Here is a 111,344-nt window from a genome sequence, read left to right as displayed (position 1 = left end):
AAAATCACTTCAAGAAATAGTTATTGCGTTGATTTACCTTTAATCATAAGTTGTATCTTTCCTAATCAACGTAAATATTACTCTTATAACCCTACGTGGATTACATTGATATTTCTTTAATCATTTTTTTCCTACCAATTTGTTTAATTATTATAATAATTGAAAATATTTAATTCATAATCGCTATAAACAAAAATAAAAGAGAAATATTATTTTATATTAAAAAAATTCATAAAAAGTTAGTTGAGTGATTATGTGCACTTGTGCCCATATTTAATAATAATAATAATAATAATAATAATAATCACTCTCATCATTTTAACGCAATTTATTTTTATTTGAATAAATTATTTTAGATGTTGAAGCAGCATTACTTTAATCTTTAATTTAATGCATAATTTGACTAACAAATTAAATATAATATAAGATATGGATTCAAATCTTCTCAATTAACAAGCATGAAATAATTTCTCTTATTTATGTAACATAATGCTGGCATTGGAACATGAAATTCATCCGTGTAAGGAAGCGCGTGGACGTGTGACAAAAAAAGAAACAAGAAAGCGAATGTCCCTATACGCATTGGTTTCCTTCCCTGATGCAAAGAGCTATCATTTTCGCACTACTTGACGCGCCTTGACAATAAATGTCATTAAACAATTACAACACCTTTACCGTCAATAATTTTCTTTAATCCTTTAAAGCCTCTTTCTTTATAAAATATTAATCTTATATTTTAAATTTCAAAAATAATTAAAATTTTTTAATAAAAATAAAATAAATGAATATTTTTTTTGTTAATTTAGTTTAATTAAATAATAATAATAATAAAAAATAGAAAATGATATTTTATTAATTAAAATTTCATTTAAACTTAATTTAAAATTTAATATTTTATTTAATTAAAAATTTAATTTTAAATATATGTAATTTCAATTGAAAATATAATAACTTATTATATATATATATATATATTTATTTATTTATATATATATATATATATATATATATATATATATTATTATTTTTTTTTTTTTCAATTCTCTTTTACCCTCTCTCTCATTTCCTGATTTTATCTCTCTATTTCTGTCATCACGTCTCTTCCCTAACTCTATCCATTGTTTCCATTATGGGTACAACAAGACAATATCAAGAACGTCAATTATCAATAAAAATTTAAAAATTAATAGTTAAATATTATTTTTATAAATTTTATTTTTAAAAAAATAATTATTAATTTAGTCTCTTAATATAGTAATTGATTAGATTTTTATGGATATCATATACGATCAAACTCTAATTTTGTGAGTTTGATTAGTATATAACTGAATTTGAGTTTGAAAAATAATATCCGTGATAAGTTCAGATTGAGTTCGAGTTTTGTATGTTAGGTATCTATTACTTATATAAGTACTTAATTAAATATTAAATATATATTTTTATAATAATATTTATAATTTTTTTACATATTTTATTTTGTATAAAATAAAATTTAAATATTTTATAGAATTATTAAATTTTAAAATATAAATTATTAATCAAAATAAGTTTTTATATAAATTATTAATTAAAAATTAAAAAATTAAATAGGTTTAGATTTTCTCAGATAATAATAATAAGTTCAGGACAGATTTAGATAACAATAAATAAATTTTAATTGAGTTTGGGATGAATTTTAGTTTTGAAAATATTAATCAAGTTCGAGTTTAAGTATAACAATTTTTACGGTACGCTACTCATTATTATCCCTATTAGTACTTAATATTAATATTTAACTTCTCAACATGAGGTAAAAAGTTAAGATAATTTTTCTAATTATTTAAATAATATTAATATAAAGTTAAAAATTATAAAGATAATAATTATACTTCGTTAACCTTATACTAAATAGAAAGTACATGAGTAATGGGTAATATTATAATTTCTTTGTTGACTAAGAAGAAAGGTAAATTTTGAATGAAAGAACCATTTAATTAGATGAATTCGAACTTTACGGATTAACAAATATAATTTAAAATTTTTATAAAAAAGATAATTTGAAAAACAAACAGACTGACTAGTAAATAATAATAAATATTAAGAATTGAATAGTAATTATTTTTTATTTTATTTAAAATAAAATAGTATGTGAGTTGTGATAAAATCTATAAATTAGTTACTAGTTAGTTTTTAGTAACAATTTCATCATTTAATTTAAATTTTGTTAATAAAATTTATCTCCATTATTAACTAGCTTTAAATTTAAAATAATTTAATGTTAAAATTTTAATTTAATAACAAGATAGTTACTCTATTTAAATTTGATTTTTATTTAATTATTTATTTAACATTTAAATAAGTATACATATAAAAACGTTTAATATTTTATAATATATATATATAATTATTTGTATATAAATTTAAATATAATAATTATTTTATTAATAAATTAATATTTTAAATATTAAATTATTTTAAATCAAAAAATATTTAACAAAGTTAATTGTTAATTTAAACTGTAAAAAATAATTTAATGATAAAATTTAAGTATGAGAAGGTGTTGGTTTAACTTGTAAGTAAAATTATAAATATATTAGTGTTTAATTTAATTTATAAATTAAAAAAATTATCACGACCCAACCTATGGGTCAGAACGGCACTAGAACCTGAACCAGCCTAAAGCCCTCGAAGCCGTAGTAAGCCTAACTATTCCTTAACCCAATTCTAAGGCCCATTTTAAGCCGAATTTCAAAAATTCAACTGGACAGAATCCGACCATAATATAGACTATACAACGGAGAGTTTTTTACTCATCCGACCTGTAAGCACAATATATAATAAATTGGAGAGCTCAGCTAACCCTCCACATACTCATCATGTCATAAAATCAAATGGGAGCACAGCTCCCTTATCCAATCCAATCACACGCACACATACATGCATTTAATGTTCTTACAAATTCAACATAATATTTTATTACAGTCCCAAATTGATTAAAATACTCATAACACATGCAGAGTCTATAATTTAGTAAAATTATATAAGCATAACAGATATTAATAGATTGCCTGTGAAGGAAAAAGGCAGGTATAACTAAATAAGAAATATCATGTATCCTGGAAAAATAAGGTGAAGAGGAGTGAGCGTTCGACTTAGAGAGTAAAATATCGATTTTAACCATAATTTCTATAGCTATCTAAAGCTAATGCATCCTGAATAGTGGAATGCAACACCATCAAAATTTTCATACAAATCACATCATAACAACAAAAAGGCAAATTAGAGTACTCACACACCCAATAATGTTCAAACAGTACATATATGGGAACCGATCATCTATACAGCTTTCTTAATACAACCTCTGCCAGCGAGTGTCTCTCAAGCTAGACTTTCACTTGATAAACCAAATGCGGGGGCCAGCGAGATCATCTCAAGCCGTGCCTACCCCGACTTATCCATAAAAGGATCGGATCTCAGCGAGTCAAGCTCCAGCCGTGTCCACCCGTCCTGTCCATAACCAATACCACACACCACACATACGCCAACATACGCACACTGTTTCAATGTAACACCCCTACATTCATAGTCCTGTACATTTCACTGTTCCGGTGATCGGTGTCGAACTAGACAATTAAGAGAATTATGACCATGTTTAAGACATCAAGAAAAGCTATGAATGAAAATAAATAGCCATTATATGATGATAAAATGAAAACTTAGAAAATAAAGTATAAAAGGTTAAATGAGCTAGGGATCACAGCGATTGGTAACCGTACGGGGAAGTGACTGCGAGGTTAGTTGTAACCCTAATTTTGTATGGGACATTGTGACACTGTAGTCCTAAGAATTTTTGCGAAGCTAGTGAAAATGATAAAATCATAAAAAATAGTTAAGAATCATGTCAAATAATTAGATCAGGGTTCAGAAAGAAATGCAGTATTATTGGCAAACCAGATCACACCGGCAAGGGGCAAATTGGTCAATTTACCCTTAGATGTGACTCTCGGCCTAAATGTCTAATAAAATATAAGAAATTAAAATTTCGAAATATAGATTTAAATTGAAGAAGTTATGGAAAAAGAAAGAAAAAGAAAATAAAATAAATTAAAATAACTCTTTATGACATCACCATGACACAATAAAACTTTTAATTTATAATTATGAAAATTTAAGGATAATTACATAATTATAAGGATAAAAATTGAAAAAGAAAATACACTTCTTCTTCTTTAAAACAACGAGCCGTCCCTCTCTCTTGGAGTTTCTCTAAAAAATCCTCCATAGCCAAGCTTGGTCAAGCTTTCAAACTCCTAACCTCACCCTAAATTCGATAAATTTTTCACTAAAAATCCTTAACTAGACCTTGGTAAAGAAGATTAGAGAAAGAGAATCAAGGAAAAAAGTGGAAATTGGGAAGACAAAAAAGCTACATAAAGAGATTAGTTATAAATCATTTAATTTCTCTTTATATTAATGCATGTACACTTGAAGTAAATTAGAATTTGAGAAAAATGAAACAAGATGATGAGAAAATGGACCATAGAGAATTTGGCCAGCCTAGGGAGAGGTTGGATTTAATGAAAAATTTTGGAATTAATTGAGTATGTGAACTCTATTGAGTGTATAAATATGTATGGTATACTTGAAATTCATAAAGTGTGCAATTTAGAGAAATTAGGGTTCTTGACCTTAGGGAAATTGGGAAAAATTTGGGGGTTTTTGAAATTAAGACAATTTGACCTAATTGAGACTCAATTTGGTCAATTGGTGGGAATTATAGTGTGTTTGAGTGGTGAGAATTGAAAGTGAATACTGATTGGTAAGGGTCAAATTCTGGACAGCCTAACCATGGTCCACTTAAAGGATTAAAATTGAAATTCTACTACTCCAATTAGTGAGAGGAAAATTGAAGATAATAATTAAGTCATAATGCAACAATTTTTGTATAGAAATCTTGCCCTGAAAATGATCTTAAGTTAGTGAAAATCAGGTTAAATCTGTATTAGGCACACTGCCACTGTACAGAAATGACCATATAAATAGTACTTATTCAAATAGTCATAACTTGGCAGAGAAAGGTCTAAATGACCTGATTTTTACACCATTGGAAAGTTATGACATAGTACTACAACTTTCACGAATAACACAAACCCAAATTTTGTCCATAACCAAGTCAAATTGTCAACCAAAGTTAGTTACTCAAAATTGCTAGAACCCTAGTTGCCCAGAATTTCTGGGTTTTGCACCAATTCGGCCAGCTACCTTAGAAATAGCATAACTAGAGTTACAAAACTCCAAATAGAGTGATTCAAAAAGAGAAATAAACTAGACACAATAAGGAACAACTTTGATGAAGGGCATTTAGCCAAATTCCCACTATAAAAAGGCCAATGGAACAATACAAGCTAGTGACCCAAAACTAAATTTTTAAAGTTTTACTTGGGGAGATTAGAAATTGAATTGAAAATCAATACCAATAAATTTGACACTCAAAATATGGTATGTGGGTGTAATTAGAATTAACATATCTATTAAATATGAAAAAATCAATATTTTGACTTGAATAGTGCAATAAATAGTAACCCCAATTTTTCAAATTCAAAGAATTCCATTTTAAGCAAATTCAAAGGTACAATCGAGTATGTATGAAATTAATTGTTGGATTAATTATGAGACATGATACTGAAACACTGTAAATTGTGTGTTTCAGTAAAAAAAGAGACTGAGAAGGAAGATAGGAGAAGCGTGAGTCAAAGCCTAGAGGCGACTTATACGAGGTTTGTGCACAATAAATTTTTATTTATTGTTTTCTAACTGAAAACTTGTTTAGATGTGCATTGTGAACTATTTGTATTAATTATGGGTTTAGAGAAATGCTGTGTTGCCTAATTGTGAATTGAAATTCGAAATAAAAATTTGCTTAATATTTGAATGAAATGTTTGAATAACTTGATTTTGAATTGGTTTTGGATTCACACTTAGCATGACAGTATCACTGTATTCTTCCTCCGTTTACGTGGTTGAGATAGACTATTTTCCTCCCTCTCTGGCTTGCCAGTTAAGGTTGAGGTCGGATGAGTACTCATGTAGCTAGCTAGCCATCTCCCTCATTCATTTCGATTAGTGGGGTTGAGATTGTTTTGTCATGGTGTACAACACGGCATTGATCGAAAATTTTGTATCATGACTTAAGTTGTATATGGATCAGCAACACTGTGATTTATAAATTATTTTGCCAAAATGGTATTACAAAAGTTGACTTTAACTTTATAAATTATATTGTGCAGTGGTTTACAATTGTGTTTATGGATGTATGTTTGATATTTAATATTTTTAAATTTTTATTGTGCACAACTGAGTTGCTAAGCGATAGCTTTCACTTGCTGTTGCAGATAAGGAAAAAGATAAGGCAGCAGAGTGAGCTGCTAAGTTGTCAGGGGAGCTACTTTGAGGATTTTTGTGCTGGTATTGCTTTATAACCTTGTAAATTAGTTGATGTAAATATTATTTTGTTCATATGTATCTATGTAGTTAATTGAGCAGTTGTATATTAAAGTATGTAATAATATTATTTTTTATTTCTTTTTATAAATTAAGACTTCTTTATGAAAATTAAGTTAAATGAAATGATGATGAGTTTTACTAAACTGTCTTGAGATTGTGTTGAATTATGTTGAAATGAAACTATATTGGAGTTGGGATTGAAATAAATTTATTAGGAGTGTTTTTACAGGTGTTAAAAGAAACAGTTTTTCCCAATTATATACGACACTCGGTTGAAATTTTTATAAAATTTGCAAAAAACAAAATTTACCAAATTTATCACTTAGTATTTAAACTCCAATTAAAGGCTTTTAAATAATGCTTTAACATTATTTTACCAATTAAAATGAATTGAAATGGTTTAAAATCCTTTGTAGTGTGTTTAATAAATTATCGGTGAACGAAGTTCGATGATTCATTGAGTATACTAGGGGATTATGTTATGCCTTACAGAGGGATAAGGTGTAACATCCAAATTACCATAAAATAATATCCATAGCATATCATTAATTAAGAATATAATATAAAACGTGCCTAGTGTTTAACTACATAGATGAAGTTCAGTGATTCATTAAGTACACTGCGGGATCATGTTATGCCTTACTGAGGGATAAGGTGTGACATCCAAATTACCATAAAATAACATCCATAGCATATCATTAATTAAGAATGCAATATAAAATGTGCCTAGTGTTTAACTACATAGATATATATTTATAAGTGATGCATGGGTATGCCTGAATATATAATAATATTAAAATTATAATTAAAATTAATATTTTACTCACAGACTTGAACTGAGGTTACTGCGGTGCCTGGACAGAGTAGGAAGGCTGTTCCGACTCACCTGACAATTTTATTATAATTATTTAATATATTTAACTCAATACAAGTTTAGAAATGATCAAAGACACCATAAGTCGTGCCGAAAATCCGGCAGAGTCTTCCTATACCTAGGATCTACCCAACCTGTAAAATGATTCAAAATACACTTTTATATTTGCAAATCACACAATCATAACTCAATCACATCACATGGCCCCTCCTGGGCCTATCCAAACAGTCAACCACCACAATTTGAAAAATTATCATTTAGTCCATATAATTAACCCTTTTGTAAAAACTACCCAAATGAGGTCTAAAAATTCTAAAATTTTGTCATGCAGTCCTTAGCAATATTATTAAGCTAATGCAAAAGGAATTATAATTTTTTAACATATCACGAATATTTTATAGATTTTTAATCGAAATTAGGCATTAGATAATTAAGAAAAATGAGGTTTCGGGTTTACTTATGCCACTTCTGACCCATGGGACGCGTCCGGGACGTCTTAAAACGGTGGGGTAGCCTATAACTTCAACCCGATTCTGAAGTTTTCCTGGTAGCCTGCATGCCAGGCCCAAAATTACAGATCCGAGCAACTGTTAAATTTTCTTGAAACGAGCATACCTACGCGAAGCCCACAATAGGGAGGTTAGTACATAATTTTTATGGAATTTATTAAGCTCATTTAATACCTGAAAAAATACTGTGAAGTTTCATGGGACCCACTGGAAAACAGTATCGAAAAAATTTGAAATGGGTATTGTCTCGAAGCTCTCGTCGAGGGGAGCACTTCGGTACTCTCGGATTTTTCGTGGGGTCACGGTTTGCAAGAAATCTAGCTAAAAAATCGAAATGGGCTAAAACTTTTCGGACAAAAATTGGATAAACCGCTCTATAGATTTTTGTGTTCTTGGTGTCTATGAAAAGCTCGAGGTGTAGATGGGTTTTGGGACAAGACCAAGTCCAATTGGTGGCCAGATTTGTCCGGAATTAGCCCAAGATGACGAAGGGTCGGGCGTGCACAGGGGAGTTTTAGGAGCGGTTTTCTGACGGTTGGGAGGGTCCCTGGAGGAGCGCCGACGAGTTGGGAAGGGAGGGGCAGTAGTGGGGCGGCAAGGGGAGGAGAGAGGAGAGAGAAAATGAAGAGGGAAGAGAGGGAGTCGGGATGCGCGGGAAAGAAGAGAATAAAAGGAAGAGGGCCGATCCCATTAGACGAGTTCGATCCCGTCCGATTCGATCAGTCCAATCTGATCCGGTTCGATTCAGTCGGTCTGATTCAGGATACCCAAAATTAAATTTTTGCTTTGCCTTGGGATAAAAAACGAAGTCCAAAAATTTTAAAAAAATTTCAGAAAACTTAGAAAAATTTGTAGAGTCTAAATATATTTTTAGTTTTAGCACGTGGTCTTTAAATTAATTTTTAAAAATCATTAAATTTTCACATTTTCAAAAAATCAAACCTATTCTAAAAATCAGAAAATTTGAAAAAAATTCTCAAATATTTAATACAATAAAATACTAATATTTACATATAAATTAATTTTTTTAAAATTTAGGGGTATTACAAAAATATTTAAAATAGATCAAAATTCATAAATAAGTACACTTATTTTAACAATCACAATATTTAATAATATATTTTTTTAATAACTTTAATAAATTAAATTACCTTTAAACAACTTTTTGACTTTATAAGTAAGTTATTTTAATTAATTTTATTAAATAACTAATTATTTATTTTTAATTTAATTTATAAAATTTAAAATATATTTTAAATAAAAAATAAATGACTAAATTAAGTTTCCCTATATCATTACTTAAAAATAAATACTTAAAAATAAATTAAGAGATGACTTGCGAATTTTATTATATTTTAAGAACTTAATTGTTTTTATTTATTTATTTATTTAGAAAAAACATAAAATCATTAATTATTATTCATGGTCTTATGTGAACTTATTACTCTACTGCTCTGCTATACGTACAGTGAAATCCCTGTGCCATAGATCTCTCTCCTTTTTGCTCTCGTTTTCTCAAGCCCTAGGTTTCTTTCTCTAGGATTCCACTTTCTTGTTGTTTGTTGTTGTTTATTAAGGTTCACGTTACGTGTTGAATGTGTTTCCACTGCTTTAGGGGTTTGGTGGATTTAGGGATTTGCTGGATGTGAAATTGTGGGTTTCATTTCATAAAGGGGAACATTTTCATTAGTTGCTTATTTTGAGCCAGTGATTCTTAATTATTGTTATCTTGGTGGTTTTGTTGGTTGGGGTTTTTGGGGGAAGATAAGGTTTTGGTGTGGTGATATTCTAGTCTTTTTTATGTTTTTTGGAACTGTGAGTTACTGGATTTGATAAAGGATTGACATTTTATAGCAAATGAGTAGTCATGAGTTGTCCGTGATTGTGGAGTTTTGACTGTTTGGTTGTTGTGAAGTGTAATATTAAATTGAATATTGTTTTATTCATTTGATTGTGCTGCTGCAAAAAGAGGATTGATAGAATTTGGAGTTACATAGCGTAGATTCTTTTCTTTATTTCTCTACGGAATATTATTTGGTTGTGTTTGATGAAAATGGGAAAGGAAGAAGAGTATAGGATTGTTAAAATGAGAAATTTGAAGAGTAATTATTGATTCTAAAGCAGGGTGTTGTAGCTTGTAGGAGGTGGTTTTTGCGCATAATGGGATGCATTTGCTCTAAACCCTCTGCAATTGAGGATAGCAAAGAGAGCCCAAGAGAGCGGCTCACTAGCAAAGCCTCATCAGACTTGCGGGTATCAAGGGCCACCTCTTCTAGGAGGGAGGAAGCATATAGAGCGAAAGATCGATATGATAGTAATGATGGAAGGGCAATGTTGATTGATAAGCACTCAAATGGTTCAGTTAGATTGCATGGAGGTGAGAACGTTGATAGAGAGAGGGAGAAGATGGAAAATGCTGTTGCTCAACATCCAGGGATGGGTAGTATACCAAAAGCGACTGAAGGGGAGCAGGTTGCAGCGGGATGGCCTTCCTGGCTAGCTGCAGTGGCTGGAGAGGCAATCAGAGGATGGCTGCCACGGCGTGCTGATTCTTTTGAGAAGCTGGATAAAGTAAGCTTTTTATTTCGTCTTGCCTGTTAAGTTCAATTTAATGTATATCATTTTAATAGTGGTCATGAGAACACCCACAATTGACCTTTTTTTTGTTAATTAACGTAATTGAAAATATCTCTTAGTTCAATATAGAGTTTTATTTTGAATAAATGCTGCTTTACTGTAAACTAAACTCCTGTGTTAATTAAAACTGAATGTTAGAAAAACATGCATCTTGCAGCAGTTTTGGATAAGATCACAATTGCAAGTGAGAATGAAAACCTTTTTACTTGAATAAGTGTCTCCTGAAGACATGCCTTTTATTGTCTCTGTGCTACTTTGCAACTGATGGTATATGGTTAACTTCTCACCAAACACAATATTGAAATCAAGTGTTCATGGTGTGTCTATTTGCTAGAGGTTCAGTATGATGCAGAAGGTTAAAACTTCAACGCAATAACAGAGGAATAGAAAATGCCATGATTATAGGCAAAACATTGAACTCAATTACACAAATATTGAAAAATGCAACACTATGTCTTTTATGCTTTTGCATGCCTCTGCATGGTATCTGAACCTTGGCCATGTTTAAGGCGGTGTTTCTAACCAAAACTCAGCACACGACATGTCTGCAACTTTTTAGCTCACATGGTATGATCAAAGCGTGCATGAAGGAGTTTTTGGTTATATGGAAGGCCACATTGTAAGCTGTAGTTGAAAATGTTTTCTAAAATTCACATAAGAATTGTACAAGAAGGTACAATATTTTGAACTACCAACAATTGGGTTCTCTACAATAAATTCTTTTGGTTAAGTTGTGAAGATTTGTGTTCAGAGATCATTTCTCGTATGGACTGGGAAATTTGCATATAATAGGTTGATTTGATGTGCTAAGAAGTATCTCATCCCTCCTACCTTCTTACTGTATAAGCTAGGGCCCAGGACTGCTTTTATCCATTTCTTCTTTTTATGATAGACTTTTAGTTTTTGATTCTCTAAATCTATAATTTGAGTAAAAACATCATACTTTTCTTTTTGGTTCTTACAAGTGCTGGTTGAATGGATTGTCCTTTTCTATTATCTACTGTTGTCTTCCTCACACTGAATTAACCAGTGGTTTTTCTTGTTCTTCGTTTGCTTATACTTATTTTAATGCAGATTGGCCAGGGAACTTACAGTAATGTTTATAGAGCTCGTGACCTTGATAAGAAGAAGATTGTTGCGTTGAAGAAAGTAAGGTTTGATAATCTGGAACCCGAGAGTGTTCGCTTTATGGCCCGGGAAATTCACATTTTGCGTAGGCTTGACCATCCTAATGTGGTAAAACTTGAGGGTCTAGTTACATCCAGAATGTCTTGCAGTTTGTACCTTGTATTTGAATACATGGAGCATGATTTGGCTGGGCTTGCCTCACATCCTGGTCTAAAGTTTACAGAGCCACAGGTACTGATAAAAGCTTTGTCATCAGGAACTATGTCTGTCATATGCTTGTTTGCATTGTATCCTAGCTATAAGGTCTGACTTATGTATTTGTTGGTAGGTGAAATGTTACATGCAACAACTTTTACAGGGACTTGATCACTGCCACAGCCATGGTGTTCTACATCGTGACATAAAAGGTTCCAACTTATTAATCGACAATAATGGTATCTTAAAAATTGCAGACTTTGGACTAGCAAGTTTTTATGATCCAGCTCATGTTCAACCACTCACAAGTCGTGTTGTAACACTTTGGTACCGTCCTCCGGAGCTTCTTCTTGGAGGCACTTACTATGGGATTGCTGTTGATTTATGGAGTACAGGTTGCATACTTGCTGAATTATATGCTGGCAAGCCTATTATGCCTGGAAGAACTGAGGTATTGTCTTCTTTTTCTTGTTTCCTTCTCTCTCTCTCTCTCTCTCTCTCTCTCTCTTTGGTAAATTATTGTTTTTTGGGGTTCTCCACATAACTGCTCTTTCCTTTTCTGTACTTATTATTTCTCAAGACATTATGCTGTAATGCAAATTATTTTATATTGGGGATAATCAATATTGAAGTTGTTTACTGGGTTTGCATTATATCCATAACTATGTCTGATAATGATCTGTTGTTGCTGAAAGAATGGAATTGCGTAAGTCCATAACATTGGCAGTGAAGTTTTTAATGGGAGTTCTAGGCCTAGTATTTTCCAGTTGGAGTCTTTTCTACAAATATTAGCCATTTGGTACGTGCATTGCACATGCTCATTTATGTTTTTGAACTTGTGGTCAAGCCAACTATGCTGTGTGGGAGTGGGCATCTAAGGTACAACATACTCACAAGACGAGTATAGCAAAAATGAAATGTTAAGATGGATGCTTGGTAACATAATAATGGATAAGATTAAGAATGACTATATCTGCCAGAGAGTGTATGTAGCATATCACTTAACTTGGGATCAATTTCATATCACTTAGCAATGAGCCAAATTAACTCCACTTAAAACAATATTTGGCTCAGGAACCAGATAGCTCCTATAAATTTGACTTAGTGGGAAACATTAGCTAAACTCAAATTAGACTTGGACCAATATCTAGACTCTCAAACATGATTTCAAAAGCACCTTTCATAGCTATTTCATCAGGCTTCTTCATTGCACTCTTGGATAACATCTCACAGCTATTTCATCCAATGCCTTAAATGCATTCTCATTAAATATTGGGGAATGTGTTGGGAGCCGGGCGGGTTTGGGGGTGGTGGAGAGAGAGTTGAAGGGATGAGGATGTTTGCTGTTATCTTGTCAACTGTGTATCTTTTCTTCTGTTTGATATTGAGGGGTATACATATAATTGTATAATTATAACTTCTTTCTTCTCCACCTTTTTACCAAACAAGGAGAAGGTAAATTACTTTTCATCTTCCTCCTATCCTTCATTAAAATATCCAAATAAGATGGATGGACTCTTATTTACTTTCCCATTCACCCCCTTCTACCTTCCTGTACAGCACGGAGGCATTGTCAAATAGCATATATTATGTGGTGTTCAACTTGATGTCAGTGGTTGAAATATGCCAAGTGTTGGATGGTTCTTTTGTTTGCTATCACTAGTTACTGTTTTGTGGAATCATTTTTTATTTATTTTTCTTGGAAAGGTCTAAGATTTCTTTCAAATTTAAAATATAGAGTTGGTCATTGTAGCAACTCAGAGCAATCTGAGTAACTTTGCTTCATCCTTTTTGATATAACTTTCTTCTTCAAAATGTTAAACCAATACAGTTAAAATATTGAATTTCAGTGACTTTTGGTGTTCTTGTTCTTATGTTAAAGGGAAGTCATCAATGCATCAGGGGCTTCTTTGGTGGTATCTTTTATTGTTAGGGTTCTTTATATTGTACTACATAAAGGAAATTTTCAGCAACAGCAATCCAATGTAGATTTGCAGTAAGCTGGATACTTTTATTTTACATTGCTAACAGAAGTGTAGGTATTCACCAACTGTTATTCAGCAAGGAAAACTAAAATTACAAAACAAACATGGGAGGAAAGTTTGTGGTAGTGACACTGGTTACTTTTTTGTATCCTTATTGATGCTTTTGTAAATAGCGGGGTGGCACTTGCAGGATATAGTCAAAATTTACTTAAAGAAACTAAACTAACTAAAGAATGAAAACATGAGAGGAGGTTGTCTAGGCAATTCTCAGCTCCTTGCATTTTTCTTTCAGAAAGAGAAAAAAGAAGAAAAATGGAAATAGATGGTTATCTTATGAACCATGTTTTATTTCTGCTTTTCTATGCATACTCCATTTTTTTTGTCATAATGATTTGATAATATAAATAGTTGATGAGTTATTTGCATGTCTCTGCCCTGTAGGTGGAGCAGCTGCATAAAATTTTCAAGCTGTGCGGCTCACCTTCTGAGGATTATTGGAGAAAATCAAAATTGCCTCATGCAACTATCTTTAAACCTCAACAACCTTATAGACGCTGTGTTGCAGAAACATTTAAGGAATTCCCTGCACCAGCTTTAGCACTTATGGAGACCCTACTTTCTATTGACCCTGTAGATCGTGGAACTGCAGCTTCTGCTCTGAACAGTGAGGTATGGAATATAGTTGGACTTGTTAAGTAGAATTTCTCCAATAATGTCGTCTCTCTTTTCCCCTTTACTTCTTTTCTGGTGGGAGTGAGAGAAGTTGTTGGGTGGATGGGTTGGCATTGGGCAATACATCGGTAGTTATTTGAAAATCCTTTGAAATGTGCGACTCTGGGAACTTCTTGATATTTATTCATTGTCTAGATTTGAAATCCAGAATGGTTGGCTTTTACACTTTCGCTCAGATAAATAGGTATGTGTGCCTTGTAGCTGTGTTAGATCTCAACCATTGCTTTACATGCAAGAAGATGATCAGTTGATTACCTTCCTTTTGCCTAAGTTCCAGTTGGTAGGAAGATAGTATATCAGCTTAAGTTCCATTTGTCAAGGAAATAGGATATCAACATACTGAAATGGAAAGCAAACTTCATGCCAACTTTTTGGGCGTCATTGCCTTGTGCACCTAGACTTTAGAGGGAAGGAACAGCACAGTTATTTTTGGTAGCTTGATCTTATGCTATTAAACATAATTGCTGATAGGCATTTTACTTGTTCTCAAATCCATGCTGTTGGTGGTTTTTTTCCAAAAATATTCTTTAAGTGGGAGTTTATGGAATATCATATGGTCTTAGCAGCTATTTTCCCTCTGTGGCTAGGGCCACAGCCTTGGAATTGAATAAAAGTAAAGGACTAAAAAGCCCTTCAATGCCCATTCTCTTTGTTTGCCAGTTTGCCTGCTATCTTTGCACTATAGACATTGCATTTTTTTTTTAATTTTTTCGAAGAGCAATTGGAATACGATACCATGACTATATGAACAGAATACTGTTTTTTTTTTTTTTTTTTTTTTTTAACAAATTTGCCTTTGCTTCCTGTTTCAATGCCAAAACTGAAGCCAAAACTATTAGCATTATGTGAAATAGCCTTATTAAGTGGACTTTCAGAAATAGCTCTAGATTCCATAGATTCCCATTATTCTCTTTCTTTTTCTCTTGCAAATGTTTATATTTGTCATTGTGATTGTCATTTGCAAGTAAAACTGAACCTTTCCATTTCTTCCATTTGCACTTGAAGAAGGGAAGAAATTATGTACTTATCCTCAAAAAGGTAGAGATGACATGACAAGAAGAGTGGGAGAGAGATGGCCAAGTACTGAGAGGGAGAATAGAGCACGGTTGGGAAAACAAATAAAATAATATGATTAACTGATTTTTTTCAAGTATGTTTTATAACTTTTTATTCGATAAATTAGCTTTGGCCTATTTGAAAGTGGCTGTAGAAATAGCCCTAGCCTTGGATTATAGTTTACAAAGACATAAGATCTTAAATTTTGTGTTTTACAGAGATTATATAGGGAGTTATCTAGATTGGAGATCCCTGTAGGGAGTTATTGTTGTTGTTATTATTATTATTATTATTATTATTATTATTATTATTATTATTATTATTATTATCTCTTGTTCCATTTTAGAAAATTGTGGCCAATATGGACTTATGCAGTTTCATATTTGTCAGGAACAGTTTATATTAAATCTTTTATGCGTATATGTATAGGCATATAGACATATATGACTATAGCTGAGGTTGGCACTCATTTATAGTTCTTTTTGTTAGTTTATTGTTGATGGTCTTTACTTCTTTGGTATGTGTTTTACAGTTCTTTACAACAGAACCACTTCCTTGTGATCCTTCAAGCCTGCCCAAGTATCCTCCCAGCAAAGAGTTTGATGCAAAACTACGGGATGAGGAAGCTAGAAGGTAATGATTGTAAAAAAAAAAAAAGTTGTATGTTTCAATAGAGTGAATTTTTTATTTCATCTGTAGTTGCTGACCTGCAATTTGTAACATCATAAATCCCTACTTTGATGAACCCAAATAAATGCTTTAAAGGAATTTGTATTTGCACATTGTAGCTGTCATGGTTCATGGCATTGTTAAAATGCAAAGTTTCTGCGTTACCTTGTGACTAAGAGGGTCCAATTTTAATAACTGAATTTTTGGGAGTGTGAGACTACTGGTTGGCTATTGTTGATGTTATTTTGGGATAGAATTAGGCTGTATTGGCCTGCTGTGGTGCCTTGTTGGTTTGTCGTCTTTATGATGCGTTTGCTTGATGAGCTAGTGATCTGTTTTTCTGTGCTTCCACACTTCTGAACTTATGACCTGTTAGGGTAGCACTGTTGCTGATATTCTTGCTTTTGTGTCCATTAACAGACGAGGAGCAACAGGAGGCAAGGGCCAGAGACCTGATATTGAAAGAAGAGGAGCAAGGGAATCCCGAGCAATCCCAGCACCTGATGCCAATGCTGAATTAGTCATATCAATGCAGGTAAATTGTCATATGCCTTGTATCTACATGAGGATTTGTGATTATTAGGTTGTGATGTTAGCTTGTTGGGTCACTACCCTAGTACATGGTGGAGCTTAAGACAGTGGCAGAGCATTTCGTGCTGCACTTTTGTTATCCCCTCCAAGCCAGCCTTAGATGTTTTTCTGCATGGGTGTTCACTGAGAAAAGAGGAGAGAGAGGAAGAAAGGGGGGGGGGGGGGGGGGGTGTGGTGGGGTTGTGGGTTTCGAAGTCTGTAATTCTTGTGTTTTGTTGGAGATGAAGTAAATGTAATGTCTCACTTAGAATTATGCTTCCCCTTTTCTCCTTTTATTTTGTTATTTTTAGTTTAATTTGATGTTTTGTTTTAATTATATTAGTTGAATACTAATAAGATTGCTTTCGTATTGCAGAAAAGGCAAGGTCAGTCAAATTCTAAGAGCCGGAGTGAGAAATTTAACTCTCATCCAGAAGAGTTGGCTTCCGGTTTTCCAATAGATCCACCTAGACCATCACAAGCTGTGGAATCGAGTATCGATCCACAGGGGCTTCAGCATAGGAGAGCCTCTCATTCTGGGCCATTGGCCCACCGTGCTGCTTGGGCAAAGGCTGGTAGAAACCTAGATGATGCTCCAAAGGTTTCTACTGGGGCTGACTTGTCAAATTTGTCAGGCTTAGTGGCAGTAAGAAGGAGTTTATTATCTGAAGACTGCAGAGAAAGGTCTGGCCCACCACAGCCAGAAGTTCCAAAACTAATGGCAAGGTTTCCAGGATCCTTCAAAGAAGGCTCAGAATCCCTTCTTCGGGATCAAAAGCATCACTCACAGGGCATTGCTGGTTCTCATCAAAAAGAAGATGGAGGAATAAGCAATAATGATCCAGCCCCTGTAAGTAGTTCAGGCTTTCAGGGAATCTCTCTCTCTCTATCTGTGAGTTGTCTGCAGAATTTTTTTAATTTAAATCTTTATGAAATCAAAAGCTTGACCAATTTTTTTAACTGCCAAATTTTCTCTGAGTGTTATTTTGCAATTTCTTTTTATGTATTGTCATCATGCAAGCAACACATTCAAAACATCCAACTTATGGAACTTCACACAGTTTATTGATTTTGTTGTCTCTGTTTTCTGAGTGAATGCTTACCTTCTATTTTCATGCTTTTTGGTGGTTGACTGATCCCTTGTTATTTACTTGTATATTTCTCAGGTTGGCTATGGGTCAAAAGGTCACAAAATTCACTATTCTGGTCCATTGCTAGTTCCATCAGGGAACATGGATCAAATGCTGAAGGATCATGATCGCCAGATCCAGGAAGCTGTCAGACGAGCTCGCATTGATAAGGCAAAGGTCAGAAAAGTAAAGGTTGAGGGAAACCAAATATCAACCAATTCAATATTTGTTTCTGGTCTCTGAGCCTTTCAAGCCCCCCACAGGAAGTAATGTAAAGAAGATCACTGTAGAATAAGTTGGTTGGTGGTTTTCTTATGTTACATATGAGTTAAATTGTTGGTGGGGTTTTTTTTTTTTATTTTTTTTTTATTTTTTATATATAGGTTTATTCTTAGAAAGATAGCTAGCTAGTGGCATATAGCTGATTGATAGATCTCTCCCAGCTCTCTGCAGTTTAGCATTAGTATTTACGTTTCATTCTACCACTGTAATTTCTCAATTGTGGGCCATTCTCGTAGAGCATTTTTACCAGTCATAAGCTGTAGAGTATCTGGAAAATATGACGTTATGGTGTTGAAGAAAGAAATCTTGTTTCCACCATGCTTAATTGCAGAGTAGCTTTTCAAGCTCCTGCAAAAGAGGGGTTTCTATATCGTTGGAGTAAATGATATTCTTCTCTTTGTTCAAAATTTCTTAACAGCTGACTTGCAGACTACTATACCTGTAACGAATCTTTGAATTAATAAGCTGAATGATGATTAAAGATTGGCCTTCACTATCATGACAATGCCTCGTCTCCCATCTACTATTTCATATTTCTTCCCTATCTACATCTATCGTTGATGCCACATTTTCTATTGCAAGAAATCTTCTCATTCCAGGATTCCCTGAAGGTACCTCTAATTTTTTGCCCTTTATACCACTTCCATCACTCCTTGTAAGAACAATCTCCCTGGCCATGGTTTAGTCTTTTTTGTATTCATGTCTGAGGGTATGGAAAGAGCCCAGAGGCATGAAGCACACCTAGCGTCCAAGTCCAAGGCCACTGATTTGATGTTTTTGTTCATCTCTCTCTGAATATTTCTTGATGAAATAAATCTAGGGTCGTCTTCGGTACATGTGCATCCATTGCTATTACATTTTAAAGAATATTAGGCATTATTTTGTGTGCATCTATTGGTATTACATTTTAAAGAATATTCGGCATTGGTGGGGTAACTTATTAGGAAACTTCAAATTTTTAGAAAGTGTGAAAATGTAATTTATTTGGTTATCATTAATTTTCTTATTTGAGGAGCCAACTTCCTTTGCCTAGGAGAAATAACTTCCTTAGCCTAACCCAAAGAAGTTGAAGTTGCTATAAAAATTATTTCTTCAAATTTTTCCTTTCTCTTGTTTTTCTCTATTATAATGTGTTTGAGCAAAAATTAATGAAAATTGAAGGGCTATCACCTCTATTAATGGTAGTCCATCCATGGAGAAAAATAAAATGGCACTAATTTCCTTTCTATATGCATTCATATAAAGAAAAAAAAATTAATTAAATTAAACCCAAGAATTTTTATTATATTTTTTTATAATAAAATTTTATTGTATTTTATTTATTATTATATGAGTTGAATGTTTAGACAGTATGAAATATACTCCATTAAACTGAATATTTTCAAATATTTGAAATAGGGTATTTATGCATTCATACACTTTTATGTCATTTTTATGTTTTTTTTTTTTTTTTTTTTGTGATGAAAAAAGTTAAACCTTTCTTTAAATTCAGTACCTTTTTAATGATTTATTTTTTTATTATTTTTTAATTAATTAATTGATGACTTTTGTAAAAATCGGGTGAATTCTTTAACCGAAAGAATTTCCTAATGTTATTGTAATATGAAAATTGATTAAAGATCGAGGTAAATTTTAGAGAAAAAAAAAAGTATTTTTGATATTTACTTTTTAACATTTAGAAATATATAATTTAATTTTTAATAAAATAATATTATAAATTTTGCTCCACTAGCACTTTAAGAATAAATTCTTTAAAGCTTTTAATTTTATTCACATAGCTATACATAATAAAAATAAAAATAAAAGAGTAAAAATAAAAAAAAAGCACAAAGGATCAGCTCCACGTTTCAATTATCTGCTAAATCTGAGCTTTTTTTTTTTTCTTAATTTTAGTGAAGTGATATTGTAGATTCACTGTTTTGTAATAAAATATATTGCCACATTAAATTGGATAAACTCCTCCCAAATTAAAATAGCAAATCGCATGCAATTTCCATTAAATTATCATAACAAGATTTAAAATCATTTGAATTAAAATATAAAAAAATGTTTAAATTAAAACTATATAATGAAGCTTACTATAAATTTTATAATAATCATATTTGCAATTTAAATAATAATAAAAAAAAGAACATTGAGGTTGGCAAATTTTGAATCCCTAAGTTTGAGTTGAAAGATTGCATGAATTCAATGAATGTTTTGCATTAATCAACGAAATCTTTTTATAACACAGAGCAAATCTTAATCAAATAATTACTCATTAACCTCTCCATAGGAGAACGCACCGTTACCATACTATCAGACAGAGAATCTTTCTCCAATTTTTTTTTCTAATTTTTTAATTTATAGGACTTAATAATTTTTTTTAATATTATAAATATATGTCTGAGTACCATGATTAGAATTATAATTATATTACATTAAAATATAAACAATCAAATAAGTAAGCAATACGATGAAAACATATTTTAAATATTTAATTGAAAATTTAAATTTTACATAATAATATTTTATAATAATATATCTTAATTATAAAAACTTAAAATATTAAAATAAAATTTTTAAATTAAAACTTTTATAAACAAGTGTTGCCATCTCCAGCACCGCAATGCTGCCTTTCCACTCGCTGCTTAATGCATGAGTGGCCTGCCTGATTCAATTACATTATTTGCAGCACAAATCTCACTAACCCATCTCCAGTCTTAAGGATCAAAGGCACGCCACAAGCACAGTGCATCTCTTGTAAGATTCATGGTATTTTACCAATCCTTTTTTTTTTTTTTTGGTTTCTTTTCCTTTTCTGGTTAGGTCATCGTTTTTCTCATTTATGTCAATTGCTTAATTTGTTATTAAGATTCTGTCATTAAAGAGTGGAAATTATTATTATACCCCAAGTTCTTAATTATTTGTTAATTGTTTATTGTGTTGTGTTTGAACTTTGAACAATTATCACATCATTATATTAGTTTAATATGCCAGTTAAATGAATAATTTATACATTTCTGCTGATTGAGATCAAAGGCTTTCCCTTTTAGGAAATCCTAGATCAATTTAATATTTTCTGCTTTTCTTTTTTAAATTTGCGTTCATGGCCCACAGGTCCTTTGGATTTTACCCTTTTGCCTCTCTGAAAACAAGCTTTGAGGCCATGGTGGTGCCACGTTGCCCATATGAATAAAGCGGATGATAACTATTATCGAGGAAGAGCCAAAGGGTGAACCTTGTGCTTCCAAAAGAAACTAATAATATATTAAATTAAATATATAATGTGGACTATGGAGGGGTAGAGAGGGGGAAGAGAAAAACCCTTTTATTCTTTTTATTGAAAGAAGGGGTGGTGTAGGTTTTTTGTGGAGCTGTTTGCTTCGTTTTTGCTTGGAAAAATAAAGGGAATTTTTGAGGCTGTTGTGTTTCTTTATAGAGTGCAACTAAAGCCTTGTTGTGTTGTGTGGTTCTCTTTTCAAGTTGGTTTTGCAGGAAGAGAGAGATCCTTTCTTGGTGCTGCTGGTACTCATTCATCTCTCTCTCTAGCCCTAGGATACAGGTGGGCTTTTGTTGGTTCTGTTGCTTGTTTAGTTTTTTTTATGAGAGTAGTATACATGCGTGATGCGTGTGTGATCCTGTATTATGAGAAGGTTATCTCGAATTTTCTCTTTTCAATGGATATTTTTATTGCATTTTAATTTGGGTGGTTGTGGTGGTGGTGCTTTTGTCTTTTTGTGGTGTAAAGTGTTTATGAATGCAATCAAATTTTTTTGTTCTGGTGGATGTACCGGAAAAAAATAATAAAAGAAATTCTCTGTTAAAAATGGTTGTTTTTTTTTTTTTTTTTCCCTTTTAGTCCATATTTTCTTAATATTACTGTCGATTGGTTTTGTTGGTGGTAAGGTGTATGTATTATTGTCTGATGAAAAACGTACGTGCTAGGAGTTCATTTTATTTGCTTTAATGCCTAGCAGGGAGATAGCATTTGTGGTTCAGAAGCTGAGTTGTTGGGCTTTGGATTGATGAGAAAGTTGGGTTCCTTTTGCTTGTCTATGGAAATGAGGTTTTGATTGATGATGGTAGCAGTAGAAATGAGAGAGTGTGGTAGAAGCTGGAGATTCATTCCATTTCATGGATGCCTTTGTTCTGGCCTTCATGCAGCTCTAGGGGGATAACCATGGAGGAATTTTCTGGGTCTGCTTGGCAGAAGTCTGATAATTCCAGGGGATTAAATACCTCCAGAGTCTCAGATTGGAATCCGAGAGCTGCAACGCGTGATTCTGGGTTTAGAAAGGAGACTGATAGGGTTGTGCTGGCGCGTCATAACCTCAAAAGCCAGGATGGTTTTTCTGGGGGGTACAACGATGAAGTTGCAGTTGACCCTTTTGCCCGAAACATAGAATGGGGTGATGTTAGCTTGAGGCAGTGGTTGGATAAACCTGACAGATCCGTTGATGAATTTGAATGTTTACATATATTTAGGCAAATAGTTGAGACTGTAAATGTGGCACATTCACAAGGAATTGTTGTTCATAATGTTCGGCCTTCTTGCTTCGTAATGACATCATTTAACCATGTCTCTTTCATTGAGTCTGCTTCTTGTTCCGATTCTGGGTCGGATTCTTTAGAAGATGGACCGAATAGCCAAACCTTGGAGCTTAAAAATTCGTCTTCTCCCTTGCCTAGTGGCATGCTTCAACAGAGAAGTAGGTTAGGAAGTGAAGATTTTCAACCAGCGTCTACTCCAAAGAATGCTTTGTCAGAAGCTAGTTGCATTCAGTCAAGTTCAGTTCATGCCACACATGTACCACTGGGTGAGGAGACTGAAGAAAATAAAATTAGTGGTGGAAAAAATGCTGAACAAGAAGAGGATGAAGAAAAGAAACAACCTTTTCCAATGAAGCAAATATTGATCATGGAGACCACTTGGTACAGTAGTCCTGAAGAGGTTGCTGGTTCACCAAGCACTTGTGCTTCAGACATCTACAGATTGGGAGTTCTTCTGTTTGAGGTTTGTAGTGAAACTTCTGCATTTCTTACATTATATATATATATATATATATAATGGATTTTAAGTTATATGGCGTGGTTTGAAACCTGTTTGATTTTCTGTCTACACTCATATGATATAGTTCTACTCCTGAACAGTTATTCTGCCCATTCAGCTCAAGAGAAGACAAGAGCAGAACTATGTCTTGTCTGCGACATCGGGTTCTTCCTCCTCAATTGCTACTGAAGTGGCCAAAAGAAGCTTCATTTTGCCTATGGTTATTGCACCCAGAGCCTAGTAGTCGGCCAAAAATGGGGTGAACATGCAATTCCTACATATATTATTTGCTTTTATTCCCCTTCCACTTTTTAGCAGTGTCATGTATTCTTATTTGTGTGCATGTATACGCATTTGCACATGCAATTTTAAGTTTTTGTTCAAATGAATAACAGTTATCTCATAGATGATTGTGCAAGTCTGCAGGAAACTACCATGCCTTTCAATTGAAGATGGAAACTAGATGCCTTGATAGAGCTTATTTTAGGACTTTAGACGTACTACTAGTCTTTATGTAACCATGTACAAATATAGGCTTTAATGTGACTTCATTGTGCATGGCACTGCTATATCCCAAGTCTGTTCCTGCCTCTCATGCAATTTTAATTTTCAACATCAATTAGTAAGGCCATGTTAATCCTTTTCAAACACATGCAATCATTTTTAATATCATATATGTTTCCTGATGTGATCTGTATTTTGCTGCTTCCATTCATTTATCTTCATATTGTAAAGAATCTTGCTTCTGAGACTCAAATGGTATTGTAGTTGATCTTTATTTAACTTAATGGTCTTAACTCTTTCATGTCTCGTGTGACAGTGAGTTGTTACAGAGTGAGTTTCTTAATGAACCAAGAGAAAATTTGGAAGAACGTGAAGCAGCAATACAACTTAGGGACAGAATAGAGGAGCAGGAGTTGTTACTGGAATTCCTTATGCTGATACAGCAAAGAAAACAGGAAGCTGCTGATAAGTTACAAGATACTGTTTCTCTTCTGTGTTCTGATATTGAAGAAGTTATGAAGCATCGAACATTTCTTAAGAAAAAGGGAGGCTCTTGCCCAGAAAGAGTGAAGGATGATAATTTAGCATCAAAGCTCCCTCCATCGAATATTGTTGATAATGACGAGGCTTCTAGCTTGGGTTCTAGAAAACGATTTCGACCAGGCATTCAGATTCTGAATCTAGAGGAATGTGATGATAATCTAGACGATGGTCAGAACTCAGATATGCTCACAGAAACTCAAGAAAGTCCACTTTTCAAAAGTTCACGATTGATGAAGAACTTTAAGAAACTAGAGTCTGCATATTTTTTGACAAGATGCTGGCCAGTAAGGCCATCAGGGACACCATTCACTAGACATTCACCGGTAAGTAGTGATGGGAGAGGTTCTATTGTTGTTACTGAACGAAGCTCCATTAATAACTTAGCACCAAAAGAGCAGCACATTGAGAGTAGAAGAAGTGGATGGATAAATCCATTTCTTGAGGGTTTGTGCAGGTATCTATCATTCAACAAGTTAAAAGTTAAGGCTGATTTGAAGCAAGGTGATTTGTTAAACTCTTCAAACCTAGTGTGCTCTCTTAGCTTTGATCGTGATGGAGAATTTTTTGCTACAGCTGGTGTTAATAAAAAGATAAAAGTATTTGAATGTGATACAATTATAAATGAAAATCGCGATATCCACTATCCTGTTGTTGAGTTGGCTAGTAGGTCAAGACTGAGCTGTGTATGCTGGAATAGTTACATTAAAAGCCAGATTGCTTCGAGTAACTTTGAAGGCGTGGTGCAGGTATTGGGTGTTCTATTTCACTCATCTGTTATCTTTACATCACTTGATACTGAACAAGTTGCTTACTGTATTCAGGTGTGGGATGTCACAAGAAGTCAATTACTAACAGAAATGAGAGAACATGAGAGGCGTGTATGGTCCATTGACTTTTCATCAGCGGATCCAACAGTGTTGGCCAGCGGCAGTGATGATTGTTCTGTTAAGCTATGGAATATCAATCAGGCAATGCTATTTTTGCACTTGGTGGATGTCAGCTTTGAAACTAAACGTACTAATGTCATCTAATTTCTTATTGTTTATATTTTGATTCTGGATGTATGATAAGTTTTTCCTCTTACGTGGGTTGCTACTGCAGGGAGTAAGTATTGGTACAATCAGAACAAAGGCCAATGTCTGCTCTGTTCAATTTCCCTTGGATTCTAGCCGGTCTCTTGCATTTGGTTCAGCAGATCATAGAATTTATTACTATGATCTTCGTAACTCAAAAGTTCCTTTATGCACATTGGTTGGACATAATAAAACTGTGAGCTATGTGAGGTTTGTAGATCCGACAAATCTTGTTTCTGCATCCACAGATAGCACATTAAAGCTCTGGGATTTGTCAATGTGCACATCTCGTGTTATTGATACACCCCTTCAATCGTTCATGGGCCACATGAACGTTAAGGTACATTCATTTCTCTTATGTTATATCAAGCATCTATAAGTGTATTTTAGGACTTTTTCAGTGAAAGTGCTATTTGGATAAAAGTTGGTCTTGTTGAAAGAATAATTTAAAGTCTACATAGTATTATGGAACAGTAAATACGAACTTGTGTATGAGTGCTTAACATTGTGCAGTTAACATGCTTTTTGGACATGCTTAATACAACTGAGGATGTTTAGTTCAAATAAAATTATGAGTTAATTTATAGCAAAGTGGACAACATAGAAGCCAAATTGATTTTCTCTTAACCAGGAAGACAAATAGAGCTCTATGCAAGGATTGCAAGGTTATTCCGGGAGAGTTTTTAACAAGTCAATATCGGTTAGTGGTCTTGGATGTCAAGTTTAGGAACAATTCAAGTAAGGCTAGAAGAAATATTGTAGCTCGAACAAAGTGGTGGGAGTTCAAAGGAGTAAAGTAAGTGAAGTTCAAAAATGAGCTTCTTGAGTTCAAAGCATGGAAGTTTGATGTGGAGGCCAATGGTATGTGGATACAAATGGCATCAAAGATTAGAGAAGTAGCTAGAAAAGTACTTGGAGAGTCTAGAGGACATGGACCACCCTCAAAAGAGAGATGGTGGTGGAATGAGGAAGTACAAAAGGCAGTGAAGAGAAAGAGGGAATGGTGTAAGAAATTACCTAAGTGTGATAATAATGAGACTTATGAACAGTACAAGATAGCAAAGAAAGAGACAAAAAAGGCGGTTAGTCAAGCAAGAGTGCAGGCCTTTGAAAAATTATATGAGAAACTTGGAACTAAGAAGGGGAGAAAGATATTTATAGATTAGCAAGGAGGAGAGAAGAAATTTTAAGATCTCAATCAAGTTAGGTGCATTAAGGATAAAGAAGAAAAAATATTGGTTAAAGATGAGGATATTAAAGAAAGATGGGGATATTATTTTGATGATCTCTTTAATAATAGTGAAAGTGGTAATAGCGTGAATATAGACTATAAAGCAATAGAAAAGAATGTGAATTACACTAGAAGAATTAGATCTTCAGAAGTAAAAGAAGCACTTAAGAGAATGAAAGTGGGTAAAGCCTGTAGACCTGATGGAATATCAATTGAAGTGTGAAAGTGTTTGGGAGATGTGAGAGTGGCATGGTTAACTAAATTATTTAATAAGATTCTAAACTCAAAGAAAATGTCTGATGAATGGAGGAGAAGTATTTTAGTACCTATTTTTAAAAATAAGGGAGACATATAGAGTTGCTCAAACTATAGGGGAATTAAACTCATGAGCTATACTATGAAGTTGTGAGAGAGAGTTGTGGAATATCGACCACGTCATTACACTTCTATCTCTCCCAATCAATTTGGCTTCATGCCCGGTCATTCAACTATGGAAGCGATCTTTCTCATTAGAAGTTTGATAGAGAAATATAGAGATGTGAAAAAAGATCTACATATGGTTTTTATCGATTTGGAGAAGGCTTATGATAGTGTACCAAGAGATGTCTTATTGACATTGTTAGAACAAAAGAGGGTATCTATTATTAGGTACATACAAGTGTTAAAAGATATGTAACTACTATTGTACGCACAATGTGAGGGGACACGAGATTTTCTTATCTCAGTTGGATTATACTAAGGTTCAGCTGTGAGTCATTACCTTTTTACATTAGTTCTAGATGAATTGATAAAACATATACAAGAGAGTATCCCTTGGTGTATGATGTTTGCGGATGATATAGTTTTGATAGATGAAACGCGAGAAGGAGTCTATAGAAAACTAGAGCTTTGGAGAAGTACACTAGAGTCAAAGGGTTTTAAGTTAAGTAGAACGAAGATTGAATACATGCATTGCAAGTTCAGTGAAAGTCGAACTGGTCATAGAGAATGAGTTAGTTTATATGGAGTGGTATTGCCCCAAAGTAATCACTTTAAATATCTAGACTCAATCATTCAAGTAGATGGGGGATGTAAGGAGGATGCTAGTTATATGATTAAAGCCGGATGGTTGAAGTAGAGACATGCCACGGGAGTTTTATACGATCGCAAGATTTCCAATAAGCTGAAAGGAAAATTTTACCGTACAGCCATACGACCGGTCATGTTATATGATAGTAAGTGTTGGGCAATGAAGGAGTCATTATGTTTAAGATGAGAGTTGTGGAGATGAGAATATTAGGAGGGATGAGTGGCCATACTAGACTAGATAAAGTCCGTAATGAGAATATTAGAGAAAAGGTAGTAGTGGTGCCAATTGAGGATAAGTTGAGAGGGGATGTTGAGGTGGTTTGGTCATGTGAAGCATAAACATACGGAGGCTCCAGTTAGACAAGTAGAGCACATTAGGTTAGAGGATAGAAAGAAAAGAAATGTTAAACCTAAATTGACTTGGAGGAGAGTAGTACAACATTACCTAAAAGCATTACATATTTCCGAGGATTTAACCCAAAATGGTTTAGAGTGGAGCAAGAGAATTCATATAGCCGATCCCAATAAATTTTTAGGATAAAAGTTTAGTTTAGTTGAGTTATAATATGGGGAAGCACTGCCCTTAATATTTTCCCAAATATGTTTTGTTTGATATTTTTGTAACCACTTGATCAAAGGCATGAAATCTATCCAATTGACAGATCACCATCCTTTTAAATGTTGAAAGGCCAACTATATTGTAGAATTGAAGTGTGGAATTAATACATTAAGATTTTGGTTAAAAGTAAAGGGGTTTTTGGTTTAAGGAGCTTTTGCAAAATGGATGATGCTTGATTGATCTCCCCTACAATTTACCCTGGAAACATCATAGCTTATGAAGGTTGTAGTTGCATATTTATTGCCCATGATTTTTAATTAATTGTAAGGATGAAAAAATAAAATTTAAAAACCAATTTGAGAAAAAGGGAGGTCAAACAAACCAAATTGTTTGGTTTTGGCTTTCTTTTGTTGAATTAGTAAGAATTATTAAATTTTTTTAGTTAAAAGACAGATCTCAACCAATCTTCTGAACATGGATTTAAATTTGAACCTATAAATTATTTGGTTGAAGAAAGATGTGACAGAGAACAACAGGCCAGTTTTTCACAATTTGATAATACTCTAATGTGGAAGTCAATTGGGGCCATCAAGTTAAATGATAGAAATTCTTGTGTTATTTAGCCTGATATAATCTTTATGTGTTATTCATGTGGAAATTTAGCTTGTTAAACATACATTTTATCGTCCATTTTTGTTCTTTTTTTCCAGAACTTTGTGGGTTTGTCAGTATCAGATGGTTACATTGCAACTGGCTCAGAAACAAATGAGGTAGTCCACATGTCTCCTTCATTGGACACTATTTAGAGGTTATTTACATTGCTTTTACAATACCTACATTGTGAAGCTATCAGTAATCTCTCTCTCTCTCTCTATGAAGCTAATAAAATGTTTTGACCTTCGATGTTGCTTACTATTTCAACTTTTATTGGATGAATAGATTTTCTCTTGCATCTACCTTGTTTATAAACTTTTGATGCTGCACGAGATTAGATTTCGCAGTAACAGTGCGAAAGTTTGGACAGTGATTTCGCAACACCAGCATCAAATATAATGTTAAAGCAACCCAAAGTCACCCCATCTACACTAGTGGTGTCACCTCTTGCTTTAGTGTTACATGATAATGCAACCTCATTTTTGCATTCCTAATCATCATTAGTTTACTGAATTCGATTTTCTATGCGGAATAGGTTTTCATCTACCATAAAGCTTTCCCCATGCCAGTATTGTCATTCAAGTTCAACAACACCGACCCTCTTTTAGGTCAAGAAATGGATGATCCTGCACAGTTTATTTCTTCTGTCTGCTGGCGAGCCCAGTCCTCTACCTTAGTTGCTGCAAATTCTACTGGGAATATCAAAATTTTGGAGATGGTTTAATTTGGTTTGCGCTTCCCAAACCATGCATTATATTTTTGCTGAAAAGAAACAAGACTGATGGTGTTTGGAAGAAACAGTTGGAAGTCAGTAGAATAATCTTGCACCATAGGAAATTGTGAAGCTAAGATAGGGTAAATAATACAGGAACTTTGATAGTTGCAATTAGAAAAACAATTTTTAGGATTAGATCATAGAGAATGCGATTAATGCAATGAGATACTGCTCAAGATCCGGTGTACTGTAGATAAAATTCAGGGGAAAAAGGGAAAACAAAAGCATAAAAATTATTTTTCCATGTATATTTTTGCAGTGCTTGTAGTTATTCATTTGTTGCAACGTGCAGTGATCTTGATCTTTAAAGATGCATTCTTCATTCACCTTTGGTTGTTCTTGTTCCATGGAAAACCCGTTCTTGGATTCATTATTGGTTTCCACTCGTAAGCTCTATAAGCTTTAACTTATAGGGCTTGTACGTGAAATCCAGGGATAGGCCATTTGTCTTATCCAAAACACCACTATCAGTTTAGTAGTCAAGGCGAACACTGTTCTTTTTGGTATTTCTATTACTTTTAAATATATTAATGATAAGAAATTTAAAATTAATTTAAATTAAAGTTGATATATTATAAAAAAATTTAAACGAATAAATAAATAATCTCTCATTAATATTTAAAATTATAGTTTTTTAACAATTTTTTTTTGTTCTCTAAACTCCAATACTAAATTGGTAACAGCCCCTTATTTTTTTTATTTGTTTTGAGGAAAATGAAAAAAAAAAAAGAAAATAAATATGATTTTCAAATTTTTTTTATTTAGATAATAAATAGATTAAAGAAATGAGTTAAAATAGAAAGAAATTAAAATTTCTTAATTTTTTTTATTAATTTAAAATAAAATGGAGGGAAATTGATAAAATTAAATATTATTTATATTAAAACTATTTATATATTCGTAATATTATATTATAATGAAAAATCTTATAATAATTAAATAATTCTATTAAGAGAGAAATTGTATTTCTCTTTTTATTTGAAAAAAAATGTAATTTATATTCTTTTTCCTTCTTGTCATTTCCCTTTATATTATAAAAATCTCATTAAAGAAATAAAATATTATAAATAAAAATTAAGAGATTAAAACTAATAATTGAATTTGTCGAAGTAGATCTACACCGCCATAAGCAAAAGTATAAAATTTTGAGGCGGCAAAGTATAATAAGAATCTAAAATTTAAAGAAAACAAAAAGATCAAAATTATTAATTTTAAAATAATAAAAATATGCATATTAAGAATACTCGAGCAATTTTTTTTTTTAATGATCAATTTATTTTTATTATCAACAGTGAGATTCATACTAATCTTTTTGGGTATCCAAAATTCCATCTGCAAATGTTGTGAAGAGAACAAAATAAAGCAGATTCCATTTGCATTAATCCTGTCGTTGAGTTATTATCAGAAGATTTGCACATTCATAACTGCATAAGAGGAAAGAAAAATTTTCTAATTATTATGATAGCAAAAAAATTTAGAGGAACGTACGGAAAATAGTGCAATAGAACCTACAAAATCAGAGGCAAATGTGCTATACTAGATTGTGACCACTGCAACAAGAGTGGGATTTCTTATAATTGTAATGACCCTTCAGTTCTTGACAAGAATGAAACTGTGGCAGCAACTCTGCTATCGAAATCCTTTTCTTAGATAAGAATCTTCCGATAAGGTGGTCAGCTTGCGGGCAACTTTTGAGTCCTTCTCCAACTGCAACCAAGAAAATTTGGGGAAAATCTATTTACATTGATTTTGTTCAAGCTTTGACAACAAAGCTACACTAGCTATGAGACGTTTAATTCTGTCAGCTCCTGGACCCGGTTTAATATTATTCGGGTCACCAACCTTGGAACATTTGGGACTACCAGAGCACCACCCACCGGGAGTGAAGCCTCCATCCTTCCGGCCAAGTAAATCCTTATCAATTTTATCCAAGACAGGGTCGTCTCGTTTGAATTTTCTAGCAAAGGCAGCACCACTGTCAATCATTTTCTTCGTGTCATTAAGGGAAAGGGTGTGCGGATGCTGCTTGGGAGGTATGTCCCAAGAAATGTAGTGCAAATCATGATTTACGGCTGTCTGAGCAAACTCTGGCACATTGCATATTACAGTGTGAAAATAGCCTTCAGGAGACGAGACGAAGTTTGTGTAATACATGAGTAAAATTCTTGGTAGATTATCCCAACCCCAGATTAAGTACTCTACAAATGAACGAGTAAGAACCATCCATGCTGAACCTGCAGAACAACGTATGTTGATTAACGCTCTTCATGGAAAAAAAGAACTGCAATACAGCCATGTTCTGGATTTCATTAATTCTACTACACAGTTGATGCCTGACGAAACACTTATTCTGCTTAGCTGAAATACCAAACATCATAATTTCACTAGACACATCTACATGTTAAAAAGGACAATTATTATTTAGTCCATGTATTTTAACGAAATTAACTACTTAGTCTTTATATTTTAAAAAATACACTATTATTTTATGTATTTTACTTTTATTAAACTATTTAATTCCTCCGTCAAATTTTCCGTTATTCATTCTATTCAAACTATTATTTAGTCCCTCTATTTTAAGGAAACTAATTAGTTAATCCCTACATGTTGAAAAACACTACTATTTTAGCCCCTCTATTTTATTAAAACTAATTAGTTGGTATATATATTTTGAAAAATATATTATTTGATAAAAATATAAATTTTACTATATTGAGACTAAATTTGAATTTACATATTTTTTTTTAATTTCTAATTTTTTGTACATCATTTATGTGTTTCTCTATGGTTATAAATTTAAGATAACTAATTAACTTTTTTGTATAGATAGTTTGTACCCTTTATCAATAGATGAAAACAAATAGAGGATGAGGAGAAGAAGTGTGTGGGCATACAGAATAAGAAACATTGAGAGAGAAAATAAGGGTAAGAGGATTAGGGTAGCATAGATATAAAAAATAATTATGGGACTAAATAGTTAATAGAATCAAATTGTAGGTAATAACTAACGTGTTTTTCCAAAATATAAAAACTAATAAATTAGTCTCACTAAAATAAAAAGACTAAATAGTAGTGTGGCTACTATTAATAACAGGAAAATTGACAAAGGCAATAAACAGTTTAATAAAAGTAAAATATAGGGACTAAATAGTAAGTTTTTTAAATACTTTATTTTATTAAAATACAGGGACTAAATAATAATGTACCCTATAAAAAAGTAAACTCCTAAAACAGCATACTTTAAGCCCTATTTGGAATTGCTATTAGAGTTGTTATTGAAAAAAAATCACTTTTTTAAATATACTAGTTAACAGGTATTAAAAAATAATTTAAAATTAAATTTAATAAGTTTTAATCATCAAAGTACAAAAATAATAAAATATTTTTTTCAAACTGTTTTTTTAACTGTATCTAAAATGATAATTTTTTTTCCCTAAAAAGCAATTTTGGCCCTCTAACACTACAATATCAAACAGTCACTAAGCCAATTGCTAGAAACTTTTTCTACTGCCATTTCCTTCACATCCCCTGCTGCTGAGGACTTGGAGAAAAACAGCCTTATTTGATACAACTAAAGATTAATTAGCTATGACATAATTTCTAGATTTCTGAAACAAAATCCGAAAAGCAAGATAAAATTGTAGCTGCTAGTTGAACCTTGCGATTGCCAGTAGAAAGAACAGAGGCCAAGTAATGAACTGTTACAAAATGAAAATTTCTAAGCATATGATGAAAAGCAAGCAGATTTCAATTGGTTTCTTTAGTATTTGCTAAGAATCAAAACCCCAGTGGACAAACTTATTAGAAAGCATCAAAGGAAAAGAAAAATGATGAATCATAAATACTAACCAGTGAATAATTTGAATGCTGTTGGCAAACCTCTGCGTGGTGTGGCCAAGTATATATCTGTCTTCGTTGTTGAGTAGAGCCCAGGGTCGATAACCAAAGGCATTGCGCGTTTTTCCCTAAACAATGCAATTAGACATCTTGACATTAATTAAAGATGGTTCTGAATGAGAGAGAGAGGGAGAGAGAGAGAGAGAGAACTCACTCCTTCCAACCCAACTGACTTGTGTGCTCAATAAAGTTCAGATTTCGGTTTATGGTTGAAAATGTATCAAGAAGATCTGCACATTACAAGGCAATCACTCAAAAATCATGATACGATTGCAAAAAGAGATAGAGAGAAGAAGAATAAGAATATGCATACAAGTTAAATGACATAGACCAACCATCTTGAGTTATAAGAGGATAATCAGAAGCACTGAGATTGATAAACCAATCCCAATCTTTACTCCTCTTGAGAAGAATCGCACAAGCATGAAGTGTATTAGCAACCATGGTGGGTCCTCTATATGTAACCATATTAGCTTTGGTGATCATGTAAACATTCCCAACCTTGGAGAAAAGGGGATGTTTTTCCACTCGCGAAGAAAGCTCCAATCTTTCCTCTGCTGGAGACTCAAGGTCCAAATGAACTACATATTGATTCCGCGGATGATAAAGTGCGTGAAGAGTTCTCCAGAGCTTTTCCAAATCACCTTTAGACCCAGAAATCAAATAAGCAAATCGAGGAATTCCAGGAGTCTCAGAGGGAGGAGTTTGTGAAACCTTCATTTCAGCATAGCCTTCCATTGATTGGTTTCGAGATGGAAAAATGTTGAAGATTTGTTTGATAGTATGTAATGAAGAGATAAGACCCATGTTGAAGGAAGTTGCTAAAAGGAACACACATATCAGAGAGCTTATCACTAGAGGGAAAACCCATTTCTTCTCCATGTTTAGAGACCCCATTGCAAGACCTTATCATGGGCTCCGATAAGCGATCCTTCACATCCCAAATTTGTTTATTCCTCCACCATCTCAGTAGACACAGATAACCCAGATCAAATGGGTGGATACTGCAATCGAGACTTTCCTCAAGAAAAATTCCAAAACCTGAAGTGTAGCTAAAGCTGTTGAATCAACAACAACCAACAACAAAATAATATATCAAAATCATAGCGTCTGCTAACAAAGAAATTGAAGATTGCGTGAGCATCTAGTTGATTTATGTGATCGAAATGCTGACACAAAGGATGAAATTAAAATACTATACGAGAAATCATATAAAAAGGGTGGAGGAGAGAGAGAGAGAAATAGCATGTTTGTATGCTAAAAAAATATTAATAACAAGAGACAGAATATGCATCAAGAAAATCGACCAAAACTAATAAATTAATCAAGAAAAACAATTAGTTACATCTTCATTATCAATGAGCTACTTAGGTGTCCAATTTCCAAAGGAAACCATTGACAGGGACAAAAATTACTGGTCTCTACAATGGAAATCTTTCTGTCATTCATTATAGATCCCAACATAGGTAAATACAATCCTAATAGTCTATCACAACCACAATAGATTCACAACAGAAAAAAAAAAATTTTTTTTTTCAATAAAAACCATACCAACATCACAAGATAAACAGAGATCATTCAACAAGAAATAATACCCACATCAAAACATCTACGATTTAAATCATTGAATCAATAGAACTAACAAAAGTGATCTAATCCCACACAAAGCAGAGCTCAACCTTAAAGCTCAAAACAAGAAAAAAGAAAATACAAATATAAGAGAGATAAACGAACATAAATCAGCTTTCTCAAGAACATATTGGGAGCAAAATTAAGGAGCAAGAAACAAAACCTGCAGTTTTTCTTGATAAAACTTCAAGAGCTATGTGGGAGTTGAAAGAAAGAGAGAAGCTTTAGAGAGAGATGGAAGAGAAAGCAAGAAACCTGTAACTTTTGATTTAATAAATGACAAAATAAGATATGACAGAGAGGGAAAAAAGCAGAGAGAGAGAGAGAAAGAGAAAAAGCAGAAGAGAGAGAGAGAGAGAGAGAGAGAAAGAGGACGTGTGTTAAATGTGAAGTGGTTCAGTTTGTATAGGCTCATGTAAAGAATCTGTGTCTGTTGCTTTTTCTTCTTCTTCTCTCACTAAGGCTTTGTGAGTTTCCGTTTTATCAGGAGATATTAGAGAGAAACAGAGAGCTCTTAGGATTTGACCAAACACGGCAAAGCTAAGCAAAATTTCTGATAAATAACAAGTTAATTTCTAATACATATCAAAAATTATAAATAAATTTATTACATTTTTTTTGTTAAAAATAATATAATTTAATTTTTAAATTTTATTTGATTAATAAAAAAGTTCTTCCAAATAACTATTAATGTAAAATTTTAAAATTGATATAATTACTTAATAAAATATATAATTACTTAATTATTTAAATATAAAAAACTTAAATAGTTAATAAGAAAATAATAATTTTTTTAAAAAATATACTTTTAATTTTGAAATCAATAATTATTTAATAGAAATTTTAAATTGAGGGATTGTTTTGTTAACAATATAAAATTTGAGAGATGTGATTATTTTAAATTATTTTAAATTAATGGCAATTTAAATACAAAATTATCAAAATAAACTTCAGAAATTGAAAATTTAAGAAATACCATAATTGACATATAATATTTAATATATTTTAAAATTAACTTATAATTTAAAAAGAAAATATTGTTGCCTTATGCAAGCTTTCTGATATTGTAGCTTGATTCTTGTTCTTTTTTTTTTTCTTAAATTTTGAAATTTTTAAAGATAATAAAATTTTTATGATTTAATTTTTAATATAATGATATTATTTCATTATGAGATAAATATTTGATAATAGATAAATTATGTGGTTGTTTGTTTAGATAATGTATAAATATTTAAAATTGGACTATTAATACAATGACTTAGGACATTTTAGTTTATTAATTATGATTAACATTGAAATATTAAGGAGTTAAAAGCTGATAATTAAGGGTGTGCTTGAAATTATTATAAATATTAAAAAAAGTGAAAATTAATTAATGCTTGTTTTATTTTTTTCATTAGGTTAAAATAAACTATTTTTTAAACCAACCGCATGCTTGTCATTGTGAGTTATTGTTAATGTTCTCTTTTCTCTTATTTTTCTCTCTATTTGTCTTTCTTTTAAGTCCTATCCTAATTTTTAAATACTTGTTTAGTATTGAGATGGAAGAATCAAAATTATTTTTAAAAAAATCATTTTTAATATTGTGAAAAAAATAATTTAAAATAACTATTTTATTATTTTTAATATTTTTATCATTGAAACTTATTAAATATAATTATAAATTATATTTTAATATTTCTAACTAATATATTTTGAAAAAATATTCTTTCTAATAATAATATCAAATAAACGCTTAATACTTTATAAATTATGATTTGTTAAAAAAATCTACTAACTCTTATAATATGGAAATATATAAATTCACTTCTAAATAAATTTAACAATTAAATTAAGTAAAATGGCTAATATTTATTTATTTATGTTTTCAATTTCTGTCAAATTTGAGACATTAGACCAATTGATTGGAATTATATATATATATATATATATATATATATATATATATTAACTTCTTATTAATTGCTTTATCCATCATTTAATTAAATTATAGCATTTAATTAAATGGCGTAGAATGGTAAACCATAATAAAGGTAAGTTAGAAGACAGATAGCTGAACCATCCACCAATATACAAAGCTTTTTTTATATATATATTTTTAGTAATACTTTTAATTTTATTAATTAGGATTTATAACTATGGTTTAAAAAAATCTGATATTTTGATAATGTATATAATTAAGAATAATTATATCTTTTAAAAAGTGCATATCAAGGATAAAATTAGATAATGCCAATTAAAATTGTTTGGTTAATATTTAATATAAATAATAAAAAAAAATATGATAAATTAGTGTACATACAAGTCATATTAAATAATTTTCATTTTCTGAATTTTAATGCAGAATTGGACTTAAATAAAATTCAACGGGAAAAAAAATAATATAGTCAATTATAATTAATTTTAGATTAAAATATTTAAAAGAGAATCTTTGAATGTAGAAGCGAAGAAGTCCAGCCGGACTGAGAAGATGAAAATTCTGTGCAGGCCAAAGCCCATCTCCAAAATGAAATAATATTAAATAAATTAATTAAATAATGAAGAGAATTCAAAAAATGGAACGTGATGGCTCCGCTCTATATGGGCCCCATCGTCTTAAATGGACGTCACGTTTTAAACATTGAGTGGTTGTTTGTTGGCCATATTTAAGATTTTATAAGAGGCAGCTTTGTAGCTGATTCTGATTTCCCAGTTTTCAGATATTCCTTTGATCGCTTTCGTTGACTTTTCTTGATTTTTGTTTCCTTTGTTTTGAAAAATATTTATTTATTTATTCTTAAATTTATATTAAGATTTACTATTCATTCTCTAAATAAATAATCAATAAGTTATTTTACTCATAAGTGTTATAAGAATTATTTATTATTTTATTTTAATAATATAAATTTTTATGTATTTTTATAATTATATTATAAAATCTTATTAATGATAAAATTTTAACTAATTATAACTTTATTTTAAATATAAATATATAAATAAGTTAATTAATATATATATATATTTAAAATTGTGAATAAAAGTTAACAATAATCTTTATATTTATAGGCATTAAATAATTTTAAATTTTTAAATTTTTTTGTAAAAAGCACAAATAAATGATATTCGATAAATAATTATCAAACATGAACATTGAAATTTTAAAAAATAAATAATTAAAAATATAATTATATAAAAAATAATTAAATTACTGAAATTAATGAGTAAAAATAAGAAAAGTTTAATAAGCATTATATTTAATATCAAATTAAAAATAAAATTATTTTTTAATATTAATAAAATTTATTAAATTTTAAAATTTAAAATTTAATAAATAACATATTATTTGTTTTTTTAATTAATTCATATGTGCCTATTATCGGATAAAAAAAGTAAAACTAATATTTAATATATTTCTCTAATTTGAATATTAACAATGTCACACCTTACCCCTCTGTAAGGCATAACATGATCTCGTAGAATACCTAATAAACTACCGCACTTCACCTACCGATAACTAATTAAGTACCTTACAAGGGATTTTAAAACAATTTTCTTACTTTTGTTAAGTGGTGAGCATTTTTTAATAGGTATTTAAAACATTTAATTAAAATTAAAACTAGTTAATATGTTTGGTCTATTTTATTTTTCCGTAAATTTTATAAAAATTTTGCCAGATTTCCGTCTGTATTTTGAGAAAACAGTTCTTCAAATACCTAAAAAAAAGCACTTCCAATAATTTTTCTCAACAACTACTTCAATTTCACAATCAATCTCAACCAATTTCTCAATACATTTATCAACTTTCAAATTTTAAATTCACTATCCAATGATCATCAAAATACCAGCAATCCGTTTCATTTGAATTAAATAAAATAGTTCCATTCATATTTCATTAAGGACAAAATAATTTATATACACCATTGGAAAATTTTACATCAAAAGAAATTCAACTAAATTTTATTACAAACTTTATACAAACTTTGTACAAGCTGCTCAAGACTAATTTTATATGTCCATATATTTATGTGCAAAACATACATCAAAATAAATATTTACAGTCAGAGTATAAATTATACCTGATAATTTCAAGCTGATAGATCCTCATTCCTCAGCAGCTCAGTCTGCTGCTCCTCTAGTCTCTATATCTCATGACAAAGAATAATAAATTATCACGAGTACTAGGACTCAATGGTGCACAACATACTAAAATAATCTTTATGCAGAATTTAAATTACATTTATTCAAAAATTGAACTGAGCATGCGAGTTAAACACAAAACATGAATTATGAGATTTTATTCCAAACAATTTCATTTCGAAGTATCAAACTCATTTCACAAAACCTACAGTTAGATCATGCCATTCGAAATAAATATAATCTCAATAGCCAGTGGCTAAGGAGAAATCACATCACAAGGCTAGCTAGCTCAAATATATGGATATCCATTCAAATCCTCTTCTACTGGCACACCTCAACATTTCTCCAAAGAAGTAATCAAAATTCGAAACTAATTACCCCCACTAGTCATGCTAGCAAGGTGTTCAAATATATGGTCATGACACTGTGGTTTCAAAACTTATCTTAACAATTTGCTAAATATTGCTATTTCAAATATACACAATAACTTTCACAGTTTAAAATCAAAACATCATAAATAATGTCACAATAAACTTTCAACAATTCAAAGCAAAAGTAAAATACATATTTCATTCACTTTATCAATGAATTTTAAAGCATAATGATGTTGTGCACAAACCTCAAGTGAGTCGCCTCTTGGCCTTGACTCGGTTCCTCGAGTTCTTTCCCGGTATTCTTTTCAACTGAAACACATAATTTTATAGTATTTCAGTACCATAACTTAGCATAAATCCAAAAATAAATTTAACTTCACTTTTACCTAGCTCTAGCGAGCTAAACTCAACGTTCTTAAAATTTTTGTGTTTCGGGTTACTATTCACTATAATATTCAAGCCAAATTGTTGACTTTCTAAAGCTTAATAGGTATGGGAATTCTAACTTCACCCACATACCACATTTTGGTCACTAAATTTATTGGTTTTGGTTGTTTATTCAAATTCTAAGTCTTTTTGGTAAAATTGCAAATTTTCAGTTTTGGTGTCTAAGGTTGCACTGTTCCATTGGTCACCTTATTGTTGAAATTTGGCAAAACTTTCTTCACAGAAAATGTTCCCTATTGTCTTAAGTTTATTCTTCTTTTTGAATCACTCAAATTAGAGTTTTGTAACTCAAGTTATAGCCATTTGAACCATGGCTGCCGGATTGGATTCAACCCAGATTTTCTAGGCAATTTTGATTTTGGCAGTTTTAGGTCACCAACTTGGGGTGGCCAAATGACTTGGTTAATGGCATAATTTGGGTTTGTTTCTTCATGAAAGTTTTAGGTCTATACCTCAACTATCCACTGGTAAATTTTCAGGTCATTTAGACCTGCCTAGCTCGAGTTATAGCCATTTGGTCAATTTGTACAGAGGCAGACTGTGATTTTTCAAGTTTGGTCAATTTGTTCACTAGGTTTTGGTCACTTTTTGGGCATGCTTCCTAAATGAAAATTGTGTCATTTAGTGTCTATTTTCATTCCCAATTGGTTTCATACCAATTGGACTTGTAAAATTTCATTTTTGGTCCCTCAAAGGTAACTTCCACACTCAATCCGAATTTGGTTTTGATTCAAACACTCCTAATACTCTTCATTAGGTCACAAATGACCATTTCTCACTTCATATTAGGTCAAAGCCATCATTTACAAGTTTCTCACATTTTTGTCAATGTCCAAAACCCTAATTCATACTAATAGTTGCATTTAACTAATTCAATGCTTTTAACTATAATCACTTATCTAATTAAAGTTCATATACTCATTCAAATCCATCAAACTATGCAACAATACCCTCATACACAAGCTGGCCGAAATTCAGCTTGGTCCCTCAACAATTTGTTTCATTTCATTTTAAGTTTATTTGCAAGTTAATCAAGCTAAAAATATAAAAATCAAACTAAAATTATCAAGTTTTCTTATTAACCTTTCTTAGAACTTCAATTCCTTCAAATCTCTATCTTTTGTATTTCTTTCCTCTTTCAATCTTCTTCTCAAGTGACTAAAACAAGCTCTAATGAGGTTTTTATGGAAGCTATTAAGGTTTAGTGTAGAGTTTTAAGCTTGAGTGCAAGCTTTAATGGAGGTTTAACAATGGATATGTGAGGGAGAGAGTGAGAGCGGCAAGGGATAAAGAAGAAGACCAAATAATTTTTTTTTTCTTTTCTTTTCTTTTTATGTATTTTATCTTATGGAATATCAAAAAATCACTTTAATCAAATTTATTAATTATAGGATTTATGGCATCATGCATGATGTCATCTTCTTTCACTTTTTCATTTTTTTTTCTATTAGTTCTTTAATTTAATTCTCGATTCCGAAATTTTCTTTTCTCCGATTTTATTTGACAGTTAGGTCAGGAGTCAGCTCTCGGGGTCAATTGACCAAATTGCCTCTCGCCGGTTCAACCCGGTTTGCAAATAATTCACTATTTCTTTCGGCTCCCTGACCTAATTATTTGACTGACTTAGCAATTCTTTTTCGTGATTTTCTCTTTTCCATTGTGTTTATAATGGTCTTAAGGACCGCAACGTCACATTTTACAGTTCGAAATTTGAGTTTAAAATGACTTCGCAGTCCTTCCCGAGAAGGTCACCCATCGCTGTGACTCTCGGCTCATTTAACTTCTTATGTTCTGTTTTTCTTATTTATACTTAACTAATTGGCAATTAATAATTATTTGTGCTTATAGTTTATCTAGTTGTCTTAAGTGTGGTTCTAATCCCCTTAATTGTCCAGACCGACACCGGTCACCGGAACAGTGAAATATACCAGGCTACACAAATATGGGTGTTACAAACAATTAAAAGGATAAATAATTCAAGTAAATTTTAAATAATTATTATCTATATATCATTATTAATATATTATTATCTATATATCATTCTTTACATATTAATTAATCAATATTAATTGTCACTTGATATATAAATTAATCAACATCTTTTATTAAGTAACATTTTTTGCCAATTAATTTATATAAATCAGCTAAAAAAAAAAAGGTAAACATTATATTGTTAAATTAGTTTTTTAAACAGATGGCATTCATTTGTGAACTTATTTATGCGCTTTAACTTTATATATATATATATATATCAAAACTTTTCTTGAATTTATCTTACTATTCTCATTAAAATTGTAATACCCCAAAATTTTAAATTTATTATTTTGTGAGTAATATTAATATTTTAATTTTATTTAAATTTTAGGAAATTATTTGAAATTTTTGGGATTTCAAAAATTGGGTTTGATTTCCCGAAAATATAAAACTTTGATGATTTTTAAAAATTAATTTAAAGACCACGTGGCAAAACTAAAAGTATATTTAGAGTCTACGAATTTTTCTGAGTTTTCTAGAATTTTTTTTCAGAATTTTTGAGCCTCGTTTTCGATCTTAAGGCAAAGTAAAAATTTAAAATTTTGTATCATGAATCGAACCGGACCGAATCGGACTGGCCTTTCTTTTATTCTTCTTCCCTTCCCCACGCATCCATACCTCTCTTCCTCTCTCTCCAGTTTTCTCTCTCCTCCCTCCTCCCCAGGCCGCTCTGCCGCCACCCAACGCCTCCCCACGGCCGGCCGATGTTCCAGGTGGCCGGAAAACGCGCCCGAACTCCTTCCCTGTGTGTGCGCAACGCTTCACCTTCCTGACCGAAATCCTGCCGATTCAGCCACTAATTGGGCTGGGTCTTGTGTTAACACCATTACACATCGAGAGCTTTTCATAGATACCAAGAACACCAAAATCCATCGAGCAGTTTGCCGAATTTTTGTCCAGAAAGTTTTAACCCATTTCGATTTTTGAGCTAGATTTCTCGCAAACCGTGAACCCTACGAGAAAACCGAGAGTATCAGAGCGCTACACTCTTCGAGAGCTTCGCGGCAATATAAATTTCAAAATTTTCCGACACCGTTTTTCGGTGGGTCCCATGAAACTTCATAGTATTTTTTCGAGTATTAAATGAGCTTAGAAAATTTCGTAAAAATTTTGTACTAACCCCCGTGTTGTGGGCTTCGTGTAGGTACCTTCAATTCACGGAAATTCGACAGTTGTCCAGTGCAGAATTTTCGCATGCATCAAGCTCTGAAAAGTCTTGGAATTGGATCGAGATTTTGGCTACCCCAAGATTTTGGCTACCCCACCGTTGTTAAACGTTCCGAGCGCATTTCCAGAGTCGGAATCGACATAGGTAAATCCGAACCTTACTTTTTCGTAATTTTTTAGTGCTTGAATGGGATTAAAAATCCATAAAATATTCGTGGTAGCTCAAAAAATTGTGATTCTTTTTGCAATACCTTAGTAATATTGCTAAGGACCGCAGGGCAAAGTTTTAGAATTTTTAGAGCTCATTTGGGTAGTTTTTGCAAAAAGGGTCAATTATGAGGACTAAATTATAATTTTACATATTGTGATTGATGACTGTTTGGATGGGCCCAGGAGGGGCTGTGTGATGTGATTGAGATGTGGATATATGGTTTGTGGATATAGAAGTGTGTTTTAAGCCTTTTTGCAGGTTGGGTAGGTCCTAGGTATAGGGGAGACTCTGCCGAATTTTCGGCATGACTTAGGACGTCTTTGGTCTTTTTCTTAGTTTGTATTGAGTCAAATTTATTAAATAATTGTAATAAAATTGTCAGGTGAGCCGAGACAACCTTCTTTCTCTGCCCAGCCGCCATAGTGACTGCTGTCAAGTCTGTGAATAAAATATTAATTTTAATTGAAATTTCGATATTATTATATGTTCAAGCATGCCCATGCATCACTTATATGTATATATCTATGTAGTTAAACTCTAGGCACGTTTTATGTTGCATTCACAACTATTAAAATGACATGGATGTTGTTGTGATAATTTGGAGCAGTGGGCGTGCGTTGGCGTGCGTGTGATGTGGTGTTGGCTATGGATAGGACGGGTTGACACGGCTTGAGATCTTCGCTGGGACCCGGTCCTTCAGGGTAGACACGGCTTGAGTTCTTCGCTGGGACCCCGATTTGGTTTATTAAGCGAAAGTCTGGCTTGAGATTTTCGCTGGCACAGGTTGGATTAAAGAAAGCTGTATAAGGGATCAGCTCCCATATATTTATGATTTGACATTACTGGATGTGTGAGTATATAAATCCATATTACCTTTTTGCTGTTATGATATGAAAATATTGCCAATGTTGCATTTCACTCTACAGGGTGCATTAGCTTTAGATAGCTATAGAGATTATAGTTAAAATTGATATTTTACTCTCTGAGTCAAACGCTCACTCCTGTTCATTATTTTTCAGGCTACAGGAGGATTATTGTTGTGGTTAACCTATTTTTCTCCTTCGCAGGTTTTTTTATTAATGTTTGTGTAATTTTGTTAACTTCTAGAATTTTCGCATGTGTTTGAAATATTTATTTGATTTGGGTCTGTAATATAAATTCTCATGTTGGACCTGTAAACTAATTATATTCATGTTTGTTAGACTGGATGAGGGAGCTGAGCTCCCATTTATTTTTATATTGTTATGAGTATTTGGAAGGTGAGCTGGGCTCTCCAATTGATTATATATTATGTTTACAGGTCGGGTGAGTCAAAAACTCCCCATTGAAAGGTCCATTTTATGGCCGGACTCTATCCGATTGAATTCTTGAAATTGGGCCCAAATAGGCCTTAGAGTTGGGTTGAGGAATAGTTAGGCTTACTACGGGCCTCGAGGGCTTTAAGCTGGTCCAGGTTCTAATGCCGGTTCGGCCCATAGGTTGGGTCGTGACAAAAATATTAATATTAAACGAAACATATTTTAAATGTGAATTTATCAATTAAATTATAAACTCAACTATCATCTTCAACAATCCTCAAAATTTTGGAAATTGCTTTATTAAATATAATTGCAGTATTTATCTTTATAATAAGATTAAAACTTATCTAATCTAATGTAATAAAGTCTATTCTAACAAAATCAAGTTTGAATTATTACTCTCTTAATTTTTTATTAAAAAAATAAATAAAATTCTGATTTTCATATTTCTTTAAGGGTATATTAATTTTTTTTTGAAATTTAAATCTAAATTATGGGTGCATTATATAAGAATGTGTTTAATAATGATTAGATTGAATATTTATATTTAAATTTATGTAAAATAATTAAAAAATATATAATAAATATACAAAATTTAAATTTAAATATTAATATTTAATAAATTATTAAATATTAATATATAAAATTGAATTTATGTAAACCTGCACCTTAAGTTATAAGGTGGCATCACTAATTGTTTTAACATTTACATTAAAAATCTGCATTTATATCATATAATATTAATAAATCCCATTTTGTCTTCATCTTTCCACCGCCAAACCAAAACCTTAACGGCACAAGTTTCTCCACTTCCCAAACGCAATCCGAAAGCTTATTTTGTCTGCCAATTCCTCACTTCCACCATGCTTGTCTTCCCCTGGTACTATTTGTATATTTTCTTTTTCATTGTGATTATATATTTTGATAATCAATTGTTTTCCCCTTCTTGATTGGATTTTCCACGAATCTGAAATCAGGTGCTTTGGGGCCTTTTCCTGCAATGCGGTACTCTCCATTCCTTTTACACGTATTTGATGTTTGTTTAAATGTCACTGATAACCATTTTTATTATTTGAATTTCTGGACTTTGCTTAAATTTGGTGCTATTTGGAAAATTCTGGCTCACTACTTCTGGGCACTATACTGGTGTTATACTGCTAACTTTAGCTAACAAATCTAGAGACCCCCTTTTCATTACATAGCAACCTCCTTTTTCAATAGAATCTTTCACGTAGAAAATTTGATGAACAAGGGCATAGCTATCCTTTTCACTTTGAAACCAATTACACTTCAATAAAACAACACTAAAACCACTTCAATGATCTTATCTATTGCTCCATAATAAGTGACATCTTCAACAATGGAATTTCGGTTACCATGAGACAAAAATAAATATAAGGTGAAAATAAAGAATCTCATATCTGAGATTGAGAATATTGAAAAAGTAATAATTTATCAAAGATAGTCCTTATTTAGTTTAAATAGTCTATTTAATCACTTTTCGAGAAATAACTTCTTAAGTTTTATTTGGTTGAATGTTACTTAACAATAAAACTTCAAAGTTTTAGGAAATGTGAAAATCTAATTTATTTAATTGGCATTTTTCTCGTTTCTTGTATTTACCTTATAAAATTTTATAAGAAACGAATTACTTTCTCTCTACTTAAGAAAACAAAAGCTTTAAATTATCTAAAAATTAAAACATATGACCAACTAAATAAATAAAATATTAATATTTTTGAAAACTTGAAATTCCTGAGTTATTTCAATCAAATAAGGCTTTAAAAAAAAAAAAAAACGAGCAAGACAAGCATGATAATGATAAATACGAGCTGACAAAATAGGCATGAACAATCAACCTTTCTTCCAGCATGCCATATAATACAAGTCTCATTTTTTAACAAACTATACCCAAGAAGTTACCCTAAGATAGAGATTTGATTATCAGGCTTAATAATTCAATAGTAAAAAATAAGATTAGTAGCAGATAATTCCTAATACACAAATCATAATAATAAATAAATTCACTTCAGTAAAGGATGGAATAACGTAGAAATAAAAGCAACTCTCATAAGCTAATGAAGTAGGAAACTAACCAATTTAGTATTTCCGAACCTGATTGGACTTGTTCCAAATTTTATCTAACTTCATTTCGATCCTAATATTATATGGAGTGGAAACGAGTAATCTTCTCACCGCTCTGAATTTTATAACTTGCCTTGTATAATATATTATTATTTTTTATTAAAAATAATTTATTTTTATGTAAATTTTATTTAAAATTTATATTTTTAACTTCTAATTTATTTTTTAATAAATAAATTTATATTATATAATAATAAATAAAAATAAAAAATAAAAATAAAAAGTCTTGAAATCAGCTTCGCTTCTCTCGACCCGATCCCAAATTCCTATTAAGTGAGGAGGAAGAGAGCAATTCTCCAACCCACCTGTTGCCATTCTTATTTTTAGTACTTAACTTGGGTTGGGCCAGCGCTTGTGAATTGCCAAAGCAACTTCTGTGCTCCAACACCTTTCAAAGCCATTTGGTTAATTTAAAAAAGACTTTATCTACTATGCTCAAGAGAAGCTAAAAAAACATTAAATTTTCATCTCACAAACAGTCAAATATAGAATTTCAAGTTTTATTACCCTGTTTTTAGAATTTCCAGTTTGTGAATTTAATCCCACTCAAAGCATAATAATTAAAAAGAATTAACACCTAATATGTTGAATGATAATGACATTTAAACTTAAAAGAATTAAATCTATGCATAGTAAACTTTTGACCTAATCAATCATATATGTATTAAGGGAGTTGAATCCAAATATACGTAAAACTTTTTTACTTTAAAAAAAAAAATAAATGAAAGTTAATATATTGACATAGATAGTGAAAAAAAATCATCATAAAAATGAAAAATAAAATCTCACAACACAATGTCAATTAAAAAAAAAAAAAGTCAACTGGCGTTTTTTAATTTTTGATAAGTATTTTTTAAAGGAGTAATGTTATATGACCCAACTATACATATCCTACCTGTCCTACATTTCTTTTTATATATGTATTTTCTAAAAACTTAAATTAATTTTAAAAATCTAAACCTTAAATTTAGATATTCTAAATTTAATATTTTAAACCTTAATTCTAAAATTTTAAATTTAAATCATAATAATTTAAATCCTAAATTCTAAAAGTCTAAACTTTAAAAGAGTAAATTAACTTCGAATTTTTGTATAATTAAAAATTAAATAAAAAAGAAAAATTTTAACAAAATTAATTAAAGAATCTATTAAAAAATATTTGTTTAAATATATTAATTAAAAATATTAAAAATAAATTAATATATTTAAATCTATAAAACTTTAAATTAATAAAATTATTATTTAAACTGTTTTTAAAATATTTTAAAATTCAATAATGAACGATTGAGACTTACACCATGTTAAAAGAGAATAAGAAAAATAATTAGAGGAAAATAATTTTAAAAAGATATTTTTTTTGGATAAAAAAATAAATTTTATTTTTTAATTATTTTTTTTAAATTAAAAAAATAAAAATAAAGAAAAAATTAAATTTATACATTAAAAATTATATATTTAACCTTTATTTTTAATATTAATTTTTTACTTTTGTTCTTTTATTTTTTACTTATTAAAACACAAAACAAAAATAAAGAACAAAAATATTTCCCTTCATTCATTTCCTTTTCTCTCTTAAAATTTATCCAAACATAGACTTAGAGCGGGAGCAAATCTAGTGGACCTGCGAAGGAGATTCCCTGTTCAGAGAAGACGTTGCAGGTGTAAAATGTCATTTAGTGAAATTCCTATAAAAGATAGGGGTATTTATGTATTTTCATCTTAAAAGACGGAAACAAACGGTGCTCTCGTAATCATCGACCAAACGTGTCCGTAACAAAAGCCCATGGATTCACACATGCCACGTGTTCCTAACGGGAATGAATACTGCCAAGGACCAGATTATTTTATTTGCTAAAAATTGTATCCATTGCTCTCTGTATTCTTCCGTTTACGCTCTTCTGTTTGGTACTATTGCTAAACGACTGTTTTATTTATTATTAATTAATGCTGTAATTAATGAAAATAATTCTTTAAAATATATTATTAAAATTAATTTAAAATGAGCCAATCAATGGTCCAGGGACAAAATAAGGATAAGTTATAATTTTTTAAATTTAAAAAATAAAAAAATAAGTTTAAAATAAATTATATTAAAAAATTTTTAAATTTAAAGATTAAATATGTATTCTAAAAAATATAAATTCAGAGTTTTATTGGTAACAATAAAATTTTAAAATATGCATGTCAAAAGTCACATTTGATCAAGACAGTACTCCAATGAGTATTACTAGTATCTGTCTGGAGAATGCATTGTCTAATGCTTGAAATCTTAAGAGGTGATGAATTATAAGTCATTTTTTATTATTTTAAAATTATATATCATATAATAATTTTTTAATTATCGATTTAATTTTATAAGTTATTATTTAAGTTTTAATTTTTTTAAAATAATCTAAGATTTAATTTTAAAATTATATAGCTTAATAATAATATTTAAAAATTTATCCAATTTTTAAGATAAAAAATAAGGTAAAACTCTATAATTTTTGTAAAAGGAAAAAAATAATTTTAAAATAAAAACTACAGCATAAGGTGCATTGGCAAAATCAATATCCAATTCCAATAAACCAAACAAAAACAAAAGGAGTAACAGATCAGATAGGCATCCTTACTTTGTGACTGCGACAATTTAACCGCAATATTTCTCTTTATCTCTTTCTCTCTCTCTCTCTCTTGAATAGAAATCAGAAACAGGGGAAAAGATAGACACGGAGAGAGAGAGAGTCAGACAGAGCTTCAGATCTGACCCCCCTCTGTCAAGAGGGTCTTCTCTTCTTGCTTCCATTCCTTCATTTCTTCTGTTATCGTATCCAATTCCGTCTTTCTTTCACTTCTTCCCTGCCCCATTCTGTTTAGCTACCGTTTTGGTTCGCATCTATTGTACTTGACCACTTAATATTGTTTTACTTATGTTGGTCTATTCCTGGTTTTTGTTGTTTCTGTTGGATTTGTTTGCTGGAATTTTTTTTTTGTGTATTTCCTCTGTGATTAACATGGTTTTTCAATGATTTTATGTATTTTTGCGATAATTGTTTGTTGCTCAATTGAGTTAGCTTTGATTTTTTTTTTCTTAAATTAATGGATTTCATATATCAATGGCATGGCCATGGTCTTTTTGAGTTTTATTTGGTATCTAATTGGTTGTATTATCTGGGTTTTTTTCATTCAACGATCGGTATATGTTCTACTTGATTGCTTATTGTGGTAAACAGCTGGCCTGTAAGATTGATAGATTCATTGATTTGGTGATCTTGAGTTCTTCAATTTATTTTAATTATTCTTGTTCAACTATTTGATCCTTCATCAACAACGCTCTCAAAACAAATGGATTTGTACTGATTTGATAGTAATATATAAGTGTGTTTGTTGAAACTTTATTTACATAATATTTTATTGCTTTGTCAATCAGGTTTTCCATTTTTCAAGGTTGATCGCTGCTCAGAAGAATGGGTGTGGAGGTTGGTGGATCTGAGATGGCTCAAGTACCTGTTGAGACTGTTACTGAAGTAGATAATTCATTTTTGCATGACAAGGAAAATGGAAAGCTGGATAAGGAATCTGGTTTTAAACCTATAAAATTTGGTTCGCATGAGGAGGAGCCAGCTAAAGGAGAAGGGGATGAGGTTGCAGATTCTAAGTTCCCAACGGATGCAGCTGATGAGTGGCCTGCTCCAAAGCAGATCCATACCTTTTATTTTGTAAGATACCGACCATTTGATGATCCTAAAATAAAAGCCAAAATTGACCAGTATGACAGGGAGATTCAGAAGAGCAATCAGTCCCGTTTTCAGATTACTGAAGAATTGAAAGCAAAGAGGGTATGTTGAAAAAGTTACTTGTTCTCACCACCTGAATTATCATTTCAGTTGTATGATCAAGATAGATAAAATTATTATCTTTGCATAATCCCATTTGCCAACTGTTAGTTATTCGTTACGATCTAGTAGATTTCAGAGCAATTATGATGGTTAAGGCTGTAAAGAAAGTACTTAACGTATCATGAATTTTAATGTTATTAAATACTGTTATGGAACTATTCTTTTTTGAAACATAATGAATTTATCCAAAGCAACAAAGGATAATGGAACCCTAGTATGCTTGCTGTATACAAAAGAAGTTTGTGTCTGGCATACTTTTTTAAGAAAAAGAATACTTAGTTACTTTATTACTGGAAAAATATTATCAATCTTTTATCGTAAAAGCCATTTGAAGAATGCAATTTTAATAATGTGTTTGGTGATGGGTTTTTTTTCCCTATTTTTTTAATTATTCCATCCTCTTCAATTTTGTTTATTTAAAAAGAGAATTAGAATGAGATATAGGAGGAATCATTTTGATAGAATTTCCTTTGATTGACTGAAGTTCTAGGTGCAATGGTTCTGAGTACATGATTAACAAAGTGGAAGAGTCAAGGTTTCTTGTCCAAGGGGTCATGAATTTTTGTCTTCACTTTCTCTTTTATTTCCATGTTTCATAAAAAGATTGATAGAATACAATTCATGGATTTTTAACAGATAGCCTTCTTTAACGTTTGAGTTTGTAAACCATCTTATGGATTTATAAACGTGCAGTGGATCTAGTTGTTTCTTATCTTTAAGCATTTGGTAAATGTGCATGTCACCAATTTGATGTGTATGGTGTATTTACTGTTTTTGGAGGACCTCTTTCTTTTCTTCAACAAACCACCCCCCTTCCCCCCCCTTTATTTCCTCCCATTTTATTTTATCTTGGCTTCACAGTTCACACATATTTATTGTGGTTTTTGAAACATTTTTAGATGTCAGGATTATTTAACATTATTGCATTAGCATGGGGTGCACATTCATTGGATCTTGTAGATTTTGAGAATTATTTACTATTAAAACGTGGGACTTGAGGAGGCTACTATCAATCTGTTATGTTGAATGCTGTTTTATGTTGATTAAGAAATCCTTTCAAGTTGTACACAAAAGATTATGCCTAATTTTACAGCCAATCTTATTCCAACCTCCAAACAATAAATTCCAATTATTTGTTTCCGTTTCTCTTGTAGTCAGAGCGTGCGGAATTGCTGGGACAAGTGAAGGCTCTAAGAAATGAGAATGTACAGTACAAAACAATTTTTAATGAGAAGAAAAAGGAAATAGAACCTCTGCAGCAGGCACTGGGTAAGCTGCGGAACACAAACAATGCAGGTCGTGGTGGTCTATGTTCATCTGAGGAAGAACTTAATGATCTTGTATGTTGTAATTGCTAGTGTTATTGATCTTGCTTGATTTAATTGCTAGTGTTTCTGTAACATTGTTATTCAACAATTTTTTTGAGCAGTAGTGGCTGTTGCTCCATTTTTACTTGCCTTATGCTTTGGTATTGTTGAATTTAGATATACAGCTTGCAATATCGCATACAGCATGAGAGCATCCCATTAACAGAGGAGAAGCAAATACTTAGAGAAATCAAACAGCTCGAGGGGACAAGGGAAAAAGTAATTGCTAATGCTGCTATGAGAGCAAAGATTCAAGATTCATTGGGCCAGAAAGAAGCTATTCAAGATCAGGTCAAAGTAAGAGTTTTGTAGTTTTGGCTTTTATATTCAGATTTTGTAGTTTCATTAACTTCTCTGATGGTCGAGAATATTCTTTGTCATTAGCATGTGTATGCTTATTCTGTATATTTATGGTGTTGTAGCTTATGGGTGTGGATTTGGATGGAGTAAAAAAAGAGCAACAGGCAGTTTGGGGAAGAATTAACCAACTCAGGGAAAAAGTGAGTGGATTAGATTTTGAAATCAAGTCCTTACAGGATGATCTGACAGCTGTGATGCAGAAGAGGGACAAAGCATACGACAATATCAAGTCGTTAAGGCAACAACGTGATGAAGGGGTATGTTTCTTTTATGTCAATGATTAGTTCAATCAATTACGTTTTATTGAACCTGGCTACCGTTTTTCAAACTGTATGTGGTTGGGAAAAACTTCTTGTCTGAGTAAAGAAATGGAATATTGTCATTCTAAAGAGTTGTAGCTGATTTGTTAAGCATGTGATTTATGTTGTACTAAGCTTTTTGCAGTTGTTGGGCATACAATATCTAAAGCAATTAGGACTTTCTTTCTCTTTTCCTGTTTAAATACACGCCCCTCCCTTTTTTGCTTTTTCCTTTCTCTATCCCCTTTCCTATGATGGTTCACTTTCCTGTGCTATGGTTCTTCAGTATTTTTATGACTTTCTTTCCTCTCTTGCCTCTATAATTTTTTCCTGCATCATTTTGGGAGTTAAGGTTGTAGGTTTTTGCTAGTTGAGTCAGTTGGATTTGGAATTTTTAGTTTGGACTGAAACCTCTAACTACTGTTGTTAATTACGATGGAAACAGTGAAGAGTGTGGATCACTGGATTGCAACTATATTAATTCCATTTTCCACATATTAATCATTCATAATCTTAGGAAGCTTTGTGGGTATAGTGGAGTAATAGATTTCATTTCAACAGATCAAGAAGCTGAGCCCATACTCATTTACTATGAACAATTATTCTGTGCTTCTAGTTGAAGCGAATGAGAAACAAAGTGCTCCTAGAGAATATGTTTGGGAGCATTCATTTCTTTTAACACCAGAAGTTTATTTATTTTACGATCGACCCATTGTATGAAAGCTTGTTTTAGAAAGTCATGTTTGGACAAAAATGACATCATATAGTTGCGATTTCTTGCGCTTATCCACTAGAAGGCTGTTCTTGTTTTTCTTTTTGCACTTCTTTTGTTGCTTGCTTTAAAATCAACTATATGATAGTTGAAATTTGCATTAAGAAACATTGGAAAGCCAAAACTAATGAGCTTATCGTTGTTCTCCTAATCTTTTTCTCCCCTTGGTGTACTTTGTTTTGGCACATTATTGAATTAACATTCTCTTTTGGTAATTCACTTTATGGAAAATCTAGTTTACCCTTGATTCATCTTTCATGCTAGCTTTACTGTTCAATATGATTAATGTATTCTGTCTCTATCAGAATGTTCACTTCTATAATAGCCGCAAGACCATGACTGAAGCTAAAGACCTTGCTGCAAAGAAAGATATAAAGGCTCTTGAGGAGCTTTCCTGTGAAGAGGTAAGGGTAGTTGTTTGGAACGACTTTTTTTTTAAATAAAATTTTCTTGTGGCAACATTCTAAGAATATCTTGTACTCTGAAATGTTAACTAGGTTGATAAATTTATGTCCCTTTGGAGCAATAACAAGGCCTTTAGGGATGATTATGAGAAAAGAATTTTGCCATCACTTGACAGTAGACAGTTGAGTAGGGATGGACGAATCAGAAACGCTGATGAGAAGCCATTGGTGGTATTGGAGACAGCAGTACCATCTGAACCAGAGCCAGTGGCAAAAGCTAATATTAAACGAGTGAAGGAAGAACCAAAATCCACTCCACAAAAGGATACTTTGCCCACCCAGAAGGTCCAGAAAGAATCAAGTAAGACAGATTCAAAGGCCACTTCAGAGCATATTGATGTGGCTGATGAGATCTCCGGGTCAGAAAAGCAGCAAAAAAATCATCCTGTAAAGAAGGAAATAGATGAAGCAAAATTGAAGGAGCTCAAAAGAGAAGAAGAGATGGAAAAAGCTAAGCAAGCCATGGAGAGGAAGAAGAAATTGGCTGAGAAAGCTGCAGCTAAAGCAGCTATAAAAGCTCAAAAGGAAGCTGAAAAGAAGATTAAGGAAATTATTACTTTATTCCCTCCATCTAATAATTGCTTACTATTTACCATTTGGTTGCATTTAGAATCTTAAACATTACTTCTGATTTTTACTTACAGGAGCGTGAAAAGAAATTGAAGAAGAAAGCTGCAGCATCTGCATCTATGATTGAATCTGAGGATCCAGCTGAGGAAGTTGCGGAGGAAACAGAAACTGAGAAGTTTGAAGTGCATGATGAACCTCCTGCATCAGTGAAGGCAAAAGTTAAGAAGGAGAACTCTGTCAAGCACCGGATTCGGTCAAGGGGCACAGATTCACTTCCAAAAGCTATCCTGAGGAGGAAAAAGTCAACTAATTATTGGATGTGGGCTGCTGCTGCTGCTGCTGCTGCTTTGCTACTTCTTGTGCTTGTAGCCCTCGGATACTACTATCTTCTTTGAAGAAGTGAAACTAGGATTAAGTAGAAGAGTTGTGGACAATTTTCTGCTTGATGAGCATGCAAATTGGCTAGGTTTGTAGTAGCAGGAATTAAGACATTTTTTTTCCGTTGCATCCTGTCCTTGGATTGGATAGACTGAAAGCTCATAAATCATAATGTTGGTGGTAGTAGTTCAGGCAGTTCAAAATATTTAGCAGGGAAGAATATGACATTCATTTTGTTTGTTTTTGTTTTTATGTGCTTCCGAATTTTGATTTTGTTAACTTTCATGAAAGTTAAGCCTGCGCTTTATTTGGCAAGTTGATGAGTGCTTATTTTCAGCATGTATTATGTGCTCTTTTCATTTTCATTTGACAAATAGAATTTTTCTCTGGTGGGCAAGTTTCCTTTTTAGTTTCATTTTTGAAAAGAGCATTTGAGGGTAAAGTGTCTTTTCATTCAGGAGATGATCTCAGATCAGCTTTGATTGGAGGACTATTCACTATTGCATTGAAAATTTGAAATCTGTAACACTGTTTGGATATAAAGGAAGAGGAAAGAAAATAAATTAAGGGAAATTATTTTTCTTTGTTTGGAAATGAAAAAATAAGAGAAAAAAGAAAAATAAAAACTATTTTACTTTTGTTATTTTATTTAATTTGGAGAGAAAATAAAATAACAAAAGAAAAATTTAGATTTCAATTGATGAAATTATATATATATTTTTTATTTTAACTCTTTAAAAAATTTATAAAATTAGGAGTAAAATAATAATTTAAAAAAAGTATTAATTTATTTTTCTTTTTATCTCTTTTTAAATATGAAAAAATAAAATTTATTTTTCTTTTCTTTATTATTTTTCTCCTATTTAAAAAAAAATAAAATAAAAAAATATTTTCTTTCTATTATTTTCCTTTTTTTTTTTTTTTCATTATATGTCTAAACATAGCGTAAGAGTTTGCGTTCGTATATCCTGAGGATGGTGGAAGCAGTTAGCAAAAATTTAGTTGAACTGAAATATTCTGATTTGGTTACAAGAAATCATATATATATATATATATATAACTTTATCTTAAAAAAATCACGTGCCATATTTTTTTTCTTTTATTTTAATATTTTTATATTAAAAAAATTAACTTATTATAAATATTCAAATTTTAATTATTAAAATTTTATTTAAAAAAGTTAGCCAAAATTATTTTTATTACAGTTTTTTAAAAATTTAAAAATTCTTAAGTTTATAATTTCATATTATAAAACTTTGCTCATTATGCTATATATCTTTAAAATTAATTTTTTAAAGTTAAATTTTGATTAAATTAAAAAAGGTGAATTATTTTTTTAAAATTATATTAATACATATAAATAATTGTTTATTAAAAAATTATTTATAAAATTTAAATATTTGCTTTTTGAAAATATTTTCTTATATTTAAAATCTAAAAATTTTAATAATGATACTTAAAAATAACAGTGGTATATGTATTTTTTTAACCTTTATTTATTCTTTTATTGATATATAACAAAAGATAATTTATTAATCAACTAAATTTCAAATTTAAAAATTAAAGTTTTATAATATTTATCAAATACAAAATTATATCAATTTTTTTAAGAAACAAAAATATAACAATAGCTATAAAAATTTTATTTGTTAATATAAAATAAAATTATTATTAATTAAATTTATTATTAAAAAAATTTTATAATATAATTTTAAAATATAAAAAAATAAATATAAATTAAATTATTAAGGTAAAATAAATAGTTTCAATAGTATTTTAATAAATTGAATTGATAATAGAAGACTGAAATTTTATTAAAAAAATTCTCAAAATTTCAAATATTATGGCTTCGATTAAAAAAATTATTTAGAAAAAAAATAATTTTCTTATAATTATATTATTTTTTATATGATTTTTTCTCTTAAAATAAATTTTTTATTTTAAATTAAAAAAATTAAATTCTTTTACTTAAGTTTTTAAATATGAAAATCGATAAAAATAAATTAATTATAAAATTTTAATTTTTAAATGGGTATATGTTCAGTCTATATATATATATATATATATATATATAATTAGGATCTGATTTTCAACATTATTTAATTTAATTTTTATTAACTTAGCCCATGAAAAAAGATCGAACGTATTTCCAAAAAAGATTTTACCAAGGCAGTAACTAACAGTAACACGTTCAGTTTAACAAGGCGGCCGTTTTAGCCAACTGGAGAACCGACATGCATGATAATTCTACACCACTAGCTCAGCTCCTCTGTGAGCAGCTCGTGTACTAGCAATGGCCGCCGGCGGCTCCTCAACGACTACCTGGCTTCTGAGAGGAGCATTTCAAGCTTTAGCACTATCTCACCCTCTTCGCAGAACCACCATTGTCTCTTTCTATGGAACTTCTCGCTCTCTTCCTCTTATCGCTCCTATGAGAAACTCAGGTTTATGACTTGATTATTCATGCCCGATGCTTAGATTTTCCTTCACTCACTTAAAGCATGTTTTTGTGCTGATTTTAGGAGAAAACTTGCGTCATCACTAACCCATTTAGTTAATTTAGGGCAAATTACTGTTGTTGGATTTTTCTTTAAGCTGAACTGAAAGGGTACTGGTGTTTGATGAAATGCCTAACTTAGATATAGTATAATGAAGTTTTCATTCAATCCCATTTTGGTCGATAAAGAAATTGTTGCCAATGTTGCCTATATTATATGGTATAGCTGCCGAGTGAGATCGCTGCAATTTGACTCTGAGCATAATCGAAGTAAGTTATGCGCTTTCTTATAGTTTTCTAACAATCTTGCAAGTATTATTGGAGCACCATTTTTTTATGGGCTGGGTTAGGGGGGTCGCTTAGAAGATAAGCGAGGAAATTGTTTAGGCAATGGAATACTGAAGCATGATGAAGAATCACGTAAGCCTTCTGAGAAATTTGTTTTAACTGGAGTATGGGGGCTAGATAATTGAATGTTGGATTTTCTATAATAATAGAGGTTTCCTGAACACCTGATCAGAATGGTCAATTTCAAGATTGACACAAGTCTCCTAATGTTTCTCCAAATTCTACTAAATTATGTTAATTTTATGTGCCAGAAATCCTCATAATGATCACTTGGTGCAATATTAGATAACCTAAGTGCTGAAACGTTTGGTGAAAGCCTCATGGATCAGTTCTGGGATTGAACTCTTAAACATGAATAGTGGAAATTGGGAATAGGCAGATATGCATTGTAACTATCTATTATATCTTTTATCAAATATTGCTTACTATTTATGGGTTTATGGTGTATGCAAGACTTTGATTTGTATCTAACAACATTGCTTACATCTCCCAATACAATATGCAATAGCCTTGGGGATATGTCACTTGGCACAAGCCATGAAGGGGCAAGTTAATGATTTACTCAAGGGTGTGGGAGACAGAAGTGTCAATGAAGAAGTGAAGTTTATTGTCGACATGGTATTTCGGAACCCTTTTTAAATAATTTTCTGACTACATTTGCCTTTAGGAGCTTGTGATCATGTGATTTCTTTGTTTCCCTTCGGCAATCAGAAAAATATTGCTTAGATTTTGTTTCTGTCTAAAAAAAATTAAGGCCTTCATCAATGAGAAAATAAACTTTCCCTAATCTTAATCTTTTCATTATTTTTTTTCTTTTTTTATGCTTTTTGCAGGCTAGAAGGGCATCATCAAGAAGAGAAGTTCTCCATACAGATTTTCTCACCCCACCAACATTGAAGGATTCAATGCTTCAATTAGAAAAACTAACTGACATTAAAGCAGTTGCTCAGGGAGGATATCCACAGGTTTAACTAAATGAGGTCTTTTTTTAAAAAAAAAAAATAATCTTGATTATCCATTGATTTATCTCCCAAATCCCCTAGGCTGAACGTTGCCGGCTTTCTGTTGGACATGCAGAAGTGCTGACGAATGATCCAGATATAATTGCAGCATTGAGGTAAGTTGTATTGACCTCCAATGTAACAAACTGTAATTCCACTTTAAATTTTCTGATGCTTTTGATTTTATTTTCTTTAACATCTTGATTCTTTCCAGTGTGACAGGGAACTTTTCATTCCAACCCTGTTCTCATGGTGACTTCCTTGGTGCAATTCTAGGTACAGGGATCTCCAGGGAAAAGGTTGGGGATATTATCTTGCAGGTATTATCATCATTGTACTTTGGGTTCTTTGGCTAACCATTTAAGGTTTGTGACTATGAAATTTATTGCTTAAAATCCATCTAGGTCCTTTATGAGAAGTAAAATGTACTATAAGAGACTTATACTGTGTTCACTGATTACTGCTTCGTGGCACCGCTGGTGTTATTTGACGCATTTCTGTTATGTTCATATCTTTCAAGTTAACCATCTTTTGGAATCGTGTCCAGAACTTGTTCCTTTATGAAAAGTAACCTGGACACGAAGAGACAAAAAATCCAAGTTGAGATGGTATAAGGTCACTAAGTTAGCTTGATGAATTAGAATGATTGCTCATACTTGGTTCATGTCTAAGTCTATCTTCAAATTTCTGCTTGAGCACAGCTTGAAATTTCCATTAAAGTTAGTGGAATCTCTAAATTGGAGCTCAAACTCAAGTTTAAGGCTGAATTAAACTAAGTATGGATTAGAAAAGTCTAAATTTTTTTTTTTTGGAAAATGACAATGGGAAATAGGAATTCAAAACAAAAAGAGGAAAAGACTTGTTCACCTAGTAATTCATTTACATATGTGCATGTGTTTCTAGCCTACAGAGCTAAGCAGTAGTAACTAGGAAGCTTAAGTTTAACCTAAAGAGCCAGAGAGAGAGAGAGAGAGAGAGAGAGAGAAGAAGCCCAGTTTATGAGCAGCTTGATCTGTACATGTGCAAGCTTCAGATATTCTGATTGGGTTAGCCACAAAATTATTCATTGATGCTTGATATTGCAGCTAATCGGCTAATCTCTAGTCAGTTATGATATCCAGGATGAATCTTTGTTGCCTGGAGTTAACTTTTTCTGTTTCATGTCGTGTTTTAATCATTGTCCAGGGAGAGAAAGGGGCTCAAATCCTTCTTGTTCCAGAACTTGTTGACTTTATTATGTCGTCACTGGACAAGGTAGTTTTCTACTTGCTTAAGCAATGAATTTTTGTGAATGCCTTCAGTTTTCTGAATAGGTTTTAAATTCTACAAAAGTATATAGTTTTTCCTCATTCTATAGAACCTATCATAGTGAACATTGCTGCCGTAGTTGTCTCTAATAACACTTCATTCAATCAGAATTTGAGTCTTCCTTTCTTTTTCCATTTATATGGGTTTGGCGATTTGATTGCATTGGCTGTTGCGTTGAAGGCAATTTCTCATGTTGCATAGATATTGATAGGAAAAAGTTCCAACTTATTATGGCTTAATAAATTTCAGTGAAAATATTATGTAATTATTAGTGGAATGAGAACAAATCTTGTTGGACAAAATGCACTAGCTGAATAAGGCTGCATTTCTTACTTTGTGTCTCAAAAAATACATGGATTAGAAAATTTATTCTCATAGGGCACACATTTGAAATTGATAGCTCTTGATATGATGCTACTCCATGCTCATCTATGTTTTTATTGCCTATTTCTCTTGCAGGTTGGTAATGTTTCAGTTTCTTGTGCAAGAATACCATTGCTTGCTCTTGAATATGAACCTCCAAGGTTGCAATCTAACTTACTGGGCATTTTCTGCATAATTATGAACATGTTCTTATCTGACTTCAGTTAAATATTGTGTATTTCTTGCCATTTTCAGGACTAAGACATTTAAAACCATTGAAACATCACTTAGGGTTGATGCCCTAGCTAGTGCAGGATTCAAGATTTCACGGTCAAAACTAGTTGATTTGATTAGGTACAACCTGTTTTTCTTATATGGGCATTATCCCATGATTTTCCACTTGGCTGTAAGTTACAATAACGTACTATGCTGTCACTTTTGCTGCTTGTCAAGACAGATATTCAATTTAAGCAATATTACGCATGCATCCACCAGATATGCTTCCATGTATCCATGTTGAATAATTGAATTATTTTTGGCTGTTTTCCTCTATTTCCACCAGTGAATAGCTTTTTGTCAATCATTATCAGTTAGGTTTGTAGATAGACTGTCACATATAGGAGTAGTTACAGTAGTTAGCAAGTGGCGGGGGGGTTGTAACAGTTAGAATTAAAGAATGGGCTGTAACTGTAATAGTAGAATGGGCTGTATGAATACATCTAGAAGGCTGCATGTAGGGATATTCCTGAACTGATATCAATGCAAATTACCTCTTTTCTTTCTTCTATTCCTCCTTTCCTTTCTTTCTCTAATTCATCTCTAATTTCTCTTCTTTTCTGTGATTAAGAACCTGGTTACATGACACAAACTTGTTGTACCAATTGCTTTAAAAATTTACCGCATGATTAAACAACTTTAGCTGGATCTCGTTTTTAACCTTAGAAAACACCTTCCTAATCATCTTTTTTGGTTGATGACTCTGCACAAGTCTATTGGATCATTTGGATATTTGGTACTCGTAGCTAAACTATAAATTTGTTGAAATCATTTCAGTTGAAGTTATGGTCATATAATAAATTAATAGAATTTTCAACAAGCCTAAGTTTTGGAATTTCCTGGTTTCACTTTGTTTTTTTTGGGTCTTGATTACAATTGGAATTTGAATCAGAGAAAATAGTGGGAACCCAATAAATCCATAACCCAAAAAAAAAGTGAACTCTCAAAACATTAGAAATTATGACATGACAACCATTTGTTTCAGCCTTTAGAATGATATACATCTCTGTTATTCAGGTTTCAATATATAGCAAGTCATTGTGATACCTTACTTCTAGATGAATAGCAATTTGGCAGTTGGGAGTGTCGATTTTATTTGGGAAGTTTTATTAATATGTTCTTTGCGAGTCATAGATGGTTTAACGGTGAGGATGCCCAACTTGGTCAAGATATGCATAAAATTCTCTCCTTGCAGTAACAGGGATGTGCGCGTGAATTGGACTACCATCACAAAAAATAATACTACACTGAAAACTGGTGATATTGTTTCAGTTAGTGGAAAAGGAAGACTTAAGGTCATCTACTGAACTTTATGTTCGAACTGCTTTTATTATTTAGGCCATTATTCTGATGCATGAATTGTTTTAATTCAGATAGGAGAAATAAATTCTACAAAGAAAGGAAAGTTTGCAGTTGAGCTCATTCGTTATCTGTGAGCACCAGCATGTGGTGGTAATTTAATATCACTCGTTTACTCTGGTTGGTTCCTTGAGGATGACAGCTTCTTCTAACGTAAAGCAAGGGTTTTTCTTACTAGCCATGGTTCTTTTGTAAAACATCAACATAAAGCATAGCTTGAACTATGATTTACTTCAATATCAGCCTTTGTAAGATAGAGTTCTGAACTGGGTAATGATCTGATTCACTTGTCACAAATACAGGGGTAGATTATATTAACTTTTTGACGATGTAAATTTTGTTTTCATTTTGTATTGAAAGCATTGATAATTTAGTCTTGCAACCTTCTGTTGTTCTGCACCCCTCCTTTCCTATCCCCATCGTGCCATTTCTGCCTGTTTTTCTACACAGAATAAAGATGACAATGGAAGCCAACTGTGTTATACTGCCACTTTACTTAAACCAAGAGAAAATTTGCATCTGTTATTAATTTCACTAATGTACTACGAGTTTGTCTTGCTAAAATTCACCCACAATATATGCTCCCACCTTATTATATGAGTCATGAGTCCACATATGTACGAGAGAAGTAATTTAAGACATTTTATCTCATAGTGTCTTAACTCTTACTCTTAATGATAGACTACTTGCTTGTAGAACAAGTGTCAGGATTCAAATCTTACCTTCAAATAAATAATAATAAAAAAACAGTCGAAAATCAATATCTTTCAATATGTTTTTGAATGATAACTTTCTACAAACGAACATAACTTAAGAATCACCTTGAAACAGGCGTCTTTTTCTTTATTAGTGACACAAACTTGTTCATGTATACTGCTGACTGAAGAAATACAAAAACTCAAGCTTGTTAATAAAGTACAAAAGCATGCACTTAAACTAGTACTCTGAACTCTCCCCTATATAAAAAAATGCTGCCCAAGCCAGAAAATATCAACTGATAATCTCTGACAAATTATCATTCATTTCTTTCTTTATAAATCCATCTATATGTGTGTGTGTGTGCGTGTGTATTATGCACTAAATACATAATTTTTTTAAGCATACCCACATGATCCATAGCTGCATGAAGTCCCTGGAGCACATATTTTGTTGCACTTGCCACAGTGATCATTATTATTTGCAACGCTAACACAACTTCCTTGGCAGCAGAGCTTTCCAAAGCTGCACTTGTTACCACAGTGGCCACAGTTGTTTTCATCTCCTAGAACATTCCTGCAATGCGTCTTGCAGCACTGCAACAAGCTTGTGCCATTGTTCGCAGAGACTCCATTACATATGTTGTAAGTACTGGGATTGCAATGTGCACCTTTTTTTATTACCCTGGCTAAGAACCTGCTTCTTGACCTGAGATTGGGTAGAGGAGTGTCCAGAACATACTCTTCATCGTCTTCGATATCGGTGGATAGAGATTTCTGAGTATGCAGGATCAGTAGTACAAAGATTGAGAGAATGGTAGTGAGCTTGAGTAGAGAAGGAGCCATTCTCTATCTTTCCCTGAAATAGGAAATTTGTCTACGGAAGTGTAAAGTAAGGGAGGTGCAAGGAGGGTATTTTAAACTGAAAGTTTGTGAAGAAATTATTCCATGATCCAAGGGAAAATGAAAAGCTTGCTGCCTCTAAAGTTTTAATTAAGCAGAGATTATTAAATTGTTAATTAGTTTGAGCATTCTTTATTAATGATAGAACTCTAGATTCTTGGCTGAGTTCATTAAATATTGCTTTGACTAATTCGAATGAAAGGCTGGCTCTCTGCATTGGTTTGAACAACCCATTTTATTTTGTTATTATTTATTTAAAATTAGGCTATGGTAAGAGTAATCCTTTAATTTGTGCTAATAGCATAGAAATCTTAGGGTAAATTTTAGAACTTTATCTTAGTAATATTGGAGTCATTTTACAAATTTACATATTAATCAGAGTCAATTATATATAAAATAAATTAATATATTTACAAAATTTTAATTAACTATATAATTCTTGTAAAATTCAATAACCTTGTTAAATTCAGGATTAATTGATGAAAAAGAAATAAAAAATTTTCTTTGAAAACCATGGTAAAAAGTAGGATACTTGGAGGAAGTCTTATCAGTGGTTTGAGTGTTCTTATCACAAAATAGTATTACCACTTGCTAGTTATTTGCTTGACCCTGAAGGCTATGTCGCCGGTGAACGTGCGAAGGATCTTCTTTCCCGGCGGCAAATGCGTTGAAGCCACCATTGATCCACGCTTCCCAACACATATTCACACCCAATCAACTTGGATACGTGGCACACTATCATTCGTTTACAGTTAACGAATAAGCTTCGCTCTTCGAACAGATCTTAATGACTTTTTTTTTTTTTTCACCCATCCCCAACCGAGATTGCGCGTGTTGACTCAGTAACCCATTAAATATTTTTTTTCTTCAAAAATAATTCCTTTTCATGTGCAAATAATTTCCATAGTTTCTTATTATTATATTTAATTTTTATTTTTCTAAATAAAATGGATATATAAATATTTGCACACTTCATACCCGCACATATTTAAAAATATTTCATTACACGTATCGAGATCAAAACTTATGATAAAAAAAATAATAATAATAAATTATTTTAAATCTATATTCATTTTAAATTCATTTATAAATACTCAGACTTTATATAATTGAAACAATATTTCAAAATAATTAAGTTTTTATTATTGTCCCACATGATAATTAAGGGTGCATTGCTTGACTTTGAATCCAACTGAAAGTTTAGTTTATAATTTATTTATTTATTTATTTTATAAAACATGGACATAAGCTAATGACATTTTCTAGACAATATATGACTTAGACACTTCATTGCTCTTAATTGTACAGTTCCTATAAGAATTAATTAAGAAAAATGTAGTATTTGGAAAAAAATAATTTTTACAATTAAGATAATGTATCATTAGCAAATGCCTAATGCTAATGGGCATGGTGGTATGGTATCCATGTGCACAAAACATGGAAGTTGCGGTGGAAGGCTTAAAGGCTAGAGGGTTCCTTCATCAGCGCCATAGAGCAATTGCCTCAAGAAAGAAATCTACCTTTTTGGTCGTTGACAATTGGCTGCATCCAAGTGTAATAATTTGCTCATTAATTTAGGAAACATGTCTATTTTAATACGATTCTTAATTTTCGGATTTCATTCTGATTTTTCTTTAGACGGTAACATAACAATCTCTTTAAACATTTTTATTATATTTTTGGAATAGAAATTTCTTTATTTTTATTTCTAGCTCATGGTGTTAAATTCTGCTTTACTGGCTCGGTTGGGGATTGATGGGTATCATAGGATGAAGGACAAAAAGGAAGCCCATGGTAAACTTTAGACAACCCAGAGATACTAGCCTGGGCAAAGGCCCAATGTTTTGTGGCCCAAAACGGTCAGAGCTAACGTCTCTTCTATCCCCAAAAAATTCAAATTCAAATTCAAAACTGCACTCTTCAGGCTCCATCCCTCTCCCCCTTTGTGATTTCTCTTGAATCTTACAATGGCTACTGGAAATGCTTACCTGACTACACCCACAAAAACCCCATCATCGACGTCCTCTTCGTCCCTCACAAGGAAACAACAGAACCCAAACTCCACCACCACCACCACCTCCTCTTCCAGCTCCAGATTCGAGGCCTACAATCGCTTGCAAGCGGCCGCCGTAGCCTTCGGCGAGAAACTCCCTATCCCTGAGATCGTAGCACTTGGTGGACAATCTGATGGCAAGAGTTCACTTCTTGAAGCGCTACTCGGCTTCCGCTTCAATGTCCGCGAAGTCGAGATGGGCACCCGCAGGCCCCTCATTCTTCAGATGGTCCATGATCCTACTGCTCTTGATCCCCGTTGTCGTTTTCAGGTCCATTTTTTGCATTCTCATTTTGTATTTCATTTGTTTTGTGAGTGTTTGTGTGGGTTTTCATTTTTTTATTTTTAGTTTTTGTATCTTGCAGTGTTTAGGGTTTTTATTTTGGGCAACTAGGTTATTGGGTTCTAACAATTGGGGATTTGCATTTCTGTTTGGTTTCTGAGAGATTTAGAAAAACGAGATATTGGTTACTTCCAAACTGAATCCAGTTAAACTAAATTCGTCCATATTGGTTCTATTTATGTATGCATATATATGCGTTCGTGCTGCGCATGTCTGCAGCTGTACTACATTTTCAGAATTTGCTTTCCCGTTCAATAATTCTTTGCAGCTAAAAAATTATCAGGTTTTCTTGGATTTAAGATGGCTGACATTAATAGCCTTTGATTAAATCCTGATGAATGTGTATGCTACTTTGCTTTGACTGGTATCTCTTTTGTATTATTAGTTTATTACTTGCCTCTTTGACAAGCTTTAGTGTTTCTAATCATACAAGTTACTGAAAGCTAACAATGAAAACAGGAAGAGGATTCTGAGGAATACGGAAGCGCTGTTGTGTCAGCCACAACAATTGCAGATATTATAAAATCACGTACAGAAGCACTTTTGAAAAGGACTAAAGCTGCAGTTTCTTCTAAGCCTATTGTAATGAGAGCTGAATATGCACACTGTCCTAACCTAACCATTATTGATACCCCGGGCTTCGTTCTTAAGGTGAATTATGTCTTGTATTGAAGTTATTGTAGAGGACAAAATTGGCTACTTTTATTATTATTATTATTATTATTATTATTATTATTATTATTATTATTATTATTTTCAAGGTTCTTAACGATTTGAAAAGCAGGCAAAGAAGGGAGAACCAGAGAAAACTCCAGAAGAAATTCTTTCGATGGTGAAGTCATTGGCTAGCCCTCCCCACCGCATTCTCTTATTCCTTCAACAGAGCAGTGTGGAATGGTGCTCATCCCTGTGGTTGGATGCAATTCGGGAGATTGATCCAAGCTTCAGAAGGACAATAATAGTTGTCTCCAAATTTGACAATCGGCTCAAGGTAATCCTATATTCATCTTCGTGTTTAATGGCTGAATAAAGAAATCTTTTTCAATGTTGCAGAACTCTATTTTTGTAACTTAACCGTAGCACTGCACTTGTATGTTGTAACACATGATTCTGATTGTAAGAGTTTCTATCATTCCAGGAGTTTAGTGACCGGTGGGAAGTGGACCGATATTTGAGTGCAAGTGGGTACCTTGGTGAGAGTACTCGTCCATTCTTTGTGGCTTTACCAAAGGACAGAAGCACCATCTCAAATGATGAGTTCCGCAGGCAAATATCTCAGGTGGACTCAGAAATTGTACGTCATTTGCGCGAGGGTATTAAGGGAGGGTTTGATGAAGAAAAGTTTAGGCCCTATATTGGTTTCAGCAGTCTGAGAGACTATTTGGAATCAGAGCTGCAAAAGAGATACAAAGAAGCTGCTCCTGCAACCCTAGCTTTACTTGAGCAACGCTGTAGTGAAGTTACCTCTGAGTTGGCAAAAATGGATTCAAAAATATTGGCAACTTCTGATGTTGCTCAGCTGCGCAGATCTGCAATGCTGTGCACAGCTTCTATTTGCAGTAATGTGGTTAGTGATTCGTTTGGCCATTTTGGAAATCGTTATAGACCATTTGTAATTTCTTGTCAGGGTAGATATACCATTCTTTCACATAATATTTTAGTTAGTTAGAACTTAGAAATGTTCTTCCATTGCTGGTTATCAAAGATTTCTCAGTGTAGTTTTCTACTTTCTATGATTGCTTTTCATTTTATTCATGTTATATTTCATTATAGGTTTGTCCTTCAATAACACATTGCACCTGGAAATAAATATTTCCTCAACTTGAAGAAAGCAATATAAGTTAGCAGTTCCATTTTTCATTACATAAGAAAGTCTGTAGTTTGTAAAGTTTTCATTGAATTATAAATTTTTGGTGGCCTTTGTTTGCTGGTGAAGGGAGCTTTGATTGATGGAGCAGCAGATCCTGCACCAGAGCAATGGGGGAAAACAACAGAAGAGGAGAAGTCAGAGAGTGGTATTGGGAGTTGGCCAGGCGTCACTGTCATCATAAAACCTCCTAATGCTACTCTTAGGCTCTATGGAGGGGCTGCTTTTGAAAGAGTGATACATGAGTTCAGGTGTGCTGCATATTCCATTGAATGCCCCCCAGTGTCAAGGGAGAAGGTAATTATTTTCAAAACGAGTTTTTCTAGGTAACCCATTCTAGTGTATGTGAATCTGATTATAGTAGTACATTTTTCATTCTCCAAACAGGTGGCAAATATATTGCTTGCCCATGCTGGCCGAGGAGGGGGCAGAGGTGTAACAGAAGCTTCTGCAGAGATTGCCCGTGCTGCTGCCCGGTCATGGCTTGCTCCTCTTCTTGACACTGCTTGTGATAGGCTTGCCTTTGTTTTGGGGAATCTCTTTGATCTTGCTCTGGAAAGAAATCGTGTTCGTGACTCAGAATGTGAGAGGCTGTTGTCTTCGCTGTACTAGACTAAGTTGTTTGATACATTTTTGTTTTCTTTTGCAAACCTATGAAGGGACAAGTTATGGTAGTTTCCTGTTATGAATAGTGCATGCGATGCTTATTGGACAATGAATAATCATCTAGGGAGAACATCATTAGCCAAATGTATGTGTCTTACTGTTAGCGTGTAGAACTTCTTTGACTGTACATCACATGAGATCCTACAACAACAGTGAATCTTTAGTTATTTCCCTCTCATTGTCTCTATATTCTATTCACGTTCAAATCCTGAGATATCGATGACAGCATCTAAGCAGTTTGTATTGACTGCAACATTTTTCTCTTTTCTGATCTTTTTGTTAGTTTTCTTAATGCTAATTGTTTCCAAATGATTTGCAAACTGTGGGTTGCTTTTCCAATTGTGCAGATGCAAAGCAAAGTGGAAATATGGATGGATATGTTGGGTTTTATGCTGCCTTAAGGCATGCTTACAATCGATTCATAAAGGATCTGGCCAAACAATGCAAGCAATTAGTTAGACATCATCTTGATTCAGTTACCAGCCCATATTCTCAGGTTTGTTATGAGAATGAATTTCAAGGAGGCTTTGGCTCAAGTGGGACATCTATTTTTAAATTGAACCAAGCATCTGCTGGTTCATTTTATTTTGAGCTATCAGATGCCTGGGAATCATCTCATGATGAAACAATGAGAGACCAAGAGAACATACCTCCAGAGAAGAATGTACAGCAAACCACTCCAGGAAAAGGAGCAGAAGCTAGAGAAGCTCTCAAAGAAAGCCAAATGACTGTGCCCGAGACTCCATCTCCTGACCAACCATGTGATGTTGCATATGGTGGGGCGAAGAAGGAGCATGGAAACTGCATTGAAATTGGACCAAGAAAGCGGATTTCAAGAATGACAGGAAATAGTAATGAACTTTTAAGAGTTCAAAATGGTGGCAGTCTTCTATTTGGAAATGTGGATAGTGGTTCAAGATCGCGCTCAGCTTACTCAGAAATTTGCTCATCTGCTGCACAGCATTTTGCACGGATACGTGAAGTTCTTGTTGAGAGAAGTGTGATGTCAACCTTGAACTCCGGATTTCTGACCCCCTGGTGAGTTTCCTTTGTCTTCTAAAATTAATTTGAATCAAAATGAGCATATGCATAATGAATTAAAAAAAAACATGCATGGTGAGTAATGCACCATGAGCACTTTATATTGTGATATTCAGGGATGAACGTTTTGGTCTCTACTTCCTTTCTAGAACTGCATTGTTGGTTCTAAATTTTTCATTTTGTTTTGCTTGTACAGCCGGGATCGGCTAGTTGTGGCACTTGGGTTGGATTTGTTTGCTGTGAGTGATGAGAAATTTTTGGACATGTTTGTTGCACCTGGTGCCATTGATGTGCTACAGAATGAGCGACAATCTCTTCAGAAGCGTCAGAAAATACTCCAGTCCTGCTTGAACGAGTTCAAAAGTGTCGCTCGTGCTCTGTGATGGCAGCCTAGTTCCACATCTAGCAAATGTTTCACTTCCTAGTGAACATGCAAAGTTCACACGCCAGGGCCCTACTTATTAATCTCTAAGCTTTGTTATAGATGGAACCATTTCATTATTTGATAACCGAGTTATCATTCCTGTAATACTTGCAAAAATTTTGGTTCCTGCTATTGTGGACACTGTACAGAATATGGTTTCTATGATGCTCAATTTAAATTGATGCGTCAAATATCAACTGGGAAACTGCCAATTTATGTTCTTTTCCTGAAATCATTTTGCCCCCTTCCAGGCTACCGCTTCTAGCGCAAATATCAAAGTCAGGACCTTTGTTCGAGTAAAGCCCATTTCACTAGCCCTAGCCCAATGTAATTTACAAACAGATGCTAACCAACCCATTCATTCGTGCATTGCAAATGCTGAGTGGGGATTCAATCTGGTTCGATTTAATGACAATGAAAATTGTGAGTGTTAGCATAATTACAGTAATTAACATGATTATAAGAGATTTGTGTAATATAATTACAACAATTAGCATGATTATAGGAGATTTATGTAGTATAATTATAGCAATTATTATTCTTATTTAAATTAGCTTATATTTTCATGTATAAATAGATGTAATAATTTTGTAAATAAGACACGAGTTCGGTGGAATTAAATGAAGCAACTTTTTTTTTTTTCCAATTTGATGAAAGATGGCACTTGGTTTTGCTGTAAATGAAGACAAACTTATGAGTGATGTGACATCTTATAGAACAAAACACAATGTCAATAAAAAAGCAGATACTCAAGTGTGGAGATGGAACCCATTATTCCAGCTAGTTAAGAGTTATGAAGTTTAATTTTTCATTCTGAGAAGACAGTAGCTAAATATTCTCTCAACTTTTTCAATGATCGCATGGGAAGTTTGATTCTCTTAATTGTGTGCTTGGAATACATTCTGAAATTATGATGCCAAGTTTGATTTGATGGGTATAAATTATTTAAAAAACAAAAATAAGGTTTTATTTGTTATAATGGAGGTGAGTTTAGGAATTTCCGCCAAAACAAAATTGAAAGAATCTTAGCAGTAAACACCAAAAAATTGGAAGTTATTAGCATACGAGTTAAATCAGAAATAATTTATGAAATAGATATCATTATATATTTAGTAATTCAATAATTAATTTTATTTAATTTAAAAAAAAATGGTGATGTTATATCAAAATTTTTACTGGTGGAATAATATTGTCATCACATTACAATCGTTATGTCAAGAGTAAGTTTAAATATTATAGATATGTTCACCTATCATATCACCTTAAACTTCAAATTCAAGTTTCTGGTAAAATTATTTTAGATACTATTTATTTTTCACATATTGTTAACATCCTATATTGGTTTGGGATAGAGGTAATATTTCCTTTATATAATTTTAACCATTACTTCTCCCTTGAGTTAGTTTTTGGAGGTGAGTTAGACCTTACTCATTTTCTTAAGACGGTATCAAAGCCTCCTTGTAACGTCCCTGCTCCAACCACTAGAGGAATTGTCCGCTTTGGCCCATCCCATCCTGGGCCTCACGGTTTTGTCCCATAAGTGGAGAGAACTTTCCAGAAGATCAACAATCCTAAGATTTCTCTTAAACGAGCACTTTTAATCCTGGAGTTCTTTCAACTCTCCAGGCCATTCCACTAAAAGACCCCTCTAGTGATTAGTTTTCCCTATTTTAATATATGATTCGGTTCATTCTTATCCCCCATTTGGTCATAGGTCTCAAGCGAGGCCCTACTTTCAGCCACAGATTATTTTCCTTTGTCGCACGGGATGTTACACTCGTCTAATGTTTGAGCTTCTTATGATTATTTCACGCTCAAGATGTTCGATTCTCGGGGTAAGGGAGGTGTGTGTTAAGATACGACATTAATTTAGTATAGGGGTAATGTGCCCCTTATATAACTTTGGACACTAATCCCCCTTTGAGCTAACATTTGTAGATGAGTTAGATATGACCTATTTTCTTAAGACATATCACTTATTATTATTATTATTATTATTATTATTATTATTATTATTATTATTATTATCATACAAAGTAACCCCAAGGAAAGCATAATGCTGAAAAAATAAGAATCAAACCAAAGCAGAGCATGTAGAATCTTAGGCTAAGGAAGTTGACGGAGCACCAAAACAATTCATCAACCAGGGGAAGGTCCGGATAGCAGTGCTCTTTAACGTTGGATATTAAATTTTTTTACTCAAAACCCAGTAAGATACAATCTACTCGTCTGCCGCACCCCTCACACCAAACCACAAAAACATAATAGACTGAGGGTCTGTAAACAGCCCATGAACACTTGTCAAACTCTTCGAGCAAGAGCAAGGCAGATTCAATGAAATCATACATATTCATTACATATCCCAAATAATTGAACATGCAAAAGAAAGAAATAATAAATTTACTAAGGTTTTTTTGGTTGAAGTCAAAATAAATTGGGTATATATTTTTAGATATTTGATTTAATTAAATTTTATTAAAATAAATTTAAATAATTTATAATCAAATTTAAGATATATTTAAAAATTGTCAAAGTCTTAATTATTGATTCTTCGTACAGCAATGCATACATAATACACCCGACTATAAAAGAAGCACATGTCTTAATTAAGGATCGGTGGCTTTTGACTTGTGTAGTTTCATTATTATTATTATTATCATTATTATTATTATTATTTAAGTGTATGAGTTTCCTAGGAAGGTCTCTTAGGGCACACGCATAATAATAATAATAATAATAATAATAATAATAATAATAATAATAATTGGGAGCAACTCAAGGAAAAGTAGGACCACGCACCGTTTGACTTCAAAAAACCACACAATTATATGCAGTGTTTAACAATTGGTCGGTTTAGTTTATTTCAAAATTTAATTAAATTAAAATATTTTAACTCTATTTAATTTTATTTATTGAATTTTTATAGAATATTTTTTTAAATAAATAAGTATATATTTTAATAAAGCCTAATTACAAAAAAAAAAAAGAAACTTCATTAAATTATTTATAATTCAATTATTTCAATTTTCAAAAATTAGACTAAATTATTGCATTTTTATTCACTTAAGAAAAATAATTGAAATTGAAATTAAAATATATTTTAATTCATTTATTTATGAAAAATGTATTTTATTTTTTCTTTTGTTTTTCCTTTATCTTATTCTCTTCTTCTTCTATATTAAAAAAAAATAAAAAAAATTAATATATGTTTACTTTATTTTCAACTTTAATAAAATTGAAAATATTAAAAAATATGTATTTTTTATTTTAATTAATAAAATATAATTTTAAATTTAATTGATTAGATAGACTTGAAATAAATGTTTTGATTTGATCCAAATTATCATTAAATTATAATTTTACATGAACGTTTAATTAAATTACCTTATATATATATATATATATATATATATATATATATATATATATATATACACACACACTAGTTAAATGCTTGTATTTTTAATTTACAGAGAGAGCTAATAATAATTAGTAGAATTAATTAAGAAAGGAATTGGCAGGAAGATGGAAGACAAAGAGCAAAAACATGATTATGGAAGATAACTAATATATCTAATAGTGAATTGATGAAGATGTGGGTAAGTGAGAAAGCAAAATATGATATATTTTCAACTTAAATTGTGCTTAATTAGCTTTCTCATATGATCATATGCTTAGCACCAAAAAACCACCTAATTCTTGCATTTGTTTAGCATATTAGTCAAGCTGGCCAACCCAATATTATTTTAGTTATTTCTTTCTTTTTCTTCTTATTATAAATGTTATCTTACTCTTACGATGTCCATTTAATTTCAATTACAATATCATATGCGTAATGCCATTGGAGTCTCCAAAAAAATTCATAGTACCCATAATGGATAATTAAAACTAAGGTAGCAATACAATTAATTAAAAGTATTCCCATTTAAGAGTATAATTTTGTAATTTATAATTTTATGATACGGGAAATTTTAAAAAAAAAATTCTTTTTTTTTTTCTACAATAAAGATTGATCTAATGCAAACCAAATGTCCCATTATAAGTTGCAATATTACTACTAGAAGAAGGAAAGGCAGCTTGGGAATAGCTTATAACTAGCCCTACCAAAAGCTCAAACAAAGCATTGATTCATGAATGATGAACATTATTGACAATGAAATGTTATCTACAGAAGCAACTCAGTCATTCTCATGCAATCATTTCTCTCTTCATTGTATCTAATTTTACATATCTGGTGAAAGATCACATAACAATAATTTAAAATTTTGCTTTCAAATGCCTCATTCATGGACCTACTTCAACATATATCAACCATTATCCAGTACTCCCTTTGATTGCTTCTCTTCTCTTTCCACCTCTCATTTTTTTTCCCATTTTCTTTTTTCAGGTGAGGCTTCATTATTTCATAGTTAACAACCTACAATTTACCATAATATATTAATATTTCTACTAATTACTTGCATTGATTCATTGTTATTCAATCGGCTAAACTATAATGTTTACCCTACTTCAGAATTTTAAATGGCAGTAAAAAAAAATAGTATCAAGGCAGAGTTAAATGGCGAAAAAATTTCACATAATTTATTTCACTTACAAATTTTTTTTAAAATAAAAATTAATTTGTAATCACCCTTTTGTTAATTAAATTAATTAAATATTTTTTCTTATAGTAACTGAGCTTTCATAAAATCTTTAATTAAGTTAATTAAAGATTAATCTATAGTAGTAAATGGTTTTTATCAATTTCTTTATCAGGAAAGCTTTGAAAGAGTCTAATTTGTAAGAAATTAATAATCAAATTACTAATTAATAGAGTGATTGAAGTCCCAAAATGATGTGATAGAATTTAAAATTAGTGTTAGGAATACAGTGTTTCTAACTATATATATATTTTCCATTATGGTGGCTCAGCTCACTTCTTTCTTTTCAATATAGGTGACTGATCATATCTGCCCTAAAATGTTAGTGGTTGTTGTATAATGAAACCCTAGCTGCAATTTATCCATAAGAGATCATTTTATTTTTCAACTATTACTGAAAGAACTTCCTAACCTTAATATTTTTTTTTTTAAGTATGACTGAGGTTTCTCAGTCACGATTTAAACTTTTGCTGTGTTTGTTAAGAGCAAAAATTTTTATATAAAAAAAAAAAATTGGATTAAAAATGAGAAAATATAATATATTTGTTCTTAAATTAAAATATTATATAAAAAAAATTGGGTGATCTTTCTTCAAAAATTTATCAATATTTTATCCATCTAAAAGTTTTCTAGCAAATAGAAGATAGAGTTTTCATTAAACGAGGACAGATACAAATCTAAGATAAAATATTTCATACTACTATAATTTTGTATAAGAAAATTTAAAATAAACTTTTTATATAAATTATAATTATAATTAATTTAAAATAAATCACTTATATAAAATATAATTATAATTATCTTAATTTGAAAATCTAGTTGTGTTGAGAAAACATTTGAGTTGACCATTCAGCGGGAAGCACACTCCACTCAGTGGTAATTTACTACTGTCAGACTCTATGGTCTTTCTGAGAGTCTAATCTAAAAATTATAAAACCTTAAAATTTGATATTCTTATCAAGAAAAAAATATGTACTTCTTATTATTACATTTCTACCCAAATAATAAAATAAAATACCTAACAGTCTCTGTAACACCCCAAAAATTTTAAATTTATGAGTATTTTTGGTATTTTAATTTTATTTGAATTTTAGGAATTTTTTTGAGATTTTTCGGATTTTAAAAATCGGGTTCGATTTTCCGAAAATATAAACTTTGATGATTTTTAAAAATTAATTTAAAGACCACGTGGCAAAACTAAAAATATATTTGGAGTCTACGTATTTTTCTGAGTTTTATGGAATTTTTTTCGAAATTTTTGGACCTCGTTTTTGGTCCCGAGGCAGAGTAAAAATTCAAAATTTTGTATCCTGAATCGAACCGGCCGAATCGAACCGGACCGGATCGGACCGGTCGAATCGGACCGGCCCTTTTCCTTCTTCCTTTTCTTCTCCCGCGCGCGATGGCTCTCTCCCTTCTCTCCCTCGTTTCTCTCTCCTCTCCGCCTAGCCACCAGCCGCAGCGCGTGCCACGCCACCCGGCCAATGGCGCCGAACGCGTGGGAAAACGCCTCACGCGCGCGCTGCCGCGCCGACTTCCCGAAACCGCCGATCCGGCCAAATTGTCTTGTGTCCAAAATCATCTACTCGGTGAGAGCTTTCCATAGACACCAAGAACGCCGAAATCCATCGAGCGGATTGTCCGATTTTTGCTCGGGAAGATTTTAGCCCATTTCGACTTTTGGGCTAGATTTCTCGAAAACCGTGAATCCCACGAGAAAACCGAGGCCACCAGCACGCTCCATTCGTCGAGAGCTTCGCAACGACATAAATTTCGAATTTTTCCGACACCGTTTTTCGGTGGGTCCCACGGAACTTCGTAGTGTATTTTCGACCATTTAATGAGCTTAGAAAATTCTGAAAAATTTATGTTCTAACCCCCGTGTTATGGGCTTCGTGTAGGTATCCTCGATTCGCGGAAATTCGGCTGATTGGACCGCAAATTTCGGGCATGCACTTCTGGAAAAGTCCCCGAATTGGATCGAGGTTTTGGCCAGCCCCCCATTGTCAGACGTCCCGAGCGCGTTCCCGAAGTCGGAATCGGCAAAGGTAAACCCGAACCTTGTTTTTTCATAATTTTCTAGTGCTTAAATAGGATTAAAAATCCATAAAATATTCGTGGTAGCTTAGAAAATTACGATTCTTTTTGCAATAGCTTAGTAATATTGCTAAGGACCGCGGGGCAAAGTTTTATAATTTTTAGAGCTTGTTTGGGCAGTTTTTGCAAAAATGATCAATAATAAGGACTAAATTGAAATTTTACATATTGTGATGGATGATCGATTTGATGGGCCAGGAGGGGCCGTGTGATATGATTGAACTGTTGATATATGGATTGTGAATATAGAAGTGCGTTTTAGCCCTTTTGCAGTTGGGTAGGTCCTAGGTATAGGGGACTCACGGATTTTCTAACGACTTAGGACGTAATTGGTCTTTTCTTTGTTTGTATTGAGTCGATTGTATTAAATAAATATAATATGATTGTCGTGTGAGCCGATGCCTTTCTTCCTCCGCCCACCGCCACAAAGGATTGTCGTCAAGTCGGGGAGTAGAATATGAATGTTAATTGTAATGTCGATATTATTATATGTTCAGCATGCCCATGCATCACTTATATGCATATATTTATGTAGTTAAACTCTAGGCACGATTTATGATGCATTGATAAATGTTAAAGTGCCATGTATGTTGTTGTGGTAATTTGGAGCAGTGTGCGTGTGATGTGGTGTGGACTATGGATAGGACGGGTAGACACGGCTTGAGTTCTTCACTGGGACCCGGTCCTTCGGGGTAGACACGGCTTGAGTTCTTCACTGACCCCGATTTGGTATTTAAGTGGAAGTCCGAGCCGAGTTCTTCACGGCACCAAAGTTGGATTTAAGAGAGTCAGATAGAGATCACTCCCATATATTATGATTGATGTTACAGGGTGCGTGAGTGCTCCAAATTACCTTTTTGATGTTATGATGTGAAAATGATGTGGATGTTGCATTTCACTCTACAGGGTGCATTAGATTTAGATAGTTATAGAGATTATGGTTAAAATTGATATTTTACTCTCTGAGTCGAACGCTCACTCCTGTTCAATATTTTTTCAGGTTACAGGAGGATTTTATTTTGGTTAACATGCTTTTCTCATTCGCAGGTTGTTTATCAATATTTGTGTAATTTTAATTACTCTTAGAATTTCCGCATGTGTTAGCAGTAATTATTTGAATTTGGTCTGTAATATTATATTCATGTTGGACCTGTAAACTTAATATTTTAAGTCTGTTTTGATGGATTGGATGAGGGAGCTGAGCTCCCATTTATTATTATGTTGATGAGTATGTGGAGGGTGAGCTGAGCTCCCCAATAGATTGTTTATTGTGTTTACAGGTCGGGTGAGTCGAAAACTCCCCGTTGGAAAGTCCATTTTATGGCCGGACTCTGTTCGTTTGTTTTCTTGATATTGGGCCCAAATGGGCCTTAGAGTTGGGTTAATGAACAGTTAGGCTTACTACGGGCCTGGGGCTTTAAGTCGCCTGTGTCCTAGTGCCGGTCCGCCCATAGGTTGGGTCGTGACAAATGTGGTATCGCAGCTTAGGCTCCGATTCTTAGGGAATGTTGTCTAAAGTGTTGGGAAGAGTCTACTAGGAGTCACATGCGAAATATAGGGTCCACATTCGCCTTGCATTGTCATCTTTGCTTCTAGTTTCGCTCCATATGTTATGTATAAATATGAGTCTATAGAGCCGTAATGAGCGCTTTGAATTTTTGTGGGCTAATGTCGAATTTCAGAAAATGCGTAGAAGGTGAGAGCCGCCATCGCACTGTAACAGATGTGCCCGACGGTGTTTCGACAGATGAGGCGCCGCCCCGAGGAGGCGGGTAGGAGGCCTAGAGTCGCTCAAGTAGAGGAGCAGCCACCCCAAGACAGATCGGGCCCTTATGGCACAGGTCCCATGGACCCCATGGCGCTACTCTAGCCGGTTCACAGAGAACCATCGATATGATGGCGCAAGATATGGTCCACCCTCTACAAGCAGCATCCACCGCACCAAGAGAGGAATCTTACAAACAGATCATAAATTTCAAGAAGTTGGTGCTCAAACTTATGATGTGTCAGACGATGCATACCGGTTTTTAGATTCCTGCAGACAGGCAGGAACAGAATTACAGTTGACTGATAGAAGACTGATAGAGTGTGTGCAGCATGTCATGGGGCCTATGCCTAGACAATGGATGAATGACTACGTGTTACCCCGGATGGAGGGATTGACATGGGCTCAGTTTGGAACTTTTTATCAATCGGTGTGTGCGTAAAGCTTCAGAGATCGAAGCGGTGGGCCTTTGAGGCCTTAAGACGAATGGCGTGTCCGTAGATAAATATGCTCTGCACTTCGAATTGAGCAGATATGCCCCTACAAAGCAGATCTACAGAGACTATGAAGGTGAAAAGATTCCTAAAGGGGCTTGACAGAGGTATGCGAACTGCCATGATGTCTGATCAGACTTTTGATGTGGTGGTTGATCGAGCCAGACAGATTGAGATTAGCTATGCTGTGGATGACAGCGGGAGAGCAAAGAAAAACAGAGCAGAGGGTTCTTCAGGTGTTCCCCACATGGGTACTACGGATGGTGGTGGCCAAACTACTTACAGAGGAAAAAGCAGAAATAAGAGGAGTGGTTTTAGACACAAATCCCGAGGGTTCGCACTGCATGATCCAAAGCAGCGGTAAGCCTGCTCGTTCAGATCCTCCTTGGCACCTTGTGCACGCAGTGTGGAAGAGGACATTCAGACCTTGTTTGATGGGTTCAGAGTATGCTTCGTGTGGCCAACCAGGTCACTTTGCTAGAGAATGCCCTGCTTTCGAGCCACGATGGGGTCACAGGTTCTCATAATGTTCCTCGCCATTGTATCCGGTACTTCCAACATGGCAGCAATACCAGGCCGAGGACAAGGGGGACGTGGATTTGGAGGCAGATCAGGAGGTAGAAGCCAGTATCAGGGTTCTGCCACTCAGGGTAGGGGTCAAGCTCGGGTTTTCACCCTGACCCACCAGGATGCTCAAGCTTCAAATGCAGTTGTGGCAGGTATTCTTCTGGTCTGTTCTTATGAGGCTCGTGTTTTGATAGATCCGGGTGCTACCCACTCATTTGTCTCCCCTGTGTTTGCCATGAGGTTGGGTAGAAACCCCACAACTTTAGAGTGCCCTTTGTCAGTAGCTACCCCACTTAGTGACAACATAGATGTAGATATGGTTTTTCCGGGTAGCCCAGTGGTAATGGATGGAAAGATCCTCCCAGCAGACTTGGTTCCTCTACCAGTAATGGATTTCGATGTAATCCTGGGGATGGATTGGTTGGCAACTCATTATGCCACCTTAGACTGCAGGAACAAAAAGGTGTATTTCCACATACCTGGTGTGGAAGAGTTTAGCTTTGATGGTGACAGGAGCGTGGCTCCATATTCAGCAATTAGTGCCAGAAAAATATTGAGGCGTGGATGCCAAGCGTATTTGGCATTGGTGAGAGATACATTTGTAGAAGGTGTCAGCATGGAAAATGTTCCTGTTGTCAGAGAATTTATGGATGTCTTCCCAGAGGAGCTTCCAGGGTTGCCACCAGGAAGGGAAATAGAGTTTTGTATTGATGTTGTGCCGGGTACAAACCCCATATCCATGCCACCTTACAGGATGGCACCAGCAGAATTGAAAGAGCTGAAGGAGCAACTACAGGAGCTTTTGGACAAGGGTTTCATACGTCCGAGCACTTCACCCTGGGGTGCTCCTGTTCTATTTGTGAGAAAGAAGGATGGGTCATTGAGGTTGTGCATTGACTACAGACAGCTGAACAAGGTGACTGTGAAGAACAAGTATCCACTTCCTCGGATCGATGATTTGTTTGATCAGCTCCAAGGAGCTAGATTCTTTTCCAAGATAGACCTACGATCAGGCTACCATCAGTTGAGAATCAGGAATGAGGACGTGTCCAAAACGGCTTTCAGGACAAGATATGGTCATTATGAGTTCTTGGTGATGTCTTTTGGACTCACTAATGCACCAAAGACCTTCATGGACTTGATGAACAGGTGTTCAAGCCATTTTTGGACCGCTTTGTCATCGTATTCATAGATGACATTCGCATACTCTCGGACCGAGGAAGAACACGTGTGGCACTTGAGGATGGTGTTGCGACGTTGAGGAGCACGGTATATGCCAAATTTTCAAAATGTGAATTTTGGCTAGAAAGCATCTCATTCTTGGGACACGTGGTTTCTAGTGATGGCATTCAAGTGGATCCCAAGAAAATTGAAGTCAGAATCGATTGGCTTAGGCCTACAACCACCGAGGTGCAGTTTTTGGTTTAGCTGGTTACTATAGGCGTTTTGTACAAGATTTCTCCAGGATAGCGGCTCCCCTAACTAAGTTGACCAGGAAGAATGTTCCATTCATTTGGACAGATGACTGTGAGGAGAGTTTCCAAAAGCTTAAGGAGTGTCTAACCACTGCCCCTGTGTTGACACTACCTGTGAGTGGTGAAGGATACACCGTGTATTGTGATGCCTCCAGAGTTGGCCTAGGGTGTGTTTTGATGCAGAATGGAAAGGTAGTGGCTTATGCTTCAAGGCAGCAGAAGAGGCATGAGCAGAACTACCCCACCCATGATTTGGAAATGGCGGCTGTAATCTTTGCACTTAAAATCTGGAGACACTACCTGTATGGTGAAGTGTGCGAGATATACACCGACCACAAGAGTTTAAAGTACATCTTCCAACAGAGGGATTTAAACTTGAGACAGAGGAGATGGATGGAGCTTCTGAAAGACTATGATTGCACCATCCAGTACCACCCTGGGAAGGCCAATGTTGTGGCAGATGCTTTGAGCAGAAAATCTTCTGGTAGTTTGGCGCACATTTCAGCAGAGAAGAGACCGTTGATTCAGGAAGTACATGAGTTGATGGATCAAGGTTTAATCCTAGATCTGTCAGATGAGGGGGTATTGTTGGCTCACTTTTCAGTGAGGCCAGACTTGAGGGACAGAGTTAGAGTTTCCCAGCACAGAGACCAACAATTGATGAAGATCATAGAAAGAGTACAGCAAGGTGAAGGTGGTGAGTTTGGATTTGCCAATGATGGCGCCCTAGTACAAGGTTCTAGGATATGTGTGCCCGATGTAGACAACCTCAGGAATGAAATCATGCGAGAAGCACACTACACACTATACAGTGTCCACCCAGGTTCCACCAAAATGTACCATGATGTGAAAGATAGCTACTGGTGGAATAGCATGAAGAGAGACATAGCGGACTTTGTGTCCAAGTGCTTGACTTGTCAGAAGGTGAAGTTTGAACACCAGAGACCGTCAAGGAAGCTGCAAGAGCTCCCTATCCCAGAATGGAAGTGGGAAATGATCACTATGGATTTTGTGATCAGTTGCCTCGCACCACGCGAGGATATGATTCGATATGGGTAATTGTAGACCGCTTGACCAAATCACTCACTTCTTACCGTAAGGACTACATACTGTGGCACAGTATGCCCTCTATATTCGAGAAATAGTCGATTGCATGGAGTTCCGCCCATAATATCGACAAAGGGCCCCGATTCACTTCTCGGTTTTGGAGAAAGTTGCAGGAGGCACTTGGCACACGCTGAACTTCAAGCGGCTTTCCACCCTCGCATGACGGACAAAGGACAATCCAAACATCGAAGACATGCTTCGCATGAGTGTCTTGGATTTTGGAGGTCAATGGGATGAGCAACTAGCTTTGGTGGAGTTTGCCTACAACAACGATTTACCACTCCAAAGATAGGGATGGCACCCTATGAGGCATTATATGGAAGAAAGTGTAGGTCTCCTCGTGTTGGGACAGAAATGGGGAAGCGAAGGTGCATGATGTAGACCTAGTGCAAGACACTTCGAGGTAGTTCCTTTAATCGAGGAACGATCAAGATAGCTTTCAGCATGTAAGAGTTATGCAGACCCAGACGGAGGGATGTGGAGTTTGCGATGGCGACTATGTATTCTCAAGGTATCTCCAATGAAGGGAGTCATGAGATTCGGAAAGAAGGGCAAGTTGGCACCTCGGTATATCGGACCTTTTGAGGTTACGGATAGAGTTGGAGCAGTTGCCTACCGGTTGGAGCTACCACCCAACCTCTCTCACGTTCATCCCGTGTTTCACATCTCCATGCTCAGGAAATACATTCCCGATCCTTCTCATGTACTGCAGCCAGATGTGATAGAGCTAAAAGAGAACTTGACATTTGAGGAGCAGCCTGTAGCCATAGTGGACTACCAAGTGAGACAGCTGAGATCAAAACAGATCCCTATGGTTAAGGTTTTGTGGAGGAGTCAGTCAGTGGAAGAGTGCACCTGGAGTCAGAACGGGACATGCGTAGCAAGTACCCTTATCTGTTCAATGTATAATCATGTGCTTTATTCTGCCTTGTGTAAAATTCGAGGACGAATTTTCTGTAAGGGGGGAAGAATGTAACACCCCAAAAATTTTAAATTTATGAGTATTTGTGGTATTTTAATTTTATTTGAGTTTTAGGAATTTTTTTGAGATTTTTCGGATTTTAAAAATCGGGTTCGATTTTCCGAAAATATAAACTTTGATGATTTTTAAAAATTAATTTAAAGACCACGTGGTAAAACTAAAAATATATTTGGAGTCTACGTATTTTTCTGAGTTTTATGGAATTTTTTTCGGAATTTTTGGACCTCGTTTTTGGTCCCGAGGCAGAGTAAAAATTCAAAATTTTGTATCCTGAATCGAACCGGCCGAATCGAACCGGACCGGCCCTTTTCCTTCTTCCTTTTCTTCTCCCGCGCGCGATGGCTCTCTCCCTTCTCTCCCTCGTTTCTCTCTCCTCTCCACCCGGCCAGCGCAGCCCGACTGCCGGCCGCGCGAGCGTGGCAGCCCTGCGCGCCGCAGCGCGCCGACTTCCCCGGCCAAATCCGGCCTATCCGGCCACCAATTGGACCGGGTCTTGTGTCCAAAATCATCTACTCGGCGAGAGCTTTCCATAAACACCAAGAACGCCGAAATCCATCGAGCGGATTGTCCAATTTTTGCTCAGGAAGATTTTAGCCCATTTCGACTTTTGGGCTAGATTTCTCGAAAACCGTGAATCCCACGAGAAAACCGAGGCCACCAGCACGCTCCATTCGTCGAGAGCTTCGCAACGACATAAATTTCGAATTTTTCCGACACCTTTTTCGGTGGGTCCCACGGAACTTCGCAGTGTATTTTCGACCATTTAATGAGCTTAGAAAATTCTGAAAAATTTATGTACTAACCCCCGTGTTATGGGCTTCGTGTAGGTATCCTCGATTCGCGAAAATTCGACAGTTGACCGCAAATTTCGAAAAGTCCCGAATTGGATCGAGGTTTTGGCTAGCCCCATTGTCGACGTCGAGCGCGTTCCCAAAGTCGGAATCGGCAAAGGTAAACCCGAACCTTGTTTTTTCGTAATTTTCTAGTGCTTAAATAGGATTAAAAATCCATAAAATATTCGTGGTAGCTTAGAAAATTACGATTCTTTTTGCAATAGCTTAGTAATATTGCTAAGGACTGCGGGGCAAAGTTTTATAATTTTTAGAGCTTGTTTGGGCAGTTTTTGCAAAAATGATCAATAATAAGGACTAAATTGAAATTTTACATATTGTGATGGATGACTGATTTGATGGGCCCAGGAGGGGCTGTGTGATATGATTGAACTGTTGATATATGGATTGTGAATATAGAAGTGCGTTTTTAGCCCTTTTGCAGGTTGGGTAGGTCCTAGGTATAGGGGGGACTCTGCCGGATTTTCGGCACGACTTAGGACGTAATTAGTCTTTTCTTTGTTTGTATTGAGTCAGATTGTATTAAATAAATGTAATATGATTGTCAGGTGAGCCAGGACAGTCTTCTTCCTCCGCCCAGCCGCCACAGTGATTGTCGTCAAGTCTGTGAGTAGAATATTAATTTTAATTGTAATTTCGATATTATTATATGTTCAGCATGCCCATGCATCACTTATATGCATATATTTATGTAGTTAAACTCTAGGCACGATTTTTGATGCATTGATAAATGTTAAAGTGCCATGTATGTTGTTGTGGTAATTTGGAGCAGTGTGCGTGCGTTGGCGTGCGTGTGATGTGGTGTGGACTATGGATAGGACGGGTAGACACGGCTTGAGTTCTTCTCTGGGACCGGTCCTTGGGGTAGACACGGCTTGAGTTCTTCACTGGGACCCGATTTGGTATTTAAGTGGAAGTCCGAGTGAGTTCTTCACTGCACCGTGTTGGATTTAAGAGAGTCAGATAGGGATCAGCTCCCATATATTATGATTGATGTTACAGGGTGCGTGAGTGCTCCAAATTACCTTTTTGATGTTATGATGTGAAAATGATGTGGATGTTGCATTTCACTCTACAGGGTGCATTAGATTTAGATAGTTATAGAGATTATGGTTAAAATTGATATTTTACTCTATGAGTCGAACGCTCACTCCTGTTCAATATTTTTCAAATTCTGAGGAGGATTTTATTTTGGTTAACCTGCTTTTCTCCTTCGCAGGTTGTTTATCAATATTTGTGTAATTTTAATTACTCCTAGAATTTCCGCATGTGTTAGCAGTAATTATTTGAATTTGGTCTGTAATATTATATTCATGTTGGACCTGTAAACTTAATATTTTAAGTCTGTTTTGATGGATTGGATGAGGGAGCTGAGCTCCCATTTATTATTATGTTGATGAGTATGTGGAGGGTGGTGAGCTCCCAATGGATTGTTTATTGTGTTTACAGGTCGGGTGAGTCGAAAACTCCCCGTTGGAAAGTCCATTTTATGGCCGGACTCTGTCCGTTTGTTTTCTTGATATTGGGCCCAAATGGGCCTTAGAGTTGGGTTAATGAACAGTTAGGCTTACTACGGGCCTCGGGGGCTTTAAACTGGCCCAGGTCCTAGTGCCGGTCCGGCCCATAGGTTGGGTCGTGACGGTCTCATTATAAAAAAATAAATAAATGCTCACCAATGAGAAAATACTAGATTCTTATAGAAGAGGAGATAAAAAATCATTCCAAACAAGGAGACAAAACTCAAATGAATTGAAAGCAAATATATATGTTTCAAACGGATACAGATTCGGAGATTATTGAGAAAGAAACAAAATAAATATAAAAAAAAGCACAAAAGATAGGGAGAGGAGCAACTACTAATGAAAATACTGATAAGTGACGCTTCAAAAACTTACAAAAAGAAAGAAAGAGAGGAAGAAAATTGCATAATTGCAATCTAGGAATTCATTTTTTAATTTCCTTTGTTATTACAGAGTAAGTCTTGATATTTTTTTCTTGCATTATCTTAATTTTTTTTCATTGAAATTCAAATTTAAACTTGAGAATATATATATATATATATATATATATATATATATATATATATATATATATATATAACTTTAATATTAATAAATGAAAAACTCATTAATTCTTAATTTTATATTGACCACTATTTTTTTATGGCAAAGATTTAAAACTACTAATATGATATTTTCTATGGAAAATACAAGGTATCTCCATTTTAGGTAGCAAATTAAAACAAAATAATGAATGAAGTGGCAAATTTTCTTGGTGCATTACAATCACTTTGAAAAGGGAATTGTATAATTGGTTGCTTTGGGTGTAACGTTGGGGAGAAATTCGAATTGAATTTGAGATTTTAATTTTAAAATTAGGATAATTGAAATCAAATTAAAGAATTTTAGAATTTAATTCAATTTTAATAATTTTTATTAAAAATTTAATGTTAATTTAAGTTCAATTTTACTTAATTTAAATTTAATTAAATTTTGATTATATTTTAATTTTAAGTTAAAATGATTTGATTTTCAAATTGGGATGACCTCTACTTCCAAGGATAAAGAATCAAGAATCAAATCAACTAAAAAAAAAGCCCCTCGTTGGAGCATGCACGGCACGCGCCAGAAACATTGGATCTTTCAATGTTTATTATGATTGGATTGGAGAGTGAGCACACAGCAGACGACAACAGAGCCCTTGGGATTCATAATAGTATAATGAATGAATGGCTACGGTTTGGTTTGGTTCTGATGAGAAGTCGCCTTCATCTCCAATCCAATCACACAATTGTCCTTCCAGTCAGGGCTCTGAAGTCAATGCCTCACACATTTATGTGTGTGTGTGTGTATATATATATATATATATATATTGTTATGTTGGATTCCTAAAGACTTTGCTACTGGTGGCATAGATGCTTGTTGCCCAAAAATTCCAAAGACAACCAATGCCCTTTTCAAGTTTTAATCTTTTCTTCGTAATCCCAAAACCGTTGGGGACATTTTCTACCTAGCCAAGCCAATCACCCCACCAAAGAAAAAAGAAAAAGCATAGCAATTGAGCACTATGATACATGTGTTCTCGTGGCACAAGTACAACAAAAGCCATACAAAACAAAAAGAAGGCAAAATAAATTAGCAAATGCCCTTTTGACACCCTCCTCATCAAGCCTTGTTTTTCACTCCTCCATCTCTCCTCTGTTTTTCCACCCCAAAAGTTCATTTCCCATTTCTTTCTTTGAAATCCTGGTGCTTGTGGTGGTGGTGGTGGTGGTGGTGGAGAAGGAGGAGAGCCTAATTGGGAGGAGAGAGAGAGAGAAGAACCCGGCAATGGATACTATGACAAGACTTCAAGAAAGCAAAAACCCGTCTCCAATAAACTCTCCTCGAAACAATGGAAGCAACAATGGGGTCCAAATCCACACCCTACCACTCACTTCAATACCCATCTCCAGATCTGACGCTAACCCTTACCCAACAACCTTTGTCCAAGCGGACACCTCTACTTTCAAACAAGTAGTTCAAATGCTCACTGGCTCAACAGAAACAGCAAAGCAAGCCTCTTCAAGAACAGCTCAAGATCCAGCAGCACCACCATCACCAACTACTTCTACGCGAAACTTCATCATACCTCCAATCAAAAGCATGCCAAAGAAGCAACAAAATAGCTTCAAGCTTTACGAAAGGAGAAACAACAACCTTAAGAACAGTCTCATGATCAACACTTTGTTGCCTAGTTTTGCAAGTAGTAACTCGGTTACAGGATTTTCGCCAAGAAACAAGCAGGAGATCTTGTCTCCAAGCTTGCTTGACTTCCCTAAGCTGACACTTAGCCCAGTGACTCCACTGAATAATGAAGACCCTTTCAACAAAAGCTCCCCATCTTTAGGGAATTCTTCATCAGAAGAGGAGAGAGCAATAGCAGAGAAAGGGTTTTACTTGCATCCATCGCCCATATCTACTCCTAGAGATTCAGAGCCCCAATTGCTGCCACTATTTCCTGTGACCTCACCTAAAGTTTCAGGATCTTGATTTTCTTGAACATGGAAAGAAAAATGACAGTGAGAAGGTTATGGGTTTTGGATGCTTTCGAGGGAGACGTAGTGATCTTTGGCTTAATTGTACAGTCTGATCCTTCTTTTCATGATATATGGGGTAAAGTCTTTTTTTTTTTTTTTTTAGTATGTGTGTTTTCTTTTTTAGCCTATTTCATAAGCACTCTCAGACAATATTATTTAGTCAAATTTTCATTTTTGAGATTATATATCAGCATGGGAAAAGAATCTTGTATCCTCAGAGTCTTCTCTGTGTATTCCATGTGGACTTGATTTTCATGTATTTCTGTCCTCTCTCTCTCTCTCTCTCTGTGTGTCTCTCTCTCTCAGTGGAATGAATTTCATGAATTTTGTGGGCAATTACTGCCTTTTCCTCATGCTCTTTCCTGTGTATAAATGATCTTCTTCTTGTGTTCATGTCTGTGTGTGAAAAATACACATATGAACAGTAGACATGAATTCAATTTTATCAACTAGAGACAAAGTTGAACATTTATAATTGCACTCCACAATGCACGTTTCCTTCCAAGCGTAAGGAGGGAAAAGTTTCTGCTCAATCATTGTAAGAACAGGCTACGTACATTAAGGAACAAACAGAAAATTTGGCGTATTGATACTATTGGCAAATTTGAAAATTCAACTTTCTGAAATCAGTATCTTTTGCTATATCTTTCTCTGTAATTTGATCAAAGTCAAGTGATTCTGAGATATATATATATATATTGAAAGTCACAAAGGAAGGTATATTTTATATTAGAATAGCCCACATATCAAAATAACAATTTAAGTTCATTTCAGCATTTGATCGCAAGGGAGGCTAATTTCATTTTTTTCATTTTTTTTTGCTTATGCAGGATATAAACCGTATAATAGGTTCTTATTTTTGCAACCATTTTCATTCAAATTTCAGCAAAATTCGAACATGAAATCTCTTTAAAAGAAGAATAAGTTTGTACTGTGAGATTTAACCTCTGGATTGTTAATTACACAATACAAAAGCTATTTACAGCTGCGTTAACCATTAAATAAAGAAGTTTTTGTTTTCTTGTAGTTTCTCTACCTCTATTTTAATTTTCTTTTAAATTTATGTGTAGGATATGCTGATCTCTTCTGACAACTGTAGAAGTTTTAGCTGACTGAATCTTTAATATAAGATATTCTAGCAGCGTACTCAGATTCTTGATTGCCCATCATACTTTGGAGGAATGCACATCTATACAGGGGTGTCAGATTTTAGGGTATCGAATAAAATGTATAAAGTGTCTGTAAAGAACTATGAACAAAAGAAATCAATGGCCCATCTCAGTTGTTTCTTTCAAGAAGGAAGTAAGTCATTGTCCTTTGCTACAACTTTAAGCTGCTATGCAATCATGCAGGTCATTTAGTTTTTTTTTTTTCCCCCAAAATTTTTGAGTTTTTATATGCAGTCTTTTTTTGACTTTAAGAAGGCCTGTTCTCGTATAAAAGAAAAAAATAAGAGGAAAAGGAAAGTGAGACTTAAAGTATGATGATGATTGAAAATGAAGGAAAAATAACAGAGAAAATATGAGAAACTTTCTTTGTTGCTTCTGTTCAATTTTTTTTACTTTGTCAATGCATGAAGTGGACTTGGTTAATGCAATAGACAAAGAACCGCCGAGGCTCTTTTCCTGTACTGATTTGTTTGCAAGTTGAGAATCTTTTGTTTCTGTATTTAAACTGTTCAAAATAATCATTCCAATTTAGAGATAAACAATAAAACAAAATGAAATGGATTTTAATTTCCTTGGAAAAGTATGAATTAGTCATAATCAAATCTAATTGAATTTTGTCAAAACCAATGGAGTGATAGGCCCTTTATAAATATCTTATTAATATTTATCTGGTTTTAAAATATCTATCAAAGTGGTCAGAAAAATAATTAGACAACACAGGGAAACGATGTGCTCAACGAATGTCAACAATTAATGGCTTCTTTCTTCAATTGCTGATGATGATTCTTTAGATTATAGTTGGAGCAAAAGTGCTCCAACTCCTTTACAAGTTTTTCTTTATAATTAATAATGCTCCATTTGACGTTCTTGAAAAGTGCTTTATTCTCTCGTGAAGTTGCTTTTTTTTTTCTGTAAATAAATAAAATTAATAGACCGTGAATAATATTTCTCTTTTAATAATTTTCACTGTAAAATATTTATTATAATAATGTAAAGAGAGACTCAAATTTAAGATTTATACAGTGTGATGGGATCAATCATGTTAGGTTTGATTGGCCAGTTCATTTACATGGATGCATGGGAAAGTATTGCCTAAATTCGATTTGTTATGTAATTAAAGATAAATATATTTTTAAATTTATAATAAATTAAATTTAAATAAAAAATATTCTACATGAATATAAAATTTACTTTCTATGATTTATAGAGAGATCTATTTTAATGTGAGTATCAAGTATATTAAAATTTAATATTTTCATTGCATTCAATAATTATTTTTATTTAGAGAGAAATTATATAATATAACAGTAATTTCATATAAGATGATTTACATGAAATGACAAGTCAATGAGAATCATAAAATTAAGTATAAGTGAGTAATATAATATTTAATTTTTTTCTTCTATGTGTTGAAGATAATTTTTTTTTCTTTTAAATAATATTTTTTTTTCTTTTAAATAATAACTACGTATTATAATTAAGCGTCATTTTCTAATTAATTTGAGTAGAGTTACTATTTAATTACTCCTATTTAAGGCTGCTTTTCCACATGGTTAATTTTTGTTCTCTTCTTGGAACCTTAAGGATTGCAATAATTTTTACTTACTCCATTCGCTTTTATCCACCCTTTTTAAAAAAAAAATTTTGTTCATAATTATCTGTCATTTCAGAAGATCAAACAGTATTAATTATTTTTTTTAATTTTACTTTTATTTCTACTAAATAATTCATACAATTTCTTAAAAATCATCTTAACACTTCTCATTTTTTTTTAATTAGATGCGATAAAGAGTAATTTAATCAATTTAAAGAGTATTTTATTATAATTTAAATAATTTATTTACTTCCTTAATTATCATAAAAAAACTTTAAACGACAGATAAAAATAAACGGTGAGAATATATATATAATGATGTAATTTTTTTTGGTTTTTTGTTTTGTCCCTTCTCAAACTCATGCTTTAATTATAGAACTATACTCAGAAGTCCTAGCTACCATTGTTTGAAATATTTGGCCATCCTAGAGTTGCCCTAGTACTTAATGGAGAAACTCTTAACATTAGAGCAGTTGAGACTATCTCAGCAACAGAGCAAGAAAGGTTACTGCTAGAACTATTGTTTTATACCAAGATGTTGGCCTTCAAAAAGCACATTTTGATTCCTTGTCAGATGAAGCATCAAAATCAAAATATTATAAGAAAGGCTCTAAATAAATAAGAAAGCTGAAACAGATTTTTATTTATGCATACATTTGCGCATCAAGCCATGTCATATTTAGTGTCATTACACAAGTGCCAAGTCTGATTTCATCAGATTTCTGCAAAAGTATTAATTGTCTTGAATCCATGATTCTCTGGAAGCGGAGCATTTCCTGGCCGGATAGAAATCACTGCCTCCAAACCTACATGGATGAAAAATGCAAGAAATAACGAGCATAAGACAGATGTAAATTTGAAACTCGTCATACATAAATATTTTAACTCCAAAATAAAAAAATTTACCCAATACCACTAAAGATGAATTGAGAAAACCTCCATAAATCACGTTTGCTAACATTTGGGAAAATCTAAACTTCTTCGCAACCCGAATTTCCACACAAAAAAGGATGTGCTTTTGTTTGGGTATTCTAACATCCCGGATGACACAAAATTTGAACATCTTACTTGTATTCATTAGTTTTTAGAAGAAAATAACTCTTCCCTTCTCATAATGCAAAAAATACAAGCAAACTAAGATCGACCAAGCAATCCCCTTTATCAATGACGGTCAATGCTAGTGATCACAGTGAAAGGAGATGTATTACACTTTCACATTGTGTTTTCACAATAGTTGTCTAAACCTGTTGCTAGAATTATAACTCAAAATCCTAGTGAAATTTGGAAAGAGACATTTTACTAACTTGAGTTGGGGAAATATTCCTCAGTAGGATAAAGATATATTTTCCTATATAGAGTAGAACTTCTATTTTAGTGTTATTCCTAAATTGAGCTGGACTTCTAATCAGATTAGGATTGAGCGTATAAATAGGAGAATAATGAAAAGATTATTTAGCTTTGCCCATAGGGACTAGCTTTGCCCACGGAGAGAGGTTGTCGTCTATTGTAGAGAGGGATTTTACCAATTGCTGAGGATTTAGCTTCACTTATTTATGAGGGGTACTTACCCATTACAGTGGAGAGAGACTTCGGCTTAATGTGGAGAGAGACTTCGGCTTAATGTGGAGAAAGGATATAGAATTCAAAAGGAAATGATTTTTGTCTATTGGTGAGAAAGCTCTTACCTATATAGTAGAAGATACTACAAAGACACCCTTTATGGTGTAGTAGTTAAGGTGGTAAATATATTGGGGTGTGTAGAGAAGACGGAGAATACTAACTAATGTATTTGCTATAAGCAATTATGTAATGTAGGTTATCTTGAATGTAATTGGGTTGATAGGTAGTATAGTTTTCAGCTTGTAATGATAATTTATTATTGATGATAGTAGAAGATGGCATATAAACAGATGTAACCCTACGTTGAGATGATGAACCATGTAAATATTAGTGTTTTGTGTGTTTGTTTTATTTATTTGCAGTTTACATGCTTTCTCGGTACACAACAATTAGTATCAGAGCATAGAGATGATCTTAGTGAGTTTGATTAAAAGTGGAGCTACTATGACATATAGAAAGTCGCACATGCAACAATAGTGATGGTCGAAAGTTGAAATTAATGTGAAATTTTTTATAAGAAATCAAGATGGTTAATGACGTGAAGTTTTTTTTAAGAATGAAGCAAATTACACCCAAGATGAAGATTAAAAAATGAAAGATTTAAAGGGTTCAAGCTCAAGCATAAAGAATTGATAATTTGATGACACCCAAGAATTCAAGGTATGTAATGGTTGATGGATTTTGGGTCAAGGTAAAAATTATTAAAATTATGACTCAAAATTCTAGTGGGATTTGAAGAGAGACATTTTTCTAATTTCAGTTGATGAAATATTTCTCAATAGAATGGAAATATATTTTCTATACAGAGTAGAACTCCTATTTTAGTGTTATTCCTAAATTGAGTTGGGGGATTAAGAGAACTAACACTATAAATAGAAGAATACTGACTTCACCCATAGGAAGTGGCCAAGCCCATAGAAAGTGGCTTTACCCATGAAGAGGAGTTGTCACTCGGATTTTGCTAATTGTTGAGGATTTGGCTCTGCCCATCAATGAGAGATACTCACCCATTGCAGTGGCGAGAGATTTCGACCTAAGGTGGAGAAAGGACATATAATTCAAGAGGAAGAGATTCTTGTCCATTGGTGAGAGGGCTCTTGCCATATAGTTGAAGATACCACAAAGACACCCTTTCTGGTGTAGCAGTCAAAGCAGTACATATATTGAGTTATATCTAGAGGAGACTGAGAGGACTAACTAATGTATTTACTATAAGCAAGCAATTATGTAATATGGATTATCTTGGGTGTAATTGCGTTAATGAGTAATATAGTTTTGAGCTTATAATGATGATTTATTATTGATGATAGTGAAAAATGGCATGCTCGTAGATGTAACCTTATTGAGAGGGTAAACCATGTAAATATTAGTGTTTTGTGTGTTTACTTTATTTCTTTACAGTCTACACGCTTACTTAGTGCACAACACCTGTGTACAAGGTTTTGATATTCAGACACCCAACAAAGGCAAGAATGAACCAAACCAACCCATCATCAATGCTCAAGCTAAAGAATGGTGCTCAAGAAATGGAGATCATCTGTTTAAGAGGTCAAGTGGAAATAACTCAAACAAAACAATGTGAAAAAAGGAATTCACTAGTTTCCCTTGCAACAATCCTTTTACAATTACCTGCTCCTTTTGCGGCTATGGCTTCTTGCAAGACATCTGTGACAAACAAAATCTCAGATGGTTTATCAACTCCCAAATACTCTGAAATTTCAACATAACTGCGTGTTTCTTTTTTGTTCCTGTAAGAAAGAGAGGTGAATAATAAGGTGTTACCTAAACCAAATTAAAGGCGTATTGGAACTAGAGCATCTACAAAGCTTACCCCACAGCAGTATCAAAAAATCCAGACAAATATTTTCTCAAATCTCCATAGATTGTCTTTCCAAATACAAGTCTTTGAGCCAATCTACTACCACTAGAATATATATACACCTGAAGCAAGAGAAAAAATTGTAACTAACAACATAGAAATAACAAAATAGAAAGTAACGCCACATAAATAACATTCATAATAATGTATCAACTATCAATTCAGCAAATAAAATTTAAAAAAAAAATAACAATAATTGAAAATATAGAATAACTTTATTGGCAGTCCAGCAGGAACAATTGAAAATGGAATATCAATCTTGAATTTTGGCTTGACCCAAACATTCACCATGACAAATAAACAGAGAAGGATCACTGATCAAATTTTTTAATATACACTGGTGCAGCTTGTCCCATATTGACATATTTCACGGTCATTTTTCAAGGCATCAAACTTAAATACATATGTTCATAAGACATGAGTTAAACTGCCCCAAAAACAAACAAAAGGAGAGGTTGTTAAGCTTACTCACCAAACAGGAAAGATCATGGCATCTAAAACTCTAAATGATTTTATGATGCAGCAGGAAGACATCCCTCATTGACTAATGATTTACCATGTTTCAACAGTATATTCCTCTTTCACATTTATCTCATCAACAAAACAATGGCTAATAAACCTTCTGAAATACTGTTGACCCACTCAGAGAGCTGGGTGTGAAATGCTTTGAAGTAATCTAAGTAAATCCGATAGGTTGACACTAAAAAGTGTTTTTCACATTTATATGGTATAGGTGAAAACTAAGTAGGATAAAGGAGGTAAAGGAAAATAACCTTAACGCCCAAGGAATGCCACTTCTCCAGTGTTTCTGGCACATCATCAAAGACTACTCCTTCCAATTCATTGTTCTCAAATCCAGTTCTCCATATATGGCCCTGCAAAGTTAAATCAAACAATATCTTAAAGACAAGCTCCATACCAGGTACACCAATCCCTTGAAAAGATTCCAGACTATGTTTCTAATTACCTACTTGTAATTGTTTTAAGGCAGTGATCTTCCGATCTGCTTTTATCATTGCTTCAACATTAGTAACCAAAGCTGCAATTACCTCCTCTTTCCCTGCGTCATCTGGTGGAATAGGCACAGCCCCATTAACACCTTGGGCCAGATCATCTTCAACCTGCAGAATGATTGTTGAAAAATTAATAAATTCATGAAAACAATTTCAAGAAAACCAAGGGTAATGATCAACTCCTTAAGTGCAAAACTTTATTGTTCGGCTCTGCTTCATCAAATTTTGAGTTCTGACTCCTGACAGGAAAACAAAGCATGTCCACAGTAGCTTTTGTCTCAGCATCAGTTACAGCAGATCCCATACTACTATAAACACAAAACACTGGATCTGTGTCCATATGCCGAATTTAATTTTTTTTAGCTCAAGTAATGAGCCAAATTAAGTTCTAGTATTACAATACTCAACTAAAATAGCTTGCATGCCTTGATAAATATTCAGCTGTTTATATAATTTCAAATATATTTATATTATACTTCACATTCTATATTTGAGCTTAAATGAGTCTATGCAAACTTAAATTGAAAAAACCGACTTGAATTTTTAATGGCAACGGAGTAAAGTCAAGCTCAAGTTCTTTGAGTACCATTTTGAGCCCCACCAAAAAAAAAAAAAGGATCGAACTTGAGTTCAGTTTACTCTTGAGATTTTGAGTCAATCCAAGTTCAAGTATATTGTATCAACTCGACTTTGCCCAATTGCACCCCTATACTCAAATACAAGGCAATCGAAAAACATCAAAAAATTCAACTAATAGCAAGCAAGACACAACTAGACCTTAATCCCAAATTAGTTGCAGGTAGTATGCAATAAAAAGCATAAGTGAATGTACTAATGCAAATGGATATCATTCAAAATGCACAAAACATATCAAAACTTCCAAAAAAAAAAAAAACTTACTTGAAAGCGCAACAATTTTATATCATCTCGAGTTTCTGCAGTCTCATATGTTGCAGACAAATGCCTCCCAACATTATCACGGGCATATGGAAAGAGAACGTCAGCGACAAATGATATGGGAGTAGTAGTCCCTTCAATGTCGAGCACAATGCAGCGCTGCAACCAAATAGTTTGAAAATTGAAAATGCAAATTTGATTATGTAAAATATTTTAATATGAAAACCAAAGCCAAAGTGCATTGGTGCTAAAGAAAACTATAAATACTACCGGCAATGGCTCAATTTCATTATTTGAATCCTTCATTCCTGCCTTGACATATGTGTTTATTCCATCACTACCTAGAATTCCTTTGACATTTTGAATTGGACCATGGTTCGGAGTAGACCAGTCCAATCCAAGTTGATGAAGTTTGATCGCAGCATCAAATAGATAGTGGTAACATTCAGCCTGAAAAGTTGGTCATCAATTCAAGGGAAGCATAATAAGCTCTGTAAGGCAGAAAGATGCTAAAAGAAGAGTCAACAACCGGATAAAAAAATGATCTGAACCAAAACATATGTTTGCAACAAAAAAAAAGTCTAGTTTAATGTCATTTAAAAGCATTGAAATGTAACTTTTGATATCTGCAATATCTCTCAAACAAGTGATCTTGCAATGCTAGTCAGTCTTGACAAAAAAGGTCCAGAAGTAAAACGCAAAGTATGATATTGTATTTAGAAGGGAAAGGATCATCATATATATAGGTGCCTCTTTTTTAAATGTTTCACAAAAAAAGAAAGAGGAGTTGATTTAATTTTTTTTTTTTTAACTGTTGTAGATGTCAAGGTCTCTTAGGCTTAGTGTAATAGCACCATTGAGTGCATTTACAAAAAGGTGAAGGTAAAACCCACTAAAAACAAAATGAGAAACTGTTGGTTGGGATGATATGGGCATGTCTAGTGACTCTAGTCTCAATCAGCAAAAGCACCTACACGGAAGGATAAGCATATCCAAGTTAGAAGAATAACAATGATGAGATGTAGACATAAGAATGACTTGGAAGAAATAGAGAATAAGGATTTAGCAACATTGACCTTTCTATAGATGTAGCCTTAAACCAAGCATAGCAGAATAAAGGGAAAACATCCATATAGTAACCCCAACTATATTGGAATTAAGGATTAGTTGAGTTCAACTGAGCAAAATAAGGTTTCCACAAACAAATTCCTTGAGGTTTTTGCTACAAGTACCTTACATAACAGGATGTACAAGAAGAATTTGTGAGTGCCCAAAGGAAACTTGTAAAGGATAATTGCCCAATTCAATATCCCATGACAGATTTGTCAAAAAGTACAATAACAACCAACATGAAAACATTTAACAAAAATGAAATCTGCAAAGCAGCCTATATATAGGATGATTTGTACCCTTTAGTTTACTAAAATTATCTTCCGCAGTTTTCACCTCTAGTTTGCATGGCATCCCCCCTTCAAAATATTTGGAAATGGAATACTTCCAATACAAATGCTAAGCTATGTGGCTATGCCCATTTAACCATGCTCTTCACCTTTGAAACTGATCGAAATAGTTATTCAACAGATTGTCATGACTTCGGAATAGTCTTGAACTTTGCAACTTCTCATATGTAATACAGGTAAGAAAATCCAATAACTGGATTAATCAGGCCATCTTCACTATAGATTATATTCCTGGTGTTACTTTTCTCATATACTAGTGATAATAGAAATTGAATAACCAAAAAAGAGAAGAAAAATTCCAGATCAACATTTTGCATGAGTTACAGGTAAAACCTTTGTCCATATCATTCAATAGGTGGGCAAAAACCTGAGTTTTGGCATTGATCCATGAGTCTCCCCATACATAGATGCCATGGTTGCGAACAAGCACAGCTGTTGTTTTGGGATAGGCTTCTATCTGAAAAACATGAATGAAGTTTCAGACAGTTTAGAGCATTATTCCTCCCATAAAAATATAATTTATAAATATTTTTACTGAATATCTTAAAGCAAAACCATTTTCAAAGAAGGCAATAATTCAGCCTTCTATTACCATCTAGATTTTCCTACAACAGAAACATATTAATATTGGCATTTACTTTTACTATGCCACACAACAGTAAAAAAGGCGGCACACATATTTGATGTGAGCATAATATAGCCTAATCATATATAGGTTCTATGGCTCTGCCCCATAGATTTTACTGATCATTTACTCCGACAGTATTGCTGTGTTCCAAGATAGACATTAAGAATCACATGCTAGAATCACCACATGGGTATGAGAGTCAATAAATAGGAAGAACATACAGCTTTAGTGAGAGAATCTGTAAGCTCGTTTTCATAGGCAGTATTCTCTATGATTGGTACAACAAGTTCGTCATAATAGCCATGACCCTTGATTCCTTTTATCATCTCCATATGAGTAATCTGCAAATGTTAAAAAATTGAAAGGAAAAGTTAAGGCAAAACAAAAATCAGAAGCAGTTGAATACAAAAATTACATATGCCACAGTATTATTGTTTGAGAACAAATGCAATATGGATACAATCTGGCCTTTTAGGACATATCAACAATAACTCATCACAAGACGCATCCTTTTAACAATTTAATAGGGATATCACTTTATGCCCTGAAATTACAGTGAAGAACTGATAATGTGATACAAAACCCTCCAACACGGTAGAGAGAACCATTGCTGTCAAAATGCCATCTTTCAAAGATGAGAAATTCAAAATTCTAGTTAAAATTTATGTAACTAATACTGTAAAAACTAAATATAACGGTTCAATATGGATTACATTTCAAACACTTAGGAAAAATGATTCACCATTTTGAATTTATAAACTGTTAAGAACTTGAAAAAATTACAAAACAATCTCCTAATATACACTTTAGTTCTCTCTTTTGTAAAAGGGTAAATTACAAAGCCTTCCTCCCCCAACATTTAGCAAAAATGTATTACCCAACGACTCCACAAGATCTCTCTTGAGACAGTGCGGAATTTGTAATGATGCTGTAGTGAAAAGAAGAGCATTACAAAATAAACACAAAAAGGCGGAAAAGAAGATTGGCAATTACCTAAATGCCATACAAATACTTACTCGGAATTCTTTTGAGAATGGCTTGATCATTGTTACAATACAAGATTCAATACCGTGACTGTGAATAACAGCTCCCGCATTACGCATATCATATGCCTGGATTAAACCAGAAACTTATTTTTATTGTAACCTAATGAGGAAGAAATTGTAAAACCAAAAATAGAAAAATGACTACAAAGCATCCTAGTACTTAATGTGTATGGCAATCTATGATCTTCACATGAAGATTCGATAATCATAAACCCCATAAACAAGACATTATTATAGCAGTACTAAAACATTTAATAAGGCCATTTACACAGTTGATAAATGTATTAAGGTGGCAAGCAAGAACATTTGTACAAATTTTAAAATTAGCAATTAAAATAATTTTAGGACCTAGTCTCACAACCACAGTTCCAATTCCAGGATTTTGTTGAATCAGTTTGCTCAAACATCACAGAATTACATACAGTTCGTAGAAAAACAGATAACTCAGTCTCATACCATACTTGAAATTGATAGCTTATACACAAGCAAAAGTTTGGACAAAGAGAAAAGCCTCAAAAGGCAAATATATTAAGAGAGAAAAACTTGTAATCTTACACCATTCTCGTTTCTTCTTTCTCAAAAGCAATCTAAAATGTTCTCATCAGATTAAGGAAAAAAAAAAAAAAAACAAAGGTTAAAATGATAAGAGTGTGCTTGGAGCTCTTCACAATTTTACTCTTCAATTAGTAATTTATTAAAATAAATGATTGGAAGAAATAGAATGCAAGTCAAATGAATTTCAAAACCCGAATCAAGGTATTCAAAGCTAGTTAATGTGAATTAGGCTGACCTATTGCAACTGGAACACCTCAGCCATTTTGCCGTGAAGCCATTTGGCTCTTGGCTGTATTCTGATTTCATTTTTGTCATTTGACACTAAAATTCTGCAATGCTCGTTGAGGTAAGTTACCCTATGTATAAGATGATAAAGGGCGATATTTAGAGTTAGGCAGTCTACATAAGAGACAACAAGGAAGTTCAACCTCCACCCTAGATAACACATCAAATCTCAAGTTTCCTTTTTCTTTCCTTCATTTGATCATGACCAAACCAGTATTAATCTAAAGCATAATGCTCTTTCTTCCCCAATAAAAGTTGGGAAATTGTTGAACAGTCAAACTTAATCAGAAAAATGCAATAGGTCTTATATGACAATTAATCAAACATCAATACCATAGCAACTATGATCTATCTGACGCCATAATGAATCAAATAGCAGCAGTAAACTATTTCAAATATTCAACGTGCAACTGCACCGACAATAACCTACTTCAGAAATTGAATGCCATTGAAGACGATCAACTTTTTTCATTTGGTTGATATCAGAGAAAAGACATGATTAATTAATTATTAGTCACAGATAAAAGATTAAGAATAAAGAAATCAACACCTTCAAGAACAAAGGAGCACAATCAGAACACTTAGGAGGCTTGTTTGGATAGGGCTTTGGAGATGGTGAAGACAATATAGACCCATCTGCGGCTAAAACATACATGTCTTCTGGTTCCATTCTTTCTTTCTGCACACCTGGGAAATTCCAAATCACAAAAAAGACAACTGAGTTTCAGTAAAATATGAAGGTTAATGCAGATAGAAACACTTATGAACATGGAAAAAAATTCAGAGCCCACATAAGCTACACAAACAGACATTATTTAGCTGAATAGAAAATGGCCATAAATCACAGACTCGTAACTGAAACAATTGAGCTTGAATAGTAGTAAGTAGTAACTGAACTTCTACCCAGACAAAGGCTGAAAAACCGGATTTAACTGAGTCAGCTAGATGATCATTCATGCAGTTGAGCCCCTACAAAGCTACGCAATGAACTCAAGTAATATAGATGCTTATAGAACTCAGCCAAGAGCTAGAAAAATTTAGACCCCATAATTCAAGCAACACAGAAGCACTCGTGCAAGCACAGATACGCAGTTTAGCAGTTCATTAAATAAAAGAAAAAAAATTCAAACAACACAGTAAAATATGTAAAAATAACCAATCTTTCAATTACAAATACCCAGTAATCAAGGACAACGGAAACACAGACAAGCGACTGAGCTAAAATAAAAAATACCCAGCAATCAAAATAGCCGTCAAAAGAAACAAAATTTAAATTATTCTATGCACTACATAACCAGTAATCAGACAAGACAACATTTAAACAGATACAGAGATGGGCTTAAGTTTGGAAATAGCACAGCAATAATACTATTTACCAGAAGGGGACATGATGATGAGCTGTTGAGGCTTAGGGATGGAGTCATCATGGACCTTGATGGTGATGCTACCACCAGTCCCAGACACCCATCCAAGGTTGTAGAAGTGGCGGCAAAGGTCAGCTATTAACACCCTCGTGTCTTTCACAGCCTTGCTCTCCAGATAAGCTTGCGATGCCACATTCACTCCTCCTCCGTTCACCGTCACTGCAGCTGATGCCGCCGCCGCCATTGCCTGCTTTTTCCAGAGACAGAAGAGAGTTTTTTTTTTTTTAGCTTGAAAAAAGCAATCTCTTACTGTTGCTGTTGTTAGAGAGAGACAGCGGCTGCGAATTTGATTCTGTTCAAGGGGAACAATTATAAGCTCACCGCGAGTTCACTGAAATTTGGGTTTCTATTGGACCACGTGCGCTACGCATTTAGGTATTTGACTGTCTTTGAATGGTTGATTTTGGTGATTATTTAGCTCATTAATTGCTTATTTCTGGGAATTTACTTTGGTTTGGAGTAAATTATTTTAAGAATTAACACAAAATTAACGTTGTAATTCAGTATTATTAATGAAAGGATTCAATCGTTAGTTTCAAATAAATATAAATTAAAGACAATATCGGGCATTCAAATAATTTAAATAATTGTTAATTTAAAATTAAGCTAAATTAAATAATAACTTTTTTGCTTTGATTTTAATTAATAATTCAAATTATGCTTGTGTATCACATAGACTGCATACTATATAGTTAATTTTCATTTCAAGGCATGCACCATGCGACTATGCACACATATAAAATTTCAATGGTTAATGACCTCTTGCGTATTTATATTAAATTAAATTTAAAATTTTTTTATTTAACTAATAAAAAAATTTATATTGAAGTGACGAGGGTTGTGATACGTGGGATATTACGTAACACTCCCTAATTTTTTAAATGTATTATTTTGTGGGTAAATATTGATATTTTATTTTAATTAAATTTTAGAAAATTATTTGAGATTTTTCAGATTTTATAAATCGGGTTCGATTTTTTAAAAATATAAAACTTTGATAATTTTTAAAAATTAATTTAAAGACCACTTGGCAAAACTAAAAATATATTTAGAGTCTAAGATTTTTTCTAAGTTTTTTAGAATTTTTTCGAAATTTTTGGGCTTCGTTTTTGGTCCAAAGGCAGAGTAAAAATTCAAAATTTTGTATTATGAATCGAACCGATCGAATCAAACCAGATCGGATCGGACCAATCGAATCGGACCGGCCTTCCTCCTTCTTTTCTTCTCTTCCCCGCGCGTCCCGACCCTCCTTCCTCTCTCTCCCATTTTCTCTCTCCTCCCTCCTCCCTCCTCCCCAGGCAACGCCGATGCCACCCAGCCTTCCCCACCTTGCCGGCGCACTGCCACAGTGCCTCCCCACAGCCGACAGACGCTCTAGGTAGCCGAAAAACGAGCGCGAAGAATCACCTGTGCACGCGCGCCGTTTCAGCTTCCCGGCCGAAATTCGATCGATCCAGTCACCAATTGAGTCGGGTCTTATATCAAACACCATCTACACCTCGAGAGCTTTCCATAGACACCAAGAACACCAAAATCCATTGAGCGGTTTGCCCAATTTTTGTCTGGAAAATTTTAGCCTATTTCGACTTTTAGACTAGATTTCTCGCAAGCCGTGAACCCCACGAGAAAACCGAGAGTACCAGAGTGCTCCACTCGTCAAGAGCTTTACGGCAATATAAATTTCAAAATTTTTCGACACCATTTTTTGGTGGATCCCACGAAACTTCGTAGTATTTTTTTGAGCATTAAATGAGCTTAGAAAATTCCGTAAAAATTATATACTAACCCCCGTGTTGTGGGCTTCATGTAGGCACCTTCAATTTGTGAAAATTCCGACAGTTGCCCCAGTCTGTGAATTTCCGGCCATACGGACCGGCTACCGAAAAAGTCTTTGAATTAAATCGAGATTTTGGCTACCCCCACCATTGTCAGACATCCCGAGAGCGTTTTCGAGATCGGAATCGGCATAGGTAAACCCGAACCTCACTTTTTCATAATTTTCTAGTGCTTGAATTGAATTAAAAATTTATAAAATATTCGTGGTAGTTCAGAAAATTATGATTCTTTTTGCATTAGCTTAGTAATATTGTTAAGGACCGCGGGGCAAAGTTTTAGAATTTTTGGAGCTTATTTGGATAGTTTTTGCAAAAATGGTCAATTACAGGAATTAAACTGTAATTTTACATATTGTGATTGATGACTATTTGGATGGGCCCATGAGGGGCTGTGTGATGTGATTGAATTGTGGATATATGGTTTGAGGATATAGAAGTGTGTTTTAAGCCTTTTTGCAGGTTGGGTAGGTCTTAGGTATAGGGAAGACTCTACCGGATTTTCGGCACGACTTATGACGTATTTGGTATTTTTTTGGTTTGTATTGAGTCAATTATATTAAATAATTATAATAAAATTGTCAGGTAAGCCGGGACAGCCTTCCTCCCCCGCCCAGCCGCCACAGTGACTTCGGTTTAGTATGTGAATAAAATATTAATTTTAGTTGTAATTTCGATATTATTATATGTTCAAGCATGCCTATGCATCACTTATAAATATGTATCTATGTAGTTAAACACTAGGCACGTTTTATGTTGCATTCATAATTGTTAAAGTGCCATAGATGTTGTTGTGGTAATTTGAAACAGTGTGCATGAGTTGGCGTGCGTGTGGTGTAGTGTTGGCTATGGACAGGACGGGTATACACGGCTTGAGATATTCGCTAGGACCCGGTCCTTCGGGGTAGACACGGCTTGAGTTCTTCGCTGGGACCCCGATTTGGTTTATTAAGTGGAAGTTCGAGCTTGAGTTCTTCGCTGGCACAGTTTGGATTAAGAGAGCTGTATAGGGGCTCAGCTCCCATATATATATTGTTTGACATTATCGGGTATATGAGTGCTCTAAATTACCTTTTTGCTGTTATGATGTGAAAATATTGTCGATGTTGCATTTCACTCTACAGGGTGCATTAGCTTTAGATAGTTATAGATATTATAGTTAAAATTGATATTTTACTCTCTGAGTTGAACGCTCATTCCTGTTCATTATTTTTCTAGGCTACAGGAGGATATTTGTTGTGGTTAACCTACTTTTCTTCTTCGCAGGTCATTTATTAATATTTATATAATTCTATTAACTCCTAAAATTTTCGCATGTGTTAGAAACATTTATTTGATTTGAGTCTGTAATATAATTACCATGTTAGACCTGTAAACTTATATTATGTATGTATGTTGGACTGCATGAGGGAGCTGAGCTCCCATTTATTTTTATGACATTTGAGTATGTGGAAAGCGAGCTGAGCTCCCCAATTGATTATATATTGTGTTTACAAGTCGGGTGAGTAAAAAACTCTCCATTGAAAGGTCCATTTTATGGCCGGACTCTGTCCGGTTGTATTCTTGAAATTGGGCCCAAATGGGCCTTAGAATTGGGTCAAGGAATAGTTAGGCTTACTACGGGCCTCGAGGGCTTTAGGCTGTCCCAGGTCCTAGTGCCGGTCCGGTTCATAGGTTGGGTCGTGACATATTATTTTATTAATAATAATATTTTACTCTAATTGTGGAAATATTTTACTCCATAATACCTATCACGACCCAACCTATGGGCCGGACCGGCACTAGGACCTGGGTCAGCCTAAAGCCCCCGAGGCCCGTAGAAAGCTTAACTATTCACTTAACCCAACTCAAAGGCCCATTTGGGCCCAATTTCAAGAAATCAACCGGATGGAGTCCGGCCTTAAAGTGGACCTTTCAACGGGGAGTTTTTGACTCACCCGACCTGTAAACAAAATATAACATCAATTGGAGAGCTCAGCTCACCCTCCACATACTCATCATCATAAACATAAATGGAAGCTCAGCTCCCTCATCCAATTCATCAATCACGCATAGAATATTATGTTTACAGGCCCAAAATAACAATTTAGTTTACAGACCCAATTCAAATAATATTTCTATCACATGCGGAAATGCTAAGATTTAACAAGTTTATACAAACATTAATACTCGACCTGCGAGGAAGAATGTAGGTTAATCTCAAAAATATCCTCCTGTGGCCTGAAAAAATATTGAACAGGAGTGAGCGTTCGATTCAGAGAGTAAAATATCAAATTTAACCATAATCTCTATAACTATCTAAAACTAATGCACCCTGTAGAGTGAAATGCAACATCAACAACATTTTCACATCATAACATCAAAAAGGTAATTTGGAGCACTCACACACCCAGTAACATCAATCATAATATATATGGGAGCTGATCCCCTATACAGCTCTCTTAATTCCAACTGTGCCAGCGAAGAACTCAGCTCGGACTTCCACTTAATAACCAAATCGGGTTCCCAGTGAAGAACTCAAGCCGTGTCTACCCCGAAGGACCGGGTCCCAACGAAGATCTCAAGCCGTGTCTACCCGTCCTATCCATAGTCCACACCACATCACACGCACGCCAACGTACACACACTGCTCCAAATTACCACAATAACATACATGGCACTTTCACAGTTATGAATGCAACATAAATCGTGCCTAAAGTTTATCTACATAGATATATGCATATAAGTGATGCATGGGCATGCTTGAACATATAATAATAGTGAAATTACAATTAAAATTAATATTTTACTCACAGACTTGACAACGGTCACTGTAGCGGCTGGGCGGAGGAAGAAGGCTGTCCCGGCTCACTTGACAATCATATTACAATTATTTAATGCAAATGACTCAAAACACACTTCTATATTCACAATCCATATATCCACAACTCAATCACATCACACAGCCCCTCCTGGGCCCATCAAATCAGTCATCCATCACAATATATAAAATTTTAATTTAGTCCTTATAATTGATCATTTTTGCAAAAACTACCCAAACAAGCTCTAAAAATTCTAAAACTTTGCCCCGCGGTCCTTAGCAATATTACTAGGCTATTGCAAAAAGAATCATAATTTTCTGAGCTACCATGAATATTTTATGAATTTTTAATCCTATTTAAGCACTAGAAAATTATGAAAAAGTAAGGTTCGGGTTTACCTTTGCCGATTCCGACTTCGGGAACGCGCTCGGGACGTCTGACAATGGGGGGGGGTAGCCAAAACCTCGGTCCAATTCGGAGACTTTTCCAGTGCAGTGCATGCGCCGGAAATTCACAGACCCGGTCAACTGTCGAATTTCCGCGAATTGAGGATACCTACACGAAGCCCACAACACGGGGGTTAGTACATAAATTTTTCAGAATTTTCTAAGCTCATTTAATGCTCGAAAAGACACTGCGAAGTTCTGTGGGACCCACCGAAAAACGGTGTCTGAAAAATTCGAAATTTATGTCGCCACGAACCTCTAGACGAGTGGAGCGCTCTGGTACTCTTGGTTTTCTCGTGGGATTCACGGTTTGTGAGAAATCTAGCCCGAAAGTCAAAATGGGCTAAAACTTTCTGGACAAAAATTGGGCAAACCACTCGATGGATTTCGGTGTTCTTGGTGTCTATGGAAAGCTCTTGACTAGTAGATGATTTTAGACACAAGACCCGGTCCAATTGGTAGCCGGATCGGCCAGATTTTGGCCGGAAAGTCGAAACGTCGCGCGCGCGAGGGAGGGGAGTTCGCGCTCGTTTTTCGACCGTTTGGGGCGGCGGCCGGTCGGCTGAGACAGTGAAGTCGGCCGTGAGAGGCGAGGAGGTGGGTGGTGGTGGCTGGAGAGAGGAGAGAGAAAACGGGAGAAAGAGAGAAGGGGGAGGAGACGCGCGCGGGAGGAAGAAAAAGGGGAGGGAGCCGATCCGATTCGACCGGTCCGATCCAGTCCGGTTCGATTCGGCTGGTTCGATTTGAAATACAAAATTTTAAATTTTTACTCTGCCTCGGGACCGAAAACGAGGTCCAAAAATTTTGAAAAAATTTCTAGAAAACTCAGAAAAATTCGTAGACTCCAAATGTATTTTTAGTTTTACCACATGGTCTTTAAATTAATTTTTAAAAATCATCAAAGTTTATATTTTCGAAAAATCAAACCCGATTTTTAAAATCCGAATAATCTCAAAAAAATTCTTAAAATTTAAATAAAATTAAAATACCAATAATGATCATAAAATAATAAAATTTAAAATTTTGGGGTGTTACAATACCCTACCTATTGCACTGGAGTTAGAGGTGTATAACTTTTTTTTAAGGGAGTGCAAAGCTTAGAAAAAATTGTTATTATAAAATTTGAAGCTTTAAATTAAATTTATTTTTATTATTTTAGATTTTTATAAAAATAAATAAAAATTAAATCAAATAATTAAATTTATACATATTATTTTTTATAATTTTTAAATATATTATAAAATTTAAAATAATTATATATTTATATAAAATTAAAATTATAATATATATATTTATATGATTACATGCAACTTAATATCATTTTTATTTATTTATTTTTTTAATAATTTTAATTATAAATATATTAAATTATTTTATAATTTTAATTTATAAGTATATTAATACATTATATAATTTTTTATTTCTTAATTATATATATAATAATTAAATATTATATAATTATAAAACAATTAAAAAATATATAATATAGTTATAGTTAATATAAAAATATATAAATTATTATTTAATTTTTTCTTATTTTAAAATATATACTATTTAATTTTTTATTTTTAATATGTTTAATTATTTAGTTATTCCATTAATTATTATATTACTCAATAAATTTTTAATCAGTTAAATTATTATTTAATTTTTTTTATTTTATGAATAAATTAAATATTTTAATAAAAATAAAATATATAAATAAAATAATTTATTTTTTAAAAGTAAGATTAAACAGTTAATTTTGTTAAAATGTAAAAGGTGTATATATATATATACACACACACGCTAGACTGCCAAACTCTTATCTGCTCCTGTCGTCTCTTCCGTCGGCGTAGGCCTCAGCCATGTCAAGAGGAACAGAACGTCTCATAAAGAATGTGAAGCAGTTCGCAGACAGGCAATACAAGCACATAACATCCCATTATGGCCAGCAATTGATTGACATTTTCGAGTTCCCAATTAAGGTGGTCTTGTCTCCTTTCACTCTTGCCTTTGACATTGCTGGCTCTGCTCCTCGCGGCTTTGGTGTCCCTGAGCTCATATCCAAGCTCTCTTATCTTTCTGTCTTTGTAAGTTCTCATTCTCTTCTACTCTTTATTTATCTGTATGCTTGTTACTTTGCAAATTTCGAGAAATCTTCAATATTCACTTCTACTTGTCATTTCCTCAAATGGCTTTATGTATATACACAGTTTCCTGCTTTTCTACATATCGATTTACGAAATTTATGTATGGGTTCATGTCCATTGACTGCTAAAGTCTTCTCGCTATCCAATTAATTGATATTTAAATAAGTCAGATATATTTGCACCTAATATCGAATTGAATTGTTGATTGATGCATGGAAATAAATATATTATTCCTTGTCTTGATTCCAGGCTGTTGCTACGCTTGGAACCTACGATATTGCTTTGGAGCTGGGAAAGAAGGTGATATGTCAAAGGTGCCTGCCCTTACTTCATGTCAACAATTTATGCTATTCCAGTGCTATTGGGACTTGCTATTGTAGTATCAACTCTGAATGCTGTCTTATATGACTCCCAGGCTCTACAAAGCTACAAGTTATTTTATAGGAGATTTGAAAAATCTGATTTTATATCTTTGTACAGAATAAGGTTAACTTTGACTAAAAAAGGATGTTACTGCTTCAAATGTTTTATGCATTTTATAGTGATGATAACAGTGGCGGTTCATGAGGAAGTATTAATTAAATGTTTGAGGAATCATCACTTGTAACAATGTAATACATTGATTGATTTTTTTCTCAAATATTTCATATTTTGTACATGAACTGTTGATCTGCATGTCTTTCTGTCTCCCAATTACATATTATTTTCTGACCTTAAGTTGAAGACCTACAAGTTCATGTTTGTTATTACCTGAAGAAAAGCAGTGCATAGACTTTAAATGGGTTAAATATGTTTGTTATTACCTGAAGAAAAACAGCAAATGGATTTTAAAGGACTAAAATTATTAATATTTCTTACAAAATTGAATTGAAATTGCAATAATCTGAAAGCAATTGGAATTAGAGAGTAAATATGTCTTATTTACCTCATTATTTGTAATCAGCATGGTTTTATTGGAAAGTGGCAAAGAAATTGTAAAGGCTAACTGAAATTGAGTGACATGTTACATGATATTTGTTTGCGTAATGCAGGAATTGTCGGACTTGCAATGGGTGGCAGGCATTGCGGTGTAATATGTGCAAAGGATCAGGGAAAGTGCATTACCAAGTGAAAAATTACACCTTAAGGAGGTACCTTATTGCCTTAAAGGCCACGAAGATAATGAGAAACTGATAGAGAGAAAAAGAATATCAAACATGTAACACAAATTGATATGGATTAACGTAGTAAATAATGAGTTAGTAACACAACAGCACATATAAAGTTCAGTGCATTCAAAACATAGAGCTGATTGGAGGAAAAAGATTTGTGTCTGACCTTTTATAGTTTGGAAATGAGACTAGCTTGACATGTACATTTTGCAGTTTGTCTATTGGGTTATCTAATCTATTTTCATATATATATATATATATATATTTGGATCATTTTGCAGTGGAGAGAAGGCAACGGCTGAATGTGTAGCAGATGCTATTGCTGACAACCGAGTGGAGTTGGTGCACCTTCCATCCACTGTGGATCTTAATATTCCTTTGCCATCTAAAGACTGTCCAACTTGTGATGGAACGGTGAGATTCATATTTCCATGCATGATTTAAAGATAGTCTTACTCTACTGGTATATCATCATTGGTGCCTTTATATTAAACATGATCAGCCATTGTCTCGTATAATGAAAGGTTCTTCTCACTGATGATAATTTATTAGTCAGATGAATATAGAAATGGGAATTTCAACATTCTTGAGAACTTTATTGGTTCCATTGATTCAAAATAGTGGTGTTAATATGCTACCTCTCTTTGAGCATAGCTCTGCAAAGAGTTTCTCAACATGAAATGTTAGGTTTTGATCTTTGATGAGATACTTATTTATGTTTCAGGGTGTGATGGGCTGTCCTGAATGCAAAGACAAATTACAAGTCAGGATATCTGCAGATGATGTGAGTTGATTTGCTCCTTTTTTTTTATTTTATATAAATTTACTGCCTTAGTTTGAATGAGTTATGAATGAAAGACAGTCATGTGATTCATGCAGTATAAGCTTGAGTACAATTATCATCTAAAACTAGTATGCATATAATTTATTTCATGTGTTTGGAGGATACAACTTAGCTAACCCGTTTTCTTTTCCCACCCATCTATTTCTTTCTTATTAGTAGTTGTACTTTTGATGGCTCAAAATGTAACCAGAATTTTAGAAACGTGTAAAAACTTTATTGTCAACCAAGATTTTTATGCAACTTTACAACAACTATTGTCTACTGCATTGTATT

General features: G+C 33.5%; 10 protein-coding genes across 23 annotated transcripts in view; 7 read left to right on the top strand and 3 right to left on the bottom strand.

Annotated features, from left to right (window-relative positions):
• The first annotated feature begins 9,292 nt into the window (after window positions 1-9,292).
• On the top strand, window positions 9,293-18,749 carry LOC110646410 (probable serine/threonine-protein kinase At1g54610). 2 transcript variants are annotated; one of them, XM_021799832.2, is made up of 8 exons: window positions 9,293-10,437; window positions 11,578-11,862; window positions 11,960-12,277; window positions 14,253-14,480; window positions 16,132-16,232; window positions 16,689-16,803; window positions 17,215-17,730; window positions 18,005-18,749. In XM_021799832.2, exons 1-8 carry the CDS (start codon window positions 10,027-10,029, stop codon window positions 18,209-18,211), a joined length of 2,181 nt encoding a protein of 726 aa, XP_021655524.2. In that variant the 5' UTR covers window positions 9,293-10,026; the 3' UTR covers window positions 18,212-18,749. The 2 variants fall into 2 exon arrangements, with proteins under 2 accessions (XP_021655524.2, XP_021655525.2); XM_021799833.2 differs by having other exon boundaries at window positions 9,296-10,437; window positions 17,215-17,688.
• Window positions 18,750-21,523: 2,774 nt separating this feature from the next.
• LOC110646407 (protein SPA1-RELATED 3) lies at window positions 21,524-30,015 on the top strand. Of its 4 annotated transcripts, XM_021799826.2 has the most exons (8): window positions 21,526-21,794; window positions 22,210-23,246; window positions 23,384-23,541; window positions 24,103-25,075; window positions 25,151-25,297; window positions 25,431-25,742; window positions 28,971-29,030; window positions 29,450-30,015. In XM_021799826.2, exons 2-8 carry the CDS (start codon window positions 22,371-22,373, stop codon window positions 29,636-29,638), a joined length of 2,715 nt encoding a protein of 904 aa, XP_021655518.1. In that variant the 5' UTR covers window positions 21,526-21,794; window positions 22,210-22,370; the 3' UTR covers window positions 29,639-30,015. The 4 variants fall into 4 exon arrangements, with proteins under 4 accessions (XP_057992211.1, XP_021655518.1, XP_021655521.1 ...); XM_021799829.2 differs by lacking the exon at window positions 21,526-21,794 and having other exon boundaries at window positions 23,102-23,246; window positions 23,401-23,541; XM_021799828.2 differs by lacking the exon at window positions 21,526-21,794 and having other exon boundaries at window positions 23,105-23,246; window positions 23,368-23,541.
• A 667-nt stretch (window positions 30,016-30,682) lies between these two features.
• Window positions 30,683-35,722, bottom strand: LOC110646415 (beta-glucuronosyltransferase GlcAT14B). Of its 4 annotated transcripts, XR_002493144.2 has the most exons (6): window positions 35,379-35,722; window positions 33,922-34,644; window positions 33,741-33,816; window positions 33,539-33,654; window positions 31,202-31,923; window positions 30,683-31,113 (listed from the first exon to the last, which is right to left on the bottom strand). XR_002493144.2 is itself a non-coding variant. In XM_021799839.2 (5 exons), exons 2-5 carry the CDS (start codon window positions 34,481-34,483, stop codon window positions 31,424-31,426), a joined length of 1,254 nt encoding a protein of 417 aa, XP_021655531.1. In that variant the 5' UTR covers window positions 34,484-34,644; window positions 35,379-35,722; the 3' UTR covers window positions 31,119-31,423. The 4 variants fall into 4 exon arrangements, 3 of the variants coding, with proteins under 3 accessions (XP_021655531.1, XP_057992385.1, XP_021655532.1); XM_021799839.2 differs by lacking the exon at window positions 30,683-31,113 and having other exon boundaries at window positions 31,119-31,923; XM_058136402.1 differs by lacking the exon at window positions 30,683-31,113 and having other exon boundaries at window positions 31,119-31,923; window positions 33,922-34,638.
• A 13,893-nt stretch (window positions 35,723-49,615) lies between these two features.
• On the top strand, window positions 49,616-55,410 carry LOC110672184 (proton pump-interactor 1). The gene is made up of 8 exons (XM_058137344.1): window positions 49,616-49,874; window positions 50,417-50,825; window positions 52,040-52,225; window positions 52,370-52,549; window positions 52,675-52,869; window positions 53,989-54,087; window positions 54,181-54,687; window positions 54,786-55,410. The coding sequence occupies exons 2-8, from the start codon at window positions 50,454-50,456 to the stop codon at window positions 55,110-55,112; spliced, it is 1,866 nt and encodes a 621-aa protein (XP_057993327.1). The 5' UTR covers window positions 49,616-49,874; window positions 50,417-50,453; the 3' UTR covers window positions 55,113-55,410.
• Window positions 55,411-57,178: 1,768 nt separating this feature from the next.
• On the top strand, window positions 57,179-63,939 carry LOC110672192 (uncharacterized). Of its 6 annotated transcripts, none has more exons than XM_021834904.2 (11): window positions 57,179-57,539; window positions 58,449-58,558; window positions 58,774-58,905; window positions 58,984-59,057; window positions 59,156-59,261; window positions 60,127-60,195; window positions 60,709-60,773; window positions 60,868-60,966; window positions 62,084-62,183; window positions 62,262-62,340; window positions 63,457-63,939. In XM_021834904.2, the coding sequence occupies exons 1-10, from the start codon at window positions 57,389-57,391 to the stop codon at window positions 62,322-62,324; spliced, it is 969 nt and encodes a 322-aa protein (XP_021690596.1). In that variant the 5' UTR covers window positions 57,179-57,388; the 3' UTR covers window positions 62,325-62,340; window positions 63,457-63,939. The 6 variants fall into 6 exon arrangements, 5 of the variants coding, with proteins under 5 accessions (XP_021690596.1, XP_021690597.1, XP_021690598.1 ...); XM_021834905.2 differs by having other exon boundaries at window positions 63,454-63,939; XR_009144109.1 differs by lacking the exon at window positions 62,084-62,183.
• Window positions 63,014-63,788, bottom strand: LOC110672193 (protein GRIM REAPER). Its single transcript, XM_021834907.2, has one exon. The coding sequence runs from the start codon at window positions 63,786-63,788 to the stop codon at window positions 63,342-63,344; it is 447 nt and encodes a 148-aa protein (XP_021690599.2). The 3' UTR covers window positions 63,014-63,341.
• A 1,798-nt stretch (window positions 63,940-65,737) lies between the features above and the next one.
• On the top strand, window positions 65,738-70,460 carry LOC110672205 (dynamin-related protein 5A). Its single transcript, XM_021834919.2, has 8 exons — window positions 65,738-66,169; window positions 66,701-66,892; window positions 67,026-67,232; window positions 67,380-67,808; window positions 68,178-68,405; window positions 68,496-68,691; window positions 69,122-69,812; window positions 70,012-70,460. The coding sequence occupies exons 1-8, from the start codon at window positions 65,813-65,815 to the stop codon at window positions 70,196-70,198; spliced, it is 2,487 nt and encodes an 828-aa protein (XP_021690611.1). The 5' UTR covers window positions 65,738-65,812; the 3' UTR covers window positions 70,199-70,460.
• Window positions 70,461-87,114: 16,654 nt separating this feature from the next.
• On the top strand, window positions 87,115-89,621 carry LOC110672189 (VQ motif-containing protein 19). 2 transcript variants are annotated; one of them, XM_058136844.1, is made up of 2 exons: window positions 87,115-88,371; window positions 89,366-89,621. In XM_058136844.1, the coding sequence occupies exon 1, from the start codon at window positions 87,547-87,549 to the stop codon at window positions 88,246-88,248; it is 702 nt and encodes a 233-aa protein (XP_057992827.1). In that variant the 5' UTR covers window positions 87,115-87,546; the 3' UTR covers window positions 88,249-88,371; window positions 89,366-89,621. The 2 variants fall into 2 exon arrangements, with proteins under 2 accessions (XP_057992827.1, XP_057992828.1); XM_058136845.1 differs by lacking the exon at window positions 89,366-89,621 and adding an exon at window positions 89,126-89,317.
• A 2,033-nt stretch (window positions 89,622-91,654) lies between these two features.
• Window positions 91,655-102,139, bottom strand: LOC110672188 (probable bifunctional methylthioribulose-1-phosphate dehydratase/enolase-phosphatase E1). The gene is made up of 12 exons (XM_021834897.2): window positions 101,818-102,139; window positions 100,992-101,128; window positions 99,572-99,667; window positions 98,777-98,896; window positions 98,295-98,384; window positions 96,738-96,917; window positions 96,471-96,626; window positions 95,529-95,678; window positions 95,331-95,432; window positions 94,510-94,619; window positions 94,308-94,426; window positions 91,655-91,864 (listed from the first exon to the last, which is right to left on the bottom strand). The coding sequence occupies exons 1-12, from the start codon at window positions 102,047-102,049 to the stop codon at window positions 91,773-91,775; spliced, it is 1,584 nt and encodes a 527-aa protein (XP_021690589.2). The 5' UTR covers window positions 102,050-102,139; the 3' UTR covers window positions 91,655-91,772.
• Window positions 102,140-108,730: 6,591 nt separating this feature from the next.
• The window catches only part of LOC110672198 (uncharacterized), a 9,494-nt gene continuing 6,880 nt past the window's right edge, over window positions 108,731-111,344 (top strand). The window contains exons 1-5 of the mRNA XM_021834913.2: window positions 108,731-109,016; window positions 109,326-109,390; window positions 110,108-110,206; window positions 110,509-110,641; window positions 110,952-111,011. Of these exons, the coding sequence (XP_021690605.2) occupies window positions 108,792-109,016; window positions 109,326-109,390; window positions 110,108-110,206; window positions 110,509-110,641; window positions 110,952-111,011 (582 nt within the window). The 5' untranslated portion in view covers window positions 108,731-108,791. The remainder of the gene's footprint in view (window positions 109,017-109,325; window positions 109,391-110,107; window positions 110,207-110,508; window positions 110,642-110,951; window positions 111,012-111,344) is intronic.

The sequence above is a fragment of the Hevea brasiliensis genome, chromosome 15 (genome assembly GCF_030052815.1).
Source record: "Hevea brasiliensis isolate MT/VB/25A 57/8 chromosome 15, ASM3005281v1, whole genome shotgun sequence".
Lineage (NCBI taxonomy): Eukaryota > Viridiplantae > Streptophyta > Magnoliopsida > Malpighiales > Euphorbiaceae > Hevea > Hevea brasiliensis.
Note: the sequence above shows the minus strand (reverse complement) of the source record. Positions and strands in the feature narration are given on the sequence as shown.

Bases quoted from the DNA above. Each gene is read 5' to 3' on its own strand.
- LOC110672188 (XM_021834897.2), bottom strand. From the start codon at position 102,049: ATGGCGGCGGCGGCATCAGCTGCAGTGACGGTGAACGGAGGAGGAGTG. The intron at 101,129-101,817 runs GTAAATAGTATT...GGAATTTCCCAG, and splicing joins CATCATCATGTCCCCTTCTG to GTGTGCAGAAAGAAAGAATG. The intron at 91,865-94,307 runs GTAATTGTAAAA...TCATCCATGTAG, and splicing joins CATAGCCGCAAAAGGAGCAG to GTTTGGAGGCAGTGATTTCT.
- LOC110672193 (XM_021834907.2), bottom strand. From the start codon at position 63,788: ATGGCTCCTTCTCTACTCAAGCTCACTACCATTCTCTCAATCTTTGTA.
- LOC110672192 (XM_021834904.2), top strand. From the start codon at position 57,389: ATGGCCGCCGGCGGCTCCTCAACGACTACCTGGCTTCTGAGAGGAGCA. The intron at 59,262-60,126 runs GTATTATCATCA...ATCATTGTCCAG, and splicing joins TTGGGGATATTATCTTGCAG to GGAGAGAAAGGGGCTCAAAT. The intron at 60,196-60,708 runs GTAGTTTTCTAC...TTTCTCTTGCAG, and splicing joins TTATGTCGTCACTGGACAAG to GTTGGTAATGTTTCAGTTTC.
- LOC110646410 (XM_021799832.2), top strand. From the start codon at position 10,027: ATGGGATGCATTTGCTCTAAACCCTCTGCAATTGAGGATAGCAAAGAG. The intron at 14,481-16,131 runs GTATGGAATATA...TGTGTTTTACAG, and splicing joins CTTCTGCTCTGAACAGTGAG to TTCTTTACAACAGAACCACT. The intron at 17,731-18,004 runs GTGAGTTGTCTG...TATATTTCTCAG, and splicing joins GAATCTCTCTCTCTCTATCT to GTTGGCTATGGGTCAAAAGG.
- LOC110646407 (XM_021799826.2), top strand. From the start codon at position 22,371: ATGCCTTTGTTCTGGCCTTCATGCAGCTCTAGGGGGATAACCATGGAG. The intron at 25,076-25,150 runs GTATTGGGTGTT...TACTGTATTCAG, and splicing joins ACTTTGAAGGCGTGGTGCAG to GTGTGGGATGTCACAAGAAG. The intron at 29,031-29,449 runs GTAGTCCACATG...TATGCGGAATAG, and splicing joins CTGGCTCAGAAACAAATGAG to GTTTTCATCTACCATAAAGC.
- LOC110672184 (XM_058137344.1), top strand. From the start codon at position 50,454: ATGGGTGTGGAGGTTGGTGGATCTGAGATGGCTCAAGTACCTGTTGAG. The intron at 50,826-52,039 runs GTATGTTGAAAA...TTTCTCTTGTAG, and splicing joins AAGAATTGAAAGCAAAGAGG to TCAGAGCGTGCGGAATTGCT. The intron at 54,088-54,180 runs GTAAGGGTAGTT...AATGTTAACTAG, and splicing joins AGGAGCTTTCCTGTGAAGAG to GTTGATAAATTTATGTCCCT.
- LOC110646415 (XM_021799839.2), bottom strand. From the start codon at position 34,483: ATGGGGTCTCTAAACATGGAGAAGAAATGGGTTTTCCCTCTAGTGATA. The intron at 33,655-33,740 runs GTGAGTTCTCTC...TGCATTGTTTAG, and splicing joins AGTCAGTTGGGTTGGAAGGA to GGAAAAACGCGCAATGCCTT. The intron at 31,924-33,538 runs GTTAGTATTTAT...GTTGTTCTGCAG, and splicing joins AGCATTCAAATTATTCACTG to GTTCAGCATGGATGGTTCTT.
- LOC110672205 (XM_021834919.2), top strand. From the start codon at position 65,813: ATGGCTACTGGAAATGCTTACCTGACTACACCCACAAAAACCCCATCA. The intron at 66,893-67,025 runs GTGAATTATGTC...TTTGAAAAGCAG, and splicing joins CCCCGGGCTTCGTTCTTAAG to GCAAAGAAGGGAGAACCAGA. The intron at 68,406-68,495 runs GTAATTATTTTC...TTCTCCAAACAG, and splicing joins CCCCAGTGTCAAGGGAGAAG to GTGGCAAATATATTGCTTGC.
- LOC110672189 (XM_058136844.1), top strand. From the start codon at position 87,547: ATGGATACTATGACAAGACTTCAAGAAAGCAAAAACCCGTCTCCAATA.